At 41.4% G+C, this 141,075-nt stretch overlaps 2 protein-coding genes across 2 annotated transcripts; one reads left to right on the forward strand and one right to left on the reverse strand.

Annotated features, from left to right (window-relative positions):
• Positions 1-28,849: 28,849 nt before the first annotated feature.
• On the forward strand, positions 28,850-34,420 carry LOC112968452 (trefoil factor 2-like). Its single transcript, XM_026070725.1, has 5 exons — positions 28,850-28,907; positions 30,463-30,546; positions 31,943-32,089; positions 33,514-33,663; positions 34,413-34,420. The coding sequence occupies exons 1-5, from the start codon at positions 28,850-28,852 to the stop codon at positions 34,418-34,420; spliced, it is 447 nt and encodes a 148-aa protein (XP_025926510.1).
• Positions 34,421-53,200: 18,780 nt separating this feature from the next.
• Positions 53,201-101,314, reverse strand: ABCG1 (ATP binding cassette subfamily G member 1). Its single transcript, XM_026070722.1, has 14 exons — positions 101,077-101,314; positions 69,186-69,303; positions 68,272-68,404; positions 66,785-66,835; positions 63,474-63,619; positions 62,643-62,766; positions 61,422-61,536; positions 60,596-60,741; positions 60,314-60,415; positions 58,013-58,181; positions 57,146-57,246; positions 56,533-56,691; positions 55,037-55,155; positions 53,201-53,429 (listed from the first exon to the last, which is right to left on the reverse strand). The coding sequence occupies exons 1-14, from the start codon at positions 101,294-101,296 to the stop codon at positions 53,201-53,203; spliced, it is 1,932 nt and encodes a 643-aa protein (XP_025926507.1). The 5' UTR covers positions 101,297-101,314.
• Between the last annotated feature and the right edge of the window lie 39,761 nt (positions 101,315-141,075).

The following is a 141,075-nucleotide window of genomic DNA, read 5'->3' on the forward strand; positions in this document are numbered from 1 at the left end:
GAGGAGAGGGGAAAGGAGCTGTGGCCAGGCAGGTGGGGTGGCCAGGGGCCTGTGAGGTGCCTCGTGCCTGGATGGCCTGGCCCGAGCACGGGCCACAGTGTGGCACCTCTGTGGCCACTGTGCTCCAGGATTAGGGCAATGACTACCATCCAATACCTTGGAAATGAGCACAGCTCAATACCTTAGACTAAAGTAGCACCTGACAGACATAGCCAACCTCTGTCATATCCTCCTACATCACACCCAACCTCAAATGATGCCTCCAGAAAGGTTAGTAGCCAAAAATCCATCACTTTGTAATTGAATTTTTAGTGTCTGTTGGTAGTCAATACTACAGCTGGAATGAAAGTCTAACTGGCAGACAGTAAAGTAACTTTGCAAGGAGTTGATGTAACTACATGTTACCAAGCCCTTTCTTCCCTCTGTATTTTCTTCTTTCTATTCAATTCATATGATTAGCTATACAACTTCTGCACATACAGAGGCCTGCCAAATCAGGTAGGGGTGAGCACAGCTCCAGCTCAACTAAGTTTCCTGATTAGGAATTTTGTGGTAAACATCTTGGAAGTGCTTAAGATCTTTATACGACAAGGGTGTACATCCACTACATTATTAAAGAGGCTGATGAAACAGCTTCTAGCTTGTGAACTCTGATCACTAGTTAAAATGGTTGCTTTGACACAGGATTACATTACAGTCATAGTATCCCTCAGAAATACAACCTGCTTGTATGCATAGCTTGYGGCACAAATTTACATCCACAACATGTGATAGTCTTCAAAAAGGAAACCAATGTATAACTTTACAACGAACATCCAGCATATGAAAAAAATGCCTTTGTCATCACCTGCTCTGTCATCAAGATAAATATTTAAGTCTGAAAACTGAAACAAAGCTGTTTTTGTTAAGTTTGGATGAATCAGACGCAACTTTTATTCAATATGCCATTTTCTGAGATATGCTACAGAACTCTGATAAATATCACAGAGATAATCTCTCCTTTGGCCAATCCAGAATTTTTTTTTTCACTTGAGATGTTTAAAAAAATAGGCATTTTCTTTAAAGGTGTTGAGAATAGCATAAAAACAAAAGCATGAGTAAGTTTAGTGTCTGAGAAAGCAAAAAGGTTTTCTGAAACATTGCATGCTTTTCCATACTAACACATTCTGCATCAAGAAGCAGTTGATGCACAGAAAGGAGGGGGTGTTGTAGAGCTCTGTTTCTAAAAGCTTTCTCTCTATCAAGATTCCTGTAAGTCTGGAAAAGTTGCATATTAAATTAAAAATCAGTAGATCTAGCTGGTCCAATTTTTGACAGTATTCAACATTCAAACAAAGGAGGTTCRAATTTTATGTTCTAAGTGCTGCACTGTAAATTTTGGTGCTGTGGTGACAGACTAGTTTGATCATTAAAAGGTATACATTCTTCAATATTTCTGTAAGCATAGTACCATTTTAAGATATGCAGATCTATTTTTTTTCTTCAACAAATATCCCCATGAGAAGCCRTATTACATTAACATGCTGTAGAAACCTAAGAGATTACATAAAGAACGATAAGAAATAAGCTTACATCAACTGTTTAACTTTAGGGAAGGTACAAGGAAGTGTTTCTTATCTGAGCTGAAAAAGTACACTCYATCATTGCCTTTAATCTCTGTTTTTACGTATTTTAGAGGGACTGAGGCTTCTCTGTTTTGTTGTTATTGACACGTTTTCTTGCTGGTGGGACTCCTGCCTCAGTACAATGCAACAGGATTGTATCACCAACCTAGACAGCAGTTAATAGGTAGGATTTTGAACAGTTTGCTTCCAAACTGGGCATAGAAGAGGTAATAATGCAGCCTTGTGGATGGCACAAAAAGATCAAAACAATTTTTACTGATTAAAAGTAAATTGACTCTGTAGCTGACTCACTTTTCTGAAGAGCAYTTTGGTAAATGCCAGTCTTAGCAACACGATTGTATACAGCATAATGGGCAAGAGGAAAAAATAATGATAACCCATATATTAATGCTGGAGTGCATTTACACAATCTAAATGCAGGCACGTGACTGGGGCTGCATTAAGAGCCTAGCAGGCAGTTGAAAACTCTCACTTCAGGTATGTATAATAGACGTCTGGTCTTAGGTTGTCGGCATTCCTGGATGTGTCCCCATTTCCAGGGCTTGATACAGCTGTACTGTGAAAATAATCTTAACAGAACAAAGCCTCAGAAGACAAGATCAAAGYAACTGCTTTAGCTGCAAGAAAAGATTTGTTTACATGGGTATTGCTGAATTACACTAACATAGTCCCCAAGGTCACTATAGGGAATGAGGCCTTTTCTGAGGAGTGATTTTAAAATAAGTGTGGTCCCTCCAAAGCTTTCAGGTGAGAGAGGAAGGGCAGTAAGGGAGTGAAAAATGAGAAAGAAGGCATAAAAAATAAGACTATCTTGAAGCTACACAGCACGAAACTTGAGGGCAAAATCATTTGCACTTAAAAATAAAACTATCATCAAACCTTCCTACAGATTTCCCTTAAAGACGCCCCCCTCACGTGACAGACCCTTACCTGTTGCTCAGACAAAATAATCAGGATTCACAACATCAACTTCTGTGTATTAAATGATGAATTTCCCTCCCTTCTTTGCAGACGAGCTCTCACTGCCCCTTTACTTTGGGTTCCCCTGCCAGTAAGGACCTTGGCAAGGGATCCTCATCCTTTAAGGCAGTGAAATGGCTTTGGCACCCTGTGGCTTGGCCCGTGGGGAGCTAGGCGCTGGCTGCGGCAGAGCCAAGTGCACGGGAGCAGAGTGCGCTGCATGCCACTGCCCCTGTAGCTCACCCCCATATCTATTTATCTGGCAGGGAGGAGCTGCCAGATCACAGCTGGCCCACAATCACTATTTTGCAGCATTTGCTTTGTTTTTAGCGCTTTGCAAAAGTTTGTAAGCTAAGTAAACTAGGATCAGCACTTTACTCAGAAAGCATTTATTGCAAGCTGGCTCAGCACGAATACAACTTGCAGAAACAAAGTTGAAATGCTCAAGATAATACTAAGCCCACAGCAGATGGCAGCATACATCCAAATTTTGCCTGTATCTTCCATAACAACAGCAACAACAACAACAAAATAGTTTATGTCTCAWCAACCAGAACGAGAACAAAAATGTGGTTAATGAGAACAAAATTATAGGTCCCTTTACACTCTCATAGTTCTTTCAGGAGAGGTTAAGGTGGACATACAGCGCCCACAGCAGAGGTGGGCCATTCCCACACACCCGGGAGCACGACCAGCGCATCTGCAAGCCCTGCGCGGCCCTCATCTGATAGGCTGCGTTTCAGGGCTCTCCAAACTATGGAGCTGTGGTGCTGTTGTTGCTGGCTCATCACAATAAAGGATGCCCTTAAAATCATGAGCTTTGSCTCTTTCATTCTTTGACATATTTACAAGATCTTCAAAAGTTACGGCGGATAGTTGTGAAATATCACTCCAGAGCTGGTCTTGATCCAGAGAGATCTACTGAGCAGTATCGTATCTAGAACTACCTGGCACGACTATTCCCATCTGAGATTGAAACTATAATTGAATAATAACAATGAAAATAAACCTTATCCCTAAAAAATATTTTATATCACTCACCAATGACAGAAAAAAAAGAACTTTATTTAAAGTTTTAACAGCTTGCCTTTCTACCAGCAACAGGCTATGATGGTATCACAACTTACAGGCATCAGGTCAAAAAAAAACCTGTCACAAAAAAATATGTCAGTATGGGTACCCAGTGCTAGACACTTACATCCATGTATAGATACCCTTGGATAGCTTAATTTTAAGAAAGCTGGTACAAAATATGGAAGCTGATACAAAAATGGAAGCTAAGCAAGTCCAGAAACARCTTACTTCATCTGACTATGGATTTTCTTTTCCCTCACAAATATCAAATATTTTGGCACAATTACGTAATTCTGCTTGTAGAAACTGTACATCGACACCTAAATATAACAGAAGCCATCAAAAGCAAATGGMTGCTTACCTTTCCTGCACACCATTCCAGCTTACCCACAACAGAAAGCCAAAATGAACTGTTTTGATTATATCAACCACAGTCCTCATTTCACACAGTACAGCGAAARTATATCTCCACTTAAACAGTTCAGTTAAGTCTAATTAGTCTAATTACCTTTATCATTAAATATGTTCAATTTAGATCTCTTTTGAAGTTTCACATTTGTCAAGCCTCAGTTGTAAGGTGCTGAATTGTTATATGTGTGCCAGACTAAAATAGCCTTATTATCAGGGATATTCTCCATATCTAGCCTTCCTGTTCATAAAATCAATATAGTTCCATAAATCTCTCCACATAGACTGCAGTGAGAGAGGAGGGAAAGGCTGGTCACCCATTTTAAATTTAATTCTTTCACCTCATCCTCCTGCTTATCTCTGTGGCAGCAATAACATGGCTCTTTTAGCAGGACTCGTGAAGTCAAGCTCTGCATCCCTACACCCACCTGTGCCACAGTAATCCCAGATTTTCTGTGCTTTTTGTAGTTTCCCTCTGTAGTATCCCTAGACTCTCTCCACCTGTCAAGACCTCTTTCTTGCCTCACAAGCCCTTTGCTTTCTCTGCCCCCATATCCCTAATTACCCATCTTCCTCCTAAATACCTACCCTACCTAAATCCCTCTAGCTGCCCGTCATGTCCTCTACCTATATCATCTGTCCTGATGGTTGGGCAAGATGCAACACAGGCACTGGCCAAAAAATTAACCCAGCAGCTGATCTGATGCCGAAAGAATGTATGAAACCTCCCTGCCTTTTCTTCAGCACAAGCAGTAATTCAGTTCTCTTTCTTCCTCCCAGCTGCAAATTTGCGCAAAACTTACAAGAACTTAATATTATTGAGACCTCTGTTTCTCTCTCATGTTTATATAAAAGGTCTCACAGGTTGAGGATGCACAAGTGTGGAAAAGCCTGGGCCTCCCTGCTGCAGCAAGAGGACCTCACACACGAATCCCAGCATGGCAACAGGGAAGTCAAGGCACTAAGCGCTCCTCATCTCTAGGGCAACCTCAGTACCTCCGACAGAGGTTATCTGAGCTTGGTTTCTTGTGCCTGAGGTCACTGAGCCTTTTGGCACTTTCCTTCTTGAATGAATAGGAGAAAAGAGGGAAGCCTCAGAAATGCAGAGGAATTAAAAAATAAGAGTAAGCAAGCAAACAAACAAAAAAAACCCAGCCTTGACCAACAACTTTAAGAACTGTAGCATTGTRTTTCATTTCCAGCATCCCTCCATGGCCTCACAGCTTGCTTATGTGGTTCACAGATGCTTTCAGCCCCAAAGGCTGTGCTCAGTGGATATTGAACTTCATGGAGAAAAATCAAACCCAGGTCAGCAGTTACAGAGACAGGTCACATTTCACTGCCCCTGGCAGCTGTGAGGACCACCATGGTGAACTCCTGCCTTCGGTGGAGGGACTCCTAGTCATTCCCCCCCAGCTATGACCCCTATTTCTGCACTGTGAAGAGCAAATTTGAAGCATCCTGGGTTACATGTCATCAAACTCTTTTTTTGCTGACAGCCCTGCCGGCCATGTAACGTCAGATACATTGTATGTGTGCTACACTCAGATTGGCATTTCCCCGCTTTCTGAATCTGAGGACCACGCAGTCATCTTGAACAAARCTAGGGACCATCTTGCACCATGTGGCCCACATGTTTTGCTCCTTTACTTCCACTAGTTTCCTTATTTTGTTCGCCTGTCTGTATGTAGGAACATGTGTTTATGTTTAGAAAGAACTGGTTTTTCCTTTTTTTTTTTCTTTTTTCCAGCTGTGGTGCAGGCCACCTTCTGGTTTCTAACAGACTGGGACTGTAGGCTTAGAAATGCTTCTCCAGATGATGAATTAATTCCCCTTCATGTTGTGGTAGGGCAGAAAGAAAATGCTGACTGCTGACTCCTATGGGACTTGACGCTGCTCATCCCCCTTTAAGACAGAGGTGTTAGAGAGGACAGTGGCAATTGCTGTTCAGAGTAGCCCTCTGAGCTCTCACAACATCCCTTCCCGAGGCACTAGGGACGTTGCTGCAAGACCCATCCTTACACAGAGCTGCATGTCATGGGGATTTATCACTCACTGGAATTTTATAAATCACACACACATGCACACAAACTTATAAATAGCTCAGCAGCCCAGAGTATGCCTTTCAAGATGGTTTAGTACAAGGCGTTGCTAAAGAAACAGCAGCACCCCTCTGCATCCCAACTTTATCCTCTTGTTTAGAGATAATCCCTTTGCCATCCCAGTCTTGTACAGCAGAGTTGCAGAAGAAATGTAGTTTTTGTGAAAACTGCACTCTGTGACCCCATAGCCAAAATACAGTAGAACAAGCCCAGACCCGAGGCCTTCCTGGGCAAAGGCCAGCACCCACCTGGAGTCAGTGGAGAGCCCCCACCAGCACCAGCAGCTTTGGCCATAGCCCAGCACAGCAACATCCTGAGGCTCCCCTTCCCCATTCAATGCCACTCAGCTATGGTCCAAACTCTACACAACTGCCAAACACCCACGCACTGCTGAGCGTCAGATGTGGGGTTGCCTCTCGCCCAGACACCAACCCCACCACATGTGGGYTGATCCTCGCCAGCCCTCCTGTGACTAATAGCAGGGCTCTTTTGCATTTGGCAAATATTGAAATACCATCTCTGAGCCCACCTGCTGCTGCAATCGCTTCACCCACTTTCACAAAACCAGAGGTGACTCTTTCCTTGGGAGTGCCTCAGGCAAGCTTTGATGCCAGGCTGCATCATCTTGGCCTTTTTTGCCTATATCCATGCTAACAGCGTATGCAGGTAACGATATCCCAAGAAACTGCTAGAATGGAGTGAAGAGCTTATTACAAATGATGCTTATAAGTTCTGCTTTTTGATACAGAATCATGGAAAATAAATACAGCAGCACAGAACACCCTGGGGGTTAGTTTTTCATCCYCCAAAACAGTATGAATTGTCCCACGAAGAATTCCATGCTGCTCTGCATTCACTTGTGCCGCTCAGCTTACACCTACCACAGGCATAACCCCTCCACCTCACTACGTTGAGTGTCACCCCTTCTACTGCACCCAAATCACCAGTTTGGTGCTGTTGACTTTGCTTTTATCAGCCCTTCTGGATAGCATTTGCAATTATAACACGTGCAATGTTTTAAAGGCCTTTTTTAGGCCCTGCTGATAACACTTAAGAGAGAAGTTTCTGGGAAGCAACAGAAACCAGATGTATGCAGGAACCTGATGTTTCTTTCAGATTGTTTTTGGTGATGATGTTTTTACACCATGAAGGAGAGAAGTACAACTCTACTCGTGCTGCATCTCTGTTTCCTCTGCTGCTCAGGACATCCTGCATACATTAACCAACAAGGCAATGAGAAGAGGAAGGCTGAGGCTGCCGAGGGGCTGCACAACTGCTCCCCTGCCATGTGCTGTGAAAAATGTTTTTAAAAATGCTGTTGTAGCAGTCCCTATCTTCCCTTATTTTATCCATCTCCCCCCATGCAACACCACCTTTTCCTCATCCTCTCCTCTGAGCATATTCAGAGCTCAAGTAAGTGGTTAGTTTTCATAAGTAATAATGGAGGGAAAATAAACAGCACCATAACTTTGAGTTGCATTTCTCAGTGTCAATATAACAGGATTTCATAGGAGAGGCTGAGCTATGTGAAGCACTTTGCAATGTTAATTTGCAACATCTCTTTCCTTCTGACTACATTCAGACTGCTCTCCTTAAAATGAGTTTCCACCAGAAGCTTATCTCTACCCTGGAGTCCTCAATTAATGATTTAGTCTCCTTCTCTGGAGATATTCAAAATCCACCTGGACGTGATCCTGTACAATGTGCTCTAGGTGACCCTGCTTGAGCAGGGGGTTTGGACTAGAGGATCTCCAGAGGTCCCTTCCAACCTCAACCATTCTGTGATTCTGTGATTCTGTGGTTCTGTGAACAGCAGTGACAGAAAGTGGTGGTAGCTCTACTCCAGCATCTCACTGATGTCCAACCAGGCCRTTTCTGATCCTTTCTTTTCTTCCTGATGTTTTAGTTCAATACTTACTTTCTTTCCTCTGGTTCTTTCCCTACCTGAAAGATTAAAAGAAGCAAGATGAACCCCATGAGATCTCTCCTCCTTCTTTCATTGCCCTGGAAGGCAGAGGGAGAACAGGGGTTTGGCTTCTCACCCAGTGAGAAACTAGTTAGCAACTTTCCTGTGTTAAACATATGTCAGCAGCATTTTGTTAATGAAACAGAAAGCAAGACCACGAACAAAAAATAAGTGAAAGGACAAAAATATCCTATGTTGTCTTTTAATCAATGGGAACTGTGACGAAGCAAAGGCTGTTCTGTGCTCTACATGAGATAGTACATTTGGGAGCAGGCAAGGAGCACACAAATAAAGCATAAAGCAACAGACACAGCTTTCAGCTTGGGGAGGAGATGGGTGGAGAAGGAAGGAAATATATCCTGCAGGGAGCACATTAAGAAATAATTAAGAGCCACAGACACAGGACATTGAGAGCTAGTCTTATTAGCTGTCTTATGGGGCCCTCTGGGGCATAATGGACCAGTTAATCACCTCCTTATTTCACTTCTGCCCCCATCATGGTTTGTGCAACACAGGGCAAAGGAGAGAAGCAGGCAATACCTCTGCCTGGGCTAACCTTAAAAGAATTATGTCCCTTCAGCTTTCAGGACAAATCTTTCCACTGGTATTAGAAACACTTAGATATCAAATCGATGAAAATTTATGTAAATGAAGAGAACAGGTGAGCTGTACAGCTTTGAGGTGAAAACACAAGAGCTACCTGTCATGGAAGCTCTCAGTAGAATGCTATCATGGGTTTAGTCCAGTTCCCATTAGAACTTTTCATTGACTTTGCTGGGAGATGGCAAAGGCCACTTGTTAGTGCAAACCTGGAACATGGGGTTCCCTTCTCAGCTGTGGTTTCAGCATGGGTTTTCTGTGCTTTGACATCAACTATGTCTAGGAGTCTTCTAGGCTTCTTGCAGAGACACCTTTACTCTGTCCTCCAGCAAGAAGAGAAGAAAAAAAAGAGTAGCTAGAAAGACTGATAATTCTCAGTTGTAACTTTAGAAACAAATACACTTACTAGAATTTCAGCAGCTGCTTACTGGTGTCCAACTTTTAAACTTCTAAGCATCCCAGTGATGCCTAGAAACCAACCTTCTACAGAAATCAATGCTGAGCACTTACTTATATCATGCCATGTCACTAGCTTCAGCATAAGAGGCAGCACCATGAGAAAATGTGTCTGAAGTGTCAGGTCTTACAACAGAGGAGGAGTCGTGTGGAGGACAGTCTGCACCAGGCCACACAGCAGCACTCCTGCAAGAACAGGTTTTGCTAGCCAGTGCCACATAGCACCACAGTTTCCCGGTGCACAGCGATCTGCATGGCTGGCTAGGCTGCTCCACCATGTCAGGCTGAGGGGTGAGGAAGGGAGTCATGAAGCAGCAGGCAGACTGCAGCATGGGGCTGGGTACAGTCCCTGGGACAGAAAGTGAACAAGGTGCAGTCCCACCACCTCCTCTGCTGGTGCACAACCCTGGGATCCAGGCTGGCAGCGGTTGTGTCCCTGCCCAGGGTGGGCTCAGGACACATGCAGAAGATGCTGCTGCATCTGGGGAAGAGCAGCAGCCATCAGTGCCCCCAGCTTACACCTCCCTCAGCAACATCAGGAGCATCTTTCCCTCTTGCTGGATCTGCCTCCCAAATTTACACCAGTCCCCTCATCTCAGCAGAGGCTAATTTTGTTTTTCCCTGCATTGCTGGGAGAGCCTGACCCAGCTCCGTCCCCATGCAGCACTGCTCTTAATGCTAGCTCTGCAGTGCTATCAGCGCCGGCCTTTTTGGTCTATAACAGCAGATGCAAAGCAGGATGGATCCCAGGCACCTGCTCAGGTCACATGCAGAAATGAAGCCAAGCACTGAAATTTGCACCTGGCAATTCCAAAGGAAGAGGAAAATATAGGCAAAGCTATGTCCCCCAAGAGAAATATTTAATCAGTTCGAACAACTACAGTAACCCTATACGTCATGTGTCAATATCTGAGAACTTTTCTTCCAGGATAACACAAGGACAACTGGGAGCAAGAACAAGTGTTAGGAGGAACTCATGGGTATCCACATACTGGACCAAGTCAGAGGAAACAATTATATCTTAAGGCCRTTAAGTACTACTAGAAACAACCATTTTCTTTCCCTTTCTGCAAGCTAGAACATTTGTGGTGGTGCTTCAGCACAGGGTGCTCAGTGGTTGATGGAGGAAGGGAGGGGAAGGGGGATCAGGAGGATGACCATTTGGGAACCCCTGGCACCGGGATCATGGGGGACCATTTAAATAAGGAGTACAGGGTAGTGCATGCCCAGAAACCCTGACAGAAGAGCAACGCTGAGAGTTGGATTAGGTTGCTCCCACACAGCTGTCGAGTGCCATATAGGAAACCTTGGGATGCCCTAGGCAGCCATTTGCCAGCTGCTGGATCCTGTGTTATATCCACCAGCACCCAGGGGTGTTGCGGATGCCCTGGGGCARCTCAGCCAGCACTAGGGGAGCGGACAACTGAGTCGAGCCATGATCCAAAGCTCTCAGGGACCCTCGAGCATGCAAATTCAGCTCATGAGCAAACACCATCGGGACATTTCCCCAGCTTTCTCCTTCAGGAGCCCCTCGGGGTCCACACTACCCAGCAGGGGCAGGAGGCTCATCTCAAAAAAGGGGCAAGCAGTTTCTCTCACTGAGACAAGTGGAGCCCTGCCGAGCTGTGGGCCCCATGCAGTGAGCAAGGGCTGCCAGGGCGAGCTTGGAGGTGACAGCGGGGCTGTGTGGGGCTTGTGGCAGGCCTGCCCTCCTGGCTGGTGACACCTCTGAGCAGCCAACATCTCCTCTTCAGGAGACTGTAACCATCCCACCRCTTCCTGCCTCTGCAGCACCCAGTCCATATGCCAGAAGAGGGAGTCCCAGGCCCACTCATGAACCACAGCACAGCACTTTCCAAGATCAGCACTCCCTTGTTTCAATGTGCTCAGTTGATAAACAAAAATTTAGGACCTCTATCTCCAATAACTAGTCCCTTCGTATTTCCAGTTCCAATATTGCTGCAGAAGAAAAATCAAGAGGTAAATACAGGCTTTGCAATTATCTACCCTTCTTGTGCAACGGTGCGGGCTGGCAGAGCAGGAATCACATTCTGGATGAGTAGCAGCTCTCTGAGGTAGATCATGAGCTGCCCGTTGGCCACCACTGTGGGCAGACTCGCACGAGGCAGGGATGGTCCAGCTGCAGCTTGTACAGCTTATGCCCTCCTATGGCTCAGCTAAAGCTGAACTTTTGTTGCTTTACTCTTGGACATTTGTGTTTTCATGGGAAGCAGGAAGGAAAGGCTCAGACAGCAAAAATGGACTTTCTGCTCCCGGAACCAGAGATGCTCCCCAGCAAGCAGCAAGCTGTTACTGCTGGCAAGGCGGCCAGGGTGCTGAGCCATGTGCCGAGCACACCATTAAACCTGCCCAACGCAGGAGCTGTGATTCTGTCTCCCCCATCTCCCATAGGCATCTTGCGTTTCAGAGTGGGGTTGCTTCAGTGATTTTGAATTTGGATAATTAATCATACCCTGGAGCTAGTGGAAGCTGATTTCCAGAACAGTTTTGCTCGTTGTTTGGCTTTTAGGCACAGAAAGTTTCATACGGAGGACAGGAGAGGAAAGACAGCTTCTGAAGCTCGCTGTGTGGGCCATGCTGGGGCRGGGAGCAGGGGCAGAGGAAGATGCGACCTGCCCAAAACTGCTTTCCTCCTGCTCTTGTGGAGGGGGCTTGTTGTGCAGGTCCTCTGAGCAAACTGGGCTAATGAGGCCTCGGGGGAAGTCTGGTACTCAGAGCTCAGGGCAGAGGGCTCATCCAGCGTGTGCATCCTTGCCTCTCCAGGAGCCAGCACCGGCCCCACAMAGCCAGGGGGCTCAAACACCACTTCCCCCTCCTCTGCTCTCTGCACAGCCRGGAGTATATGGACTTGATGGGGGAGCATATGAAGTGGAGGCTTTTGGTGGGACTCAGCATCCCTGCCCAGCTTTTCCTTTTTGACCAACCTTTGCCTTCTCTGCATGGCCCTGTTGTGATGCCAAGGTAGGACATTGCAGCAGCGATTGCTCCCTGCCAGCTGGTTACCAGCATCTGGGCAATGGGAGTGCCTCAGGTCAGGCTCACGGAGGACAGGCCTGGCCTTAGGCAGCAGCATGCGGGACCTCTGCCTTTACTAGGAAGTTTTTCTTTATTAATTGCATTAGTATAACTCAACCCCCTGGTTCGTCAAGGCAGGCAAAAAAACAACTGGCCCTGTAAGTTTGGGGCTGCTGTAGCATATTTCTGAAAACTAGCTCAGGGTGCATCACATTAAAATCCACCAGGCCAAGTGGGAACCAGTCAACAACATTAGTGTAAGCCTTCTTATATATAATAAAATAATAATAAAAATAGCTGAGCTGTTTTCCCATGTTACAAGATGCAGTCATGTCAAGCTCTCTGAAGCCACCACTGCTCCACATGGTGGTCAGGGGACATGCAGTCAGAGGGTAACTTGTAGTGCAACAGGCAACTTAAAAGCTATTAAAGCAAGTGTTCACTATGTCATGTATAATTTTTATTTTAAAATATCTAAAGGGCTAAAAGGATGCTCAGAGGCATTTATTTTTGAAAACCTATTCCTCCTTCAAGTTATTAGCTATGTCACAGGAAAGTAATGACCTCAAGGCAGAAATGACCCAAACGTTAATGTAATAAAGCACAGAATTTAAAGAAGTTCTGCTTCATAGATGTCTATATGTTCAGAGCTGCTGTGATTTAACTGACTAAGCAGTGTGACACGCCAATAGAGGGGAGTCCAGGATTCTTTCAGATTCTGGGATTAGTCACGCTGAACTCGAGAGATCATCATTTGTCAAGTATACGGCTTTATTAGAGCTAAGCAGTTCTACACATATGACGGACACTGGACAACACTAAACAATTAACACCGGACAATCTACAAGTACAACAAAGCTAAAAAGTATAGTGAAGCTAGAAATATAACAGAACTAAAAACAGATATACATATTCYGATATGAGCTCTACAGTTAAGCCACAGATGCATGGTACAATGACTGTTCTCGCCCTTTCCTTGTCCCTATGGGCCACCTCTCCACTATAGTTTTCCTTGGATTGTTCTCACCATGCTCAAGCTGCATCGGGAYGATTCATCTTCTGCCTGCCAGTTGGCATCAGGGGCATCTCTGCTGGTGGGTGGGTTGTCAGGTCCACAAGCCAGCTGACAGTGAGTCTGAGTCCACACGGATGTATGCGGCTTACTTTCTTTTATCCTTCCCGGATTAGTTCATTATCTAATCGATCCATGCCAGACGACAGTTACACAACAGAATCGATGGCCTCAGCCGATAACAGGATGGTCAACAGTATGGTCGACAGATAACAGTGTGGATCTTCAACAGACAACAGTGCAGATGTTCAACAGATAACAGTGCGGATGTTCAACGTATAACCCAGTGCAAAGTTCCACAGTACCCAGATGCTACGGTGTCAGTCTGTGGTGTCACTTCCCTTTGCTGACTGGATTTGTTCAGCACTCACAAAGTCATTGGAGGCTGCAGCAACCCCAGAGTGTGGTGACTCCGGCCATGGTGCACCCGAGGTTTGTTAACTCTTGGGGAGCACCCCAGAGCAAACCCCTCTTCTCTGGGATGCGCCATCCTGAGTCCCACACTTGCCTGTGCAGTGCCTACCAAATAGTAAGAAAGAAAAAGGGGGGAGGGTCAGGTAGAGAGAGAAATAAACAAAATTTAAGGGTTTATTTTCTCTGAACCAGGCCTACAGATAAATGACTCACATTTCTATATCACAGAGGAACTTGATGACAGAWGGAGAGGCTCATATAAAGCCATTTATCCTCTTCCACCCATTTTGCTATGGCCACAGCACAGGAGTAGGTCTTTCCCAAAACATGCATGAACTTGTTTTCATTCCTTCTATTAAAAGGGTAAATGAGTGAGATCAAGCCAGTAGCAGTAAATCCTGCTGCGACTAGGATTACCCACCTAATATGAATGGGAACCAAATGTTCATGCAGGACTGAAGCCCTGACCACCAGGGCACTGCAGTACAGTGTTCACTGCCAAAAATGCTCAGCAGAAAAAAAACAGTACCTGCTGTGCACAGATCTCCTATGTCTGTGTGAACTATACATCCATCTAGGCAGTAGAGCTACAATGTCCATGGAAAAAAAAAATCATTTTTCTAGCTGGTGATGGCAGGAGTTTCACTAAAGCTGATTAAAGAAGGAATTACCAAATATTTTTTAACCTATTCATTTTACTATTTCCCTCTCTGGTCTCAAGTTTCTAACCATTGTTTCAACTGATGAGAAATTTTCGTCTACATTTTTTACCCAGTTATACAGTTCATGAAGAAAACAAAGTAATTGTTTTCTTATCCCCGTTAGTGTGTCTACATGCTAACAAACACAGCTAAGAGTTACTACTGAGGACTGCTGAAGTGCTTTTTATTGTTCCTCATTTGATAGAGATGGCACCCTATGATGGGCTCCTTATTGTACTAGTCATCAGGGGAATGTTTTCAGACTAGCATCTAAGCAGCCATTTGTACAGGGAGCAAATTTGGGGTGACTTATGACTGTGTGGACCAACAGACTATATGCAAAAGAAAGCTAAGCAGCTCACAGGAAAACCCATAAAATGCAGTCAAGAAATGTCAGATAATGCTGTGAAGGAAATACTCCCCATCAGCAGGATTTGTGTGTGTGTTCAACTACCAGATTTAACCAACACGTTTCAGGCAGCTGACTTACCTGCTTTTACAAGAGGATGAAAACACCAGGGCACTCCTGGGTGCTGGGAATAAAAACACCCATAGTTCTTGCATTCTCTTTTGCCAGTATTCACATACGGGCAGTGCTTCCTGTTACCCTCACAGCACTTTCACTGGTAGCTGTTAAAGGCAAAGTTCAACCTATTGGAGGCTGGTCAAAAAAAGCTTATTTAAAGTGAATGACACTCTCCTTCCTGGCTCCCTCCACGGTCAGTGGGAAGAGAGGCTCTTTCAGAAGACAGCGCAGAAAAGGAACAAGCCTAATCAAGTCACTCTAAGCTACCCTCTGGAGGACCTCTCAGCTTTGCTGGTGGTATCTCCTATTTGAACCTACTTAGAAGTTATTTTTTCAGGAGCATCTTGGCTGGGAATAGCTCATCAGGGTTCCTGCTTTGTACCATTGCTAGGTGTTCCCAAAGGCCAACCATAGGGGTCATTTCTTTTGAACATAGAAAATCTCTTGGACTAATGTAACACCCTAGAATTCTCTGCATTTTTCATTTAAGTAGCAATCATTTTGTCACTATATACCATTATAATGGCCAAGTTTAGTTACAACACAGGCGAAAACACTGAAAATTTCTGAACAGTATCTTGGCTCCCTTAACTGGACAGCTGGCAGGAAATAATCTGATCAAAGTTTGTATAAAGCTACACTTAGTAATAGTAAATAAAACATTTGCTGAATAATAGTTATTCTGAATATATTCCAACCACAATCATCATGGGCTATAGATGGTAATAAACAATTTGAGTTAAATTACCAGCAGAACTTTTTCTTCTGATGAAAGTAATTTCACTAAAGAAAAGTGCTATAAAAGGATAAAGGGACTGCGTCAGGAATTTACTTCCCATCCAAACTGGAATTTGTAGAGAATGAGGGAAAATGCCCAAACCAGCAGAGCCAGAAACCTATAGGTTAGAGCACATGGCAGAGGCTCCTGGCTCCTAAGGCCATGCTCTGACTCATTGAGTTCCCCTCTCAATTTCTCCTCTTACAGCTGGCCCTTCTTAATGCAAACAATTAAATATACATTACGTGAAACTGGTTGACGCTACTGCCTAATGAGGAGGGCATTTGGCAGGAAGGTAAGGGCACCTGGTGTGCTGTTCAGAAATCAGGGCCTTTCTCACAGGGGCCTCATGTTTCCCACATTTCAGAAGGTCTCCTTTGTTATCATGGAGATTAATAARCAGTTTTGGACCTTTACCAAGCAAAGTGGTTGCCCAGCCAGCCCCAGACTAAAACGCAGGAAGAGCATTTGGGGAACAAAGTAACAGTGGGCTCTAGCAACCAGAAACTCATCAGTCAGTTTTTAAGTTACTAAATCTTAAGYGGTTTTAGGAATGGGAGCTGGACAAAGTGACCCTGCTTTTAGCCAAGCAGGTCTCCAGGGACCTGAGAAGGGTGTTTGCAGCGGGACAGATCTGGTGTGAGGGCTGGGCTGCTTTCCATTATTGGCATAGAGTGAAAGTGCCTGTAACAGCTGAGTGAGGTCCTGTTCCTACTTTGAGAAAACTGGTTTGACTTTGGAGAAAGTGAAGTTTTTGATCTCTGGCTGGTGAAATGACAAATACATGGAATAAACCTGAAGTCTGTCAGGTTTGCATCAGGATTTAAGATGATCAATGGCAAAGCCTCCCCTTCACATGCATGTGGCTTCACAGATGTTGCTACTGAAAAAGACCATCAAGAAACCCTACTTACACAGGCCATTGAATCTTATCAGCACTCATTATCTAGCTCAGACACAGCTAATGTGCCCTAGCCTATGAGCAAGGTATCAAATTCTTGATGTGGCTGAGGGCTGTAAGACAGATCCTGGGGAGCTRCAGGGAGAAAGAGCCGGGAAAAGCCTGGGCCATGTGCACAGCAGATCCTGGCAGGGCATCTGGTGCTCGTTTCAGTATTTGTCTTTGCCTTCCATGCTGGGTCCACGATATGGCCGAGCAGGGATGCCGGTGGGATGGTTGGTGCCATCCTGGGTGCTGGAGGTTTGCAGAGAAAGGGTGGCCAGCTCCTCTGCGATGCAGATCGCCCATGTGGGCTGGAGGGGCCACTATGGATGGGCGCAGAACGTTTCTCATCTGGGGAAAGCTCTTTTGGTTTGTCGCTGGCTGACAATCCCAGAGAAACATATTGGTAGACATGTTAGTCCGTTTTGCAGCAGCATCCATGTCAGACTGCAAAAGCCTGTAGGGCAGGAGTGGTGGAAAGCTGAGACCCTTTCACACAGAGATGAGCCACATCTTCTTGAGAAACACCTCATAGAACATCTCTGGTTCTTCCATCAAAACCTCTCCTGGAGTGGTGTTTGTCAGTGCTGACACAAGCATACCCCCAGGCCTCTCTCTTCCTTGGTCTTCCTGCACGCTAGCGTCCAGCTGTTTGAAACTAAGCCCAGCTTATGGCATATTTCCTTTCTCTCTCCCTCATTATCTGTAGTCCTTTCATCATTAGTTCCCACAGGACTATCAATAGCATATTTGTCTGGCACAGACAATTTCACTGCTGTAAATTCTTCACAGCTCATTGAATAGAGACTTCTTAATGAGGTTTTAGAATTTTTCCATTAGCAGAGAGGCACTGAGAATTCAGGTCTCACTTCTGAAAAGCAGAATATGATAGGGATGGAAGTTGCTTGATTTACTGAAATATTAACATTTTTATCCCTGCTTTTATGAGCATGAATCAACAGCTGTTTTAATACTGTGGCCAGAAATGCAGTCAATGATTTATTTGATTGTGCTACAAATGAGAGATTTAATCCAGTGATCAAATGTGAGAGCCCTCCTGGGCTACTGTATTATCTGTATGACATATACAGGAAATGTGAACAGTATCTTTTATCATCAAAATTTGATTACTTTCCTATTTGCACTAAAAAAGGCCTTRTGTTCTCGCTATTAAAGGGGGTTTTTGGCTTTAGCTCTTGCTTTGCCTTGCAGAACTGAAATATGGTTTTATTTTAAAGGGGAAGAGATTGAGATGGTGCTATGTTCTTACTAAGTGTGAAAGAGCAAAGCTCCATTTACTTCAGTGTAGTTGCAGCATAGCTTCACAGAGGCTGATGACTGCAGCTTCAACATTTAAGAATAGTATAGAGAGGGATTGTGTGTATCTRTATGTATTGACTCCCACAGTCCCTTTTTCTCTGCCACAGTAAAATTGGCAGTACCGGGCCTGGATTGAAAGCTATCACATGCAATCCTTGGTGTATATGACTGCTTTCAGGGAAGATATGCACACCACACAGTGTGACCTGACTTTGTTTCCCTAGACTTGTTTTGTAGAACATGCAGAAAAAGCAGTTCTTCTGGAACATGACATGGGACATGTAGGTTAGACCCTCCACTGACTTGCCCTTGGAGGGGCCATTTGTCCATTTCTCCAAGGACACTGACAGGATGACTCTGATTCTAGTGATCTTACTTGGGCAGCCAAGGCAGGTAATGTAAGTACCCTCCTTGAGTTTCTATGGTGCTAATAYCCAAATGTATTCCCCACCTTTTAACCACAGACAAATAAGGAGGATTACAGTCAACATACTTCCAAAATGCTACTCTGACCTCAGTGATAATTGCTATCATTTCTCTGAGTTAGGAAATGACTGGAGTGTGGAAGAAACTCGAGGATTTTCCTCAATAATGAATGTACAGGTCTAGAGAAGAATGAGGTGGCTCTAATTGTAAAGCAGCAATTGTAGACGGATGGATATGGTATCTCACTCAATTAAGAAATCTCTTTCCAGCTTTATAATGCATAGTCCAACTCTAAATAGGCTTTTCCATTAATCTGACTCAGTGCTTACTTTCAAAAGAATCCAGGGGCTACACTTGCCAGCACAGAAGTCAACATGAGTCTTGTCATTGAATTCAACAGCAGAAGGACCAAGCTAACATAGGTCATTTTGAAATTAAATATGAAATATACTGACTCAATAGTCAACTGCCTTCTATCAGGGTGTTGAAGCCCAATATTAGGAGAAGTGACAGTAAGAAAAGCCCCTTCCTCTCCATTGCAGTTTGTTGTCTTTAGCCTTTGGATGTACATAAACATACAGAATAAAAATTATTTGCACCAGAAGTGCTCATTTCAGACCCTTGTTTGCACTCATGTCCTAGGACTGTGGTGGCCAGCCACTTTGACCTGTTAATCTATCTTCCCAAGCTGAAGGGCCACACAACACAGACCACACACTGCAGAAAACTAGAGACTTCGTCACACCTGGGAGAAGAAAACAGCCCACAACAGGRTTCACCCCGCTACTGCTGGATGAACCTGGGCGTGCGGCAGGGTCTCAGGGTGCCTCAAGGATATCACCCTCAGCATCTGCCTTGGGCTGGTCCCACCTGCACTCCTCCCAGCCAGAGTTTCCAACTTCCAGCTCAGCCTTGGGCCAAGACTTACTCCTTGAGTAAGAAGAGCTGTACATGAGCTATTCAGAAGAGCCACAGGCTGGCCACTCCTGTACAAGATGTTCATCCAGATCCCATCAAGACCAAGAGACTGTTTTGCACTGATTTCAGTGGTCTCTGGATGGAGTTGTATCATTTTTCTCCCATTAACTTAAAGTACACTTGTGATCAGCATCTGGAACCTATAGCACCTCCTGAACCATACTTTTCACAGTGCTACACTTGTCTTTTGACTCCCTCTCTATATAGAACGATAATCATTCTCAAGCAAGTTAATGCTATAAAAATGTCCTGCTATGTATAAATTGCATTATGATACGTTTCTTGTTTTGCCTGGGTGAACAGGACAAAAACCTTGTTATAGAGGGGACACAAATTGAATGGGAAATGCTTTACTTCCCTGCTAAACTTTTTAAAGATTTTGATGTTTTTTCTTAATTGGCATCAGAATAAAGAACTGACCTTCCCAACACTTGCAGAAAGCTCGCACTGTACAGTGTGGGAGAAGGGACTTGARCATGCCTCTCCCTCAGTTCTAATGGCCATCTTGATATATCTGATTGTGTTGAGCCGAATCAAGGTCCTGCTGCTTATAGACTTGGCCCAGACACCAGCCTCAACCGTGACAACAAGAGGGCAAGCATTTACTTCTAATATGCTTCCAGTCTCTGGGTACTGTGACTCAGGGAATTCATGAACCAACTATGACATTTTTGTTTTTAAAAGACTTAATGGATTTTCCCTTTCAGGAATTGTTGCAAATTGCTTTTTGCTAGGCTGGGCTCTCTTGCTCTCCGTTCCATCCCAAAATGCCTTCTGAATCGAGAAGAACTTTCACGGTGATATTTTGCCAAAACAATCTATCGCGTGCTAAGTTTTCATTTTAATCAAATGATCTTGACAAAACATTATATGACGAATTCGCAACCAACTCTAATGAGCAATGTTTTAACCCTGCTAAGTACATTCAATCTAGTTCTTGCACTTCAGTTATACTCCAGTGTATTTTGTCAGCTGTTGTCAGGTTACACCAGGAAAGCAGGATCCAGAAAGGGCAGCCTCAGGTCCCATTTCATGTGCCTTGGTGTTCTTCACCTCTGCTGGAGACCACCAACGTGCTTATCTAAGACCTGATCTAAAAATCTTCATGGTTTCTACAATGCTCTCACCTCTGGTAACATATAAAAAAACACTAAAGGAAAATGTTCTTATTAAGATTCTTTAGTTTTGAGCGAAGGAAAATCCTGTGTGTGGTTTAATTTATTTTCCCTTTCTTGTTCTTGCCAAAACTACAGTTCACTTCATATACTCGCTCTCTTTAAAAATCTTAAAGGGAGATTTTTTTAAAGGCATTTTATAGCAGCATTTTTTTTCTTTTTGAAAGTAAAATACATTACATCTCCTTATTTCCATCATTAATTTGTTAACTCCTTTGAAGAATTTAACTGAATAGAGAATGGGTTTTCCCTTGAAGTAGTTCTTCTGTTTTTCCCCATATTCTCACACTAACACAAGAGTTTAATTAATTGGTACAGAAGAAACACCTTCTGGCTGGTAATTCCTCCATTCACAGTTACTAATGGAAATAGCAATAATTGAAAAGTAYTGAAAACAGCAATTGTGTTGACTCAACTCTGTCATCATAGTAGGTAATTTTTGTTAGCAGCTCAGCTTTGGTTCCAGCCAGTCCAGGTCACTTTCAGACTTCTATTTTTTTTTTTCATTTTGCACAGAATCTTCTGCAGCGTACCTCCTGTTCAGCCCTCTCCAATCCTCACTGTTATTTGGATACAAAGCAGTTTAGGAAGTATCTTCTTGCTACCATCTTTTGAAATGGCTGAGGCAAAACTTCTCTGAAATGACCCTTTCCTCCCACATGATGTCTTAGGCTCACTTATTATTTCCTAGGTTTCCTGCTTCTCCTATCTCAAGAATTTCTCATTTGTATTTCTCTCTTTAGCTATTTGTGCCAGAAATAACCTTATGGCCCTTTGCCTGTATTGCCCCCTTTTCAAGGGTTTTGATCACCTACTGTTCCCATCGTAGCAAATGAGAACTACAGATTCACAGTCCTTTAAAGAAGCAGACATTTTTTTTCTCATCTGTCCTGAATAACATTCAGTCCTTGAAAGATAAGTTGAAAATCAGAGTTCACAATCTGTCTAAGAAGCTGCAAGAAAATTAAAAGGGAAACATTTACCTTTAGCTTACAGAATTAATGGCTATTAACCCCAAGTGTTCCTATTTATGCTACCACCTGCTATGGTATTAGCAAATGATGATACAATATAAGTAATAGTTATTACCTGCTCTACACAATTGCCTTCAGAATATTGGTGGTCCAGACATTAAGAGGACCTCAGATGGGTATGACCTGGCCCCGTGTGCCTGTAGAGAAGGAAGCTTCTGGGGTTGCAAAATGACTTTTCCCTCTCTGAAGWGTCAGGAGCTGAGAGGTCTCCACAGGCTAGAGCTTGCAAGTCTACGAAACGCTTAGTCCTAAGGGGCAATCAATTTGTGTTCAGGGATTCACATCTTTCACAAAGCACATCTGGAAAGTGCTTGCCTGGAAGGATAACTTCTTCCTAAGCAGCTGGCTCATCTGCATGCATGCCCCATCCTCTCCCCCTGGCACAGGCTAGAGGTGTGGGCTTGCTCGTATCCCTCATTTGCTGCACTGTGGGTGACTAATTTCCCTGCAACTGGAAGGATCCATCCCTCCTGCTAATTACCATTGATGGGAAATGATCCAGAAAAGCCACCACCACTTTTCATGAGCAGTTCTAGGTTTGCGTCTTTCTTCTGGCAAACACAATTGATCTGCGAGGGTGGGGTTGCTTTGGTTTTTGGTGAGTTTCAGCAGCATCTGTGAAACTCTGTGTATGGCAATATTTTCTGTTCTGAAAACTGGGAATTTTTTTTTTTACTAGATTCAGAATTAAAAACAAACTGTCTCTAGATTTTGGGCTGAAAACTTTCACCAGATGATTAACCTCCTCAATCTGAATGGAGAGTTTGAAAAGGTGTTCCTAAAAAAATGACAAAAAAATCAAAAGGTATAATGATTAAAACATAGAACTGGCCACACTAAGCCAGACTAAAGTCCAGTTCCCAGGCTCAGGGATGGCCAGTTACAGATGCTTACAGGAAAATTTTAAGAAACATTATTGAGCAATCCTCCTTGCACATCTTCCCAGAACCAACAGTCAGAGCTTTAGGGTCTTCCAAAGACAGAGTTTATATCTGGACAATTGTAAATAACAACTGCCAATGGCCTCCTCCTCTAGGAATTCTTCTCATTTGTTTCATTCATACCTCTGGCCTTCTACTTTTGGAGCAATGAATTCTAAACTACTCATACACTGTATTCTTCTCATTTACAACCACTGCCTCAGCATTGTATTGAATGCCCTCCTGTTACTGTATTATGAGAAATAGTGAGTGACATTACCTAAAGTCCAGCCAGCCAGTATCTTGTCCTCAGGAATAGAAGGAGTAGATGCCAAGGAAAGAGTTTAAGGCCAATCAGGCAATGATACTTTGCTAGAATAAGCTTCTAACCTTCAGTGTTTTTCAGCTTAGAGATTTCCTGAGACAGACTTACAGTTCGGGCATTTAATAGCCTCAGCTGATTTTTTTTCTATGAATTCATCAATTGGTTTTCAAACCCATGTAAAGTTTTAGCACTCACAATGCTGTGCAGCAGGGAGTTCCACAGCTAAACTCCATCTTACCTACATACTCTATGAAGAACCGTCGTCTTTCACTTATTTTAAATCTGCAACTCAGGAGTTTGACTTTGAGATATTTGAGGTACTATAACTTTTATATTAGATGAGACAATGAATTATTCTTACATTCCTCTTTTGATTTTTACAGACCTCTGCCATGCTTCCTCACTGCCTGGAGAGACCTGGTGTACTTGGTCTTTCTCCGTGTGGATGTTGTTCTGTGCCTCCGATCTGCCCTTCCACTCTTCATTGAGATCTTTTACAGCTCTAGGCTGGAAACTTAGAATATAGTATTAAAAAAGTGAGCATACAATGGCATAACTGTGTTCTCTGTGTTATTCTCTATCCCTTCCCTGATAGTTTTTAACCTCCCATTTGCTTTTCTGGTGGTTGCTAAGSACCGAGCTGCTGTTTTCATAAAACTGTCTATTGTAGTCCATATGCTAATATGATACTTACACACTCTGTCAGGCCTGAGAGATAATAAGCAGCTCAGAGCCCATCATTCTGTCTGTAGAGGTAGGATTGCTCTTTTTCCTTGTGTACATTGCTTTATATTTACATATCGCCCACCATTTTATTCTGCAGTCATTCAATTTTGTAAAATCCTTCTCCATAGTTGGCTTATATCTTTACCACCATGAAAAATTTGTCTTGTCAACAAATCTAGTCCTTGCACCTCTTTCTCCCAATGGTTTATGAGTTTGTTTCACTGCAAAGGTCCCAGCATAGCAGCAGGAGACTCCTTATGGCCTCTCCCCACAGTGAAAATTGACCATTGGCTCCCATCCTCTACTTATTACCCAGTTATTTATCCAGGAGAAAACTTCTCCTTTTATCCTGTGACAACTTAGTTTCAACAATCCTTATAATTTTCAGAACTTTTTTCATAGTTCATAGCTACCATGAGCCAGAGAGCTCTTCTTGTTACTCTTCCAATTATACTTTCCCCTTTTTAACTTGGGGCAACCAGGACTTTACAAAGTGATCCAGGCACGGGTGCAGCATCAATTTCAATATTATTAAAATGATGTTTGCAGTTTTGTCCTCAATTCCTTTGCTTCTAAAACTCAATTTGCCATTTTGACACTTTGAATATTCAGTTGGCATATCTACAGTTATGCTAAACTCTCTCTCTGAATAACAATAGTTAATTTAGAGACCATCTTTTTGTTTGTATAATCAATCAATCAGGATTATTTTTCCTCCATGCACATTACTTTGCACATACCCACCCTGCATTTCACCTGCCATTTATTACCTAATCACTCAGTCTTTTAAGATGTTTCTGCAGCTTTTCAGTTACTTGCACTTTTGAAAAATACAAAAAATAATTATTATGAGTCATCATCAAATTCATCACCTCATTATTCACCAACATTTATCGATCCTTTATGAATATATTAAACAGCAAAAATCCTCTTCTCTCCCTCTTGATAGCTGACCTTTGTCTCCTATCATAAAAAAGTTATTTATTTACTTTTCTATTATTTTATTGCCCTGCAGTCAGTCTGTTTTTCTATTTTCCTTATTTGGCTGTGGGTCCTTTTTGAAGAAAGTCTTTTTGCTTCTAGCAACTTCTTTTACTCAGCTACTTAACTGTTCTGGTTCTGTGTGTATGCCTGAGGACATCCTTTTTCTATYTTTTTATTTGATGGTAAATATTTACTCTGAGCCTCTTGTATTGTGTCTTTAAATAGCATCCTGCTGTTTGAAAGCAGTTCATTCATTTTACTTTTCCTTTAAGTTCCTTTTAATAACCTTACCTGGTTTGTATATTTCCCCTTTTAGAAGGTAATAGTTTGAGATTTGGACTTTTTTGCTCTTGGGGCCCTGGTAAACTGGAATGCATCATGACCACTATCATAAAGAGGCTCTTCAGTGGCCATGTCTTGAACCAGATCTTGTGTATTTCTCAGGGCCAGTTTGAGAGCTGCTTCTCCTCTTCTGGCGTGTCTGACAAGTCGCTCCACACTGCACTGATTTATGAGGTCTGGAAAAGAAACTAACAAGTGCACTTGTCCCTGACTGGCTATTCACAGCCAATGTGTTTCAAGTGTTTGGGTAATTTTTTCATTTTTTCTACAGGCTCTGCCTCATCTCAGGAGCAACAAGCATTTGCTGGTGTTGCTTCGGTATTCACAAAAAAAGAAAAAAAAAGTCAWTGCTGGCAATGGAGGCTCCATGTCCTGTCTAGAGAATCCAGAAGCATTAGGAAAATAATATACTCAGATTTGTATTTCTAAATCGGCATTGAACTTYGCAGTTGAAACTGAATCTTTCTGCAATGTATTGGATGTTTAAATTCAGACTTTCAGATCTGCCTCATCTCCGGCTTATATATTTGATTAACTTCAGATAATTATTTTTTTCCATTTTACCTCATTTGTGGATATTGACCACAGAGAGGTGACAAAAGTCCTCTTCCACCAATGCCTCTGTTGTTTATAAATGATATATTCTTTCACAAAAGTCCCCTGAATAAGCCTGTACACACCAAGCCAAAGTTGGTTTTGGCATCTGCGTTAGTATATCTTACGTAGGTATATTTATCTAAGCGATAGAACAGCTTTTGAACGGATCTGAATTTTTACTTTGAACTGTTCATTCCCAGAGTTAAAATGCAGGGTTTTTCTCTGTTTATTTTTTGACTCCATGATGTTGTTTGGTAGCTAGGTAGACAACAACCTGAACTGAGGGCTTTTATGCACTAGTTCATCTAGCTAAAATATGTGCAAGGCTAATGGCCCTCCCTCATTTACACTGGAAAGGCCAAGGTTTTCTTGCTACTCCAGAGGCATAGATCAAAAATCTTAGAGAACAGACCTGGCAGAGACCATATAGTATTTCTGCCTCTACTACTTTCAAGTTCTTTTTTTCTTTGCTGTTCGAGGCTTGCAGTTCTTCCTCCAAACCCACCCAGTTCAGATTTTGGTCCCCTCGACAATGCACTTAGCAGCTTGAGGGACACAAAAAGTGCTCTGGGACACTCCTTGCTGCAGTAACATCATCTGTACTTAYGTGTACATAGGGTCACAGAGTTCCCCTCTATTTCCTATTTCTCCTGACCCAGCACTTCCCTATGGTTTCCTTTATCACAAATATCTACCCCTACTCCCATGTCTGACTTTTCTATGCAACAAATAAAGGTTTCTCTGTAGTGTGGCTTGCAGAAGTAAGCTAGATAGCAGCTGTGCAATTAGAGACTTACAAAATCTGTGGCTGGACTGTAGGGGCTTTCTTAGATGTATAAATAAGTGTTTAAGTTTTTCCAAAATCTCACCTGTCCCAGATTTCAGTCTGTGTTTAACAGTATGCACAGTTTCAGGCTTTATGGACTTTATAGTTAGGTTTGGCTGTATTTTTCCAGAAGTGGTGTTTTTAAGCTTCACTCTGAAACATGGCTTGGCCGATTGCTTCCAACACGGTGCCACTCTGAAAGATGAACAAGCCAGGCCCAGCCCGAGCCTGGTGAGGTGGCCCACGTGTGCGCTGCAGCACCTAGTGCTTTGGGTGGACACTTCCGTGCTGTGGCACAACAGCAACTTCCTTCTCGCTTTGTGGAAAACAAAATTCTTGGGCCTGTTTTGCAACAAACCTATTTCTACAAATAACAAACTCCTCTCACACCCACTCAAAGTGCTGTCTTTTTAGCTTCAAAAACATGTATTTGCTACTTGAGCTAGAGAATAACCCCTGCTAGAGAACTGAATGCAAATCCGAGACCATGATGCCCGTTACTGAAGCAGCAGCAGTTTCTGGTGCCAGGCACTGACCCCACCTGTTCATCACACAGCTGACCTGAACRGGCGAGCTGTGACTTGAGCACCTCTTCCTGATAGTTTTGCTTCTGTCCAAATGCACACCCCTACACAATCCAAACGTCCCTGCTAGTCTCTTGAAATCCCCATCTCCAGGTGTGTTTGGCACAGAAATAAAAAGGCACTGGCTCTAAACTTTCACAAGACAGGAAGAAACACCAGGAATTGACTACAATGTCACTTAAAGTTATAAGTTATTCAGCCTCCAGGTCACTCTAACTTACACTGGGCATCAGGGCAGACTGGAACAGTTTCTGCTATTGCCCAGGATCCCTGCTGCACACAGAAACCTGCAGCTCCGAATCCAGCCCCCTGCTTTACTTCTGCTCTTCTTGCATCAAGAAGGAATGAAAAAATCYACCTCCAACCCCCCCCCCCCAAAATTGATGGAGAGGTTCTTTGTTCCTTTCTCTCTATTTTTTTTTCTCTTTTATGATGATTTATTTTAGGGAACACCAAAAACTTGAGATGTGTTTTGTGGGATCACATACAACAGTGTTAGCCAAATAACAAATTTTTCAGGTTGGCACTAATACTGGTAGTTACTACAAATAGAAATACCCTTAAGGACAAAAAACTAATTTGTGCTGTTGGTTGCTGGGTCTTTGTTTTTAAATGAAGTGGGGAAAAAAATACACCCTTTAAAAGTTCTGAAATATCAGAATAAAATGTTGCAGCCTTAATAAACAGCAGCCAACCATTGTGATTTCTCGTGTCCCAACGCTACTGCTGGGAAGGAAAAATAGGCAGGAGGCAACAGCTTGCCTCAGTCATGAGCARCACAGTTCAATTAAAAGCCCCATGAGACCGAAGGAGGCTGGAGAGGAAGGACAAGGAGGTTAGGAGGTTAAGGAGAGGAGGAAGAAGTCCTTCAARCCCCTTTTGCCCCTGACACAGTTCCCCGCTCAGTGCCTGCAGTGGTTGGTCAGCTCTTCGGGGCCTAGCAGAGCCTGGGTGCTCAATGTTGAGTTACCAAATGGTCTAGATGGATGCTGGCCCAAGAGAAGGAAAAACTTTGGCAGTGTAACCCAAGATAATTTTCAAGGCTTTACTATATAAATATATTAAAGATTTTAAAGTAATCTGCTGACAAAAAGCAAGAAGCCTATTTCTTTCAGGGTGTTTGTTTAAGATGGCAATCATATACTCTTTCCGCAGTGAAAACTCAGTGGTAGATTTGTCTTTGTGCATACAGTGGGATCAGGMCCAATAGGTGACAGCTGGCAGATAAGGATTTAATTAAGTATTCAGTAAGAGGCAGGAGTGACAAACTTTATCAGCAGTTTTACCTGACTCACACTATGGGCTGATAATCTACTGAGAACTCTTGCAGTGCTCTGAAAGCAACAAAGTTCCCCATTTGGGATAAACATTTTTGTTTTGTACAGAGGCAAGGTTTCAGCCATTCACACCTTCTGCGTGATGTGGTGTTGGTCCAAACAAAATCATTGGAAAAATTGCTAATGGCTTCACTGGACTTAGCACCACAGTTAATCTTTGGAACCACTGTCAACGTTGCATGTAAGGAAAAGACTGGATTTTTGAAGTTTAGATCCAATGTTTTCTCCCAATGATGGAACTAAAAATTAYGATATGAATCACTGAGTGTTTGAGCACAGCCCCCTTCTACTTGCAGATTGATGTTTTGTGAACTGAAGAATACACAAAATATCTGTTTTACAAATCATGCCTCTCAATACGAAATGCCACTAATGTATTAAATAGAGATGGACGGTATGAAAATGAGCTCTATTATTTTTGCCCTTGTAGACCCAGCACCCTCCTACAGGGTTCGAAACACTTTTCAACAGATAAATTACCCTCAAAACACAACTGTAGGAGTTAAATGTTTCTGCTTTGAACTCTATCAACAAAAGAGGCACAAAACAAATTCATATATAATAACCAAAGTTCTGTCAAAGATCAAAAAACATATTGAATCCTCTTCCTACTGATGAACAGGAAGAACTCTCTGGTGGTTGAGAAGGCAGAGCTRTTAATATTGACAGTATGTATATTGTATCTAGGTTCCCGCAACTGGGACTAGTAAAGAAAAAACAATTAAATCAGGCAACAAGGTTTTCAATGACGAAAAGTTATTCTTTAAGAAAGCAAGGTTTCCACGGGGTAAACACAACATTTCTTAGCAAAGCAACTGATTCCTTGAAGTTTCTCTGGAAATGTCACCCCAGTGTCTCATGAGTCTAGCCATAGGGCCCCCTTCGCCCTGGAGCCTGGTGTCCCTTGCTGGGATTTACCAGACCCAGCTTTCCCTGACTGACAGTGCCTGTTCTCCAAGGCAGTGTTGCTGCTAGGAGGAACTGGTTTTCCTTTGGTCTGGTTTTTCTTTTTTTTCTTTCTTTGGTCTTTGCCTTAAGTTTTGTTCTCTTTTGGTTGGAGAACTGTGGTTGTTCTATCATGCAACCTACCAGAGTTAGGAACCAAATTTCCCAAGGAAAACAGTGCCTTCTGTTCTAGTAAGTGGGAAATCTAGCAGGACTAATTGTGTTCAAATATTAGAAAGTTAAGAAATGTTACAAAACATGGTGGAAAAAGGTCCAAAAGGGAGATTAAAACTTGAATGAACAATCCAATCCACAAGGTCCTGTGTCCTGATATAGCCCAAAGGCTGCATTGAAGGTCATCTGTTAAATCATGAAGGAAACAATGAGGAAATTATTAGGCCAAAACTAGTGCTTCAGAAGTTAGTTTTCAGCAAATTATGGGCCCTTGGTGTTGGACAAGTTGTGAAGGAATAATCTGTTGTAGCGACAGGGCAGAGGAAATGGAAAGCAGACTACCATGACTTTCTCAAGAAAAACCCTGCAGGGCATGATGGGGTTTGCTCCAGAGAATCTGACCTTCCTTTTTGCTTYGGACATATCATTCAAAATATCAGCTGGGATGTTTGAATCCGACCCCTGGTCTAGCAAAGATCTTGGTTTCCTAACACAGCACATGCTATGGTCTTCCAAAACTTGGAGGTGTCAGACTGAAGCTTCAGCTTCTGTTGCCTTACCATTTTCAGYGTAACACGAACCGGACTTAAGGCCAAGGTAAATCTGAAGCAGAAAGAATATACTTAGAAGGGATATATATATATATGTATAAAAAATACATGTATGTTATATATTTATATATATACACACACGTATATGTATATGTATATATGTGTGTGTGTGTGTGTGTGTGTATATATATAAACTATAATTTTTATATATATATGTATTTTCAGTAGTGGCAACCATTTAAAGATGCTCAGAGATTTGAAATGCTCTAATGTCAATAAAGTCAGCTGAGGCTGTCAGAGGTGCACAGTAATGTAATTGATCTCAAGAGCCTGGAAATTTATCTCAGGGATCAGAGATATCAGAATATACATAGTAACATTTCCTAATTAAAGAAAAAAAACAACCTCCAAGTGAAGCCTTGTGTGGAACAATGTTATCAGATCTTAGTGTGCAAACACAAGGAGGGTATAAAATGAGCTGCTCTGAGGAAAAGCGGCACCTCACCTCGATTTGCCTTCCCACTCAAAGTAGTTCGAGGCCTGAGGGCTCCTGACAGCAATGGATCTGAAATGGATCTGTGTGGTCTCTGTCATCCTCGTTGTAGCCCTCAGCACCTTGGCAGAAGCTGCGTCGCCACCAAGTAAGTACACTTGCTTGCTGTTGCATTGAGGGGTATGTATGTGGGCCTGATGCTACTGATTGTACTTGCAGCAAGACCGTGTCTCCAGTTTATGTATCAAGTAGTGAATATCTTGCTCTGGTACTAATCCAGAAGCTGGAGTCTATTTTTTAATTTTTGCAGAGAAATCTGTGGCAAAAAAAATACATGTATATATAGTATTGACATCAGAAACAAACTCCAGGAGCACTCTTATGTTAGCAGAACAACCAGGAGTCTGCTATAAAGGTAGAGGGACAGAAATGCCTAAAATGATGTACTCAGTTTACTAGACAAACCTTTCCTCCAGAAGGACTGCAGGAACTAGCTTTGTCTCAATAGTCCTTTGACATTTAGTTTATGCTACTTTGTCATGTGAATACAAGTTCAAAGAAATCTATTGGCCTCCTCAATAAAAGGCAGTCATTTAGATAGTCCAAAAAGTGGGAAGTAAGTAATTCAGTAACAGAACCCTAATGGCATCTCCGGAATTTCTTGGTTGGGGAGGACTATGAGGTAGACTTAAAATGTTAAAAGCACAGCTGTAACTATTTGTACATAATCCTGTATTTCTATGGTCACCTGAAGACAGTGCAGAGATTTTGCATCTTTCCACCTATTCTAATATCCTTAACTCTTTCTTTCTTCAAGTGAGATATCTGGTGGGGGGGAGTAAGGAAGATAGAGCCAGACTATTCTCAGTGGTGCTCAGTGACAAGATGAGAGGCAATGGGCACAAACTGAAATACAGGTAATTCCACCTGAACATAAGAAAATAACTTGTTTATTGTGAGGGTGGCTGAACACTGGAACAGGTTGCCCAGAGAGGCTTTGTAGTCTCCATCCTTGGAGATATTCAAAACCTGGCTGTACATGGTCCTGGGCAGCCCGCTCTAGCTGACCTGCTGGAGCAGGGGGCTTGGAGCTGATGATCTCAAGAGGTGCCTTTCTACCCCAAATATTCTGTAAATCTGTGAGATGGGCAAAACAACAAACATTTATTACTGTATCATTTGAAGTTATATTTTTTTACCATTTAATCTGGTCTAATTGAACTCCCTGGCCCTCACTGTGCTGGGCTGGGCTGGCCGCAGGTGAGACCACAGATTCTTAATGAGTAAAGTACAGACCTTACTGAAATCAGTGGGAGTTTCACTCCAGCCATAACAGGTCCCGCATTTCACCTGCTACCTTTTTACCAGTAGTGGATTTGAAACCACTCAGGTTCTGATGTCAGCAAGCCACAGAAAATGTATACTTGCAAGACTGCCACAGTCTAGGGAAAGTTCATTGTTCCCAACAGACAGCTGATAAATGGACTTCCACTAACAAGAGTACAAACAGACACCTAATAATTTACTTTTTTTGTCCTCAACAGCAAAATGCCAGTGTAATGTGACCCCCAGTCAGAGGAAGAACTGTGGACACCCAGGAATCACAGCAGAAGAGTGCAGGAGAGCTGGATGCTGTTTCAATTCTTCAATCCCTGGCTTTCCCTGGTGCTTCACTCCGAAAGCAAGGAAAGGTAATATATCTGGCAGAAACACTGATCTGTCTAGTGCTTGATTATGCAGAAATGTGTACAAGTGGGGAATAGCTSTAAATTTACTGAAAGGCCAACCAAGTGGGCATAGACCTCTATTAGAACACTGCTGGTAGTATTGTGCAGAGTCAGACCTTGCTTACCCATCAGTCTTGCATCCCATTCTCCTTGCAGCAACCATTTCCTTTCCCTTCGGGCTTCCAGTTGTCAAATAACCCAAGCTGATCATTTAAAAATGTGTCACTGCCAGCTGTTGTCTTGTTCATCAGTGGAGCAAGGGATCCTCAGCACTTACTTAAATAGGTTTTCTAAGTGGCTAATGAGGACTTTAGCACTGCATAGAAAAGAAATCAGAAAGTCCTCAGTAGATTAGTCCATCTGCAGTTGTTTAATGCCTCTTTAAAAGAYCCCTGGCATTCCGTAACTTCTAGGTTTTTCTTCTTTTCTCCAGGCTCTTTCGATACTTGCTACTTCCTTCCTTTTCTGCCCACTTCCCAGTATAATTCCCTCTGGTTGTTATCTCTCTCTCCTGTTTTGTTGTCAGCCATCATCCAGTGAAATCTCCAAACTACCCCAGGGCAGATCCTTTTCTCCACTGGATTTCCAGTAAATCCCTACTGGAAAATTTAAACTCCTACCTCCATTTTTTCCTTCATTTTCTTGAACAGGGTTACAGTGATATCCCCCTAAACAAGTTACCTCCTTTCTCTAATCGAAGTCTGCATGCACAGATGGCTGGTCCTTCCTCCCACTCTCCACAGCCAACTCTTTTGCATTAGCCAGTCTGTGCTCAAGTTAGCTCCTTGCATCAAGCCACCKCTGGGCAACACCCTGGTCCAAAGCCAGCATCCATGGTGCTGTTATGGGAGACATATGGCTTTTCACCCTACCACTAGATCTATAGAAGGGTAAAGCCGGGTCTCTGCCCACCAGGCAGGATTTTGCCCCCTCTAAGCCCTAGAGCACAACAGACTGGCCCTTCTGGGGTGAGTGCTCTGAATTTTTGGGGGTTTTGCTGGCACAAATGCAGCTGGCTGTACCCCTGAAGACACTGAGGGACCAAGACCCTGTGCCCTGCAAGGCAGCTGGCTGCATCTCAGGCAGCTCCAGTTGGTATAACCCCTCTTTCACCAGGGATTTGTAACCACCACCACCATCCACACAACTGCCTGTGCTCGGTGCAGCAGGGAGCCTGGGCCTCTACCCATCGTGCTACTAAGGAGTTTTAATGAGTGGGTTACAGATAACCACAGGTTCTGCCCTGCCTTTTAACCTGGGCTGTCGGCTCTGCTCATTTATAGCTCCAGCTCCTTGGCTCCCCAGAGTAAGAAGAACAATATTGTGCCAGGTGAAAGAAACATAAAGTAATATGGCCTCCTTCCTTCCTTTGTTTTTGTTTTACACAGTCAGGAAAGTATGTCCTTCTGATGTTAAGGCCAGAAAAGACTGCGGCTTCCCCGGCATCACAGCTCAAGAGTGCGAAAGGCGGGGCTGCTGCTTCATGTCACATCCCGCTGGTGTCCCCTGGTGCTTCTACCGCAACGCAGTGCAAGAAGGTAAGGACCTGCATGAAACATTTTCCTGTTCTTCCCCAGGGACACGTGACAGCTACTAGCAGAACTTTATGCCATGTCTGCTCTTGGCTTGCTCTGCAAGTCAAATGTTGGGAGCCATCGCATTAAAGGCAATGAGCAGGATGGGATCTCCCTTCCTTAGTGGTGTGAGTTCAGAGCTTCATTGCCCAGGTTGTTAGTGAGAAAAAGGTGGCTTAATCCTAAAAAGACCAGCTTCTTGCATAAAGGACAGGTGTAAATGACCAGTCACTTGTAGGTTATGTGGCTGTGCAGGTAGTTTGGGCTCACATGTGAGTTCAAGTCCTCAAAAAACATGACAGTAGAGATGTAGCTATCAAACTATCTACTTTATGCCAAGAGATAAAGTGCTTTGCTTCAGAAACATGGCATGAACCTAATAAAAATTTCTGATACCTCCCCCCTTCCATTTTTTTATTAGGAGACACCTTTCAGCATATCTAACATGAATAATAAGTAGCCCCAGTTGATTCCAGCCAACCTCATAGCATATTTTGTGCCTGTAACAATTCACCATAATTTGGTTTTACTAATTGGAATCATAGTTAGTAAGCACATTGAAGGATGGGTGGGAAAGCAATTGCTAAAACTTGTCTGATGCATGCACACACTCTTTTCAATGTGCTACATCTAGACAAGTACTTTTTAACACCTCTTGTAATCTGAGGAAAAAAATATATCCCTTAACCTGTTTCTCCTCTTTTCCTCCACAGTTTGTTAAACTAGAAACTTCCATCAAGAACTTCTCTATCTTTGGACCTACTCAAACAGGAAATATCAGCCAGGCATCCCAACTCAAACTTCATACTCTGTAATAGTTATGATTTCTAGGTCTTTTTTTTTTTTTTCCCTCGGATTGACTCCTTTCTAATGAAAGTTAATCACAGCTTTTATTCTTTCAGTAGTCTAGTACTGTGCAATTTTTCAAAGAAATAAAAGAACTAATACAATTCATAAGTTTTCTGTTATTCTTTATTTTACTATTTAGCCATATATTTCTCTTTCCCAGGAAATTAGCATCCCACAGATGAGAAAGTAGTCAGTAACACTTCTGAAAGAAAACATGGCGCTTTTACTGTTTGTGTTAGTGTTACATCACACTTGCTTGGTTTATATAAAAGATCACTTGTATTTGTTAGATGATACATGGCTTTACATGGACCACTGGCCCTTCCAAATACTAAAAAAACCCAATATTTCCTTTCATATAGCTACAGTTGCTTTTCTTTTCCCCTCAAGACATAGGAAAGGGTAACTTTTTTAGCTGGCCATGAAGTTGGCCTGATTCAGGGACCTCCTGCTCTTTGTACTGCCTGGTCCCTCCATCACTGTATCTCTGATGCTGCCCATCCCTCATTCCCTGTATCAGCTGGGCACAGAACTGCTTAGGACAATTTGGTCCCTAAACCACTTGGCACGTGGGCCTCTGGCTGCTGACCCACAGCTGATGCAACATGCAGCTAAATCACCTGCATGTTTGCTGTTAACCAGCTTCACCACTGGCAGGTCCAGCAGTTCATGTGCAGGAAGAGTCTGATTCAGCCTCTGAAACACTAAAAGCAAGTCAAGAAACAGGCCCCAGTGGCCCAAGTCACCACCTAAAATAAACCCTGTTGTGTCTCGCCAGACACAAGAGAAGCCTCTGAGTCTCCAGTCAAGTGTGAATGCTTTCTCCTCAGTGTCTTCAATGCTCAGCAGCTCAAATGCTTTCCTGGTTCATTTGAGTGATACTACCATTAAAAGCCTCTATGAGTATCTTTGAGAATAAAATCAATAACATAAGAAAGTCCTAACAGCAAGCCATGTCCATTGACTTAGCAGAAAAGAACAGTTGTGCAGAGTTGTGCAAGAAGAAAAGAGAAAACTTAAGACATCTGTCTGCTTAGCGATTTCTTCAAGCACTCTTTTATGATGATTGTTATCCAAGTGGGCAAAATTCATAAAACATGATTATCTCATACTTAAAATAGACTCAGGAATATAATTTGAATATAGTCGGATATTAGCTGACCAGTCTTCTGAAGGTCTTTTTTAAGGAAGGTTTAGGGGGGTCTAACCCAATTGAATTTGGAAGGCCTAGTTAAAGCATAATCATGATAACACTGCATTGCAAAATTTGGTGTAACAACGAAGTGTATTCACCAGGTAACGGGCCCTATGTAAGAGTCATGTTGAGAGAAAGAATGAAAATGCAGAAATGTTAAGGATGTAGTCCCAGCCACACTGAAAAGGGTCACCCTAAGTAGTGCTATAGCAAATCATCAGCATGGACTGAAATTAGGATTCCAGAGTCAGAGCACTTTGAGGGCAGAGCTCTTAGAGAGCCACACATATGCACCGAAAGGCTTTTCCTTCTGCAGACAGATGCGCTAATGTGTGCAACACCACATTTAAAGGGGATGTGAGGGTATTTTGGAAGAACAGGCTCGGATGGATAACAGCTTACTATGCTTGTCTCACCCTCCCAGATTGTTCCGCAGGGGTGGTGCCAGTAAAGCAGGCACAGGTTAGTGGTCCTGCTGCCTGTCCCCTGCCAAAACATGCTGGAGTAGTATTTGGCTTTACAAGAATAATTATCAGAAGCATGTTAGTAAGGGTGGTGGAGGGTACTGTGGTGTAACTCAGGTAACACCCCCTCAATTTAGCAGTATGTTCTCTGCTGCAAAACCTAATCTGGAAACTCAGCTCAGCAAAGCACAGCATGCTAAACTCCAGGGAACTGCTTCAACTTCTATCAAAACAGTCTGCATGCTGAAGGCCACCAGTGAAGCCACACTGATGGCAGGCTAGCCCCAAAAGGACCAAGTGCTGTGCTCTTTCCAACCACTTGCTGCTGCTGAACATGGCAAGGCCCCAGGAGCGCCTTCCCTGCAAAAACCATTAACTTGTGTGTGCTGAGCCTCAGACAGTCCAACAGCCTGTTATGCCAAGGCAGGGGCTCATATAGCTGCTCTGGACATTCGAGGTTAAAAATAAGAGTTAGTAGCACTACAGCATAGAGAAATCGTGACCTAGGGATCAGTCGTCATAAAGCAGCCCTAACAGACAATGGCAGTTTTGGAAATTTATGTTAAATTGCCAGTGGAGACTGTTATTCACAGCTGCCAAAATACACTTGAAAAACTGTCTAGAATCCTTAAAAATGACATTTTTGGTGAGGAAAAAAAGCTGGTAAAAACAGAATAAAAGCCACAGTTGTTGAGGCATTGAAGGTGGTAGGCAAAGCTGTAGCAGAGCACCTGGAAGAGGAGGGCCCAGGAGCTTCAGCCACAGGGCTGCAGAAAGAGGGATGTGACCCTCCTTATTTTCACACCCACTCTGTGGGCTACCCACACCTGAGCTAGTCACCCTGGCCTCCATTTACAGTCCTCAGAGACAAAAAGACACCTCTGGGCTGGAAATCACCTGACTATTTTAGACATCTCCAATAGGGTGAATTGAACTGCCCAGAAAGGCCTCCTTCTCTCTCGGCTTGGAGGGGGAAGCCATGTAGGCAGCTCACATGTGTGTGTCTGCAGCAATGCCAGCAGTGGAGAAGGCCAGATTTATCTGTTCTCATTCCCTGGGTTTTTTGGTCAATGCCTTGAGATGCTGTACAGAGCCTCTCACTGAAAAGCTCGGGGTACACGAGACAGATATATGGGGAACATGAGACAAATGTATGGGGAACACGAGACAAATGTATGGGGAACACAAGACAGATATATGGGGAACACAACTGCTCTGGCATAGATTTTTTCACTTTATGCCAGCTTTTCTAGCCAAAGACAAACCACTGCACTAGAACAGAAAGGTTCTGGTTGCTGGCAATTGATTTTATTTTAGAGCTTACAGTTTGGCCAACAGATAACAGCAGTTTGATCGTTTATTTTGCATCAATAGATTAACAAGCTTTGCCATCTAACAATAGAAATAGCTTCAAATTATGGGATGGCATAAAGTCTTTTTCTGCCTTTTCTGTCCTTTTTTGTTGTTGCTGCTGTTTTTTTGTGGAGGGCTGTCCGACACTGGGAAGAGAAATTAAAATGGAAACTTTAAAATTGTTTTTAATGTTTCAGGCTGGTTGCTTTACCTAATTTTAATCCCTATAATGGAAAGAAGTCCCAGTGTGCCCATGATGCCCTGAGACCAAATGGATGGCCACATGGGTCATTTCAAAGGCTCATCTAGCCTTGTGTCTTCCAGTGACCGAAAGGTTGTCTAGGGAAAGGTGCAGGATAAACACACAATGAGACTTCTCTGGTAATGAAACACAGGACTCTTGTCACAAATGTGAATTTTAACAAGCAAATATGAGATGCACAAATGAAGACTTATCTTTTGTATCCACAACAGCTGTCTGTAACTCTCAAAAACAAGTACTGTAGATGTAAACTTGGCTAGCTGCATATTTCAGTTCACCTTAGGTATCTGTGTAGTTTATACACTGTGAAGCTGTCAGTCTTAATCCCACAAACAAATATACATTATACTGAAATTATTTATGTGCCTATGCGCTGAGGAGTTTGGAATCATGTTTTTCAAAAAAGATGCTATACAACTAGAAAATATTTCTTATATTTGGAAACATGCAGTTTATTTGGTCTTTATTGTGCAGTAATCATTGAACTCACAACTCTGCTTGCAAACCCACATCTCTGTACAGCTAATGTGGAATAAATAAACAAAGTTCTGAATAGTTTTATGGGGAAAAAATAGGTCACCTTCATGATTTTCGTCAGCAAAAGTGCTACAGTAATAGGAATCAATTCTCTGTGACACAAAGCATTTGTACTGATGAGGCTATTATGCAACTAGTAAATGGTATTTAAAATCACGAATGCCTGGTAGTCCTAAACTGTCTATAATCATAACAGCTTTCTGCAATCAATGCTTCAGTTTCTAATATAGCTAAATAGAAAATGTTTGACGTTGTAGATGACTCCTTGTGTGGTTCTTCAGTGAGCAAGGAAATTCTGTTGTTTATTAAAGCAATCATAGCCAAGGAAAAGGTCTCAGAAGTCATGCATTTTGATGCAATGCAGGAAACCTATATTTGGTCGACAGGCAGAATTAACAGGGGAAAAAACTAGGACAGCGAAGGAGTGGAATGCAGATGGGTGCTAGCAACGAAGAAGAACAAATCTGTAGCAATCTGACAAAGGATATAACTGAAAAAACCTCTGAAAATGTATCTTTTAATGTGCCCACTCACCGCAGATCAGATTCCCTAATGTCTCCAGAAAGGGGATGCTTTCTATTACAGCTAATATCACACACCTCCTCTGGCAAAGCACCCATTCAAAAGGAAGATTTCATGCAAGGTGCTAAACCAAAGTGAAAAAAGACTACAGAAACTGAAATGTTCCCGTGTTGAGAGAGCAGTCAAATCACACAGTCCTACCACAAATCTCAAGTGAGCTACTAGTTTTCCTAAAGCTTCAGCTCTGAGGTTTTGTGACTAGTGAAGAAACTTGGCCCACATTTTCAAGTACATTTCAAGAATCCAGGTTGCAGAGGAAAGCCTGGAAACCTTACCATAATGCCATCGAACAGCTCAGAAGGCAGAACACAAGAACTTCATCTGATTCCCTGTGTTAAAACCAGGTAGAATGACGATATCGAGGCCCAGATTCAGTTTCCAGGAAATGGCCCTTGCTGCCAGGTTGAGTCCAGAAAGGGGGGATTAGCTTTCTTAGGTGCAGGTTGCAAAACCTTCCTTACAAGTGAAGTTCAGATGAGAGTTTCCCAACCAGCTCTCTGCCAGAAAGAAATGTTCTCTTTGGGCAGAGCAGTTTATTATGCTACAGACTTTTTTTTTCCACCTTCTGAATCTTCTTCTAAAGCATTTGAGAATGGCCAGTGTCAATATGCAAGGTGGTCCCTGTCGCCATATGCTCCACCAGGTACAGAGTTGGAAGACAAGGCTGTGAACTTGTCCTCAGTATTAAAAGACAGTTGCTGAATAGATAGACTTTGATTGAAAAAATGTTTGCTGCAATGCCACAATACAAGCAAGTGCTATAACTAACTGGGTTTTCTATACACCAGCGCTGACAGATGCTATATAAGAGGATGCTGTTTTAGTTCAAGCGTTTGCTGTCATTTGGTGCTATTCCTCCTGCTAAAGAACGGTAAAATTTCTGTGTGCCTCTCAGAGGTGAGTAGGATAAAAAAAGAAAGTGCTTTTCTTCTGAAGACCAGTGTATCTCTTCTGGTAGTTATCTACCAACTTCCTGTGCTTTGTGAAAACTTTTTGATATACTCATTGTGGTACCCAGAAATTCCCCTTCAAGAAGATACTGGATGAAGATGGGCTCCTTCAAGGGTCCATCTGTCTCTGAACTGGGTCTCACGGGCGTCTTTCAACGTGCACATCTGTCTCTGAGAATAACAAAAGGTTGATATTTGTTGTTTTACAAAACAGAAGTTCTGAAGAACTTTATACTGAAATATCATACTAATTGAAATAAAACTCTGGAATTCTTGAATCAAAACATTTCATCTGACCCAAACACCTCACTGCTGAACTGACTCAAATGCTTTTATTGTGAGTCAGTCCTGTTGTACTGACACTAATAGCCAATATCAAGCTGAATTTTCTCATTGTGTTGCCTTATTTCCTGAGAATTGCAGACCAGTGGTCTGATCTGGTTTTGTTCCTGCTGACTGGAAGGTGAGTGGGTGAGGAGAGGCAGAAAGTCCAAACCAGAATTTCCACATATGAATGTACTCACAACAGAAAATACAGACCTGTTTAGAACCAACCACCAACAAAATTGTTCAGATCAGTTCAAAAAAAAAAAAAAAAAGAGATAGACAGAGAATATGTAGTGCAAATACAAAATTCCTGTGAATTTTCCCTCTTTCATATTACAGAAACTCTGGGAAATTCCCTGGGTTTGAAGGCCATCAAAGTTAGCTGGGTCTGACTACACAAGGAGTAGACAGATGGTGGTTTGGAAACAGATATCATCAGTTCAATGATTTTGGTCTGCTGTGTTCCCAGGCAGCTTCACTGGAGGTAAATCTGGGAAGTAAACCCTGACCAGGTTGTCCAAAGGGCACATGCTCCTTCCTGTCCTGAAGTAGGATATCCCCTGCTTGTCACCCTTTTCCAGACTTGGCATTACACCCCATGCAAGAGAAGGTTCACCATAACTTAGCATACAGGTCTTAAAAAACAGAAGCAGCAAAATCAAAAGCTTTCCCATATTCTTTCTTCTGCAACTACTTTGGGGGCTACTTTCTGATTCTCCCACAGAAATAAGACAAAAAAGCACCTGTAAGACTCCCGATAAAGCTGTGAAATCTATGTAACCTTTGACTCTAAGGATGCAGGTGGGGTGAGCAAGGAGGTCCCAGAGACAGGTGGAACTTTATTCAACCAAGGCACCCGCCCAGCAGAGTACATGAGTTGGCAGCTGAAAGTTGGTGGGACAAGAGAATGACCATGTCAGAGAAGGAAGGGGGGGAAATAGTGAGACTCCGATTTGGCATCACAGAGTCTGACAATGTTTCAGCTTCATGTGTTGATAGTATTTTCCATCTGTGGAAGAAATCAAGTATTTGACTTCTTTCTCAGCATTCTCCAGGGGAATGGGATGGGGGGAACAGGCACAAAACTGCAATGTCAGGTATCCAGGAATGCCACTGCGCAAAGTTAACAGTGCATAAAGTTTTCACGGAACTTTTTCTTGAATAAATCTTCAAGGCAAAGAAAAATATACAGGAAACCAGGCTATGAAATAAAGGGGAAAAAAAGAACTAAATAGATGCAATTAGAGCTAATTTGAGTAATCCAGCCCTTGACAGCTTTTCTTCTATAAATAGAGCTTGCAACATACACTTCCCAGCCAAGCCCATTATTATGGCTCTCCTAAGAAAGGACTTCAGTATTGGCAACTGACAGCAGAACAGCTGCTTGTTGCTCACCTGGTCCCTGCACAGGTCCTTTTATCCTTCCGTGTTAAGCGCGGCAAACATTCTATCCCAGCAGCTTCCCTGCGTTCCAATGCCTTCCAACCTGCATTACAAGGCAGGTTTTAAATTGATAAATATTAGAAAATACAACAGACGGCACTTCTGTTTTCAAATGCTCTTTATTTTATGAATCTGTTTAAAGTACATAGCAGATGCTAATCACATGTGAGGTATATTAATTTTTGCACAGTTGCAGGTGAGAAGTTGGCTTAGTTCATGGCATTTACCATAACATAATACACTTAAAAAAGCAATTTACATTGCCACTCAGATTGCAAATGAGTCCTCTTCCTCCTCTTCCCTTCCTGGTCTATGAAGAGTTGGCATGGGAAGGCATCTATTGTTTGGGACCATAATTCCCCCAACCCAATATTTTTTGCAGGTCTATAAAACTAGCAAAAGAAAATGAATTAGAATATTGTCTTGCCCTTAGTTTTAAAAATGCAATCCTATTGTTTCCACTGGGTAATTTTTCCTCTAATCATTGCTCATTTTATCCAAGACTGGACACTTAGCTAACTTGTAAAACCTATGGTCATTACCCTCGGACCATGGTGAGAGATCAAGCAATTTTGTTGTTGTGGTGGGCAGGAAGGGTGGAGTAAGGACAGCAATATTGACTAGGCTATCCTTAGTGACCTTAAATCCTTACTGACCTTAAATCTGACACACAGACAGACATCTTGGTAGCCTGAAAAGCAACACTGCCAAACAAAGAAAGTGTATGACAAAGTAAGGGACACCCAAATCCAAACCCTTCTTCTGACACTGCTGTTTGTGGGGACTTACACAGATGGAGTTTCCCCACCAGTGCAATGGGAAGCAGCAATCTCAGCACCTCTGCTGAGAACGGTAGAAACAGTAACCAAGTCATTTCCTGGACCATGTGGATCTTCAGGAGAAATTTGAGAGGAAAAATACTGGCTTTGTGAACCAGCTGAGGAGACCTTTCATGATATAGACAGGATGGACATGCACAGAAGGCTGCAGAAGAGCCCAGGGCAAGTGTTGTGGCAGAATACGGGATGATGGTGTTTTGTAAAATGGGGAATATACCGATGTGACTAGCTGAATAATGGAAACATGGTTTCTCTTCAGCTTGGAAAAAGGGGTGGAGGGGAGGAAGTTTATAGATTCCAGAGTGCCAAGCAGAAAGCAGCAAGTGAATGATCATTCCCTGCCTCCTCCAACACAAGAAGCGTGGGTAACTGCTGATGGGACTTCCAGGTAGCATGTTCAAGATGAACAAGATGATGTGGCTGATACACCAGAGGGCTATGCTGCCAGAGGGACCTGGACAGGCTGGAGAGATGGGCAAAGAGGAACCTCATGAAGTTCAACAAAGGCAAGTGCAGGGTCCTGCACCTAGGGAGGAATAACCCCATGCACCAGTACAGGTTGRGGGYTGACCTGCTGGAAAGCAGCTCTGCAGAGAAGGACCTGGGGRTCCTRGTGGACAACAAGTCGACCATGAGCCAGCAGTGTGCCCTTGTGGCCAAGAAGGCCAATGGTATCCTGGGTGGCATTAGGAACATTGCCAGCAGGTYGAGGGAGGCGATCCTCTCCCTCTACTCAGACCTGGTGAGGCCACATCTGAGGTGGTGTGTCCAGTTCTGGGTTCCCCAATACAAGAGAGACATGAAGCTGCTGGAGCAAGTCCAGCAGAGGACTACTAAGAYGATTAAGGGCCTGGAGCATCTCTCATATGAGGAAAGGCTGAGAGAGCTGGGCCTGTTCAGCCTGGAAAAAGGAAGGCTGAGAGGGGATCTTATCAATGTGTATAAATATCTGAAGGGAGGGTGCAAAGAGGATGGGGCAAGACTCTTTTCAGTGGTGCCCAGTGATAGAACGAGAGGCAATGGGCACAAACCGAAACACAGGAAGCTCCATCTGAACATGAGGAAAAACATCCTTACTGTGAGGGTGACAGAGCACTGGAACACGTTGCCCAGAGAGGTTGTGGAGTCTCCTTCCTTGGAGATATTCAAAAGCCATCTGGACACAATCCTGGTGAACATGCTCTAGTTGACCCCGTTTGAGCAGGGAGTTTGGACTAGATGATCTCCAGAGGTCCCTTCCAACCTCAACCATTCTGTGATTCTGTGATTCTGTGAACAGCAGATTCTGAAAGAGATTAGACAAATTTGTGGAAGAAAACTCCATCAAATGCAGGAAAATACAACGGCAATCCCACTGGCTCAGAAAGTCCCTGAATTGTGTGGGGTTTTTCAGGGAAGCACCTCTTGGTGCTTGCCCTGTTCTTCTGCTCTCCCCTATGTGGTGCTTGTTCACTGTCTGGTACTGTGGTAGACAGACCTTTGCCCTGAGTCAGTGTGGTTGTTCTTATGTTTTTATGAATTTTTACTGGAAACTGTTTTGCAACCCACTTGTATTGGGAGATAGGTGAAACCACCATAATGTACATGTGAAGCAGGCAATTCGCTGTCCTCACCGACTGCCCCTAAGAGCAGGACATGAAAACGTATCATTACCAATGCACCTGCCACTGCCCCTTGAGAGAGACCAGGGACAAACGCATTTGTCTGAAAATAATAACACTTTATTTGATTCTTTTTTGTTACATTATCATAAATGTTCTCTATTCTCAGAAAACAAAGCCCTAGTTTGGAAAATAATGCACATACAAATCTCTTGCAGGTATTAAGTATACAGAAATATACAAAGATCTCTCTATTATTGTAATGTATCATCAGAATGCCCCACATCCCCCATTTTACTCAGGTTCACTGTACCAGTAAGCATAAACTACAAAGGTAACAAGCAACCTGAAAAAGACATGGTTGATATAATATCATTATATATATGTATGCATATATATATATATTTATATATATATCTACAACAGTGCAAATATATCACAGCGTGCAGGCAGCAATAGTCTCTAGAGAAGCATAATAAAATTGATTCATAGTAATGCAAATGCATTACAGAAACAAGAGACAACAATTACTTACTAGATATACAGAATATGCACACTTTAGCACGCTGATTTAAAATGTTACTTGCATTGACTCTTGCTTTAAAAACAAAAGAACAAATGTTAAATAATTCAATAAGAGATTCAAGGGCAGTACCTCACAATAAGGTCAACTGACCGAGATAAGATATTGCACAAATCTTTGCTGACATAGGTAAAGGCTTGGCTATACCTCAGGACTTGCRTGCTTTCTTTTTAGATATATTAATGTAATTTTCTCCTTGAATTTCATTTACTAACCTTTACCACAATTTAGGAGCATTTTTTTCAATATTTTCTTAAATTGTTCAGCAACTCATTCACATCTGTAAGGGGGTATAACTATCATTGGGGTATAACTATCATTGAACCCAGGAAAGCTGCTTTTTTGAAGTAATAGAAAGGAGCTTGTATAATGATTAGATTAAACGGATTCCTAAAATAAATTAAAGTGGGGGTAAAAAAAAAAGAGACTTCACAGATGCCACTGTAGTAAAAGGCCCTGGCAACTTTAAAAATAAGATTTCCTTGTTGCTTTACACTCTGCTTAAAAAAAAAAAATTAGATTTTTTTTCTTCTTGAAAGAGTGGTAGTGAAGAGAAGCACACCTTTAGATCTAGAACTACAGGTATTCTCTAGTTCACGGAAGTTTAAAAAGTTGGCCCCTTATCTCAAACTATCTTGCACTGTTCCCAAAAAGCTCATTTTTGTCCACATGGACAACAACCACAAATACCAGCAAATAAGGACATAAGCAATTAGCAAGCAAGGACTGACCTGCTCAGAGATCCAACACAAAGCAAATGCTTAACAAAATCTTGATGTATCTTGTGGGCATAAACAACACAAAATCTGGGCTGGCAGGCTGAGCTATGGGAATTTATTTTGCCAAAGGATACCAATTTGGACTGGTCACCCTTTGTTTTATAATCACGGCAATGTGTCTCAACAGAAATCTAAATCTCTTAAGGCTCTATAACTGACAACTTTAAACTACAACTTTAACCATAATTCCAAAGTTATGGTTCCCTATAAGGTTTGAAAATAATAAGAAAAAAAAGATGCTAGATTTCATGCTCTAAAGTTCCACTACTCTTCCACAAAATCAGCATGAAATGTGTACAGAAATAGAAATATGCTAACATACACAATTAAAAGCAAAGTTGTTAGGCTTGCAGGCTCAAACTGCAACTTTTGGATGTGTAATATGCACAATGATATCTAAGGTTATAAAAACTACTCAGTGGGATCTGTTAAAATGATCTCTGTGTATTATGAAGACAGGTATTTCAGAGCAGGGCAGTAGGGGTTGATCCTGGAAAGAGCTACCAACCCTGTCCCTGACAAGTAAAGTCCACGATTAATTTCAGTGATACTTAGCACTTACTTTATACACTCACTAGTGCTGTGCAGCAGAATTAGTAGGACCTGTGTCATGGGCACAGCAATGATCAGCCTGTCACCAACTGTTAGAAAGGACCTGACACAACGTCATTTTCTGTCTACTTCTAGTTCCCAAAGGCTTTTCAAAATGCCTTTGTTAGTACTGTTCTTTAGAAACAGCTTTCCATACAGAACAGTGGGAATGTAATTGCTGTGCAGTTGCACCACATTGGGGTGTTCTGGTATGAAAATGGATGCACACAGGAACATCATTCATGGCCTCAAAGAAAAGGGGACAACATGTGGGGCAGTATCTCTGCAGCTACTACTCACAGCCACTCCACAGAAATACAGAGCAATCATCCACCACAGTTAGCCTGCTCTGGAGGAGCCTGAGGGTTAGTACCAAAAATAACCTCAACATTTTCTAATATTCCTGCTTTTGGCAGGAATCTTTGCTACCCTGTGTGAACATTAAAGGGACGAACACTCATAACTGTCAGAGTTCAGAGTGAAATCCTGACCTTTATCTAACTTACAGCAGGGCTATATAAACAGAGTAACTTAAATCCTCACACATCTTCTTGTCCAAGTATGCTGTAGTACTCATAATCCAAGACCAGTTTTATCAAAAGTTTCCATTTTAGCAATGAATTGCTTGACCTTGCTGCTCCAAAACTCTAAGCTCTGAAGCTTTAACTAATGTTTAAATGTACAGGGACTCATCTCTCTTAACTTGAACTATCCACAGGTGGGCAGCTAATCAAAGGTCCTTGCCTAGGGTCCCTCAGTAGTCAGTGCAAGAGTTGCATACCTCACATGGGCAAAACATCTCACTGGACCATACTTTTTTGTCAAACTATCTAGGTCTGAATCCTGTCTCAGGCTGGGCACAAAGCAGGTGCTTAGGAAAGATCATAAATAAGACGTTAGGATCAGTGTAACAACTTCCTTCTGCGGGTGCCTCTCTAGTCTCCATTGCCTAGAGAGGTCATACCTACCACTAGGCAAACAGCTGTTACTGGTTGGGCTCCAAAGTGCACCTACAGGCTTTGCATCACTGCTGCCTATGGGCATGCTGAGCACCAGGTTAGGATTCGTCAGTGCAAAAGGCCAGCGAAAAATTGCAGATTTTAATGTCCCAGCACTAGTCTAGCCATGGGGGCTAAGAAAGACACTAAGCCCCAGCACACAAGATTAAACAGCAACCAACACACAGAATGCCTGAAAATAAGTCATCCAGTGCTACAGACAGAGCATGTCAAAGGCCAGATCAAAATCAGTTTTGCTATCATTGTCATCACCCAAGATTTAACTTCACATTCAGATCCTCGCAGTGCAACACAAATGCAGGGTTAAGAACCACTGCCAATTGTAATAAGGAAACAAACCTAGAGACAAACTTCCTGAAAAATAGTTCACTCCTGGGCTGGTAAGTATAGGGCTAGCTAGGAGCACAGATGAACTACTGCATCCTGGAAGAGCAGGATTTGTCTCATTTCACTGTAGCTCTCATCTTGGTTTCTCACCTAAGTCAGTCACCTGCTTTGAGTTTGCAATGACTCTCCACTCTCCCTCTCGCTAAGGGACAGGTGGCTGAGGTAAGTCAGGCCCATTTTTTCTGGAGGTACCTGCTTCTTTAGTTTCACTACAGAGAAATGCAGATGATGAACTTAGACCAGGCCTCGCATTTTTAGACAACTATGGTAAGATAAACCATCTCCAAAAACACTATTCAGTTGATGGAACATAAAAGCAAAAAAGAATTGAATTTCCTTGGCCAAGTCAGGGCAACCATAATTAAAAGTAGCATGCACATCATTTCCTCTCCCTCCACATCTAGGTCCTCTCAGCCAGACCTGTGCTGCGGCTGGCCACAGCCCACCAATCTCCATCCTCGCACTTGGGAGGAGGCTCTGCCTTGCTGCCACTTCTGCAACTGATGCCCTTTCTAACCATGTTCACACTAACTCACAAAGCTTGGCCCAAAACAAACACAGCTCATCCAGAGAGCTATCCTGTTCAGAAAAGTACCTGTGCATGCCTAAATCCTACCCAACCCAAGACACTGATGTGTGTGTTCAAAATCTTCCATGAATGAGGAAACACCACAGCTGAATCAGTGCCAGACTGGGACAGAAAATGCCATACTCAGCCCCTGCGAAAAAGACTCCAGGCCAGCTCCTGCTGCACTAAGATCAAGGAGAATCAGAGTAGATCCACAGGGTCAAACATTACCTTCTTATTAAACCTCACAGGACTACCTTTCACCCAACAATAACAACATAACAACAAATCCTGCAGTGGTGGGGTGCTCTCTTGCATTATGCAGGACAAATACACGTGACCCTGTCCCCCACACAGACATGAAATGAGACTGGAACTACAACTTGGTGGCAAAGGGATTGTGGGAGGCTGCAGAAGAAAGACATGTGCACATGCTTTGCATCCTTCTCACATGGATTTTCTGGGAAGTTGTTTGGACATGTAAGCTCGCTGCACCTGAACTCTCTTGCTCTGCCCTGTGTTACCTTTCCTGAATATGATTGTCACAAAGCAGGAGACAAAAGAATAAAATTGTATTTCAACAAAAGTTACACTGAAAAAAATTAAGATCCCATCATGCTTAGTTCTGGGAAGTAAAAATAAATGCTGACATTTTTAGAGTATAAAGCAGTCCTGCAGGAAAAAAAATGCACAGTTCATTTTCTTCCCTACCAAACTTTGCAGATAACAAAAGCAACTGTGCAAAGCCACAGTAAATATATAGAAAAATATATGCTCTTCTCTATGCTTGGTTTTCATTCTCCTCTCCCCCTCAAAAGAAGTATTTTGTGATTCAAAAAGATTATTTCAAGATTAGTGTAATGCTGTAATTTCACAGAGACTAACCCAAAGCAAATGAGCTTCTCACTATTGTCAATGAGTCTGTTTAGACAGCGAGCATCTCAGTCTTCCTGTGCAATATGGCCCTCACCCAGCAAAGCACTTAAGCCTGGGCTTTATTTTAAAGACATTAATTGTTTCTTTGATTCAGATGGGACAACAGATATGTTAGAAGTTACTAATGTACTTAAGTACTTTGCGGGAACAGGGTCTCAAAGGATTCCATTAAAGTAGAAGACATCCATCTCATGTTGAGTAGATAGGACAGTAGATAGGACCTCTTTCTGTGAGAATCACTGGGGTTGTACAGGTCAATATGTATCATCACACTTCTTTCTAAAACCAAATGTTTAGCAAAACACTCATTTCTGTGTCAATACAGACATTGACACAAAATAGAAGATCAACATGCCAGTCATCTGGTACGTCCACTTCCTTGGACTCAAGTGTTCGTTATCTCACACTTACATAACCAGCTTTCCCTTTTTTATATATACATTTTCCTTTCCTTTAATGAGAAAAGAGATATTTTGAGCTCCAAATATTAAAAAGTGAACAGGATTTCAGCACCAGATATTTTTTGTTACTCCCCTTGATCCATAAAGATGAAATTTTCTCAAATGCTTATGAGTAGAATCCATTTTCCAAATCTTTTATTTAATTATAAATAATAAATTTTAAAATTATTTTTAAAAACTTTCAGGCCTTCTCAGACAATATTCAAGTTTCAGCCAAAAACAAAAACAAAAACCATTTGAAGCACAAAAAGTCTTAACTGATGCATACAGGAACCAAAGCAACATGTCACAATGTAACTGCACAAAACAAGTCAAAATAAAACAAGGAAGCCAACAGAATACTAAAGCCTTCTAGCAGTAACAACAGGAATCATACATTCAGTCTTCAATAGATCTTTAAAAAATCTTTGTGCCTCTCATGCAGTTTTTAGCCAGATTGTGACCTGGTTCAAATGATCATAATGGCATTGATTTCAACCAATTTTTAGTTAGTTATATCAGCTGAGGATCTGACATTTTTAGAATCTTGTTGGCTTCGTTACTCTTCAGCATGAAGCCTTCAGAGTTTGGCAATGTTCTTGCTTACACTCCAGCACATGCAAGCTCAACCCATCAATATGGGAAAGCTTTTTATACCAGCCTATTAGAATTTATTTCCATATAAATGGAAAAAGACCAAGTTGAGTGTACAGTAAAAACTTTGCAGCATACAAAAATATAATTGGGATGAATCTAAAATATTTCTATCCCAGAGTAACAGCAGAAGAGACATCATTTGTTAATTTTAGAGCTAAGGAAGGAAAAAATGATTTTCTCATTTATGTATAGCACTGAGTTTCAACAGACTTAATTTATTTCTTTACTGGGATACTACAGTCTGAAAGTGTTCCTTAGAATAGTAACTTTCAACTAAGTGCTCTACAGCAGATGGCTGAGAAAAAGCGTATCTAACAAAAAAGGAATGACAAAAATATTCCAGAGAATGCATTTTCTTAGGAACACCCATTGAGGATCAGACTTTTGGCTACCATAGTACAATAGAAAGTTACAGTACAGGAGGATATGTTGCAGACTAAAGAAGTAAAACAAGAATGTCTACAAATAGAGGTATAGGCACAGATAACAAGACAGCATCCAGGGAGCTCATACTGCTAGATTGTGACTAAACAGGAGAAGATGGCATTTTCATTGTCTAAGTTAACAGTGCTGAAATATCAGTCTTATCAACAAGGTTATTCCATCCGGTAAACTGCAAGTGATCTTCAATCTGGTATTTGGTAAATTAGTGTTGGTAAACACACAACATATGCCCTGAATATATTTAATGCCATGAATGTCACACACTTTCATACCCAGCTAGCCTACAGTTGGACTAGCAGTGTGAAACAAAAGAATCATTTGGCAAATGTAGGCTTTTATCTGTTTCCAAATAGCATTTGAACAGTTTGCAATATTCACAAATATTTTGAGAGCCCTGAAATAACCAAGTAATGTTTTGTCAGGARATTTCAGCTTCTGATTTGTTGACAAACTGTTCACAATTAGGAATATTATTTAGAATAGCCAAAATCCTTAATTTCTCACATCTGACAGCTGTGTAGGCCCAAACCTCCTTTTGATTATGCCTGGAAATGCTGCAGAACCCCATCAGAACTCTACTGGCCCCCAGGAGACCTTATGAAAAAGCAGTGGGCTCCTGCACCACATAAAGAGGTTGTGTAAGTATTTTTTTTTCCCTTTCCTAGTTAGTTCAACTAACCTTCCTAAAAGATGTGACTTGACTTCAGTCTTCCAGAACACAGGCTTAACTCAAGCATTTTGAGTTTAATAGAGATACACATAGTCTACGTCTGTATTCGTAAATTAAACAGTCCTGAGCATGGGCCAAAAAACCTGGAAAACAATTGCCTTTACTGCTAAATGGCAGAGCTGCAGCCCAGCCCATCAGAGCTCTTCCAGACAATGTTGGGCACTCTTCAGGAGTTAGCACAGTTCAGGGACCATCCCTATCAGTCTGAGGATTAACAGTATGGACATAGGCAGATTGTGAAAATTGACTTAAAGGCCCAAGAGCAGGCCCTAGCACTCTTTAGTTTACTAGTATAGATGTAGCCACGGAGTCCTCAGAAATAGTCTGTGAATTGCAACTGCCAGTGACCAGCAGATGCAAAAGGTCTCTCTTCAACTTCTCTACTGTCATGAGTTGCTGAGCTCCTGAGTGGTTTGCTGACACTGAGCTGCTTTCAGTCTACAAGACTTCTTAAAATTGTATCAGCTTCCTGATAGAAATAATGCATTTATAGACTTTGTAGGTCTGACTTGGATCTCTACAACACTATGGTAAAGATACAATAACTACAAAAGTTAGTAGAATTGACAAAGAAGTTTATCAGGTTGTCCAACATGGGTATGGGTCCCATGCTTTCATTTCAGGTTGAAAACCCAAACCCATGAAAATCAGTGACAAAATTCACTTCAACTTGGAACCAGGACTCCCCCTGCCAAGTCTGCAAAGATGAGATATGCAAACAAATGCATACCTCATGTAACGGTTTCATTGGTGTTTAGATCAATTAGCTATTAATGCTCATGTGACACATGTAGACTTGGATGAGAACAAAACTGCCTGGCATAATTAGCCCTGTCCTACTACACTGTCCTTGCATATTCAGAGGAGAATCCTACATGTAGGGTGTTACAGGTATTTTGAGCACTGCCACATAAGGCAGTTGCAAGCGTTTTTATGTAATACCCCAGGCTTTGAGCTGTGGATAGTTCTTGCATGCCATCAGACTTYACCAGTCCCTCAGGCTTTAGGGATAGATTCTGCTTTCACAATTTAAGAGAAAACGAACCCTGGAGTGCTTTGCTGTTTTTGTTCACAGGAGGTAGTTCAAATGGATAATGAGAAGAGCTAATATTTTAAATATCACAAATATGGAGGATTTAAGACACTGAAGAAAACATTTTTTCAGTCATTCAGCGACAGCTTGAACATGCCTGACTGCCAGTGCAATCTATTGTTGTTTCCAAATACGGACCACAGGTTTAGTGCAGACTCAGAATTTGCCTTCTCCTCCTACCATTACAATTTTCAGATATGAGACCAGCTCAACAAGTAAAGCACCAAAATTCTAAATTTAGACAGAAACAAAAATAGTGACTTGAATCACTTTAGATTTTTTTTTGTTTTAAAAAAGTATCCATATTAAAAAGATATCTTTTTCTTATTAATTAATACATTTACAGATTATTGGCCAGAAGGGGTAATTCTGTGGAAAAGGATTGCAAAATAATACGTAGAAAACAGCAAAGATGAAACTCTGAATTTAAAAAGATGAGAGAAACCTATTTTCTTTGCATCCCCCATTTCGCATCTCATTACCTTGTCACCTAACGATGACATTATTCTGTTCTGGCTACCAGGACTAGTATTATCTTATCACGGAATTGGTTTTCATAAGGAAAGTTCCTGTAACCAGATATTTTGTTACAGTTACACTGCCTCAGTATTGAAATTCTGTGTTGCAAAATTCCCTTCTATTTCTTCTTCCTAGTTAGAGCTAGAAAGTGTAATGAAAACATGACCCAACCCAACTGGACTGATTGGCTTAACACTATATGACCGCTATCCCAATGTGGTTCTCTATGGGCTAGGTCATAACAGCATCTAGCTGGGCACTGGAGACCGGTCTGCCACGGTAAGACAATGTCAAGTGCCCTCTACTGCATGCCTAAAGTTTTTCCTACTACATTGTTATAGTTGTTTTTTCCTTTATCTCTCTGCTCGGATTTTGTATCTGAGAACAAAATAGGCAATTAGGCGCAGAGAGAAGAAGAAAATTCCGAGCACAATGAAGTCCAGGTAAAGTTTGGCATTTTCTACATCCAGTTCTCTCAGAATTGCCTCTGATTTTTGAAAATGGCAAGTATCATCTTTGTCACAATGCAGATCTTCTCGATCCAGTCCATAGATGGAGAGAATAACTCCTTCGAACCCGTATCTGGAAAGGAGAAGGATGGATTACAAAGTAAAATGCCGATGACCTGTTTAAAAGTACTGCAGCAGCAAAACACTCTCTATGAGAGCTTGGCTGGAAATGCTGAAGGGTTCAATATTGCTTGGACACATGTCTCAGGGCAAATTCTGTCCCCTGTTACAATCAAGCAAATCATATGTCGCTGGCATTTTGCACGAGACTGAACAAGGACAGAAGTTTTGCCTTTAACAGCTTTCAGTTAGCATACAGTGCAATTTCTCAAAAGGAAAATGTTAAAATATAACGCAGACTAGTTTCAGCTTGTATTCAGAAATTCTTCTTCAATTTAAAGTGACATTATTAATTCCATTTTTTAAACTAAGCAGCAGGGACACAATTATGATATGAACTCAGAAATGTATTAAAACTGGGATTGAACTAGAACATCTCTTCTCTTACCTTCTGTGCTATACTTTCACTAGCTAATAATGAGCAGTTCCCATGTCTCCCCCAGGACGGGGCGCACATAGGCTTTGACTTTGCAAGCAGATACACCAGCATGGTCCCCATGCATATGCTAGCTCTCCTCAGTTTCAGGAGACTCCATATGGGCTAGACAATTCCCTTGCAGCCTGATCTTGAATTCTAGTTACCAGTCCAGTGGGTGCAGCCTCTTAATCTTCGATAGGTCTCTGCATGAGACCTCACTTGTCAAATGAGAGGAGATTTTAGCCTGGGTTTTGTTAATAGTAGTGCAGTTCAGAGGAGAATGAGGGGAAAGGGGGAACGGTGATGGAGGATAAACCTACAAACCTATTTCCTCATAGTAAACTGGCCCTACAACGACACAAGTCATACACAAAACCGTGGTTAAAGGACTGTTTTTAAGGACCCATGTAGCTACCTCTGCAATGTCCACTTCCTGATCATTTCAGTCCAAAGAAAATCCACTGGCCACCTTCAGGGGAATTCATCTCACCTAATTACAGCCCAGGCATTTAGGTGTCTAGTCTAAACTAGTCCTCCAAGCTAGCCTGCAGAGGTTTCTTGATAGCAATCGTACCATCTTAAGATAACTGTCTCAGATAGACAGAGTGACTGACACAGATAGGATACAAGGTGCCTGTCTCTTTCCATTGAGCGTAAATGGGGCTTAAACCACCAGTTTAGAGGTGACACAAATCCCACCCCTCTTGTGGCAGTACAATTGCAAAGTTTAAAGTATCTCTCCAACAAGTCCATCAGGGATACAGCGGTGATTTAACAACATTGTTCTTCCAAAATGAGGTGCTGGCAGCCTCATCAATTTCTCGTTTTGGCACACTGTTCCTACTATTTCCCCAAACTACTGTTCCAAAATCCATGGAGATCCATGTGCTGTACAATCCTGTTGAATTTAATGGGAGTGACCTGGACTAGTGGCAGATGATTTATACTGAATGTTCCTATTAGTTTCACATCATATATAGCATAAAATACAGTGAGATAGCATGGTATTCTTTTACATTATTTGCATGTTTATACTGTAAAGGAATGTGCTGTGAACTGTCTTTGGCACCCAAAATAACCAAACAAGCAAGCAAGCAAACAACATTTTGAAGATGGGAGGTTAATGGCCTCCCTAGCAGTACCTGACATAGGAAATGTAGGACATCCACTGGAGGTACGTTGGAATGGTATCAAAGCTGACAAAAAACCCAGAGAACAGAAGTACCGGGATGGCAGTAACTGGGCCCACAAAAGTGGCCACCTGGGAAGGTAAGGAACAACCTCCTGTCAGACAGCCAGAGAAGTAACTAGAAATTAACTTGCTCTTCCATCTAATGTCTTGACCTCCAGTGAGGAAACCAGTCTTTAAATGGGCAGGCTTTCTTCATGGCAAATCCTCTGTTCTGTGCCAAACCCAGAGAAGCGGTGGAAATCTGCTCTCTTAGGCAGCAGGGAGCAATGCCATTCAAATCCTTCTGATAATGCTACTCCCCCAAATTATCACCATTCCAAATACCATGAACTTGCTCAATTTTTGGACAAGGTTTCTTGGGGAGGGAAGTGGTTAGAGGCTGTGAGTGGAAGAAAGGGGGTCTCTCTCCTGTCCCTAAAACCCTGCTCCTAGCAGACCTCTCTGCAGTGCTGGGATTTGTCCTTTGAGGGACTTGAACCCACAATGAAGGTTGCAGAACAAGATGAGCACTGGGATTCCCTCACTTCTCTGCGTGTGAGACTCTAAATATTATGCCCTTCACCCACTCCCGTCTCAGATCTCCCTCCCCATTAACCCCACATGCATAGCAGCTTCACTTGCTCCTAAATATTTCTGAAGAGGATAAGGAACATCACCAGCTGGAGGTGCTTTGGTAGGGAAGACAGATCTTGGCTGGACTCCATCCCCTCCAGCGCAAAGGGCTGTATGGGTATTTCTGGGGAGAGTGAAAACACAGGGATCACAGAAGGGGGCTGTGCTGGTCTCCACAGGATGGCTCAGAGCAGGACCCAAGGCTAGTACTGCAGAAACTTTGATAGCATCAGAGCATAATAACATCAATATCATCTGCTATCACATGCAGTATGAAACAGAGCCCTGCTGTGGATTTATCACTTCTCCGCCACTACTGTCAGGTAGCAGGATGGAGTTACACAGCCAGCTTCCAATGTGCCAGTCACACCATGAGCTGCCTCTCTCCCTCCCTCTGCAGAGGGTTTGATTTCTGGGCAAACCTCCCTTCGCCTTGCCTCCTACAACTTTCTCCTTGTATGTGTATGGAAGAATCCTGTCCTGAGCACAGCTACAGATCTTCATGGCCTACCTCCTCCACTTGGTAGSTGCACAGAAATGCACCTGTCCTGCAGATTCTAGGATCTGCTCAGCCTGGGATCAATAGCAAGTGACAGCCCACTCAAGCAGGGACCTGCACAGCACCAGTGAAAAGGGGAAAGATTTGTATTGCCTCACATCTACTGGGGGTACACGCTGTTTAAGTTGATGCTAGTGGGAAGCACCAAGCACCCAGAGAACCTTTTGTCTGTCATTTCCCAACAAATGCCTTGGAGACACAGCAGCAGTCACAGCAAGTAACCAGTGCTAGGGGATAGCAGGGTTCCTGAGAGAGCCCAAAACACCCATCGGTACCTGGAGGGATGTAGAGGCTGCACCTATCAGAAGACCCAGTGATTGAGCCACCAGGGACGTCATGGTTCCCAAGGCCGCAAAGAGGACAAATCGGAGTGCATCAGATGGCTGCGAGGTCATCCAGTACACAATGCTGCAGTAAGCTACAGGAAACATGATCTGCAAGGAAATACACATGCAGTTAGTTCACTGAAGTCAAACATTCATTGTTATTCTGAGTGAGATAAAAACACAGAGGGAGCATTATATGCTAGTTAATCAACAGCTCTCAGCCTTTGCATGTTACATGACAGGAATGGCATTCAGCTGAGGAGAATGAATACATCTGCCACAGACTGTCATAAACACATCCCACTCACTTACAGCCTTTTTCAATGCCCCATCTGCACAAGCCACAAAACCAAACACGCTCATTTGTTTATTAAAAAAAACTTGGGTCAAGCCTAGGCTTTTGTGAAGTCCTGCCATTTATTTCTAAAGGTGTTTTGATTTGGACCTGAAGCTTCAGCACACACATATGAACAGTTTCTGTTCAGATGGACAAAATACCAATACTGATCTTCCTGGCAAAAATTTAAATGGTTCTTGTTTTATTGAAGARTAGAGCATATACCTGAAAAGGAACATCAGCCATGGTTTTGGCAAGATAGTAGGCTTTCAGACTGTACCAGTAGTTCAGATGCTCTCTAAGAAATACTCCCATCTCAAGAGGAACTACAGAGAATACAAATTAGTAAGACAAATTAGGTTGTCAGCATGTAACATTCTTGCGCAAAATAACATAGTTTATCCATTTTCAATCCTGGGCTGCTGCAGTCCCACAGCGGGACTGGAGCTCTCAAGCCTTTGACAGACCAGTTCGAATGATGTGTACTGAAATGTAAGAGGTCAGCCCTGAGAGTTGCTCACTGTTTACAATATTTACGAGGTTACTCAGATCATCTCAACCTTGCTTGAAGAGGCCTTTTGAAATAAAAATGGTGTCAAAGAGTAAAGAACCTGGTTGTTCCCTTTCACCAGGCAGGGAATCCAAAATAACAGCCTTCCCAGAGGAAGTATGGAACAGTCCATTTTGCAGGATTTGTTTCCAACAACACATGATTACGATGATCCCAAGTGGGCAGTCATGAATTAGAAGTCCTAGGGAAATTATCACAGTTCCTCCAAGACCCACCACAAGCACATGACACAGTTGAATAGCACTGGTACCTTGGCAAAAGAGGAAATTCCAGTCTAGGATTGTAACAGTGAACTGTCAGCATTGAGAAACACTGGCCTAACTGGGGGGTAGCACTGGATAAATCTATGTTTACTTCTATACAGCCGTTTAGTGAGTGCAAGATTTATCTCACACTTGTCTTAAAAGTGGAAGCACAAGTCAAATGTTACCTTACATGAGGCAGGCACATTACAACCCTCTCTTCTCCCACACTGTTGCAGTCTCCTTGCCCATTAATTTACCAGTATGACCAGTACTCACATGTAAGGACGGTTGGCATGAGCGCGGCAAACATAAGAAACAACATAGAAAAAAAGAGGAAGCCAGAGTTGCTGAGGACCTTCTTAGCTTCATTGCCAATCCCTAAGTAGAGCAAGCCAATGAGCAGTCCAATTCCAATGTGTGAGGTGATACGCAAGTGCGTCAGGACCTACAAGCAACGAAAGAATAGTCTTTCTGATCAGGACAACTGGGCTCAACAACCATGGCAAATATGAGTGAAATCAGATATGCAGCTTGCAGAAAAACAGTAAGTATATCCAAAAGAACTTATATAGAAATGGTCTACTAGCAAACTGGGCTTCTGCTAAGAAAAATGTACACTACTGTGTACCCAGTGTGAGCAGGCACAAATGTACACTACTGTGTACCCAGTGTGAGCAGGCACAAGGCCTATAGTACAGAGAATTTCTTCCTTCAGACAAAGGCAGTAGTTGCAAATGCTGCAACCGGGAATCTTACTGTCTGACAACATGGAGTCATTGGCCCTCATTCATCAGGAAAAGCAGACTTTCTCTCTGACTAAAAGATAGATTTCCCAGAGCAGAAAAGGCTATTCAGTGAGGCAGAAAAGATATTTCAGGCTTCTACAGACCAAACTAGCTTAATCAGGCATAAATTAGCCTTTTGTGCCTTCTCTGCAATTCAGTATTTCTACAAGAGGTACAGAAGAACAGAAAAAAGAATAAAACATGGAATAATTGCAAGTCTTCAGAGTAAAGCAGGAAAAAAAATCTTTACTTAAAAACTACCCTGTTCTTCCATCTATGTGTCAGAAAATGAGTTACAGTTTCCCCTTGGTGGAAAAGAAGAAAGTATTGTATGATCCAATGGTTAGTGTTTGAACACCTCTAAGAGATGTTTTCCACGTATAGCAGAGAGATCTAAACTCCTAGCTGAGCAATGTGGAGAATGTGAAACTGTATGTATGCTTTTGATTACATGAGCATTCTAATTTATTTTTGACTAAGCATTTGGTACTAGACCAGATGTGCAAAATATTCCAGAATAGAAGAAGTCAAAATTCAACAACTTAATCAAGCTTTGAAATGACAACTGTTCTGTAATATAAAACAGCAGCAAGGGAGAAGAACAATTTAAGATAAATGTTCTGGCAAAACAACAAATGGGCATATAGTCTGGAAATAGGAAGATGCTTCCTAACCATTAGAACAGCAAGGTTCTGCCGTATCTTCCCAATCAGAGCAGTGGGGAAAACACCTAATTCCTTTTACTATAGCACCCAATAGTGTGCCTGACTTTCCCCTTTTCCATGGGCAGGTGTATCAAATTAAAGTATATATGGATGCATATATTGTCTTTTTCCCCCGTCGTGTAAAGCACAGATACCTTTCAAAAAGTAGGAAAAAAGCAGCAGAAAAACCCTCCTCAAATTTATTAAATTGCAAATTTGCCGCTAAGAACACTGCTTGGCCAACCAGTATTATTTATACTGTACACTGGTGAGTCCCTTAGACAGGTGAGCACGTAATGTCTAGCTGAGGAAGCTCATCTCCTTAACTCATGAGTTTCAGAGAAGGCTCATCACTGAAACAGTGCAAGTACTCCCCTCTCTTAAATCCACAAACAATTGAGCTACTCAGAGATAAGAAAAGCTTTCTTGAGTAAAAAGAAAAGTGTCCCTTTGCATTTTGTTAATGCAAACTGAGACAACCAAAACATTTAATGAATTTACATCAAATGTGTAGGGTTTGGGATTTGTGGGGGAGGAAGGTTGCTTTTTTTTAAGAAAAAGGTGAAGGACATTTTTTTTCTTGGGAATGAAAGAGTTTCATTATGATAGTTGAATCTGGATTTTAAATGCATGCAAGCAGAAATGTTTCTTTTGGGGAGAATCAAAATTATTTTTCTATTGATTTTCTGTTTCAACAGGAAAAAAAGAACTTTAGATATTAACTTCACATCACACTGAAATTAACTCTGTGCCATCCTGAACTTTTTGGAACCAGGAATTTTGTGGTATATCAGTGCAACTTCACACTCAGTTTGTATTAGGATAAATAACTGTATGTAGGACATGGCAGCACAAAGGGGTTTTAGGTTTTGCCTTTTTTTCCCGGACACTTCAGAGTTCCACTAAACAAAAATGTTCACAATTAAAGCAGCAGCAATTAACAGCAAGACTGAAGGATCAGTTTCTTTAAAGCTCTGTGACAATCTTCATGTGTGGGCTGTGGACAGGAACTTTTAGGCATATTACACTACCTCCCAAGCAACTGAATAGATCTTTTAGCTACCAAAGTATTATAAAGATAGTCTTACTGAATCCCTCATGATGGTGAGAAAAGTCCTTTTGAAGAGGATGCAGAACTGGGTTAGGCAGCTGGCGGAGAAGCTGTGGCAGCCTTCTGTGGAGGATGAATCCTAGCGGAAACACATAAAAGAATAAACTCCTTTCTTTGCAGAATCTTAGTTTTCATTCACAAAATCCACTCTCAGCAACCGAACGTACCCAGAAACCTTCCCCACTGACAGAGAATTTAAATTCTCTTCCTCCCTCTCCCAACCTCAAGCCATGCCCATTACTTGCTGTATACAAAATACCTCTTCAGAAGGCCGGTGCCAGAGGAAGGGGTTCAACTCATTCTCACCAACATCTCTCTTGTAGTCTGTGTCACATATCCTCTCCCGCACTGCCCTGACCAGCCGGCTGTTCTGGTCTCCGTATTCACCAGAAGCTACTTCCATAACTACACAGAACAGAAGGTGAGTTACTGGTTTATACCACTGATTAGTTACAGCCCTTATTGTTAGGTTCCCTTGATCCTGTAGCGCTGACAGAAAGAAGAGTTTTGTTTAAAACAGCCTCTAAAACGCCACATATAAATATATATGCGCACGTGCACACACGCACATACATAATTTATATGTATTTTTCTTAAAAAATTTAGAGAGTTCTGTTCATTCTCCTAGATAAATGAATCCTTTTAGGGAAAAAGCAGTGAATATTTGATTTCCTTGGTAATCAAAAGTGACAAAGATCTCTTTTTGTGGTCCTCACTGCTCCTTTGGAATTAAGAAACAACAATGGAAAGAAAAAAAACATACTCTTAGCAGTAAGATACCACAGTGGTATTGCTCATAAAAAAAACAGAAATATTGGAGTCACTTTGTAAAGACTTTAAGATTAATTAATATGAAATACAAAAATATGTTCTGTCTTTCATTTCCTACACCTAGACAGCTGTCACAGAGAAATATTCACTAAATTCTACCACTAGGTGGCATTTAAATTACTGAGAAAAGATTGGATTAATTTTGTTTCGGATTTTGGAACATATATGTACACACACACATATGTATGGATGTTCCCATTCCCCCAAAGATGCCAATCAAACACATAAAAAAAAAAGATTCAAATTTTCCTTACCAAAATCTGCTGGATTGTGGTAGGTTGGACAATTTAAACCCAGATCTCTCAAGTAAGGGACAAGGTTTAATACTTTCCCACGGTAAATGCATTGACCTTGACTTAAAACATAGAGCTGAAAAACAAGACCAAAAAAAAGAAAAAAAAAAGAAATACTATTAAAATATTTGAACCTGCTATCTGCATGGCAGCAATCCACGAACCCAATGACCTCTTCTTGCCTTGTGGGCAAAGCAACTTGGAAAGATTTGTCACCGCTTGGAATTGCCTCTGCATGGAATTACAGCTAACGGAAAATGTGCAGAATATTAGAAATGCTCAAGATTTGAGTTCTGCAAACATTCTCTCCAGCACTAACAGCACCCTAACACAGAAACAGATTAATTCCAGCCTTAGACATATGCTGGCAGTAGGCAAGAAACTGTAAAACTGAGCCATCTAATTTCCATACATTACAGATATTTTTGGCTGGGAAACGAAGCTAGTGAATACAGGAATGGAAGGAGARATGGTGTACACATACACATAATTTATATGTATTTATAAATATAGAGCAGAGCAATAGGAAATAGCTTGATTATTCTTGCTTTTAGCCACACTATTGACTTTAAATAAACCTCCCTGCCAGACTGGCAATCTGCAAGAGCTTGCTCACCTATGGTATAGCAGATTTTCTCTAAGCTCTCGTAGCTCTAATTTAAATCTCCTAACAAGATTAAAGGAAATTTAAGTCTAACCTAAACATGTACAGTACATATCCTGTTGTTAGGTTGGAGAAAAGCTCTCCAACAGACTTCATTTCAATTATTATTATTTTGCATGAATAGACTTTTCCAAATTTACACCTGTGTAGCTAGGATGAGAATGTGCACTAGCAACATGGCAGACATTTACACTAAAGTCCTCTTGCTCTTAAATTACCTCTCATTTACTTTATTGAGAGCTGTGTCCCTGGGAATGGTGGTGGGTGAGGACATGAAAATTGCAAGTGTGATAATCGTGACTTTGCAAACAGATCGGCTTTACATTTATATATGTAAACAGGCATAGAAGAAGAAAACAAATATATCAAAAAGTATATTTTGCTCTAATTTACTGAAATTTATTTATTTGATCTGGAACCACAGACTAGAATTAATAATGTCTTTACCTAGAGAGGGCAGTCTTGAAAGTATAACCTACCTAACCCATACGTAAAGAGAAAGAGTCTGAAAATAATACCTGATCAAACAACTCAAACAGTTTAGCACTGGGCTGGTGAATCGTGCAGATGATGGACCTGCCCCCCTGGGCTAAAGCCTTCATCAAAGACACAACCTGAAAACATGATGCACTATCCAAGCCACTGAATAAAAGGAAAGAAAAGTTTGTGAGATCAACAGTTCCACAGGCACCACTGGAAACTAGCACATGTATCTGATACTTTAGTCTCTCACTATTCTTTTTTTTATAAATTGTCTCTGTAGCAGCTTAATTTTATCACATGCCAACCTTATGCTTATATTTCTCCATCAACCTTTTAATTAGGTTGGAAGCATGTCTGAGAATGAAAAATAGGAGTATTCTCAAAGCTGCCTTAAGGGGCTTCTACATTTTAGGACTATAGATTAAAGATGCTCCCTACTTCAATGAACAGATACATACTCATAGCTCTCCCAGCCTCCTCTGGACTGATCACAGAATTTAATCCTACATGGGTTACTTTCTCTATTAAAAGTCACTCTTAAAAAAGCTTATATTCATGAGCTATCTTTGCTGGAAAAAGAAAATTCACATGCTATAATCTGAAAACAACTTCCTCCCTCTCTTCCTTCCTCTTTCAGTTTATGTCTCCCTTAATTATTTATAGTTTTATGGTCTGGAGGTTACAGCAGTGACCCAAGACACTTACTGAGTACCTAAATCAAGTTATTTCTTGGGGGCTGATTGAGCACTTACAGACAATAAAAAATGAGCCTCTTCAAAGAATTTAAAGGCGAATAACCTTTCTGTGGCATTGTTCTACCATATAGAGCAATACTGGACTATCTTTAAATTTTGGCCTTGAAGTACCTGGTTGGTTCATCAAAAAACATGACAGGAGGATTGTTCACTAGCTCCAAAGCAATGGCAAGACGCTTTCTCTGGCCTCCAGAAAGACTCCCTGTCCTTGTGTTGGCACATGTGAGCAAACTGAGGGCTGTCAGTATTTCCTTTACCTAAAGGAAACACAATAATGCATGTCATTTACGTTTGTTTGCACAAAAGAAGAGTCTCTTTACTGTATCACTGATTTTCATGGAGAATCTAAACTAGCCACTATCTTTGTCTCACCATCTATACATTGAAGCCTTTTTCCATACAATGTAAGAAAGGTAGGCCTTAGATTCAGTGGGGCTTAAGAGCCTAGCATTTACCATTTTGACCCAAATTCTACTTTTGCTTTCTACATGACCTGTCTCAATAGGACTCCTTTTCTGTGAAAATTAAGTGAAAATCAGTTCTTCGATAGTACCCCTTGGATTTGACTCAGACATCAAAAGAGCTGCGCAGTATGTGAACAGTTATTATACAGTGAAACCAATAGGCTTCTTTCAATGGAATTTCTAGGCTGTATTTACAAGGGAATGCAGAACTCTGTAATAAAAATCAGCAGCTTCTGCCGAGTAATGACCTATTTTCCCCTAATATCTGTTCTTCAAAGTCTGCCCTTCAAATGCGGCCATTTATTTTAGGTGCTTTCATTCTTCTCAGGGCCAATTCAGTTGTCACACATACTCTGTTGTTTCCTGTAAGTTTCCCTCTCTAGAATTCTGATTTTCAGATTCTCCACGATTGAACAAATTTAGGACGTTCCAAAAAGAAAAGTACACTCGGATTAGCAAAATTCACTCCTTGTGGTCATTTCAACAGGTTCACATAGCTTTTGCTGCCCCTAATATAGGCACAGTTAGGAAATAAATACTGACAAGACAGCCATCAGAACAACTGCTGCATCTTTGGAATTGCCATATATTTCACATTTGGTGCAAGGGATATGCTTTTCACCGGGTGGCTCAGAAGCAATTTTTCCTTCTCCTTTATAAACTTCAGCTTAAGAATCACATGCCAGCTACTGCTAGTGGCATCTTTTAATAGAGTAAGAGACTCCTCTGAAATGGTAAATCCAACAAGTCAAGTTCAAGCGTCAATTGAGATGCATATGGATAAGCAAATCTGGCATCTGGGGAAGAGCGGGAAGCCTTTCGCGTTCCTGAAACAGAGCTCCTCCCAGAACAGCCCATACAAGCCACAGCTTTCCTGCATACACTGCAGACGAGCCAGGAAACCCACATGAAGTCTCTTGGCAGGAGAAATGTGGGATGGGAAACTGTCTCAGGAAGGCTCTAGATCCCATGTCACCAGCTTAAATAACTGTGTCACCTCAATTACCCCAGGCCCTGTTATCCAAAGAGAGGCAATCTCCTCAGGAAAGAGCTTCAGAGAATAAGTCAAAATAAGATGCTCTGAATTGCCCCCTAACTGCTTCTCTCCAGCTACAATTTCAATTCACACAGAGCCAGCCATACTCCATTCCCACTCACAGGGCATCTCATCTCCTCCTTCCTTCTGCAGACTTTGATTTCAGTTGAGCCTTGTCCCCTGCACCTTTTTTGCCCCCAAGGATCTCCTCAGTGCATGGTTTTGGGATCCCAAAATGCACCAAAATGAAAATCGGATCCCTTCTTTCTATTTATGAAAAATAACTCTCTGAAAAATCATGAAAAGCCCCAAACTTGAACTTTACAGGAATAAGTATAGCACAAATGTTGGGAGCCTTTTACACCAATAGTAACTCCCTTTTTATTGATGGGACATCTGAGTCACAGAAAGACTGAAAGACTTGTTCACAGTAACATACAAGTCAATAGTAAAGGCAGAATTAGCCATCAGTTTTCTGGAAAGGAAAATCACAGTTTTAGCCACGAAGCCATACTATTGCATAAACTCCATCAGCCCTCAGCACAACCCTCACACACCTAGAAGCCTCCCCCTTGAAAAGGCAGAGTAAGASAGATCATAATTATTGTCCTTGTTGGTGTTGTCTTATGCAGCACTGAAACACAGCCTGAAATTAGCAAAAACAAACTCAAACACTTTCTGAGCTACAGTTTCACTTTTCTTGAATCTCTCAACAACCTGAACCATCTCTGCTTTCATCAGTGTGGTAATTTTTCTACTTTTTAGCTGCAGACATAATCCTCCCCCTCCCCAGTCATATTTTGTTTTGAAACACACTGTGCAGCACTGAACTGTTCCTCTCACATGCTTCGGCATGCTCTGGTAACTCCACCCGAGCAGAGATAAACACCTGAGCTCTGAGTGTCCTTAGTAATACACAGGCCCAGATTTTTTAAGCTTTGCCTATAGATGCAGAAAGGGCTCATTTCCAATTCTTTTAAGTATAACTGAGATAATGAAACTTAGTTGAGAGAGTCGTCTCACACACAAGCTAACATGTCAGAAGTCATTCTGTCTGGCCGCACACCTCCAGGTATTTTCTTTAAAAAGACCGTCCTGTATCAGAGCACGTTATGGAGAGGAATTGCGCCACTCAAATGGGCGAGGAGCACACTTCTTAGTGAGGCTCCTTTCAGTACAGGTCCAGTTGGCTTATAGGTTTCCATGGGTAAAAACACACCAGGACTTCTCTCCCGCTCAGGAAAGTCATGGGCTAGTCACAGCCAGAAGCAGGACAGTGCAGTAAATCCACAAGAATGAAGTGCGCAACTCTCATTCCTGGTGCTTTAGAAAAGATACGTGCATGTTTTAGCTTGGTTTCCTACTTGTCCACACTTTGTCCACTCAACGTAGCTTCAAAACACATTAGCCTGCATCTTCACTGTAATCTCACTAACTTACCCAGCTGCACAATATGATCACATAGCACATCCTTTCTGCCCACCAGCATAGCCATAAAGATCAATGCTTTCAAATATGAGTACACCAATTGCTGCAGCAATTACAGGAACTACTGAACTTTTTCATGAATCCCCAGAAATACAAGCTCTGCAGCTAGCCTCTGCACACTGTTGCCAGACTTGACTGATCTACCTGGCCACACATGAGAATGCCTGAGCCCCCCAGACACAGGTGTAAGAGAATCCAAGTTTTACAATTACTCATTCAGTCTCAGCTTCAGGCATACTGAATGCTACTTTCATATAGATTGTACTACTCATTCTCTAATAATGATATCTGTCAATTTTGAGGTTATGATTTATTCTGTCATTACAAGCTTAATGCAGTTCAATGTTAGACAAAAATGTCACCTTTACAGAACTTATTTTATGGACCTCTTCGGTACCCCAAAAAAATCTGAATTTGAAGAACAGTATACATACCATTTCCCTTCTTCCTTCATCTTTCTCTTGAAGTTTCAGATGAGCAGATACCTGGAATGAAATACAAAGGAATTTAACTTTGAACTGATCTATAGCATGGCAATCAGTTTCAGTGGGTGTTTCAGGCACAACATCCCAATATATCACTTAAACAATTTCTTCTAACCCAGAAGGGAAATTAAACAGTTGAGTTGAATTATAACGTTCAAATCACAAGCATCATGTATGACTGCACAGTAGGTGACCGAGTATATGCTGACTTAGGCAATCACACAAAGTCATACTAGAAAGAAAAGTCATTCTGCAAGTCGAAGTTGAGAGGAAGACAGGAGACTCATTTTGTCATGTTGCCACTAACTTCCTAGGCAATGCCAGAATCACAGTTTCTCTGTGCTTCACACATAATATGAGGATACCAAAAAACTTCCTCTTTCCCCAGGACATGAACAAAAGAGTACAGAAATAATCTTGTGAAAGAGGCCATCTGCTGTCCTAAGAGGTAGCTCCACAAAACATTCTGATTAATTGTTATTAGAAGCAATTAAACTGTTAAGGAATTATTTTTTGTCAGAGCCTTGATTGATTCACTTAGAGTGAATCTGGACCCAATTCTACAGAAGCAGTCCTATGGGATTCTGACTACAATGTTCATGTAAAAGAAAAAGAAAAACCTCCTCACAAAGAAGAGACTTCACAGGAAGGTAGCCACATAAAGCATAGACAAGACTACAGTGATCTCTTCTGACCTTAAAATTTGTGAATTGATGGTTGCATACAGTATGAACAACCTGAGCCTTATCAAATGATAATAGCCTCTGAGAGAGAACAGCTCCTTTCTCAAACTGAGCAACAGGCGCTTCTAGACTGATCACTCAAGCTGGTAATTAGAAAACCTCTTGACACTATGACACATTACAAGGAGAAGACTTTCTGTTGCCTTTAAGTCTCTGGCTTATTCTGTTCCTGTTGTTTTCCTGTGAAGAACTGGAAGAGATTTTATACAATGCCTTTATCAAAGAAAAGGCACAAAAGAGTAGAAGCAGCAGACAGTCCAGGCTTAAAGTCAAAATATCATTTTACAGTTAGAGTATGGAAGACAGACAGAAAGGGAGATGTAAAGGTTACTGTTGGTCACTCAGCCACCACCCAAGAAAAAAGATGTCTCTACAAAGGCTCATTCTGTACAGAATTGCAGGCTCCATTCTTTGGGAAGTCTATGGAGTATATAGTCTTAAATTTTCTTCTAAATCATAATGCTGGTCACATATTGAAAACCATAAAGCAAAAGAAGCTCAGATGACCCACAGAAGCATGAGCCTGAAATGGAATTCAAGGCATCATCAAAGTCCAAGCATTTTCATTAAATGGGATTAAAAATAGTCAACATGTAGCAGCACCACTAGGAGTAAGAACATGTGCAATACACAAATGGAGATTTTCTGTTATCCCACACCCCAAAATAAATTAGAGCCAGAAATAATGTTCACCATCATAGCTTCTTGGACAGTAAGATGAGGAAGGAGCATGTCATCTTGCATGATGTAACAGGAGACTTTGCGAAAAGAGCGCAGGTCACGAGGCTGTCCATTGATGAGAATTTCTCCTTTCATTCCCGTCTCTCTGAAATGAACGAAGAAAATAATCGGGGTGAATATTGCTTTCAATTGTTTGGCACAGGTCTCAGTTTGTGGAAGTCTTAAGTAATTACTTAGGTAATTACTGCCCAGTATAGAATAAAACTGACACAGTAGATAGAAATGAACTTATTTTGTGATGTTCTCTTTCATGAGAGGCTTCATGCAATTATGATGAAAATTTTAATCCAGGTTAGTACAAAATGTGTGCTGCCTTATATGAATGTCTGAGAAAATATCAAATCATTCAAGTGACTTTTTTTAGATTACTGTGTCTTGTTCCTTACGACCAGAGGCCAACAACACAGAGCCACCTTGTATTTAGCCACAGAATAGCAGATTCAGGATGATGAACCACAGTCACTTCACACATTGCAGTTTAGTCCAGAAGGCTTCAACTTCTGAAAGTGTTGACAAAAAGGACCATTTTTTCAAGTGCCCATAAAACCTAATTTTAAAATATCACAAACATAAGACACTGAGTCAGATTTGTTACACAGCTAAAAAGGAAGCTTTTTTTTGGTTTTGGAGCTTGAAATTGCTTCCTATTCTTGGATCTGACTTGTTAACAGATAAATCATAAGTGTCCAGAACAGGAAAAACAGAAAAATATAAACAATAAGAATCTAACTTGAAATCTGTGAATTACTTGTTTTCTACAAACACTGGGTAAGATTTCTTCTGGTAAGATTTCTTCTGCTGTTGCCTCCAAAGAACCATCAGCCTAGACGGTCCTCATCTTACTTGGGATTTTCGTTGTTACTGACCTGTATCCTGCCAGAATGTTCATGAGTGTCGACTTCCCAGCGCCAGAAGGACCCATAATTGCCACAAGTTCTCCACTGCTGAATTTCCCTGAAATCCCTTTCAAAAGGGTCTTGTAACCTGAAAGAAGAAAGAAAAGTTCATTGAACAATGACCCTTCACRGTCAGGTCTGGTGGAAAATATAAGTTTATTTCTGCTAAACAATGATGACAAAGTGGCTTTAGTGGGTACCTACTGCGAGGCTGATGTTAAGATCAGCACACCGTAATGACTATCAAAAACCAAATTCTGAGTGGGAGCAGCAACCTCCTCCCACTATACAAGTAGTATAGGGGGATTATGGGAATCCATTTATAAGCACGTACTCTTGATTCACTCGAGGAAAATTTTCTAACAGGGCTAAGAAGCCTTGCTGCCATTTTCTACACATCTTGGAGTATTTTGCTGGGATGCTGGCATTTCAGTTACAATATTTAATATTCCACAGCTAATGGAACTCCACAGGCTTGGAGTAGAGCAATCTCTGCATCTCCAGTGCCAGAGTGCTGCCCTCTCAACAAAACAATAATTTCTTGGAGAGCAGCAGCCATTATATCCAAGGCAAAGACCTATTCTTCTGTTCATTCCCCACTGAAAGAGACATCACAAGAAACTCAGCAAAAGGAGACATAGAGGAAAAGAGAATTCTGCTTCATTTTCTTATCATAAGAGCCCACCCTATGTGGAACTCCAATGGGCTTGTCTAGGCAGGGAGACAGACCACAATAACTCTGTAAAAATAAATAACTCCCAGGGAAATGCTTGTTCCAAATTAAGAACTTTTTTTTTTCTCATTTAGATTAATCCACTTCAGAAGATCATGCCATGATAAGCATGTCCTCAGGCAGAGCTGTGCTGGAATAACCACAATACCAACTTTAAATATCCTGCTTTATTCCTGAATAAATTACCTTTGTTGATAAAACCTAATTTAAAGCCCTGAAATCCATGGTTCTGTAGGTGTATGCAAATTGGACACCAATGAGAATTCATCTTGTCTTGCATGATTCCCATTTTAAGGCATACTGCAATCTAACACTTCCGCTCTCCTGCATAGGAATTTAGGACCTCTGGTATACAATTTCTAAGTGATGAGCAGAGGCATTTTACTGAATCTAAGAAATCTATCTGGATAAAACTTACTAAACTTTCTGGCAAGTAAAACAAGCAAATGGTTGACATTTAGTTAGCTGACATGTAGAAAACTGAAGTGCAGTAATACAGAAATTGTTGGTTCCAAAACGTCATTGGTTAATTGGATTTTCATTATAATCTGTAATGATGATTCACAAATTCATCTGCTCCAGTTCTGTGGATTTTGAGAAAATCTTTTTCCTTCAGTGACCTCTAGAAGCTGGATGGGGTGAAGACTGGGTGGGGAAGGTGGGCACCTGACTGGCATTTAAACTTTTCAAAATCTCTTTCCCATTTATTTACCTGCTTGCTGTCTTCAGTTAAATGACCAACTGCTTTAGTTAAACTCTAATCCTAAAAAAAAATAAGGTGCCAAAAACAATCCTGCATTATGCTGAAAATGTTTCTATAATTAAATGACACCAAAAAAAGGAGGGGCAGAAGATCTGTTTACATGCAGTGCTGTACTTTAGCAATCCATTTTGCCATATTGGTGTATATGCAGGCAGCATTTATATGCCATGTGTAAGCTATCCCACTGCTGTGATTTTCATTAGTTCTAGCTGGAATGTTGAAATGCTGTGAAAAATCACCTTGTCTGCAAACACGTAGAAAACAAATCTCTTCTACTGATTTCTTTTTCTTCCTAATCCCATCATTCCTTGTCCTCCTTTCATATCCATTTAGCATTCTCCTTAATTTTTCTTCTTTTCTCTATTCTCAGTTCACACTCTTTTAATCCCACAGGGAGCACACTTTTGCACCAAGAATATTAATGCAATGCTGACAAAGGACCTCCCTAATCCACAGCCAATACTCTTCTCCAAGCATTCCCCAGGTTAGGAGGAAAGCAATAGCCAAAAAAAGTCCCTCTAGAAATATTTGATGCTACTTTTTTTCATGGCAAATGTGCTGGAAAACGTATCTGACCATATATTAAAATATACATCAAAATAAATTTGTCAAGTGTCTTCTTTTTTTTTTTTTTTTTTTTTTTGGAATAGGCCAAAATCCTGTCCTGGACCTGAATGAAACAATTTGTTTGGAAGCTACTGAGATATTAACAGGTATGAAAACAGCATTCAGATTGCCTATTCACAGAGCAAAGAGAATCTACCAAAAGGATCAGCTATTTAGAAGAGAGAAATCCATGACACCCATGGCAAGGTCTAACAACCTTGTCCTTCGTACCAATATCACTATTTTTTGAAAATCAGGATTTGAAAGAAAGGGGCAAGGAAGAGCTCAGACCTTTCAAACATGACAGTATTTACTAAATAGGTTCTATAGAGACAAGGTCCTTCATACTATCCCCCAAGTCTAATGAACATCTGCAATCTCACAAGCCTATTAGATTTGTAAGGGACTCAAACATCAGACTTCACAACCAATTACACGCATTGTCCATACACCCACCACACACACAAATTCCATGCAGTTGGAAAACTCTTTCTCACACTGGTCAAAAGCTGACCAAGTTGAACTGCCATTAACATCAGCAGGGCTAGGGTTTCATTTCCTGGGTCCCACATATAGTGCAGCTAACCATGGTGCAAAGTATTCGTTGGTGTTTGTCTGTATTCTCTGTCCGCCCTACAAAGCTGCTCAAAACAACAGAACATCACGTGGTAACTTTCTATGACACCAGTTTCTACTGTATAGGTTTGTTTTGACCCAGATTTCCAGCGTATAGGATTCTTGTAAGAGTTTCATAATAGTCAATTCATCACGAGTGCCAGGATCAGGATAGTAAATACTGCACATATTTGTAGGAGAGTATAAAGAATGTCACCAGTCATAAATACTGAGAGAGATATAACCTCAAACACAGAATCATCATCTGAAAATACATTTCCAGCACACATACCATTACCTAAAATTGAAGCCATTCTTCTCACTACATATGACTGCAAGATTGAAAATTACAGCCATTAAAGCCACCACTTTACCAAATACCATTTCACAAATGATAAGCAGATTACCTTTTAATTGTAATGTCCTCCCCATCATTACCAGCATTTGTTTCTACCCTTCTGTTGGAGATTTCCATTTTAAGTATCTTATACACAACACTTAAATAAGAGTGGGACGCATCTCTCCAACTCATTTGCGAAACAGTACAAGAACATAATTTAAAAAGAACTAGAAAAAACACTATTAATTTTGGATCACAATCCCAGTCACTGGTATTTCAGTTGCTACAAACTCAAAGCCATCTCTTCTTTTGACTGGAAACACATAAGAAGCCTTTCTATTACAAAGGTTAATTCAGCAAACTAACCAAGAGATTTTACACTGTAGCAGTAGCATGGTGCCAAGTATAATCCTTTATCAGGAATGAAAGGCTGTAAGTAACTATAGTCTTCTGTTTCAGAATATTGACGCTAATCTTTAACTGAATCAGTTGACCCAAAACTTCTATATTGGGCCACATGTCTTTCACGAGAAACAGATTATCCATTTGGAGAAGTTTGTATTCTTAAAATACAGAGACTGTTTTACACGTCCACTGTATATTAGGAATTTCTGATCACCTTCTATCCCAGCTGGCCCAACTCATTTTCCTTAGGTCACTAGATTCAGTAGCCTAGGTGGAATTTAATGGAAGACTGTACCTCAAAGAGAATTCACTGTAAGATTAATGCACATGATGGGCCATTCAGTTCTAACATCACAGTGGCTGTCTCCTTATTAACTGGAGTTACATCAAGACTCAATTTAGCGTCATGACTTTCAGATATTTCTCTTTAGAATTATTTTGGTTTTGAACAGAAAATAGCTTGGATCCTTTCAGTTTTCCTCTTCCAGAGTTATTGTGACTTCATCCTCAAAAATGTATTTAGGGGAATGCTCATGGGAATCTAAATATTGTTTTCAAGAACTACTTAAAATATTAGGTTCCCAACAGTACATTAATAATCCACCACCAGTTGAACAACCGCATAGCAACTTTCTCAATATAATGCACAAGAAATAAAACACAAAAAGGAACCAAAATTGAAACAGAAATTTCAAGCAATGCAAAAATTTTTATTCTTAATTTCATCTCACATTAAATTCTAAGAGCTCAGCTGTTTCTCCTGAGCAAATGGACTTTGTTTATTCCTCTGTTAGGATTTCCTATGGAATGCAAAACTTCGAGTGCTGCGATAATACACCAGATTCACAGCCAAAAACACATGACTGGCTTGAACAGCCACTCATTCAAGCAGCGGATTTCCCTTACTGTGTGATTGCAGCACAAAGCCCAGGGCGGTCCCTTGTTTAACAAATTGATGTCAGGAGACCTCTTTATTTGATGCAGATACCCAGGGAGCTCTCATTGCTTGAATCACCAGAAGTTTTGCCAATGGCCTCAGCAATGGAGATATCTGTTGATGGTTTTATCTGTTTCCTTGTGGATTCTACAAGGTTTTCTGGGGAGATTTAGTTTTATCATTTTCACAAAAATTATGATTAATCCTAAAGGAAGCAAGCCTCCCCCACCTCATACTTAGAGTAGGAGCATAAGAGCACATGCTTAAGAATGTGTCTAAATCAGTACAAAAAAAACATGACTAGAACTCCTACCCTTACAGAGAATTTCTTCAGGTAAATAATATCCCTAGCTGTACATTAAAATGGTAGATTCATTTAAATGTCATTGTCAGTAGTATACTCATTTGCTATTCACAAAAATGTCACATACTTGTAGAAGTTTCTAGGCAGTTTAGCCTAAGTCTGCATCCATCAGCAGGCACACAGAGCCCGCCTCAGCTCCCGGGTGAGCCCAGGGGGCTTTCCCTGCTCATTGCAATTAGAGCAGGATTTGCCCTTCCGAATACATCTGAACTGTGTGTCTTGTATGACAGGCTCTTCTGAAGGCAGGAAATAGCTGATGATGCCCTGTAAATACCATAGGCCTGAAATTGCCCAAAGATTTCTCAGAATATTCAATATAGCAAATAGGGGACATAAAAAACTTCAACTCAAACAGCTCAAATTTGGCAAAATTATAAACTACTGAAATCTGAGCCACAAAATAAGCAGAGTTTGGCTCTTTTAAACAAAGGCATCATAACCAGTTCTGTCTCTACTTCCTAACTGCAGCCAAAAAGTGCACCATTTCTTTATTAAAAAATTATATGCAAGGACTATATTTCTATGTCTTTCTGCGCTACTTTTTTAGACGGAGTGTCATTAATTACTGCTCAAAAACACCCAGCTGTAAATACAGAATACATCTCTGGCGAGTAGGAAATTACTAATCTGACTTATTTTAATACCTTCACAAGCAACATACTTTTAAAATAGTAATTTAAATTTAATACACAAATTTACTCACTTACAGTACCATCAATCAAATGGGTTGGTAAATTATGAGGAGAAACCTCAGCACTTTCTTGGCACTATGTACTGACTCTGTTCCATTAAGGAATTCTATACATTTTCCTACTCTAAAATTCATGGGCTTAATTCTCATTTCACTACCTCTTGTTTAAATCAAAACTATGCTGAAGTCCAGGGACTTCTCCAACACAAAACCTGAGTAAGGAAAATCAGAATCAGACCCCACATCCTCATCTTTCCCCTTGAGACATGAGTAGGGATTACTCCTACCACGGAAAATTGCTCCTAGCAAATCTAAGACTTTGCTGCTGCCCCTGAGATCCATTATACCCACACATTGATGGCTGCAGACCATTCCCTGGATTATTTACTGTGGAACAAGGCAAGCACCAGGGGCAAAACAGACTAAGTAGGTCACATTTCACATTAAAGGGCAAGTTAGTGACATATGCATCAGAGAAAGAAACTGCAAAAATCCATCCAGATGTGGAAACAACCTCATGATATCTTGCAGACATCATGTGTATAGACTCTTTTGAAAACTAAACAGCTGGGGAAGATCAGCAGAAACTCTGTAGGGAAGCACAGAACAAGAGACGCACAAAGGCAGTAATAACCCAAGGCCAGAGCTACACTAGAAAAACAAAAACATCTGTAGATATACTAAAATGTCAGCTAGGGGACATGAATCTTTATCATTTTTAAACTAGCAAAAAGTATTTTCTACACACCTAGATGTAAATACACCTACAAAAAGTCCTCTTGCCTGATCATTACCAAACCCTTATTCACTTTCCACATCCCAGCTCTTGCTCTCTCTACCGGAAGAGCTGCTGCTGCAGCAGCAAAACATCTACATGCTCACTGATGGAGGCTATGCTGATCTTTCTAAGGAGAGCTAGAGCACATCTAGCAGAGTTTTACCCCTGCAGAGGTATGATAAACAAGGAGTGGCAGCACGGAGGTTCCCCAGAAGTTCTTGGAGAAGGCTATCCCATACCACAATCCCATGCTGTGTATCTTGTTCTCTTCATGCTTTATTTCCTGTTTCACCCTGGCCCAAGTAAATATGTTCATAAACCCCAGAAGTGAATAAGCATAGAAGGCTGAAACTCCAAGGCACCAAGTTAATCACAGTTAAGTATCTTCAATTTATTGTGTGACTTTCTGAAGCGTAGAGTCATGACCACATTTTCAAAGGTAAACATATGCATATATTTGCACACAAAAAGAGGTGCAGGTGCCTATTCTTTGCATATAAATAACATAATTGTGCCCTTAAATTAGGTCTTGATGATTTATACTTCCATTTTACAACTCAACTATAGATCTCCAGTTTGTATATGTAAACATTATAACTGTACATGTGTCAGGAAATGTGCAGAGTGACTAGTAGCCGGTGCAGGGTGGTGGCCAAGTTTCTGGGGTTTGGGCTGTTCGGAGCATATAGTTTCAGAAGCAGCCTATAGCGACAGAAGATGATGCTGCTCCTCAAGGGGGTAGTCTCTTTTTCCACCCTCTCTCCCCAGGGCACCTTCCTTTCACTTTTCCTGAACTGGCTTTCAGGTGTGACTCCATAATACATCAGATGAGCAAGCCAGCCCACCCAGAAACCGCTCCTAGGAAATGAAACACAAAGAGGGCTTGTTTTCAGCTGCATCAGCTGCAGTAATGCAGCTGCCCACACAAGGGGCAAGAAGGCACAGCTTGCAAGAAGGCAGGGGAGGTGGGACAGCTGTTTGCAGCTGCTGGGGATATTCGGGGCAGTTTATGCCACCCAGGAATCCTTATTCTGAGATTCTTATTCTCTCCCATCCTGAAACAAAAATAGGATTTATAATTAAATGAAACTACCCCCTATACAACATTCATGCTGGGCCACTGAAACCATTTCCGTCTAAATTGGACTGCTTGTTTGCTTTATCTTCATGTAAAACAAGAAAAATTAGATCACCTCTGAGTGATAAGATTAAGATACTTGGGGCTTTTCACCTAAATCAAAGTTAGTTCAAAGCCAATGGGTTTCCATAAAATGACATATTATCAGGGATTTTCTGAGAGAAATGTTTTCTGAATATTTCTAATTCTGCTATTAACCAGCAAGGGCACTGTGTTCCTCATTCACAAAATGAGTACAGAATGCTTTCTTCTCAGCGATATTGACAGGGTTTATTAATATTTAAATAAGAGTTTTTCGATCCTCAGATGAGAAGTATAATCTGCAGCAAAATATATTATTCAAATAATTTGAATTTTAAAATCTTTTGATGGGAATTGGTTAAATGGGCATTTCTTTCCCAGCTCCCTGCGAGGCTCAAACAGGCTTAAGTCAAAGTCAATTACAGGTACCAATACTTGGGAAGAAAAAGAGTCATCTTTCACCTTCACAAAATGTGTGGGACCAGAGCAGCTTTCTTGAGAAACAGAGTGAAAAATTATATTGCTAAAATAATAGGAACTTCCCTATTACATATAGGCCCAAACAGTACCCCTGTAATTGGGGGAGGGGGGAAGTCACACTGGGGATAATAAATGTGTTTAAGGTAACTCTCTACTAAATAAAACCTATGGCTTCAACCACCATTTGTGCGTTACAAGTGAATAAACCTTTTTTTGAAGCATTTTTGTATGTAAGCTTTAGAATCCAAACATCCATATATTTATTTTTCATTCACATATCTCTCAGGGACATAGAACAATGGAATTTTCCACTGTCTAAACTCTGAACCCTGCTTTATGACAATTAACAGAATTTACAATTGTAATGCATTCTTGCACCTTGCCTAAGAGAAAAAACCTTCGTTATGTAAATGTCTATAAAACAGCATGCCAAGCACCAAAACATTAGAAGAGGGGAGAAAAGCTGAACAAGTGTCTGAAGAAACCAAATAAAATGTCTTTCTTTCAAAGTCCTCTCCAGCTCAAAAATGAGGAATCTGTTCCACTCAACCTAAAAATATGATGTGTCTTTCATATTTGACCAAAAAAAAAGAAATCCCAGTGGGCAGTGAAGCTCCTTTCTGTGTGGAGAGGACTAAAGTATATTTCTGAATATAATCCACAACCAGGTCTTCTTAAACAAATTACTCTTGATTCACAGCCAATCTCCCACTTAGTGACCAAGGGAGGGTTGATTCACAACTCAAATAGAGAGCTTAGCCCATTGCTTACGGCCAGTCTGGTAGAGTTCATCTTACCTAATTTTACACACATAGAAGTTTGACACCTAACCTAAACTAATCATTTAGGATCCATAAAGAAAGACAGACACCCCTAACAGGTAATTAGTTCTACTTATTTTAAATTTCTATTCTGGGATGGGATAAATAACCCTCTGGAGGTGCATCTTTCTCTTAACTACAGAGGGAGCTCAGGACAACTAGCTTAGACTAGACACCAAACCTTTAGACACTGTAATAAATCTCATCCTTCATCAACAACTTGATGGCTGATTTCAATATCAGTCACAAAGAAAATGTATAACAAGACTTTTTTTATACTTATTTAATCTCAGTTTGACCACGGTCCCTCATCCGCTCGCACAACTGCAGTAATTAAGCACACAAATCACATACTCGAAGTCTTTAGAGTGGTTTGGCACTCCACATGTTTGAGATGCTTCCTACAAATAACATTAAGAAGAGTAGCCTGTGCATAAATACTTCAGAGTATTCTGAATGTACAATCATATCAGACATTGTGTTTTTACTTCATCATTAGGCTTCAGCACTTCCCATTCTGATAACTGTGGACAGCTACACCTCTATGAATAGTTGCCTCAGGCTATCGATCAGCTCAACAATACATCATTGTACTGGTAGCATTTGGTTCAAACTGAACCAGAAATAAGCTTTGGAAGGTCAGATCTTAATTAAAAGCTAAATATTTAAGAATAAACTTTAAAAGCAATTTTTGATTTCTCTTTGTGGGGGTGCCCATGATTTGACTTCTAGTAGCACACTTCCTTTGTGTTAAACATACCAGCTAACTTCTCTGGAAAGTCAGTTAAACATACAGTAGATTAGAGTCTAAAGAGAGCTTATGAACCCCAACACCAGAGATTTATGACATGAAATCCCTAGTTACTCTATGCAATGTTGTAAAATAAAAAAGAATACACTGATGAGAAGATGGGAGTCTAGATGAGAAACTGAGTTCTAGCCAAGGGAAAATCTTAAACCAAACTGCAGAATATAAAGAACCTGAAAAGACTCTCTAATTTTATTGTTCTTCCAGATTCCTGGGCTAGATATTAAACTTATGCAAGACATTGGATCTGATGGTCCACACTGTGGAGTCAAATAGGAAAAGCCCTGAGGAAGTAAAGTTTTCATTCCTTTGACACTTCAAAATCAGGATTGTGTGCACCATGCTTTCTCTCTATTATGCAAACAGCTCATTGCATTATTTTAGTATCTGAATCCTGTTTGTCTTTAATCAGATATGACAGTCTGTTAGGCAGCAAGCTCTGCAACCCCATAATGTTGAGTTTCAAGGTTTAATAGACTGTGCAACCTCACCCACCTTGTCTGGCTCTGTCACATCTCCTGGCTAGGCAGTGTTTCTCTACAAGCTTTGTACAAAGAGCAGATAGGCAAGTTTTATGTACATAGAACCCATACTGTCAGATAACATGAAACTGAAGTGCTTGAAGATGGACGCAGAATTTAGACCTTCCTGAATCACCACATTCCTCCATCAGGACAGGGGAACAGAAAGGAAATCAGCAGTGTGATGTGCACACCTTGCTGTACCAGCAACTATCAGTTACACCTCCCCACTGTGCTGTGAGAAAAATGTCTTTTGAGCCGGTCCCCTTTATATCTAATCTTTTTCTTTATGGCTATGAGCAGGCAGAGCTGAAGTATTTAAGAAATCCATCACTGCAACCTGAGGTGATAAGAGGCCCAGGTAACAGCTAGACACCTTTCTTGTTAAAGAAATAATATGCCTGTTAAAGAAATATTGATTGAAATTAGTCCCACTGGAACGGCTGCTCTGAGCCATCCCTTGTATTCACAGAGACTAAACATCAACCTATCCACTTCTACAAGGACCAGAATAAGGCAAGCAACACCTTCCTTATTTCTCTTCCTACAGTGGTTTCCAAGCACATAAGAAGGGCTTTTTGGTCCACTCACAAAGAGCAAGACGGGCTAGAACTGGCAGAGGTTCAGTGATGAACACGGTGGGCAACTCATCCCTGCAGGCACCCGGTGAACTCAGAGAATCAAATTGTTTTTGTATAGGTCCATTTAACCTGTTCTATAGCAAGGGCAGAGCCTTCTGCTAAGCTCTGTAGGATGACTACAATTATATGTGGGTCCTGCCTGTTAATTTTAATCAGATTTGTCCACAGGAAGATGCAGTTCTTGCCCGTGTCTTTGTTGAATGTTTCTGTCTGAGAGAGTTAAAGCCAGTTGTCTTTCATACGCATGCACATGAAGCCATATGCCTGCAACTGAGGATAGGGATTGACAATTAAATGGGTCAATGAATGAAAGTAACCTTCAAACATGATTGCAAATAAATCTGTACTCTCAATTAGACCTGATGGCTTCAAAAGCAGTATTTACATGTTGAAGCACTTGGAGATCTGGGGCATAGCTTGCACTTTGTCTGCAAAGAAAATAGCTTCCCTAATTTATCTTCAACCCTTAGGAAAAACGCAGGGGGAAAAAATGTGCATGAATGATGCACAACTTTGTCTTTCTTATGAATCTATTGGAAATGTCTTTTCAAAGCAATATCCATAGCTCAATCCCTGTTTGATAATTGCTTTTTGGTGGCTTTTTTTTTTTTTATTGCCTTTGTTTCCGTTGCTTAAAAGTGCAAGAAAGGTCTTTCCTGACAAAAGAAGAGCCAACACAGTTTGAAATGAAAGGCTGACACATTGCCTTGAATGACAAACTAAAGTCACGAGCCTCAGAGATGAAAGCTGTTTACGTATACCAGTCAGGCAGAAAGCAATTTCCTCATAATTGCAGTACCTTTATACCACAAAGTACAAGTAGTATTATTCACAGCCTTACAAACAGATAAAACCAAAAGGTTCTCCACTATCCCTTCCCTTTTGAAAAAATTTTCAAATAGGAGACATTCTAATATAGTCCAGCAGCTGTTACGGACTGAATTGACCCTCCTGCCTTCATTTTCAAACATGGATACAGCTGGGTTACTGTGCGCAGGGGGCAGAAACCCTTCCTCCCTGAGAGAAGACCACTTTGGGCTTTCTGTGCTGATGTTCAGAGTAAACACATTTTTTTTACTTTTGCTGTCTCCCTTCCCCTTTCCAACCTCTCCCTACCCACATGCATAGACAAACCAGGAGGCAGGAAGGGAAAAAATGGGAAAGTAAAACTTTGGCTCTCTCCTCTTACCTACCCTGTGTAAGGGCTGGAGAGGGAGGCCCTGGTGCTTTCTAGAGCTACAGTAGAGATGGCAGAAGTTAGGTAGCATCTCTTTTCTCCAAGCTGGGCCTGATGGTAATAGCTAGGCTGAAGAGCTTGGTGTGGGAAGAAAAGCTTTTCGTAATACTTCTGGGTACAGGTTTATCAGAATATCTACATTAAATTGGAATGTGATGAAATAGCTCCTGCAAACTGCATAGGAAAAAAACTACCCAGATTATTAGAAAGAAAAGTGGCTCTCAAAACCACAAGTTTTTGAGATGACTTATATGCTCCCACAATAACGTTTCGTCCTTTGCCCTTATAGACATGGGGAGCCACATTTCTTGGATTTTGAAAAATGTTCCAAGTCCCAGTTTTTGCAATTTAAAAGATACCACAGTGTTTGACCTTTAAAACATTTCACAGTTCACAAGTCAGTTTCAATAATTCAAAATATTATATTTGACTCCAAACAAAAACCAGTTTTTCACAGCAGTCCTATCTAACTACAATGGTGATGACAGTCTGTTTCAAGAGCTTTCTCTGAAGAACAGGGAATTGTCAAACAGCTCGGCCATCCGACCTTCTAAACAACTCCTACATATTCTTATCCTGCCTCCCTCCCAAACCATATCAAACAGTTTTGCATTGCAAATTTCAAGAAGCATTTCCACCTCTTCCTATTTCCACTGCTCTCGTCCCCATTCCATGTTCCACAAGCAGACCGGAGAATGCTTGGGGCTAGGAATACCCTTTGAAACACACTCAGAGGTAAGTATCAGAGGTGTTTTAAAATGTAAATTTTAAACTCAAGTATTACAGCTTTAATTCTTATAGACTCACTCAGGAGCAGAGGCACTGACCGAAACTTCAATAGCTGTCCTCCAAACCTGGGGGAGCTGAATGAGTGAAATGGAGAGTCACAATCAGAAGAACCTCTGAGACTGAAGAAGCTTCTACTTCAGTGGGACGTCCCATGGCCAGCCATATGTATGCAAGGGGCACGTATTCTGGGTAAGCCTTGTTTCCAGAAGCAGCCATGCTGATTCTCTCCATTTCTCCTCAACGCTTTCATGAAATAGAAACACAGGGTAATATCTTCACTTCATTCTAGCTCTAAACTAATGACAGATAGCATCTATGACCCAGAACATAAAAATAAAGAAAAACCTGAAGAGTGCGTGTAAACAAACCCTAGATTACCTCCAGTTCTTGCATTTGACTTAGAACAACTGTGTTTTTATCACTCTTCTTGAATATTTACACTAATGAAGTCACCCAAATTAAAATACTTTTCATTGTCAGCAAACTAAATATAAAATCCTCTAAACGCCACTGAACTAATTATCATCTTCTCGAGCATGTCAATGCTTAATATGTTACAAACAAAACCCAACTGCACAGTGCACTGGTGCTTCTGGAATGAAAATGAGTTAGAATAAGCAGCTTTTAGGAGACTGATTTCTGCGTTTTCTGCAATTCGAAACTGCAGAAGTTGGCAGCCTTGTGGGGACAAACATCTATTGACCTACCATAAACTACTAAATTTCCATCTGTTTTAAACAGCTCCAGATGACCTACATTTTATGTTATGGATTAGCTGAAGCTTATAAAGTAATTTGCACAAAGCTTGACTCTTGCTGCTAACCATATACCCTAAGTAATTAAATATTTTATCAGTAATATATTCCATGTAAAGATGAGAGTTTTCAAGAGGAATTTTTTTTTGGCATTTCACATGTGAAATAGAAATAATCATTTGACAAACACACTTAGATTGTAATATAAATATCATCAAACTGATTACCTTTTCTGTAGCATACTAATTAATTCTAATGTACACATTAAAATTATTTGAAGCTAAAAAACCAACAGGCTAATGAACTTTAATTCCCAATTTCAGGACATGTGAAATGAGGCATCAAATTCGTTAGTCATTTTGGAAAGCCTATTTTTCTAAATTATCTACAAAATGATTGGTAAGTCATTTTGGCAAGTCAGAAAGCAAGAACTCATTTCACAAAAGCATGATTTCCATTTCAAGTTTCCATTTTCTTTTTATTCTGCAGCAGAGAAAAAACTCAATCTTGAATTTTGGTGAAGGATCTTTCGTTTACTTGTTTTTTTTTCAAACCAATAGCATGTCACTCCAGAAGCCAGTGGTCTGGAGCGGTTGTAGAGTGAGTGACAGTGGTCTCACACACTGATACAGAGGTTAACCAAGTCTAAGTCCTTGAGTCAGATTAAGAACTCCAACTTGAGTCTCTTAAATTTCTCAATGCCCTGGTCAGCAGACGGACTGGATTTTCTATCTTTCTCTTCCTAACTAGAAAGCCCTGGACTTGACAAATGTAGTCAGAAAAAACTATAAGTACCAACATGTTTCTACCCTGATGCATTACAATTTTCCAACAAAAAGAGGATAGTGAAAATTTCCAGATGAACTTTCATTATAGGCTTATCAGAAGACCCTCTGTGTCAACAGTCCTTTTACTCATACTTTATATTGGCCAACTCCCCAGTAACACCCATAACTTCTTTTGATTCTTTTTGTCCTTCTTTACAACCCAGCTATTCAATTGTTCAATGAAAAGGAAAGGGGTAAGCTACAGACAAACTTAGGTTGGGTGTTGGCTGACCCAACTGCTCTATTAGAACAGGGAAAATTTGATAGTGAAAGCAGATGCTTCCTCCACAAACCAGAAGCCTATCAAAAGAAATCAGTTATGTTAACAGCCTGGAGGCTGATGCTCATTACTAGAAAGACAGGCTCACATAAACAGTGTTGGTCTTCTCACACCCTTCTAATTGGATGTCCCTGTAGACCATATTCCAAAATACATTTGTTTTTCCAAAGTCAAGAGAACACATTTCCATTTTTTTCTGACCAACTAAAGTGACAATGCCATTTCAGAAAAATGCTGTGAATACATTACCAGAAAATGAAGTTTGACTTGTCTCTTGAGGTTTCTTTATTCTCTTATTGTATGACTTTTATATGACTTTTTAAATCTATATTTAATATACTTTCTTCTATGATTTATTTATCCATACTAACACCTGTATACATAGAAGAAAAGAAGGCGATAGAGTCCAGGCTCGTTACATGGTTTTCCTTACAAATATTATCACTTTAAATTAAACAATGAAAAGATATAGTTAAAACAATATCCATGTCACTTGCAACCACAGGCTTTGATCCTAAAAAACACATGCTCTCACCGGACTGGATTCTCAGCTCCTATAAAGCAACAGAGCTCCACCAAAATCAGTAAAGCAGCATGGGTTTATCCTGGTTCAGTAGCTGACACGAGGCTGAGGAATTAAAAGCTGAGATGACAATCTAGACACACAGCAATTTTCCAAGATTCATAGAAGGCGGAAACCTTCCATGTAATAAATACAGATAGATAAGGAACTGAAAATCTCAGGGTGGGATTTATCTTAACCAGTGGCAAACATCTAGAATGCAAACATTGCATCTGAGTTATTCATCCTAGTAAATGTGGAGAAAGAGACACTTGTTAGGCTTATATAGGATAAGATGAATCACAGCCTATACTCCCCTGACTCTGTCAGTGAAATCTCCTTTGTCTATACAGAAAGCCTAGGTTGTTGCCTAACTTGGACAGACTCCTGCATGGCAGAAGTCTACATTTACTCAGATGAATCTGACTGACAATGTTTCTCTCATGGCTATGAGGTACCTAAGGCAAAATGTGGTCCACTGTCTTTAAGGTATAACTACACAAGTAACACATTCTTTAAAAATATCTAATATACCTAAGTACAATTTAAAATCCCATTGTGAGATGAGCAACTTCACTGCACACAGCGACCTAGCTATTGCAGTTTACCTGGCTACAGACATTGCTTATATAGACGTTGTATTTGGTGCCATACTAGAGATGCACAAGTTCAAAGTTTTCATGGCAAATTTTTCTAACTGTATGTGACAAAACAAGGGAAAGTAATGTAACCTCTGTGCAAATGGAAAAATAAGCAAGCCTCTAATACTGTTAGACTTAATTTCAATGCTAGCTAAATGTTTCTGATCATTATGTGTAAGTGGTGAATACACTACCTGTGTTTTTTTTTCTTTTTGCCAATAAGTGAGATTCCATTATGCTGACAGAATAGGGGTTGCAACAATTTGGGTAATGGCACAAGTACAGAACATTGTTCTGTCATCAGATCACAACATTTTGAAAATATTACTACTTTTTAAATTTCTGTATGTGCATGTTAAAACTGAGTCACCACTCCGCTTCCAATGAAAACCTGAGTGAAACCCAACACAGTACTTTTAAGTTCTATTTGCCTCTAACAGATAAGTTTCCACTTACATATTTGTAATATTTGTAAAAGTTCTTCTGGATTTTCACAATTATTTTTGTTACCACAGTAACTTCTGCATGCCTTGGTCAGATTCATGGTCCCATGATCTTAGTCAACTGACATCAAATACGTAAGATTAAGACCTTGGAGCAGTGATAGAATCTGCTAGACTCTATTCTTCTCTCACACACTCTCCATTTATTTGCTGATTATAAATTGTCCCTACAGAATGAAAGGGTCTGCTAAAGAATCTTCTCCTGTGGTGATCCAAAGCACTGATATAAGACTCTTATAGGTGAAGAAAGTAAAGGTCACATTAGGATTAGTTTCACATAGGGAGATAAGTTCAAAATGTAACCAAACCTACAGTTTGGCTTTGCCCACAAAAATCCCACATCTATTACCTTAAAAGAATTCTTGGGGAAACTGCACAAGACATGCTGTTCTAAGGAGACGCTGGCTGAACCTGAACCACAAAGTCATTTGGAACCAATATCACAGAATCTGTCATGAGTCCCAGCATATATAGACCCTGAGAACGGGACCTGTAATTTGTGCAGCAAAGAGCACCAGCTACAGTACCTGAACCATCTGGCCATTTGGCCATTTTCTGCAATAAGGCAAAGCAACTGCTGGATGACAGAGTCCTTGTTCAGGCAAAGGAATGGTTCTGGCAATTGGGAAGAATTCCTGGCTCCTTCCTATTCCCTCTCCCTCCAGCCCATCTGGACTGTGGCCCCAAGTCCCTGCTAAAGGCTCCTGGTGCCTGGAAGAAAGTAGCATGGGCAATATGAAACCCACAGATTCTCTCTTGAGGGACTGATCCATTGACTTCTAGCAGAGCTGTTCTGCCTCTGAACTACCAGCCCAGAGACAGCAAAGATAAGGGTCCCCCATGGGGGTCATCCAGGATTCAGTGGTTCAGAAGGCAGAAGTCTTTTTAAAGGCAATGCATAAGGAGAAGATGCAACTGCCTTTGGGGAGGTTTACATTTGTCACTCTTACAAAGCTGCAAAGAAAATGGTGTAGGTGGACGGGTGAAGATTGCTCTTCTGAAAGGCTTCTTCCTGAAATTGGTGCCTACGCTCTAATACTGACTAAGCAGCAGGGCTTTGCTTCTGATCTAATTAGATAATGATACGCGATTCAAAAGGAGAGGTTAATCTTGACTCGATCTTCAATCTCCTCTCCCTGTGTACAGTTGTAAACACACTGAAAGCATCTGGACTCTCTTCTTCCTGTGTGCTTCGGTATCAGCACCTGCACAGAACGGCTACAGATATGGATAATGAGGGGAGCTGGAAAAGAAGGGAGGAGGGACACACAGACAATCTTTTAAAATGCACTGGTTAATTCACACAAACCATGGGGTATATTATTGCCCATGTGGGTAGCACAAAAGACAATGACAGCCACATGGCTCTCACCATCCCTATCCCATTCCCTTCATAACTATGAAGAAGAGATCACGGAGGACTCCTGCTTGTACCTCTCAGCTTTGCCAAGTGTCTGGGATACGCAGTGTGGATCTTCTGAAGCCCAACCACCACCAGACAACATCGTCATCAGCCCTTTCCCTTCCCCACATTTGAGATGCTCGGAGATGGCGAATGCAGCCGCACAGGAGTGCAGGCACCCATTCTGTGCACAGAGCTATTTCTGGAAAGTGCCTTCATTTGCAGACTTCAGGTGCTCACCCAGGCACTATCAGCTCTGTCACCCACCCTCTCTAGTGCAGTCAAGGGACATTTCCAGCCCCCAGGAAAATCAGCTAGAAAAATCTCTATTAGATTCTCATTCTCTGCACTTCTCTGTCAGTGCTTTTTGCAAATTGAAGTGCACGTTCCYATCGGTTAATGTTAAACCATAGTATTTTCCATCTGTACCCCAAGATACAGCTCCTGCCAGTTCTCTGTCACTGGCAAATCATCACTTAAACAAAGAGAAGGAGAACACAATTATCTAGGATGTAAGCATGCTCTCCTTTACACCCAGCAGGAAAGCGAGGTGCAATCACGCTCAGATTAATACAAAAGGAATTCAGAAAACAATGTTGGCAGTTGTAAACAGAGAGGCAAAGCTGTCCAGACATGTATGAATTGGACCCACCATTGATACACACAAGGGCTACAACCCATTCTCCCTTATAACTTCTCAAGAAAACAGGAACAAACAAAATGCAAGCAATCTGATTACAAGAGAAATTACTGAGAGCAGAAAATTACTCAACTTACATAACGCAATAAGCTCCTGCTGAAAAGCATCAGCAAAATGTCTTTTCTTTATACCATTCTTTACACCAATATCATTCAGGCAGATAAAAAAGCTCCCATTTTTTGCAGTTATTCTTCCTGCTATTTTAGCTTATTATGCTGTTAATCCAGTAGCAACAGACTTGAAGCACTTCTAAGCAACCAATAGTCTTTTCCTTTTCATTAAAAAAAAATCAGGTTACAACTTCTTTTCTTTCCTATAATTATATCACATTGTCACTATAAAGGAGGAGGAATATACACTTCTATAAAAATATTACCTTCAAAATATTTGTTATAGATATATATATAGCCAGATTTTGTACATAAATAAATATACCTGTGTAGATGGGTGTATGTGCATATATATAAAAACAGAACTAATAAGAATGTATACATACACTCTCACATTTACATGCATTCATACAGATATGTTGGATGTATCTAGATATATTTATACATGATATAGAATATTAATGTATTTTATACATATAAAAATAAAGATAATATGCTCACAGAACAATAAAAGGAAAATTTAGAAGTTTTGGTAAGAAGCCAGTACATTACTCTTTTCACTCTGAAATGGAGGGCCTGTCTGATGCGCTGATACATGCCTATGTGACATGTTGTTTGTAGGTATATTTCCACCACCATATAAATATGCATCGCTCTGCTTCATTTGTAATACTTATCATCCGGACAGGAGTTGGAACCCAAGTCAGGACAAGTTTGGTTAGGTTAAATCGGTGGGTGATAGGAGGGAGGGCAAAAGAGATGGACTTTGCTTTATCACCACCATGGTAGTCAAAACTGTAGCCTGGCCCTAACACTGTATTGCTTGACACTCAACAGATAACGCTTCAACATTTAGCATAAAAAACATTAGCTTCTGTATTTTTAGAATGCATTTTAAGCATTATACTATATTTATGAGTGAAGAAAAGTGTCTTTTAGATAGTAGGCCATATTCTTCCCTGAGCAAGCTTTATTAATTTCAGTGAATTTATATCAGGGATGAATTGGTCCAAAATGTTCTAACATAAGATGAAACTCCTGGCTGACTATCAAGCAGCCTATTCTTTGGGTAAACTCTCTCCATTAAGCCATTGCTGTGATTTCAAGATTCGTTTGGCTCTGTATTTTTAAAGGAGTACAGTATGAATGCCTGAGCTGAGTCACAGGTTGTCTCCCAAATTAGTTTTATTTACTGCAGGATGTACACCACTTTTTTCCCTAATTCACTTTGCTCAGGGAAGTTTATTTCCACTGTTTAACACCTGTCAATAAGAACCAAACACAGAGTGTTACAATGCTTCAGCCATGTCCTATATGGAAAGGCCTGATTTATTCTATTTTTAATTTTTTTTTTATAATGTATATGCAGAGTATTTAGAGTACATGGGATTCAGGAGACTAATACTCATGCTTCTGTGTGGAAGATAAAGAATAAGTATGGGAAGTGGTATTACGCATATTAATGGAGTTTCATCTTTCTTTTAGTGACCCCAGGTGTTACACTATTACTGGACAAGACACAAACACTCTCTCAGAACACACCATCTTACCGTGATCCCAGAGTTCAGGGATTTGTGACTACTTCAGGTAACATATTTCTCCTTGATGTTTTTACATCAACATTTACATCAATTATGGAGGGTGTGCAAAACTTATCACAGGATGTTTAGGGGAAGGTCCAAAGGTGTGGAAAGGGACAGGTGAAGGACTGAAGAAGAACAAGCACGGAAAAATAAGAGAGAAAAGGGGATTAAAGGGGCCAGATGCATGTAAACAGGTGGCTGGTCAATATACATATATGACTGAGCCCTGCGCTTGACCACTGCAGTCTATTCTATGTTCTTATTAAATCCTAGTTCTAATTATCTCCTGTGTGAGCTCACTCTGTGTACATGAACACTAGCAAATACCAAGGGGGATTAGTTGGTGAGTAGAAGAGGTCTGAGTGCCGGCCACCAGAGTGAGCGGCCACAAACCTGAGGGGCTCCTAAGTCCAGGTGCCAGCAACTGGAGGAGACAAGCACCTGGCAGACTAAGCATCTAAAACTAACTACTGGAGAGACCTGCTTTGTGTGCATGTACAACCCACCAGCAGGCTGCGATCCCAAGCAGCCAGAGGGGAGGAACTGCAGCGAGTGATCCTCACTGCTCACATTTGCACGAGTGCCACTTGTGTTTATGTGGGTGCTGGTAAAGGCACTGCTGTGTTTGTGCTGGTCCGTAAGGCTGGCTGTGTGTGTTGCATGCTTGTATGTATGCCTGTGTGTATGCACCTATAGGGAATACATGCTGAACCTGGTTGCTAGCTGGACCTGTAAACACAAAACCGCAGCTGCCATCTATCTCTGGGCCTGGGGCAGGAGGAATCCCCCAAGGCCTGAAGCCCACTGGACTCAGTTACCACTAATGGTATTGTTTTAAAATCCCCACAATTAGAAATTCCTGCAAACTTCTCGTGAACAACTCACAGTTCTGACTAAAAAAGAGCTGAAATCTGACCCAACTGTTTTTTGGAAAGGTCTCCAATCTGCTGTCTGCATGCTTAATATCTACTTACTGTCAATTTGTTCCTCGGGGGCAAATTCTCCTTCAAATAATCCTGCAAGATTCAAGATCAAAAGCCAAACCCCGATGAATAACCTTTCCTAGCCAGCTTTGCATAGCTGCACCCCTCCGCACCTTTCCTTGCCTTTCTGATGCTCAGACTGCTCCAGTGGCAGCATGTGACATTCACCTGCCTGGCACAAGGAGGAGGTGCTCAATCCCAGGCAGCCACCTGCAGCTTTCAACTTTATGAGACTCAAATAGTATTTCAGATAGTCAGGCCTTGATATTCATTTTCAGAAATATTCAGTAAGTGCTAGCTGAAGTCAGTGGCATTTTGACCCAGATAAAATAACTGCCTATTCTCCAACAGCAAAGTATTTACCTTCAATCCCTTCTTTTAATTGGGTATTCGTTTACCAATTCTAGTCCTGTTATGCTTGTGCTACTAAAGTGTTTAATTTCCCAAGCACTTGAGGTAATGACTGGATTATGATTAACAAAATACACCAGCCATGTTGTCTCTGTGCAGCTTCATCCACTTGAGTGGTTCCAGAAGCACATAGCAGATGAGACTATGGGCAGAGTTTAATTTCAGTGCTTAATGACAATATTGAAACTTTCAGACCTTTTTTTTCCATTTTCACATTAGCTAACTGCATCACTCCATGTGAAATTCCTGTCTTCTCTCGTCCAGCATAAAAGCCTACTCTTTGAAGAGCAGGAGACAGAGCAGAGGTCTCATTTGTTTAGAAGCCTGACCATTGCGTGATTCCATCTTCTCCTCTCTATGTAGCAGATGTACTCCAATTATAAACAACATTTGTTATTATTCTAAACACGCAAAGCAGGAAGAAGTATGATTCTTACACAAAAGATGTAGGTTGTAGATACTAGATGAGAGGCAGATGGTAAATTACCTTGTAAAGCCAAGGTCTCTGCCATTTATTTTTCTTTGGAACAGATATGTAACGAATAATGAACAAACAAATAAGTGGTTAACTCAGTTTGACTCTTATGTAATTCCACATACTTCTTTCCATTAAGAATTTGGACTACTTCATCGCTATACTCTCTGAAGAGAATCAAGAGTCTTCAGAGTATATTTGTTTCTCCCACTACAATCAACAAAGTCTAAATGAACTGTAAATGAAAATACAAACCTAACAGTGACAAAAAATTCCAGTCTGGAAATGTAATTAAAAACGTTTCCAATGCTTGAGTCTTGACTCAAGACATATTGCAATATAAGACTTCAGCCACACCATTCTCTACATGGAATTATTTTGTCCTCATTTTACAGATACTTACATAGCACTAGTCTTTTAGCACTTTTAGCACTGTATTTTCTACGACCTCTTACATAGTCTATCAAATATTCATCCTAAAATCTTCTTTGCTAGGAGAGAAAGGATCCAAAGGCCAAATTAAACTTAACCATCTGCACTAAAGCACATAATTCACAAGGGACTCATTTTCAAACATTTGTATCACCAATAGGATATTCCAACAAGCCTCCTGACAATTAAGTTCAGGAACAAATGAAATATATAAAAACAATTAAATGTAGAAAGCTATGGAGATTTAAATAATTACTGAAAATAATCGGAGTTTCTTGCCCTTCCATGTGTGTGTTGTGACCTTTTCCATCACATTTAAACTGTTGTTTTGGGGATGAACAAGTTAAAGAATTGGTTGAAAAGTGCAATAGTTCTTTCATTCCATAGTTTTTCCAAAGTGATCAGGAGGGATTTGGGAACTCTTAGTCCTTCCATTTACTAATCGGCATAGGCTTTGATATCAAGAGAAAGATAATGATGTTACTGCCTGATACAGCTTGCCCCTCGGCCTGATGAGGAGGTCTCTTCCAGTACTAGATATTAAAGTTGCTCTTGTAAGTTAATTTTATCCTAGAGGACCGATTTTCCCATTTAGTACAATCTAAGCAAGGGCTGGTGTTTTTGCCACCCCCACTAACTATGGTGTTAAAGGGAAACAGCTTACTTCTAGGTTCAAAGCCTGGAAGCCTGCACAGGAGGCAGGCAATTGGAGCTGCTAACATATCATCTTCTTATTGTCCTGATGCTTTTGGGATATCTTTTGGAAGTAATACCTAAAAAAAAAAAAGTGTCATTTTTTCCTCTTATATCAATGTTACTACAATCATGGGTATGTTTCAATAAGGTCCCTTATTAAAGCTCTTACAGAAATGAATCTGGCATGAAGAAAGATGGAAAGTTCTCATATAAACAAGTAAGCAGATAAAGCAGAAACAAAGAGCAGGAGTCAGTGGTCAATGAATGGAGCAAAGTTACCCTGCAGTTTCAAGGGATCTGCATTGGGCTATGCATTGCTCACCTTACTCCTACATGATTTAAGAAAGAGGCAAACAGTGAGGTGACAGCAGGAACAGTAAAAGCCTGCTTTGCTTCAGAAAATCAGGAAACAATTTTAAGAAAGAAATGTTTAAGAATTTTAAAAAGAAATGCATCAAGAGCTATTAAACACAAGATACTACATCTGGCTCTGGAAACCCCTGAGCAAGTTGGAAGCCAGGTAAATATTACTATATGTCTGCCTGTTCTTACATGCCTTCCCAAGCATCTAGCTTTGCCTACTGTCAGAGAAGAGACACTAGGCTAGGTGGACCTTCTCTGAATTTGTGCAGCAGCTAACTGACCTAAACTCCCAAGTTATCTCTGTCAAAAATTCAGTCTTTTATGTTAGATATATTTCCTTAAGTATCTCAAGAGTGTGCTACCCACAGAGGTTTTGGGGATAAGGCATGGCCTTTTTTGGCTAATGCATTTAAGGTTTGCCTCAAGGGCATTTTGAGACTGAACACTCACCCTTCATTTTGCAATGCTTTCACTTTTAATCCAAATCAGTTCATTCCTGTGTGCTAAACTATCATGTGGATTTTGCTGGGATTCTCCATGAATTTTGTTTGGAATAATTCTTGAGATGTCAATTTTCAGAGCAAACTCAAACATTGTTTTCTAATAGAGGAAAAAGTATCCTTTGGTTTTATGGGCGCAGTGGCAAATTATAACGCAGTTGGGTTTACCCAGTCAGGGTCTGTTACTTTTGAGTAGTGCCATGTTCTCTGAAGCCTGTCTTCCCAAAGCCAGTCAGTTTACCTAGAAGAACAATGCTACAGGGAAGTGTAAAGAAATTAATTTCTTAGATAATACAGCTGAACTCTGCGATCTCAAATTCCCTGAGAACAAAAGCCCTGCCATAGTAAGCATGTAATTTTAGACCCCATGGGCTTCCAGAAGGCATATTTCAAGATGACATTTAAATACACAAGCAAAAATGGACTCTAAAAGCATTCTTACTCTTGGGCTAGCTTCTATTCTTGGTTGCTTTGGCGATTTCTCTTCCCTTTTATTGAGATTAAGAATCCTGATCAACCATCATTAGGATGAAGTCTTGCAAATACAAAATGACTCCGACTTAAACTTCTTTCAGACTTTAGACACACCCTTCAGACTCTGGACTAAGTTCTACTCTGAAATACCATCACATGAAAAAGTAAACCCATATGCCAATCAGTGGTTTGTTGTGCCATTACCCACACAGCATAGCTGCACGCCACCTCTTAAGGTAAGATGATGCACATAGTCTCTACCACCTCAACATCTTGTGCAAGAGATGAGTACAGACAAGCAGAGGAGAGCAAAGCATTTCATCAGATCCCATTCAGTGTACAGAAAGCTGTAGAGGGAGTTGCCAGAGTGAGCTACAGCCAGCCCCAACACATGCTGACCATGAAGTGGAAACAGTGGAGAATGTACCTCAGGCTCCCAACGACTCATCATCCTCACCGCCATCGCCACTTCTCTGGCATATAAGTTCTGAAATACTTTAGCTGGTCTCTAAAACTTCCTTCCTTGGCCATGAATTTTCACAACAACAGCTATAAAATTTATTGCATGAAAATATTGGCTAGAATGTAAAACAGCCAGGTCATAGTCATGCTTCATTTTAACATACAATATCACAAAGAGAAGAAAGAAGGAAAATATATTCTACTCACACCAGGACTCCGGGACCAAGACTCACTGAGTCAAACTCACATATTTCTAAAAAAAAGCACCACCTAACCAAAAAAAAAAATCCCACAGCAAACAAGAACAATGGGTTCCACATGGAGAAAAGTAAGTAATCCTACTCATTTAGGTGGAACTACTACTGAAATAAGTTCATACTCAGCTAGGAAACAGCTGAAGAATCAGACTCAGGGGCTGACCAAAATCTGTTCCTGATTACCTCTGTTTTACACAACCCATGCAAGAGGATGCTAGGAACTGTTATGCATCACTTAATATATCATTATATATCACTTAACATCACCATAATTTACTCCAGTGACAGTGATTTCTCACTATATTTTTACCAACTTGAGAGAGCTTAAGTATTAAAAGAAAAACTGCACAGATCTTATCAAGGTTGAAACATGAATTTAGAAATTCTTCTGTTAAAAATCATTTATTATTTTCACTAATTTTACTAACATTTTAAGTCACTGAAAAAGAATCCATAAAATATCTGGTTAAAGGACTTTTACTAGTATCACAGTTCATTTTAACCAGCCTGACTTGCTTATTCTTTCTAATATACGCGTATTGCTTTGCATACATTCTGCTCTCCAAAAGGAAAACACACTCTCAGACAAAGCAGGCTAAAATGGACGGAAACAATACAATCCATCTGTTGGGGAAAGGCGAAAAAAAAAATCCCTCTCTCACTAAGGGTGTTTCGCCACTTCCCGTTCGACATCTTTTTCTCTCATCTTAGCAACAGCGCAGGGAGCAGCCAACCAGGACGGGCTCTCCAGAGCCGGAGCATCACAGCCAAGGGTTACTGCCGTGCATTGACCGCCAGTAACTGCGGCCAGSGAGACCGTGCATGAGGCACCTCTACCGCAGTGCACCTGCTGGGGATGAGGACAGGCTTTTTCCGACTCCTCTGGCAAGGATTAGCAAATAATTTAGGGCAAATCCTTCCCCCCCTCACACACACTCCCCCTCCCCCTGTCATTTGGGTCTTCAGATCTCTCCAGGAGGGTGGCAGCTCTGAAATGAAGTCACACACAGGAAGAACTAATTCAATGCAAAGGAACGAGTCTCTCCAAGCACGTGCATCTGAACGAATCTGTAACAGATCATCAAAGCCTGTCAGCAAAACACAGGCTGTTTAAAGCTGTCTGGATGACCTGACAGCATGGTATGCTTCCACCTTATTTAGAAATCAGTATTAACGTAACCTTGTATCTGAAATGTAGGTATCTACCTGTCCTAACGACACTATCTCAGATGGCAATGGGCACTTTTTGATTTTCATGAATATCAAGTAACCTGCCAAAGATTCTGTATTTCCCCATCAGACACAATAGGGCCGTACAGCATAAATGATGTCCTTCATTCCTCTCCTTTCACAGGCAAGCCTCATCTGCTGTTTAATGTGCTGAATCTCAAAGTCATGAAGCAATCACCTTGTGAGAAAAGGCTGGACCTCTCTGGCTAAGTGTTTTCACAGGGTCTGAGCTATTAGAACAACTCCAAAACAATCAGAATCTAATTATGACATTTTCTGCTGAGCATGAACTTCAGTATTGCTACTAATCAGCTCCACAAAATACTGGGTCACATCCTGACTGGCTGGGGCCCATTTCCTGCGAGGTTACTAAAGATCAAACCATACCAGAACTTAGATTCGAACACAGTACAAATGAGTCATTACAGTCCTCAAAATAACAATGGAGAAATTTCCAACTAAAATGCTGCCTAATTAACCATGCATATTCACAAGTACTAGAAAAAAGTAACCCCCAAGTTGTTGTGGAGTTCTGAAAGCCGTTTTACTATTACTTTCTTCATGGATGCACTTGAGTTATGTAGGAATGGTATTGCCATAGGATCCTATGTTATGTCAAAGATACCTAGAAACAAACGGATAAAAGTCCTTTGGTGTGTATATAGAATCAAACAAAGCTTGTTCTCAAGCTCTGCGGATCTTGTTTTTCCTCATTTAGGGAACCTATACTTGATCTAAGAGAGGACTCTCTCCTTTCTCTTCCCCTCCAAGTCAGCTGGCTCCATGGTCCTAAAAGAAAGGAGAAGGCATTCTCGGACTGAGCAGCCGTAATGCTTCCCCGTGGGGTGAAGTTTCCTTTTTCTGCTTTTGCCAGTTCATCATAATCTTACAACACGTTGTATCTGCTCTAGCAGTCCTGGAGCTCACTTAAGCTTATCTTGAATGTTGCCAATCTGCAGGAGACTACTTGCACATGCTTGAGAAAAGACTGGATTCAAACACTGAGGCACATCTGCAGTTCTGGAGGAACCTGAAATGTTGCTCCCAAAAGAGCTGGGCTAAGTCACTTTTCAATCTCTTCCTTCAAAACTGGAGAAATAGTTCATTCTACCTGCTGAAAAATTGCCTAAAAGCTTTATGAGGAAAATGCCAAAGTGATTTGGGCCCTTTTGAAAATTTACTTCTGTAGCGTTTTCCAAATTTCCATACTGAAGAAAACTCCTACTGAATTGAGTGGGTCAAAGATACAGTTTGTTTCATCAAGGACTCGCCTGCCAAATTCATTCCCTTTTAATACCATCAACTTCAAAAGGAATTACACCATGAATGAATCAAGACCAGAGTCATACCAGTTTTTGTTATGAATCTGATAAAAACTCATTAAAATGAGTGGAACAGATTGTTTGTAGCAAGCAGCATTTATCATATAATTCTGAGAATGAAATTCACCTTCCTTGTTTTAAAGACAAAAGTGAGATTTAATAGGTACATTACAGATGTTAAGGCTGAGACACAAATCAATGAAAAATTCTTATTTAAAGACTACTATGGCTTATTTAGCTTCTTTGTTGTTGACAAGCAATGCAAATTCATGTTCTTCCTGATTTTAATAAAAATTAGATGATGCTAGATACCATATGAATTTCACTGTTTGAACAACAGGGCTAAGTACAGAACACAAAGGCAGCATTACTAATTATTCCTCCTTTTGTTAATTTAGAGCTTAACCTTAACATTACTCTGCAATACCATTCTTACTGAGGGGAGTAAGCTTTTTTTGTTGTTGCTGTTTATTTGAATTTCTCTCTAACATGTTGGCACAAATTGTCTTAGCAAGGAAACTATATTCCTTCCTTTATGGTCCAGCACTCACTGAAAGGTTTTAACTAATTCATTACAGCCATGGCGAAAGATGTAGAAATAGCAGAAATTTTTCTGAGCTCCGTATCAGAATAGAAACACCATTAATTTAAAAGGCACATTTTCATAACAGCATCCGTTAGCCATTATTGCCACAATCGGCACCAAAGAACAATGTGAACTGAGAGATATCTTCCATTTTTCTTTTTTCATCTTGTGCCTTTATTTAAGTTTACTGGGTTTTAAGAATCAGTTGCATTTCCTAGACTAGAGTTTGTACCTTCAAGAGTGTGTTTGGTGTTTCCCTTCTCACACAGAAGTGAATTTAAATACTTCACACCAGGGCAATAAGAGATCCTTTTAGCACAGGAAACTCCCAAGAAGTATAGAGCTGACACAGCCACCAGTGTTTGGAGGCACAATATTGCCGTTTTGCTGAGCAGGGACAGATTATAATGCATTGCAAAGTCCCAGTTTCCCTTTGGAGGAGAAACCAGTAAGAGGCATTCAGAGTAATTTCAAGCATGATATATTTATCTACAAGCCTGCTTGTTTTAAATAGAGATGTCCAAGATTACACACAAACCATTCTAATTGCAGAACCACTAACATGATTCAAGGAATCTGATACTTGTTTCTTACCTTCATTTGAGACTATTTAGCAATTTCATTTCTATGTTTTTCATTTCTGTAATTGAAAACCATTTTTATTAAAACTATTTATTTTATTACAACTGGAGTAGGGAACGTGGCGAGGAGAAAAATTTATTTCTAGAGGGTCTCTATAATCTGGCTAGCAACTCACAGACCCACAGACGTGCTGCTTGGAAGGCACCTCTGGAGGTCGGCTAGTCCAGCCTTCTGATCAAAGCAAGATAACGACCAACACTAAATCAAGTCAGCCGTGCCTTTGCCCAGCCAAATCTTGTAAATCCCCAAGGACAGAGAATTCACACCCTCTCTGGGTGACCTGTCCCAGTGCTGCACCACCCTCCTGATGAAGAGGTTTTGCAAATGAGCTGCTAAATATGCAATATGTGGACATTGGCTCTTGTTATATCAGCTGGCCCTACTGAGAAGAGTATGGCTCCATCATCTTTATAACTGCCCTTAAAATAGTTGTAAGCCACTATTAGATCACTCCTTAGCCTCCTCATCACTACACCAAAAAAGTCCAGCTCCCTCAGCCTCTCCTCATAGGTCCCCCAACCAATTTGTTAACTCTCTGCTAGACCATTTCCAGTTTCCCTCACAGCCACTCTGAGGCTGTCCTTAGTGATCCAAGGAAAGATATATGGTACAAGACCAGGTGAGGAGTGGAAAATATCAACTCCTGCTCAGAGATACCCAAAAAAGGTTAATCTTTCAAATCCAGTTGTAGTGACATAGTCCTAGTCAGTCATGCCCTAGAGCTAAATACCACAACCGGTCATTTTCAACAGCATAACATTTTGTCAGGATATGCCATTTTTTTCCAAGCCAAGGTACTCACAGACTTGTCAACAAGTAGAGACAGAGGTTTTTGGTCTAGAACCCTTTGATCATTTTTGGCCAATAAAAAGAGATCCAGTCAAAAAATGCAAGTTTTTAAATCCTGTATCAGACACAGTTCCATTTCTTGGGGAAAAAAACTTCAAAATGTGAGTTTATTCCAATAAGACAAAGAATAATTTTGAATGTATGAAAGTTGCTGCCAAACCAAGTTGCTGTCCAATGGATAGCATGGCTACAAACAATTTTAATAAATAATTAAAAGATAGCAGGTATGTGCACATAGAGTTTTGATGTTGAAACAAACATTAGAACCTTGAGCCTGCATATCCTTCAACAAATTAATAACTATATGCATAGGCTACCATAGATATGGTAGCCCTTCTTTGGCTGTAGCTCCAGTGTCGTTCATACCATACATTTCTAGACTATTAAAGCCTTGGTGTTGCCATAATGACACAGAATTTCCAGACAGCAGCAATGTACTTTGTGAACAATCTCAAGTGGAATCTTTAAGTCAGTGGATTTATAGATTCAAGGTGAGTGCAGGTATCAAGTATGGYTCAGCCGAGCAGCACACTGGCAGGGTCTTATCTCTTAAAAATAACTAAAGCACACAATCGTACCAATTTACATTATTAAGAGACAATTCCTCAAGGAAGAGCAATTATGTCATTTAGTACACAAAGTTCTCCTTAAGAGTTCAATATTTTCTTTTGGGCTTCTTTTTGCTAGCAGGAATTTACTGCATGACCTAATTTTCCTTCCAAAGAGATCACTAGTCACACACAAAAAAATAAAACAAAATTCTCTAGAAAACGCATGGTTATACAAAGCAGATAAAGGTATAAAAAGAATGAATGCAAAGCAGATGAAAAAAGACAGCACCCCTTTACACCCACCTTTCAGAAGTGGAATAGACCAAGAGCCTAGAAAGCACGGGGCTAAATATCCTTATTCCCACCAGTAAATCAGCACCAGAAGCAATGTCTCAGAGCCAGCTGCGATAAGTAAAACTGTATTGTGAGAGGAAAGTAGTAATGCTTCACTTCCTTGAGATGAATCCATTATCTGCATCATTTTGGTGTGCCCTGCATTACAGGCTGTAAACTCTTTGCTATGCATTAGCAAAGCAGCAAGCAAAAGAGTATCTTGATCCCTGACTAAACCTCAGGATTTAGTCCTAGCAATAGCCAGTAATTTCATCAGTCAAAAGAAATGGTACGATTAGAGATATCCATCTTAGAAAACCAGGAAACGTGGATGGGCTAACATTCCTATAGCTCACAGCCTTGATTTCCAAACACAAGAGTTCTTTTCCTGCTTTCAAGAGCCTTCTGAAAGTCCAAGATGCTTGCTCTTCTCAAAGAGCACTGAAGAAATAACCATTTGACAACGCAACCTATTGTAAAAGTAAAAAGTCTCCATCCATGGAGATATTCAAAACTTGACTGGACACGGTCCTGGACAGCCTGCTCTAGCTGACCCTTCTCGAGCATTCGGTAGGACCAGATGAACTCCAGAGGGCCCTTCTAACTCCAACTATTCTGTAAAAAGTAAAGAAAAAAAACACTTTCTCCCCACCTCCATCTTTGAAATACTGCATGTTCCATCACCCCAGCAGTAAAATGTAAACATGCAAGATCACAGGACCCAGATATTTGGCAGTGCAGCAATACTATATTTACTTCAGACATTTTAGAGCTGGGAGGCAAAAATAAACTGTTATATGAACTATTGCCAGGCCAATATATCCACCTACAGTATCTCTCAGAGTGCCATGGGCCGTATGCACCACTGCGCCAGGCCCCACGGAAGTGTCCCTGTGCACGTTGGGGGGCAGTGGGAATCTCCGCGTCCCTGAAAAGGTTGCAGTATCTTCTGCTTCCAGAGCAGAAACAAATACTGCACAAATACAGGCTCCTCATGCTCTCTTCAGCCATAATTTGTTTTCAGTCTTTGTTCTTCACTTTTCATTCAGAAGGAACTATTTTCTTCCATACTCTGAGGAGTTTATCCGGTATAACAAGAACCCAAACAAGCACCAACTGAGAAAACATGTTCCCTTTACCGGCTTTACTTGTCATCCACAACAGACTCATTCCACCTATCATGACCATCCAACTGAGCAGATAATAACGTTTGTATGTTAGCTAAAACATTAGATTTTCCTTACCCTTCTTCCTCCACCATGGACCTTCCTGGACAGAGTAAGACAGTTCTTTAAACTCAATGTTCACAGCTGGTCTGCGGGGTAGGTAGGAGAAACGATGAGCTTCTGTCAGAGTGTTGTCCACCTTTTTTAAGTGTCCATTCATCAGCAGAGCATCTTGGTTATCTGTGCCATTTGAGACCACTTCATCCACTGAAACGCACACTGACTTTGGCTCAGCCATAGTAGAAGCAGAATTGCTGGTATTCTGGAGAGCAAAAGTTGAAGAAAGGACAAACATCACAGACTTTTGTTTAGGAATACATTTCAAATCTTTTTGCATCAGAAGAAGTATTTAATAATATAAAAGTCCTGCAAAGCAATGTGCTGAAAGGTGAAGAGAGAAAAATTAAAACAATCTTTTGTTTGTTCTGCCTGTGTCTTGACAAAGAGATAAAGAGCTCCTGCATACCTACTACTCATAGTACACAAAACCCACTTCCTCTAGCACCAGTTTCCCCTTGAAGGGTATACACAGCACATTAGTATCTTCAAAACAGAACACCCCTTSCATCAGATTAATACAATATTTCTAAGTATAGTTTCCATTACATTGTGTTCAGTTTCTCATTCACTGGAAGAATTTGATTTTAGTTGCTCTGATTCCAGGGCTTGTACCTGGAATGAGTTAAAAGTGGAAGGGAGCAAGTAGAACCATTATTTGCAGAGACATTTTAGAAGACAGCCATTCAAAAAAAATCTAAGAGCTCTTATTCCTTTAAATAGAATACACTTGTGTAAATGTGAAATTGCATATGTTCACACTTATGCAAATTCGGAGAAGAGCAGTTTTCTGGCTGATTTGCTCCAATGGCGATAGTTCCAGGGACCCTGCAACCTAGAACAGTACACCTTCTTTCCTAGAGGTCTGTTAGGAAAGCATAGCCCTTATATCCAAAATCCTGCACATCTCCAAATCGGAGCACACCTTTCTTGCTCAAGAATGATCCCTAATGGAAATCTTATCAGCTACATAGACATGTTAAATCATGCTCCAGTACTTGCACCCCTGACACTGAGGTCAACACTCTATGCTCACGGCTGTACCTTTATCACACTTTGTCCATTACAGAAGTCTGTGCAATTCTGCTTGGCATTTTTTTGACTGAATCACTTCTCCCTCCACTCCAGAGTGTGACAATGACCTGCTGCCTGCCCTCTTTCTTCTTTTCTATTAGTCACACAAAATCAGAACTTTTTCCATTCCTTTTATCTGAATGGGCACCTTGCACTGGTATCAACGGGATGTGTACCAGGCTTAAAGGAAAACAATCACAAATGCTCTTCAGCTAAGCAGAACTTTGAACAGTTCAGAGGATGTTGTCATCTGTTGTTCTGAGTATGTCATAAGCAGGGTCCAGCATCTGCACAGTTGTCTACTTCAATGTCTAATATTTTTAATGCAGAGCTGGATTCAAAAAAACTTCTATAGCTAGCTTATGTGCCAGGCTTTCCATGCTGTCACATCTATTCAACAATCTCCTCTCTCCAGAGGTATCTGCTGAAAAGCAGATGTGCTGCACTGCTTTTCAAGGCATCAGTGCTGAACATCCTCAAATAAAGAGCTGTAGGGTCATGCCATTGTCCCTCTCCACACTTGTCCTCCAATGCAATTAAGTCACATTCCTCCTTTTCACTGTGCCATTTTCATCCTTTCTGTCACAGCTGGTGGTTTTTCCATTCATGTTGAATAAGTAATGCTGTTCAGATCAGCCTTGATGCTGATCAGTCATGAATGCTGATGGAAAACCCTAAAAACCAGTCCTACATACCCAGTAGTTAGCTAGCGTCTTCAAGTTCTGCGTGGACTAGCCCCCTAGTTCTGGACATAAGAATCAGCTCCACTTACCACATTTTCTTAAGAGAGAGATTTTAATCAAGCTCTCAAGTAACTCAGGTCAGGTATCCACTAAGACTTACTCCCAATTTCTTAAAAAGTTGACAGTAATGGCATATAATTTGAACAGCATAATGTGAAACATCTTAGAACCGAAAAATTAAACCAGAGGAACCTCCCTCTTGCCTAAAAAATAAAAGGAGAAGGTGAACTAACAACATGCACTCCTGCATGTTTTCAACGCTTACTTTCTTAAGTGACTCTACATGTCTCTACATGTCTTTCTTAAGTGTCTCTATATGCCCTTCCTGGATAGAGTAAGACAGTTCTTTAATCTCAGTCTTAAGCTGTTTGGTTCACAGAAACTACTGAGTACCTTCACGTGTCAGAGGGGGCATCCAAAAACTAACTCTGAATGAGCAAGTCACCTTGAGTATTCAGGCAACAGTTAGAGCTTCTCCATTTTAAGTCAACTCAAAAAGAAGCATCCTTTGGACAAGATCCTTGTTCTCTTCCTGCAGTCTGGCTTAATCACACAGGGGTGTGAAACCAGAGGATTTTGTTCCTGGGACAGTAAATAAAGCATTTTGATCATCTAGCGGGTTGAAATGCCTGCTTTCAGCAGACTATGACACAGTCATGTCAGCCTTAGTCATATGCTCTCTTCCTCCAGGGACAATTTGCTGTGGGTGATGATCACCCTAAGAGCCTGAGCTGCAGAAGCGGCTTTGCTTTCTCAGAGATGGGCAATGACAGCGGTTACTAGAGCCACAGACTTAACTGTGCCCTCCACAAGTACTCTCTGAACACACTTCAAGTCCTTGCATATATCTACTAGCATAAACCAACCATTTGTTTTTCTACTGACATATGCATACAATGGTGTATTTGAAAGTGATGCCCATTTCAAATATGTCTGTGCAACAGATATAAAGAGCATATGCTCTGAAAGACTCTGCTTTCATCTTAGCCAATTTCATACAGTTTTATTTCACAATTTCCTATACGGAATTTAATTGCTTCCTGGTGTTTATCAGCCACAGCAATAGACACATTCCCATTGAAAGTAGTGAAACGGTCCCACATGCTCTGTATGTGCTTTCACCAAACAACTTCTCCGCAGAATTTCCTCCTCCTCCAATCTACCAGCAATCTTCCACCAAAGCCATTATGTAGAAGAGCTGGAAAGGTTATAGCCCCTCAGTAAATCTGTGAGGGGGGAGGGGAAATCACAGGATGCGGTCGCGGAGGACGGAGCATGCTCAGAAAACCCGCTAATCCCCTTTTATTAGCTCGAGGCAAGAGGTAACTAGCGGTCAAATCCCGGTACGGGCGGCCGACCGCAAACGCGCTGCCTCCCCGTGCCTGGGCACCGGGTACCGGGCACCCCTGCCCGGGCTTCCCGAGGGCCCCAGCGCCGCAGAGCCCCTCGCCCGCCGCGCACCGCGGCCCCGCTCCGCTCCCCTCCGCTCCCCTCCGCGGCGCCGAGCCGGCTCCCGCCGCCGCCGCCCTGCGCGGAGCCCCGCGGCGAGCGGAGAGCGCCTTACCGAAGCGGTGCCCGCGGAGAAAGCCGCCATCAGACAGGCCACATCACACTCGCCAGCCGCCCGTCGCCCGCCGGCGGCAGCGCTCGCTCGCTCCCCGCCTGTGCCCGCCACCGGCGCCGCTGCCCCGCGCCGGCTGCGAGGGGCGGGCGGGGGGAGCGGCCTCGCCGCCGCTGCCACCGCCTCTGCCCCGGCCCCGGGGCCGCCCCCCGCCCGCCCCCGGGCACGCCTTTGCCTTTCGGGGCGCGGGTGCCCAGCCCGTCCTCTGGGTCGCCCTGAGGTTCCTCAGGGCTGACCTGCTTTGTCTCCACCGCCTGTGGAGACGCTTCTCAGACGCTTCCCCGGGGGACCCCGCCGCTGGAAGCGGCTCGTCCGGGCGCCCTCGCGGCTTGCGGAGAGCCGCCGAGCATTGCTTTATCACTAATAACGACTGCTTCTTAACCAGGTCCCAGCAGGGAATGTGGCTTCTTCCCCGAGGGGACAGGGGATGCGAGTACCACCTAATTATGCCTCATGCCAGCTCTCTCTTTGGCTCTTCTGGACCTGGGACTCCCAGCCCAAACCATAAATCACACGCAGCTGGTGTGTAAACCAAGCAAGCCATTGTGGGTCAGAAAAGGGAGAAAAAAGTCTTTTTAAAAGTGACAGAGAGTTTCTTTCTTTCTCTCCCTTTCTCTCCCTTTCTCTCCCTTTCTCTCCCTTTCTCTCCCTTTCTCTCCCTTTCTCTCCCTTTCTCTCCCTTTCTCTCCTTTCTTTCCGCAAGGTCCTGTGATATCAAGTACTGTGCAGGATGGAAGGCTTGAAGCAAGCCTGCACCAGGTACTTACCCATCAAGCACAGTGAATGGTGTTCACAAGGTGTGATTGCACTGCAGACTTGGAGATCCCCAGTTAGCTTTTAAGTTAGCTTTGGTTAGCCTTGCTAACCAGTGGCAGAAAGCTCTGCCCAACCAAGTTACCATGCCAAGCAGCTATACCAGAATATCTACCACTGTTTTCCTGCACCTTCTGAAGCTTTGTAGTGGCCATGGAGCTCAATGCTGAGGTTAGACTGTCACTAATGTCCCCTTTAATTGCTCTGAAGCAACCTTGGGTATTTCTGCAGAGACTCCAAAGTCATAATAATCTAAGTCATATTTCCCTCAAAGGTTCCTGTGATAGCCAAGGTCTTAAGTAATGCAGGTATAGGACTGCACATAAAGAGGTTCCCAGGTGCAGTCCTGGCTCTCTTATTTACCTGATGTCTCATAAAGGGCTTTTCCATGAAGCAGAGGCACTACATAACATCTGTGTAAATTTATAGTATACTAGCTTCTCTACATTAAGTTCCTAGTGAACAACTGTGTGCAAAAAGTATTAGATTCTTTACTCTCAATTAACCTGTCAATCTACCTCATGCTTACTGTGCACAAGTGCCTTGGGTAAATCCCCATAATCACCTACTCTCAAGTAATTTCCTTGTGCAGAAAAGCCCAAGGAACGTAGTTATACAGCGTTCAAACACTGTGACAGCATACTCTAGACACAGTTAAGTAGGCTTTAAACTAGCTAGTATAAGCCCTGACAGAGTAGCTGGGCATCACTGCAGCCTGTAAACTTAACTGAGTATTAATCAGAGAATCACAGAATGGTTGAAGTTGGAAGGGACCTCTGGAGATCATCTAGTCCAAACTCCCTGCTCAAACGGGGTCAACTAGAGCATGTTCACCAGGATTGTGTCCAGATGGCTTTTGAATATCTCCAAGGAAGGAGACTCCACAACCTCTCTGGGCAACGTGTTCCAGTGCTCTGTCACCCTCACAGTAAGGATGTTTTTCCTCATGTTCAGATGGAGCTTCCTGTGTTTCGGTTTGTGCCCATTGCCTCTCGTTCTATCACTGGGCACCACTGAAAAGAGTCTTGCCCCATCCTCTTTGCACCCTCCCTTCAGATATTTATACACATTGATAAGATCCCCTCTCAGCCTTCCTTTTTCCAGGCTGAACAGGCCCAGCTCTCTCAGCCTTTCCTCATATGAGAGATGCTCCAGGCCCTTAATCATCTTAGTAGTCCTCTGCTGGACTTGCTCCAGCAGCTTCATGTCTCTCTTGTATTGGGGAACCCAGAACTGGACACACCACCTCAGATGTGGCCTCACCAGGTCTGAGTAGAGGGAGAGGATCGCCTCCCTCAACCTGCTGGCAATGTTCCTAATGCCACCCAGGATACCATTGGCCTTCTTGGCCACAAGGGCACACTGCTGGCTCATGGTCGACTTGTTGTCCACYAGGAYCCCCAGGTCCTTCTCTGCAGAGCTGCTTTCCAGCAGGTCARCCCYCAACCTGTMCTGGTGCATGGGGTTATTCCTCCCTAGGTGCAGGACCCTGCACTTGCCTTTGTTGAACTTCATGAGGTTCCTCTTTGCCCATCTCTCCAGCCTCTCCAGGTCGCTCTGAATGGCAGCACAGCCCTCTAGCGTATCAGCTCTCCTCCCAGTTTTGTATCATCAGCAAACTTGCTGAGGGTGCATTCTGTCCCTTCATCCAGGTCATTGATGAAGAAGTTGAACAAGATTGGACCTAGAATCCTCCTTCTGAATGGGTTTTGCAGCATCTGATGAGCTCTGCTTGCCGCTCGTAGAATATGACTAATACCCAAGCTAAGCTGGATATAGCTGCAGCGTAGACATACCCCATCATCTTTGGCTTTACAAACATGGTATAATCTTGCCCAAATACCCACTGGGCCTATTTTCCGCGTGTTCTAAGACTCCATTTGCATCCCTCTGGAAGCACCAGAAAGGATAAAAAGGGGCATAAATTGTAGCGGGGTTCTGGGAATTATATTCAACCTGTCTACAAAGGATTTTATACATGAGTTCATAATCCGTTAGGAATCTTCTAAGCAGGAGGTTGTTGTAATACTTGGCATTCACGTAGCATTGTACAGACACTGAGGTAATCTGCACAAAGCCCCTGGAAGATAGGTAGATATTTTATCCTTTTGTAGTGGGGGAGCGATGTTTACATCTGGCCACACGGCACTGCTGGAGCAGGACTGCTGCTAGGAACATGTGAACATCTGTACCAGGTCAGAGCAAAGGCCCATCTCCCGCAGTACCCTGGCTGCTGACAGGGGCCAAAAATCAGACACTCAAAGAAGAGCATAAACACAGGACCATTACATATCAGACTTCTCCCTAGTCTCCCAGTCTGCAGCCTTTTTTGGCTCAAGGACTTCCTGATGTAGTAGCTCCTGAGTATTCGAATAACCCTCAGCAGACCTCTCTTCTGTTAATTTGTCCAGACTTCCCTTTGAACATGTGAACTTTTACCATCCGCTACATCCTATGGCCAAGGAGCAGAGCACTGAAGTTCATTGCTACTAATCTTGGATTCAGTCAGTAGATATTGCAGAATATAACTCATGTATCGGGGGTAAAAAATCTCTGCCTACTCTGGAGTATCAGAAGAAACATGGGCCCATTCAGAAGTCCTAGATGAAGACTTGAACTATGTTTGAAAAGAAATTTGAGAAATTATTATCTCCTAATATTAGAAATAAAAAGAAATTACAAAGCATTATTCCAGTGAGAGTTAAAGGTTTTAATTACCTTGATTTGGAGCAGTTGTCTGTAGCACCTAATATTTATTAGAGTTTGTCTCATTATTTTCCCTTAGAAAAACTGAGAGGCTAAAAGACCATTTCCCTAAAAGACCCCAAAAGAGCTGTGAAATACTACTGTATATTTTTATGGCATTTTTAGGGTTAAAAAAACTACTTAAGGGCATCACATATTTTAACTGTCAAGTAGAACAAGACAGAGAAAGAGCATGAGATATCCCAGTACCAGTACATGTGCAACACAGACCCAGCACAATGTTCATTCTCCTCCATATCAACTTCTTAAAGGCTCAGGGAGAAGCAAGGGAAAAAATAAAGGCTGTAACAAAACTTAAGTTTACAGTACTGAAATCTGCTGCACAAACAAAAGCTTAAACTCAGTCTATAAGCAGCTTATGGTACTAAGGGCTGAACTATACCTTTTATGAAATAGTCCTTCATGGAAAGGTATGCATAGTCTGTCACCTTTAGGGCCTCTGCGTGCTGCCCATCTGGGCTAGCACAGCATAGGCACGTGGCTCGTCTTTGTGCCTCCGCATTCGCAGATCAACAGTATATAACAAGTAGTATTGCACCATGTATGTGTGACATTATATGCCCTTGACCAAAATAGTGATATCTCCCTTATCAGTACCATGGCTAAAGTAAAAGAGAGTGGGCTCAGATTGTGTATTTGCTGTCTTACCTTTAACTGTGTACATGAAAACTACCATTCAGTGTTAGAGGTGACACAAAGACCCTCTTCAGATTAGGCATAATATGAGGACAACTGATGGCTTGATCCTGCTGTCTTTACTCAGGCAGCACTCCTGTTAACTTCCATGGGAATTTTGCCTGTGCGTGAGTACATGTTCAAACCCCAAGGATTTATTTTTTCACAGTGGCTGCAGTATCAGTTTCTCACAGAGCTTCTTGTAAAACACTGAGACATGAAACAGGCTGTGTGAAACCAAATTCTATTTGGTATCTATTTTGATATGACACAGGAAAAAAAATGATTACATAAGATGAAGCATGCTAAAAATAGCAGTCTCCTGCGTTTCCACACTCCCTCATTAACTCTTCCATTAACTTTACAGGTGATCCCCTGGTCCCTGCAGACACAAAGATCAAGAACACGACTCTGGGAAAAAAAAAAAAAAGATAGAGAGAGAGAGAGGTAAAACACATTAAAAAAAATCCAGGCCGAAAAGGGGAAGCTACAAATGAAGGTGAGGACAAGCAGGCAGGGACAAAACTCTGTCTCCTAAAATAGATAAGGAAATAGTAGGAGCTTCCAGGCTTTACAGCGGGGTAAGCATTACACAGAGTAGCTTGGTGCAACCCACAGGAAAGAAAAAGGACATCACAAGAAGAAATGAAGAGGGAAGGGCAGGGCAAAGTGGAAATTTACGGAAGGCAGGAGAGGATAGATTTACAGAACAATCATGGGAGGAATTTTAGTTTTGTATGGAGACACCAGAGCTATCAGTACAAGAACTAGTTCATATATAGAAGCAGTCTAGCCTGGAGAAGTACAGAGCCCCACATGGACTTATTTAACTGCTGAGATACATCATGTAGGAAATGTTCAACTGAGAAGTGTGGAAGAGGCAGAAGAGAAAAAGAAAGTATTAAACACCAAAGGCAAAGTATTTTAGATGGAGTTTTCATTTTAAAAAATGCCTTGACTGAAACTATCTGTAACTTAGTGTTAATTTTAACTGGTTTGGGCAGAGTTTAAGGAATTTTGAGATAAAGTTTTAAGGAGTTTGAGAAAAATGCCCATTATTTCTTTTTAATGTTTAGCAAAGAAAAATATTTGGGGTTTTCATTTCAGAACTGTGTTTCTAAATCTACCTAAAAAGTCAAAGAATCTGAGAGCACAAAGAAACATATCCCACTATGAAATGCTCGTGCATTTACTGACCTAAATAAAAACCCAACAACAACAGTTTTTCTGAGGTGAAGTATCATTTTGCCATTTGAAAATATATGTTGTTTTGGATGGTTTCTAAAGTATGTTTTGTCCCTTCCTATCCCCTGCCCCAATTATACTCACAGATCTAGTGAAATAAGAGAGGGGAGAGTGTTGGTAGCTTTGAACAGCCTAAAGATGAAGTTGAGAGAAAACTTACAGTCTGATGCTGTGAAAGGGTAAAGAGCCTGGATTTGCAGTAACTAGTAGACAAGAGTTGAAAAAACCTTTGAGCTTAAAAAAAAAAAGTAGAGAAGAAGAAAGCAGAATGAAAAAGGATTCAAAGTCTTACTGAACGAAAGTTATTTTAAAGAGATGTTGTTTTCTGTTTAAGTTCACATGTGAAAAAAAATTGAAAGACATCAACATACATATTGCTTTCAGGTGCTGCATTAACCATCAGTGGCATTTCAAACTTTATTTTACTACCAGGAAATTATTAGGACCTTTGCACCTAGTACTGAACTAAAAAAACCTGTTCCAGTATTTTTTGGCAGCAGGCTGGAAATCTGAAGAGGGATCTTACTAAAATACAATGAAGCCCTGACTTAGAGCAACGCTTTCTTCTCCCTCCCTGTTGTTTACCTTTCCTATTTATTGGAACAAAAATCAAATCTCCTCTCTTTTTTTTGTCATGTCTTTTTGTACATGACATTAATACTTACCTATCTATACTGGAAATATCCACATAATGCCATTTGAGAAGAATGCAATCAGTCAGTTTAAACAGATATGCCTTTGGATCTATTTAATATTGAAGAACATAATCAGTCATTCCTTTCATGTTAGGCATACTCTGTATAATGGGTGGGATTCATCTCTCTAATTTTAGCTGCCTGGAAAATCGGTATCTAAGCTAGTCATGCAGGCTCTCTTACAGTCGGTGGAGAGAAAGGGGCACCCCCACAGGAAAATTTGGCCTTCTCTTCTTAAACATTTACCTTGAGTTGGGGTGAGTTGGCTGCTGGATGCATCTTGGCTTCCCTGTTGACTAGAGAGAACTCCTGACTCCTAACCTGGAATAGCCATCCAGCTCATAGATGGCCAGTGTCAGAGATGGATACCACCCAAGGTGTGTTCTTACCCCCCTTTTGTCTTCAACTAACATTTTCAGGAATAGCAGAAGAGATTTCTTGTGTTTGTTTTATTTGATATTTTATCCCTATTTTTTCACCCAGGCACTCAACATCCCTCTTCTGAAATTCAATGGCAAGAAATTCAAGAGCAAAATGGCAACTTTTTTCTTACCAACTTTAGTTACAATTCATTTCTGTGGCTACTTCCTATTGAACTGATGGGAATCAGTAGGGCTTGCAGCACTCACTTTGATACAAGGAGGTTATTCTTTGACTCAAGGAGGTTATTTGTCTGAGCATTTTGACTCCAGTGAGCTGACTGAGAGGGATAACACTGGAACAAAGTAGGTGCAATGGATTGGCTTAGCTCTGCAGAAGACATTGGTCCATTAGTCTGTGTCTAAGTCCATTAGTCTGTACCTAAGTGGCCTTCAGTTACCATAGCCAGCTGATCCCAAGGCATGTCATCATCATTCTTCTTGTTCAAAAAATAGAGTTATTTTGTCAGAGATTGAGCAGAATTTATATGAACCCACTATTTTCAGTTGGTAGCAATATGGCATACTTGCAGAGAATTTACTTTCCCTGAGTTATCATGAGAGAAGAAACAGCAAATTTTTCTGTCTCCCATACATCATGCTGGAAGCAGATGAGGGCTGACTATCTCTAGGGAAAAGGTCTCCAGTACAGAGGCTATTTCAGAAATATCTTGGCAGTCCTACAGCACTGCCTCATATGTCCCCCCCAACAAGAGTGGGATAAGAAGGGGGGGTTACCCAAGCAGTCAGTGTGTTCTTGGGGAGACCACAAGTTCCAAACTCAAACAAGGAGCAGCCTCCACACCCCTAGCAACCATCATCTTCCTTTTGGCAAGCTTGGTGCAGTGGACTGTGTCCTGGATCACATTCTCTAAAAAGATCTTCAGGACCCTACATGTTTCTTTGTACGCTGGACCCAAGACTCGTTTCATGCCCCTGTGCTCAGCCAGGAGGGAGAGCAACCTGCTTCCCTGTGGCCTGGATGTTGTCTCAAGAAACTCTCCACAATGCTTAGCACCCCCTTCTCCAAGGCCAATACCCACCCTCATCTTAACAAGACATGCCAATGCAATGCTCAGACCACTGGCTGGAAATCAGGGCTAAGAGCAGGTGGATTTTAGGTATCGCGTCTCCTCAGACTGCACTCTCCCAGGTGGGCAGCACAGACTGTAACCTTAGGGTTTGGGCATGGGAGAGTAAGTGATAGTGCTCATGCAGTAACAACTAAGGGTAAAAACGTTAGTAACTCTGTCATGAGCAGATTAGGTGAAGAAGATACTCTCACAGTCTGATGAAAAGGCTCTAGTCTCAATTCACATGGCAACTTGAGAGTTAGATGTAGTGCCAAGCCTCTCCTGAAACTCTTTACCAACTTAAGACCCCTGTACAATGCCTAAGGAGAGCATCAGGCACTTGGGAGAAGGACACACAAAAGTCAGCACAAAAAGTTAGGCAGAAGGGAATACTGAGGAAAGACTCATGCCTCAGGACTTGGGCTCAGTTCCTGAAAGCTGTTCAGCTATTTTCAAAGGGGATTCTCAGCAATGACCCAACTCATGTTTTTCTCATATAAAGTTGCAAAGAGCGCTTATCCCATTACAGCCAACAACCCTGCTACTGAGCACTCATTTGGAGCTGAAAAGCAAATTTCAAATTCAATTCCTGCTCAGTTTCAAGAAAAATCTTGGACATGCCTGTTGAGACAGGACAGGGTTTGCATCTTTGAAATTAAGTATTCTATGGAGAAGGCATTTGGCATCTCTCCCCTTGCAGTTGTTCTACTTGGAAAACGTACTTAGATATTAACTGGGGAAGGGAYCTGAGCTTGGCCCTCAGACATTCCACCGTGGTTTCTGTGTAAAGTGGAACAGCTCAAGAAGTCGAGAGATTCACCCTGGAATAATACTGCCTTTCTACGAGGGACAGGAGACTTGGATTCAAATGCCCTGCTCCAGGTTAAGGGCAGCAGCTATTGCACCTGACAGAAAAGAACTCTAGCCATCCACATCCTAAGGAAAAATAGTCGTTTTCACAGATCTGCCTGCCTCACATGATTCTGTACATGATTGGCAGCAGAAGTACAGATGATTTGGGATTTTAGAATCTTTCTGATATGTATGAGACTTTGCAGAAATACTTCGATTATTCCACATGGCCATGCCATCTGGCACAGCTTCCAAGACCATTTTAGAAGTGACATAAAGCTCCTTCCATGATCCATAGATACATACATTTATTTCCTGCAGTACTGAAATCCCTGAGAGATAATGAGTATGATTCCCAGGCAACAAAACTGTCTGTTGGCGACTCAGTCTTATAGTGGAAGTTGCATGTTCTGCTTTGACTCAGGAAGCTACTAAAGCTACTAAAGCCCTCAACACTGTATAGTTACCAACTGTGTATGAGAAGTCTCACTCACTCCTTCCATTAACCCACACGAGACTGACAGGGGATCAAAGAACCAACACACTTGTATCATCCACCTACCAGGACCCCAGGCAGAAAGCAGCATCGCAGGAGCTGGTAAGCTTAGTACATGCTTACTTGTTTGTTACATATGCCTTGGAATGCTTTTGTTCAAAATTACATCCAGGAACAAGAAATGAGTGTGATGCGCTCTGGAAAAGGTGCCTGCTCACTCACAAGGCAGCAGAACTGTCATTACCTGTAAGAGAGCCAAACTGCAGGCCCTGAACTATGCTCATATTTGCTATGGTTATCAGAGTGAGCTGTACTCTGGAAAGATGAGCTCACTGGAGTCTGCCCTGGCACAACTAATAGAGGCTTGAGGGAGGTGCACTTGAGACCCACAAATAATTTGGAGCTATCACTAACCTCATATCCGTAAAATTCAGTAGTGCCTAATTTCCTTGGTTAGTCCAGCTTCCTGGGTATCACTGGCTGTCATGAAAGCCCTCCATGATGAGCCTTTCCTAATTCACAGATACTTGGCCACAGATAGACTGATAACTGTCAAATTAAGAGGGCCAGATCTGCTAGTCTGATATCCTGTATTTCACAAATCCTTCAGTCATTCTAATTTATGCTATATGGGAGTCAGTAATGTTTGACTATCTTCTTGACAGGCATTTTGGCTTGATTTGACAATAGCACAGGGTATATCACAGTCTTTGATAGCTTGTCCCACTGATTTATCATTCACTGTAAAACACTTTGTAGTGTATTTCAGTGTCTGTCTCAGATTCCAACTATTTGTTCACATATATAATTAAGTCAAAAAGCCCTTTACAGCTTGGTATTTTTCCCTCCCCAAGTTCCCAGAAGATACTTAGGCAAAATAATCAAATTGCATCCCATCTTCTTTTTGGTAAGCTAAACAGACTGAACTCTTCAGGTCTCTCTGCAAGGCAGTTTCTGAAGCCATCTAATCATTTGTGGCTCTTTTTTATACCTTTTCAGCATCTTTAAAGCAGTTGATGCAAAAATTTAATGCAGCATTCCAGCATCAGTCCCACTAATGCCATATACAGAGTTAACATTGCCTTACTTCTGCCCTGCTTATGCACTGTTAATCCAAGTATCCCATTAACCATTTTGGCCACAGCATAACTGTGGGAGCTCATGCTGATTTGCTTATCCTTCCATTGCCAAATCCTTTTCTTAGTCCATTCCTGCTAGGATAAAGTGTCCTATTCTGTAGGTTTGACCTTCATTCCTTATTCCTAAAAGCGCGTCTGTGCAGTCGACTACTTAAATGCACTTCACTTAAGTGGGTTGAGCTTATCAAGAAGTCAGGATCGTTGTGAGCAACAGTTCTAGCCTCTTTGTTTACCATTCTGCATAAGTCACACATCTTAATCAGCAGAAGAGTTATATTTACTTCCGAATCACTGATGCAAATATTTAATCACTTCAAGGCTAATACTATCACTGGTGGAATCTTAATCAAAACATGCTCATTAGGAGTTTCCCTAGTGATAACTGTTTTGAAGTATGTTAGTTAACCAGTTGCTAAACTATTTAGCTTATGCTATGATATTGTTCAGTATCGTACAGATTCTCATAGGATATCAAGGCAAACCTCACAAGAATGTAACCGTATCACATATAATCAGGCATATATTTTCATAAATCAAGTTGGTACCTGCTCACAGAAAAGGGAGACATGATCTGGCAAGGACAGACTGAGAAAAGTACAGTCTTCTCAAAGCATGGTATCACATATCATGTTTGATTACATAATTCATTATTGAAGCCATTCTATTATATTGCCTTGGGCTCGTGTCGGGCTCCCCAACCTAATCCAGCCATTGCTGTGGCCTTTTCTGAACTCTGGTGCAACATTTGCATGAATTTACCCAGAATTCCCAGCTTTGTTCAAAATGTTCAGCATATTCTGTGGAGATCTTTCTAGGACTATGAATATAAATTATCCAGGCTAGTGATTTAGAAGTTTAGTCCCAGCAAGTGCTGTGTAGCATCCTCCTCGGTCCTAAGGGCCCAGAAAGTACTTTGTTGTCTTCACTGATCCACTCATGCCATGCAGTTCCTTTCCAAATAGTGACTAGAAATATTTATTAACTTATTCTGCTCTTTTTTTTAGTGCTATCAGCCGTGTCAGGTTAATAGTGGGTCTGTACCATATACAGAGCACTGCTGGAACACTTCTCTTTTTGTCCAGCTTGGATATATCCATATGTGATATATATGATGGCAGACCATCATCAATGGCCCCTCAGCAACCACCAGCTTCCAGTCCAATGAGAACCAAAATACCAAGTTACCCTATGCTGGGCATAGTGTTTTTCAGTGTTACCAAAAGGGTATTTTTCAAAACTCCAGCAATGGTTCACTACTGACTGTCATGGAATTCTGCACATTCCCGACATTAAAAATCTTTCTACTTTTATTTCCACCAATGGGCACTCTGTGTAGTGTGGAACAGTAAGCCTCCTTAAAAAAAAAATTCAGATCTACTTTGCATATCATCTGCATGTGCATGGCTGACATCTGGAATTTCCAGATGTAAAGCAGCCCTTGGTGAGAAGTTCCATGCAACCATGCATGTGTACACTCATGGTATCACATATGCCTAGTGGAAGCAGGATTTGCCATTAAGAACGGCAAGACCACACATCTGGGCATCTCGAACAAACATAGTAATTCCCTCAAACCCTGTTCAGACAATTTTTCTGAGTAGAAGAGGATGTGTCTGAAGGACATGGTATAAGGTAACCCCGCAAAAAGTGAAACTGTTTCAATGTCTTTTTATTCAAGATATCCTTCCAGTTTTGTAGCAGCCTACTAGCTTTTTGATGGGAAAGGGAGGTGAAGAGGAGAAGAGGGTTAGGGAGAGAAGTCTAAAAAGGAGCCTAGCTCTGTGACAGACCTTCAGGCAGGTCACAGATAGAAGTTTTCATTTCCCGGCTCCCTGCCAGCCTAGCTGGCACAGTGTGCTGAAGGCCAGTCCCTGTAGCCTCCTCGAGCCAGCACCCCAGAAAGCTGACAGCAAAACAAGCAGGTTCCTGCAGAGCCATTTGACTTTGGCAATTTTCCACTGTAATGGTTTTGGTCTGAAAAGCGACAACCAGTTCTACACTTTGAGTCTGTGTCAGAGTAGTTCCAAAACTGAATAGCCATTTCTCTCTCTTTTAAGCCCCTCACTTCCCCCATCTCTTTTAAGAGCTGAGTAGTCAACCAAAAAAAAAAAAAAATTAACTAAAAATGGCACTTGTAACCTTAATGAAAGAATGACTAATTAAAGTCATTCTGAAATAATTACGAACTGTATTGTACAATGTAAAGAATGAAAAAGGAGAATGTTCCCAACTACCATGGAGAGATCATTTAATAAGAGAGAGTGAGACAATTGTGATACAAGCTGTAGGACAAAGCAGGAAACTTTCCTCATTCTTAAGATATCAGTCACTTCTGACATCRCACAAACAGAATGAAGTCAGATTATTCTTTACAGTGACCTGAGAGCTTCCTTTGCCAGGCTTTTTTGGCTGTGATAGTCCAGACCATATTTTCCTGTAAGTGAGCTGTAAATATATCTCACATACATTTGCACCATCATGTTACAAAAGCCATTAAGGACAACCCAGCAAACACCAAGTTATTTTAGTGCATCAGGTTCCAGTTCCTAGGGTGAGACTGAACAATGCAAGGCAAATGGAGTGTTCAAGCCTGGCACAAGCTGGAAATTCTCTCTCACTTCAAACTAAGATTTTCAGCGCTTTTTGTAGACCACACTCATTATTAGTAACAGACCAACTCCAAGGCCCTATGCCCATGCAAAATATAAAGGAAGGGGAGGAGGGGTTTATTCAGTTTTCATYACACTGTCAGAGGAGAAATCCGCTGCTGCCAGCTTGCTTGTCTGAGACAAGCAGGTTGCCAGCAGAGAGAAATAAAGCAGGGATCTCCTGCCAGGCTTGCACAGCAATAACCTGCCGCTGCTCCCTCGCTCCTCCAAGAGCCCGTGCAGTAGGCACCATGAGTTTGCAAGACTGGATGATGATCAGTCATGAGGAACTGAAGCAGTCACTATTCTCCTTCACTAGTTGCCTTAGCTCTAGCAATATGCACTGACAAATCCTCAAGAGTTAGCATAAAAAGAGTTTTCAGTTTATCCTTGCTTTAATCCTTTCTTTCTCTCCTCCCTGCCCCTGCTACATAATCCTCATGCACACATACCTCTTTTAGGTCCTGCCCAGTCTTGCTGATGTATATAATCTGTCTGCAGCTCTGCATGCAGGCTGCACTGGATGGGAAGCAGCAGCACTGTGCTGGAGACAAGGGCACTTGCAACAGCATGCTGGTGCAGCCGCACATCCTCTCTGACACATGCGTGGTGGGGTGAAGATGCATGTCTGTCCTGACACATGTGGTTAGAGGTGTGTGGGATGGAAAGATGTGAGGGCTCTATATCCTACCCCACATCCCTGTTAGTAAGACTGCCCTCCCAGTTATACCTGAAACCAAGAGGAAAGGAAAGATGTTCATCATGAACACCACTGTGATAAGTAAGCCCTATGGGCCATTAGTGGCCAAGACCTGGAGAAGAAGAATAAAATCTTCTTGTACCAGCTGTGCTCCTGCAGAACCACAGGCTTCGCAATCAGGTGCCATGACTGCTAAATGCCCCATGCTTGTGTAAGTTGCTGCTTTTTCTCCATGATCCACTACAATATCCTGCTTAGGCTTGTAACACCCCAGAACTGCTGACCCATCCAACCAGGCCTTGATGTGAGGGGCAAGCTGATACCTTCTCCTGAGGCAGGACAGTGGGCGGGGTGGGGAGATCTTCTGATCATGTACAGCCATCTTATAATGCAGAGGTCTATGAGTTAATGTTGCTCTAGTTTTCCTTCATAGTCAAGGGAGAGAAACAGGCATTTCTGGGTGATTTCATCTCATCTAAAGCAGACATCTAGATAGGACAGATGAATCCTGTCCTGAAGGTGCTGGTTCCCCTCTGCTGATGGTGGAGGCCAACCCAAGGCGAGATGGATGCCTTCATGCCTGTCACAACCTCATGCAGCAGAAACCACCGTGTCTCTGGAGCGAACAAAGTCATAGTCCCTCAGGAAGGGCACCCTGCTCCATGACAGCCCTGCTCCTGGGCCCCCTGGCCTGGTGTGAGCTGCTCCCTCTGACTTCCCTTGCCCTCACTGCCTCCCCCGGGGCAAAGTGGGACCCCCATCCCCATCCCCAGTGAGCCCTGAGCAGCCGCCCCGGGCCTCCTGCCCACCAGCACCTCTCGGGAGACATCACCTTGCTGCATCATTTTCACTGAAGGAGGCAACCCATCCAGCCCACCCCAACAAAACCAGTTGCACCCATGTGAGAGTGGGGCAGGAGCATGACAGAGTGGGGTAGCTTTCACCCCTGTTAAACAAAAGCAATAGCATACATGTGGAAAGGCGAAAAAGAGAGTGGAGAGATTATACCATCTATCCCCTTGGCCCTGTAGGACTGTTTCTAGTGCAAGGCTACAGGGTTACAGTGTATTACTGTGCTCCTTGGTCACTGCTCTCCCTTTGCCCTATAGGCTCAGTGACACCCCAGTGACAAACCTGAGGCAAACAGCCTCATGCTGTCTCATATTGCCAATTACACATCGTTATCTCCCTTGCTTTTGTTCCATGGGTGACTTCAGTCTTTACCAGTCAAGGATTTAGGCGCTATTCAGCAGAAGTGAAGGAAGCCAGGTCTTTTCCTTATACACCATTTAGGATTTAAAAACCAATGAGCAATATTCTGGCTCTGCTATTTGTTACTCAAGAATAAACCAGCTTGCTGATAGCCTGGCACTCTGCAGCTATCCATTTCCTTAGACAAGAGGAATGATTAAACATATGAAATGACCTTAATGATAGTTAAGGAAAATGACACTTGGAATATCAGACTTTTTAATTAGCTGATAGCTAATCTTTAATTACATTTTTGATTTATAGAGTGTTTTTTACACAGATAACTTGGCCATGCTCATGAAATTGTATCTTTTTAAAATTAATTTACTTTAAGTTGCTGATTCAGCAAACCCAGTGTAAAAATCGCCATGAGAAACAGCTATAATGATGAGGAATCCATACAGTTGGACAAGGCTTCTGAGTGTGAGAATGGAAATCAAATTAAGATTTTGAATGTACTTGATGTGCAATTAACCTTTTAATCAGAAGAACAGGATGTTTATTATTGTAATGAGATGAATAAAAGTTTAAGAGCTGCTATCAATACCGGACCGTAGTGACAACGGGTTAGCAATTCTCACTGCCAAAACAGCAGTGGTCAAGTCCAACAAGCACATTTGTCCCCTGCTTCAAGCTGCCAGTGACTGCTTCTTGCTACCTGACTGCTGCACAAAGTTCACATGTTGCAGAAGTGCAGTCCTTCACTCTCATTTCACCTTGTGCCAGCCTAGAACATCTGGAAGAAAGCAGAAGAAGGAGTAGAAGAAACAAGTCAACCCCTTTTTCTTTTAATGTTTTAAATGGTATTTAGGCACTCAAAGAGATAGGCAGGATCACAATGAGATTCCCATGGACACCTTTGTCCATTGCTACTTTGACTGTAATTCCACCAAGGGCTTAGCCACATGTGTAACTAGAAAGTTACATGGGTCTGCATGCCTGAGGTAGACAGGCCACAGAGTCTGCTTCCAGCACATGGCCAGGGTGAACTACTGGCAGCCGAGTTGCCCACAGCCTCGCCAGCACCTCTTTGCTCTATGTCGCCTCTTCAGAGGTGATGGACCTTACTCATTTCCCTTTTCCCTCTAGATCTTGGGGAGATATCTGAGATAAGGGCAACTGGGTTGCAAAAAAGGACCTTGAGTCAGCACACTCTTCTAACCCCGCTTTATAATTCAGATTGTGAAGGCAGCTTTACCAGCAATATGCATATCGTTTAGAAAAGGGATTTATTGAGATTGTGGTGGCATCTCCCACTGTGCAGAGAGCAACCAAGGATATCCCCGACACTGTGCACTCTCACTCTGGGCACGAGCCTTGCATGCTTTCTCACATGCATCACTTCCAGCAAGCCTGTACCTCCCAGGTTTGTGGAGCTTAGCAGAGATGGCCTCCTTCCTCCCCTTTGAGTCACCTGCCCACCACGTCCACACGTGACAGGCATATAGATGTAGAGAAAAGATGAGGGGCTGCTTGCACACAGGTGGGCTTAGGGCTTCTGGCCCCTGTGCTCCCCATCTGCAGGCCACCGCCACGAGCAGCCCACCCCTATCCTGTTTTCACACACTGGAAAAGAAAACGCTTGGGTGGCATTAAGACACGATTCAAGCTTGTTTAAGCATTGGAGAGGCCACTGAAAGGGGAGTAAGCTTCCAGCCTGCCCTGTCCCTGAGACTGAACCAGTAATCCAGGAATTCTTAAAGATTTAGGAGCACCAGATACAGGTACAGGGAGCACCATCTGGTGGACAGTACTGCACAATGCTGCATTTCTCGGTTTGACATCTTCATAAAACTGTCAGTTTTCTGTCTACATCTAACCAAGGTATTAGCAAGATTTTCAGAAGCATCAAACACATTCAGTGTGACCTAAAAAAACAAAACCTTTCCTTGCAAAGGCAGTAGTGGTGGAGAGAGAATAATTGTTACTGCAGTAGCTTTGAAGTCTGCCCACCCTCCTTTTTTAATTAGCACTGTAGGTTCTTTACATTGATTGCTTGACAGTGAATGCCTACTGTGTGATCACACAGCTGCACTGACTCAGTGCAAGAACTCAAACAAAACTGGAAAAGCATAAAGCTACAGAAAAGTAAGGCTGAACTCAGGCTGAGTGACCTGAGTGGTCACACAGGCAATGCCTGGATCCTGTGGCAGCACCAAGTCCACCTGAAAGCATCCTGACTTGCCTAACCTGTATTAACGTTGCTGTCAGCACAGGATCACGGAGTGCTTAGAACAGGGCATTTACAATACCAATAACTGAAGCTCATATTTCCTTGAATAAAAACATCTATTTTTGCTATGTTATCTAGCATGATTTTAAGTATAGCTAGCAATGCTAAGATCAGGTCTCCCTAAGACAGCAAAACTGAGACTGATGAAAGATGTGACCAAGGCCATACCACAGAGAAGAACTTTGACTGCTCTGGGCAGACTTTTTAACCAGGGCCATAAGACAGCCAATTGGACACGAATTCACAAAATCCCAGTTTCTCTGTGAGCTTTCTGCCTACAAACCAAGCAYAGCCCTGCAGAAACTGAGCACAGCCCTATATTTATTGATTGCTTGAAAACAGAGTCCTTAATGAACCAATTAACACTGGAGACAATTGACAGATGGGTATGTTTATGTAGCAAAGGTGTTTTCAGAAGCAGTGCTATTCTGCTCTGCTTATAAAGTGGAAAGTGGGTTTCCAGCATGCAGATGCAGCACCTTTATGTAGTTAATGATAGGTAAACAGATATGTTATTGATTTGGTATCTCAGAATGCCACATCTTGGGATAACCCAGCTCTCATAAAAATGAGTAAAAATGATGCAAGTTTAGTTGGATTACCAGTACTAATATTTCTAATGCTTGATTATTTCCATGCTATTACATTTTACAGCAGGTGTTGGCAAGTTCTTTATTACAAAATCAATCAGAAGGACTAGCCACTGTYGCCTAATCAAGCCAGGCAGTATCACGTGCAGGTAATCTGGGCATGAGGGACTGGATGTTTGATGTCTCTGCAGCTTGCACTACTTTTTTTCAGGGCCATAAAGCAAACAGCTCTGTGATGACCCTGATACCCAGTGCATGCTTCCTGACACCAGCTGCTAAGGTCCTACCCAGACCCAAATCCTGCAGCTCATGCCATTTTTCCAGGCCATGCTGAGTGCATGCACTAAGGCTCTGCTCTCCTAGGTCCATAGGTCAATATATACTTAAGATACCATAGCATTTTCATGCTGTTTGGGAAGCAAGAAGAAGTAAGTTTGCATAAGTCAGTAAGGACTGCTGCTGAAATCACTGAAGCTAAGCTATTGATTTACACTAGCTGCAGATCTGACCCTTCTTGGCACTGTCTTGTCTAACTTTAAAGTGAAGACACATCTACTCCAGCACATGACAGAGCCAGCTCTCTGCAAAGGGAACCGCTGGCCCTGTGGCTTTCCAGTGCTCATCAGCCAGTTCTCTCTGTTCCTCCAGCACCTGGCTCACACACTGGGCAAGAGCAGGAGGGAGATCACGTTTCCAGTGTTTCCTGACCTCCTCTTGTTCAGTATGAGGATGTGTCCTGTTCCCTCACTCCTCTCCCTTAAAGGAAGTATAGTCCCCACTCTCCCTCACCAGTCTACAATCTCAGGTGCACTGTGGGAGCTTCCTAGCACAGCCCACATATGCCCAGTTTGACAGAAGATGGTGACAGCACAACCTATTCATCCATAGCATGGCTAGATCCAGCCCTGAACTGCCCGTGCCCATGGGAATGCAACACAACAGTTGAGATAGACCTTGGTTTCTTATCACTGTAATTGCCATCACAATATCTGTTAACTTATCCATGAAGCTGGGACAGAGCTTTAAGGTTATTGACAGCAACTGAAATAATAGTAAATTATGGAGAAGAGAAATTATTTTAAAACAATTGAAGACTAGGTCTCATCTCATCAGTTCCAGGGACATCACATGACATGACAGAGGCCAGAAGCTGGACCCACATTGAATTCTGAAGCAATGAAGGTGTCTGGGGCTTGATGTTGCTCCAGGAAGTCAACTGCCAGGTTGCTATTAATTTCAATAAGAACAGGAACAGACCCTGTAAATTTGATACTGAATTTGGGGTAACACAAAAACCAAGGGACATTCAATAGCGCAAATGGCAAGCTCAAAACTGACCAAAGGAAGTTGTTTTTCACACAATTCTGCATTAGAAGGAAGGAAGGACTCATGCCACAGAATTTCATAAGACCTTGGCCTTAGTCACAACATACATAAAGGGAGAGGTAGTTTAGGTGGCGAAAGCTTAGAAGGTATCTAAAAACATGAACAACAGAGACTAACACCACCCACCTTAGGATGAAGCCTGCAAAAGAGGCAGATTGCCTTTTATCTCCAAGCTGTGGCATAGGGTAATGGTCACTCTCAGAGCTAGAACCCTGGGTTAGGTGGGCCTCATTTTCTAAGCCAGCATAGCAATTCTTACATAGCAGGGTATTTTTCTAGATAGTAATACTGTTGACACTCAGGGGGAAATATGTTAGGAGCCTTCTTAGAAGCCTGAAGACTAATGCTGCCATAAAAGGGAACATCTAAAACTCTTAATTGTTGCAAAATGGTGTAGAAGTCTGGCAGATGGGGTGAACCTTATCAGATACTCTCATGTGAATGTCTGCTCAAGGGTTTCAGAGGGCAGGTCTTGCGGATGCTCACATGATTAAGACATGTATTATCATTATCAGACTAATGCATTCCTCCTGTATCTACATGTTAAAAATATGTGCTATATTAAATTATGGTCGGCATGTGCTGGTCAGTGTTCTCCTTTTAGACTAACACACATTTCATGTTGTCCTACAATATAGGTTTTTTAACATTTTTAAAATTTTCACATGGTATTTAGTTTATCATCTTCCAGGTCTATGAACTGAAACATTTTACCTCTAATTTTGCTGTTTTGTAGAGAACCCTACTGGCTGGAAATCCTGCCAGTCCCACAGATGAGTTATAGGTACCACACTTGCCCCAGAACCTCCCTCCCTTCTGCACCCCATATCTGCAGCATTTCTTCTGTTTGAAAACACTTTTCTCTCCTCCTGTGTGACAGACCATACAACTAGTGAGAGACTGACCAACTATACTGGAGGGGGCCAAACTTCATTATACTGAAATGATAAAACATTTAATAGAGAAGGCTGAGAAATTATGCCAGACTTAGTGAAACGAGAGGCAGGAGAACTCCAGGAGGGCCCCTGCCTGGGAAGCAACAATAGCACCCAAGAGCCTAGCAGCTTGCAATGTCCCAGGAGATGCTGGCCCCAGTAGTCCTTGGTGGCTCAGTTCCTCCCACAGCCAGGTTGCCCAGCAGGCTCCACAGCAGCATGGCTGCCAGTTGTGTGGGAGACCCCCAGCATAGGAGCTGCACTGGAAATGTTTGGGGGCATTACCTAACTCCAGAGTGGATGCTTAGCAAATATCTTTTAGATTTCTGAAGAGATGAGGCTTGTATGACTGGGCTGGCTATCAGTTTACCAGCCCATCTGATTATTCAGCTGCCTCTGCCTACCCTCCAAAAAACTTTTGCAACTGTTGGCCAATTGCAACTAATTTTGAAAGCAAGCAGATGCCACCAAAGGCTCAGAGGTCTCTAGTATGCTGAGGTCCCTGAAGTTTGGGGAAAATCAGAGGCTTATAATACTGCCTGTACAAAAGGAAAGCTCAGGCATTACCCAGGCTACACCACCTCTCATGCAGAGGAAGAGAGGGAGGAGGCAAGAGTGGAGGGACTGTGGGGGAGAGGCTGGCACCGTGGCATGACCTATGGACTGGGGGCACAGGAGGTCACAGAGGACAAGATGGGCAGTTGGGTTATTGCAGTGATGGGGTAGAGAGGATGCAGGAGGCCAGTCCCTACAAAACCAGACTCGTGTAGTTCTGCTGTTCACACAGCAGCTCATCCTGATCTCTTGAACCCAGAACAGTTCAGGCTGTTCAGTTTTGAGGAAAAAGTGTGAGTCTGAAATCAGCAATGAGCTTTTTCTCAGCCCTATGGGCCCAGACCCACAAAGGAATGTGGGTTCTTAAATCCCACTGATACCAACAGGAGCCAGTAACCTAGATACAGTAATAGTAAGATACTCAAAGGCATAAGCCGTTTCTTTGTCCCACCTGTTGGGCGTACATCTCTCCCAGTAGGGTATGTGCTGACTGAAGCCTGACTGAATGCTACTTGAAACTGAAGAAGTAATCCCCTGTGGAAGGGGAAGCTGTGGCTACTCCAGGTCCCGTTTTCAGAGAGTTCCCAGAGTCTAGACACCACAGTATGGCTGTAGAGGGATTTTTTATTGCAATAAGGGAAATAATAAGACCATATCTATTAGATCTAGTTTTTCATGCTTAATCTAGCTCAAAGAGATTGTGCCTCTGTTGAACTACATACTGGACCAAGGTTAGCCCTGTCATTGATAGCACTGGCCCCCTCCTCTTCCTGCAGGTAGAACAGGCTCCAGATTACATGGCAAAATAAAAAGAGCAGATGCCTTAGGAATGCAAAATTGCAAAAACAGAGATTTTATTTGTAAAACTTTTTTTGAAAAATCATTTAAAATAGCACTTTTATTCAGAGAGTTTAAAGATATTTTGTATGAACAAGTCCCAGAATTCTGTAGTACAACCCTGCTGTACCTGATCTTTAGTTCAACATTATTTCCAAGGACATCAGAAGAGTTTAATAACAATGGGAATTTGCTATTCAAAGCAAACCCCCCCAAAAGCAAGAAAGAAATATTAACATCAGCAAGAGCACTCATTTACATTTTCAACACACAGCTCACCAGAGAACCTATATTTACTGACAGAACGCATCATCAAATGACTGCTCGCAGAGAATGCAGCTCCAAAGCACATTATGTTTAAAACCCAGATAAAACAGTTGTAACAAATATTAATCACACTGAATTTCCTTCAGTGAAGTGGGCCATGACTCCAAACCCCAGACCTGTGCAGAGGGACAGCCAAGCAGACACTGCACTGAAGGAAAGGCAGAGTGATTCGTGCAACAGCCCCCTTTCATCAGTCCCTGCAAAAAAATATTCCAGCCAGGAGCATAAATCACCAGCACAACTGTTTGTGTATAGATGCTCTAAACACTCACACAGCCTTCCCTTCTCAACTGGCACAGCCCATCAGCGCTGCATGGTAATACCACTGCCAAGCTGAGGACAGAGGAGCAAGACTGGGTGCAACCTCCCTCATCAGGGTGATGATATAGCCTGAACCAAATCAGCCTATGTGTGGTGAGGCCAATGCCTGGATGGGTTCACCTTTCAGCCTAACCAGGGTCCTCAGCAGGGGTCCTCCAGGAGCTGCGCTGTAGCAGAGGAGAGGAGGTATAAAAAAAATAAAATAAAATAACACTGGCCACACTCAGAGGACAGCAGAGTAGTTTGTGCTCCACCGCTGTGCTGAGGTCCTTCATCTGCTGATGTCCCACATCAGCAGATGTGATGCTATAGTTCTAGACGCCTCCTTGCTCTAACTCATGCCAACTAAACATAGTGCAATTCACAAAGACAAAGGGCCAGGCAGTTCAAGAGGCAAGAGCCAGGACCTCAAGGTATTGAGTACCCCAACATGAAAGCTGGGTACTGGCATACAGACAAAACACACAGATGCAGGGAGAACTGGTTTGAGATGAGATATATAAATCCTAATGAAAATATGTACAGCAATAGACTACCATTTATTATTTGTTCAACAATGTGTCCCAAGCAGAAAAGTACACCACAGGAAAAACAGACTAACCTCACTGGGATTGCAACTAAGAGTGATGAAAACAGATGAAGGCCATTTTTTTTTATTGCTGTAAAAAACAAAGCCTAGTCCAATACCACAGGATCCTTCATGTTCATTTCAGTGGATTCCACACTGGGCTTATCAAAAAGAAGGTAAAATGACATTATGTGACACACCTTTGCCTAGCCATTTTTGACAAGCAAAAATAGATGTGTAAAACCACTCCATCCCACATTGACCTTTCATCTCCCCTCCCAGATGTTTTTTAGCATGGTAAGACTATGTACCTACTGATTTCTTATTAAATCACATCTGTATCTAGCATGATATACACTTGCCATAAAAAAGCTTTGTTTCTTCATAGCCCAGCAACTAACCTTGAACTCTAAAGCCTCCAGATCAATTTCCTGCTCCAGCAAAGACTAGCAGAGCAAGTCTCTATAGCCCAGACCCATCCCATTTCCCTTTAGGCTCCTAGCCAAGTCACAGGTGCTAGAAAACTAGTTGCCCTGGGTTTGTTCTGTTGTCAGGGGAGAGAAACCTCAAATGGTGATTCAAATCTCAGGTGAGGTGAATCACCTTTGGCTAAGTAAATAAAGCTCAACACAATGAATCTGGGCTCAGATGTGTATTCAGATCACCCGCTATAGATGCTAAGCTCAGTCATTCTGCTGTGTCATCCACATTTAAGAGAGCAATGAGTGATTCAAATCCTGCTTCTCTTTATAGTCAATGAATATAAATCATTGCAACAACTATAGTGGATAACCTGAATAGAAGTTTCTGTGTCTTAGTTTCCCACTTGTACAATGGGGAAAACCCCTGTCCCATACCTGAGAGCAATGTTATAAGGATAATTCATTAGAGGTTGTAGGTATTCAGGAATTCCGTGATGAAGATTGGGAAGGATAGTGTAGAGTTATCTTAGGTTAACAAAAACAATTAACATAGAATTTTAAAGCAGAATTATATTAATTTTTCTTCATACCCTAAATATATAAGACAGACTGATGGCTTATATTATAAGTGCTTGTAGACAAAATTTCCTAGGAGTCCATTAGGTTCAACCAAGTATTTACCCGAGCTTTTCTTCATGTAAAGGTAGGCCAATGTTATCAGAAAAAGTAGCACTAATGCAGCTCCAAGTAAAACTCCAAGGACAATCACTGCTACTTTCCAGGCAGGACTTTCTCCAGGTGATGATTGAGCAGACAGTGCTGGAAATTTAAAGCACATTTTAGAAATGTTAGCTAGAAACAGCTACATGTAAAGCAGGCATAAGAAAGCTTGGAGCCTTGAGTGACAGCTGCATTTCACTTTCTGACAGCAGATGCTTTGAAACTTCTGAATAATGTTTAAAATGTTTTTGTATGTAGTAAAAATTGTCAGCTAGGAAATTTTATGGCCCTCTCTCTGTCTCTGAGGGTCCCTGAGATCTGTGGGTGACATCTGCAATCAGCAGCTCTGAGGATTTGCTCAGTGGAAAGTTTCTGGACAGGTCTAAGAGGAGAGAGCTCTGAGCTGCACCTCCACAGTCGCTCCAAGGTGTGAAAAAGGGGGTACAAAATGGAGCTGTAGATAATTTAACCCTCCCAGTCTGAGTTATACCTGCAAAAGCAATTCTGTAAAATTAATTGTGGCCTAGTCTGCCAGCCACACTGATGCCTACCCATGAGCAGTTCACTGAAACCAAAATCTCCAAATTAACAGGACAAATTCCTAACAGAACAAATTCAGAAAGCTTGCTGGTTGACAGCTGAAGGCAATCAAAGGCCTGTAGAACCACATGTAAGATTATCTCATCTCTGTGGTAAAGATGCAAGTAATAATGGTGGAAGGGCACACAGAATAAATTATATTTCTAGCCAGCATTCCACAAAGGAAGGTTATTGACTGGGGCAGAAAGAGCACCTATTTTGCATGAAAACTCCCCAGCTCATAACTGCTCAAGGCAATATGTGTGTTACCAGTACCACAAGCCTGTCAGATACTGTATTTTGCATGAATATCCTTCTGTACACATTCTGCTTTCCCTCTGTGCCTCTCAGCAGCTCTGCACTACATGGCTAAAGCCATGCTGCCTCTGGCCAGGGAAGCAGGGGCCAAAGGTTTTGGACCAAAGGTTGTCCAGCAAAGAAGATAAACCCTTCCATCACACCCGTACCCAGGCAGCAGTAATGCAGATGCCACTACAGAAGAAATATGGAGCCTTCCCACTCCTTTCTCCACTAAAAGCCTGTCTTTGAACCATCCATGCTGATCCTAAGACAAAGGACACTACAACAAGAAGCTCACCTAGCTCTCTTTCTAGGTGAACAAACCCATCCTTTGAGCCTTGGATCCTGGAAGGGTATGTGTAGTGGCTCTTTAAAATAGATCAGCAATCTACATGATAGCTGGAATATGCTTTCTGTGAATGTTGTTCAAAAAGCTTATGTGAAAGACTAGAATCTCTTAAAAGGAAAAAGCTGATTTATCAGCTTTTATGTAGAGCAGATTTGACCCTTTTAAATCCCACACCATCACAGATAAGCTGTTTTAATATCACTTACATTGTATGGTTACTTCAGTTTGGTCACCAAACTTGCTTTTTAATATATCACTTAAGTATGCCTGCAGAACATTCACATCAAGGAGCTCTTGTTTTTGCAGTAGAAAAACAAAATAGGCAATCACACTCCCAGGTCTGAATCCAAGCATCACAATGTCGAAGTGGTCATCTTTCAGTTTCATCTGCATCTGCCTAGCAACCTGTATGAATGGAAATTGACATTTGTTCCATTGCATCAGTTAAGAGGCAGAGCAGGAACTTGTGTACCCACACCAGGACATTCATTTTCTGTACTCATCATGCTTTCAGGGTAATCTCTTCAGAATAACAACTAATTGAATAATGACAGTAATTTTTGTCTGTAGCACAAAAATACTTACTGAAGGAAGATTCTGGGGCAATGTACAGTCTATGACTGAAAATATGAAATCAAAGTTTGACTTCCAAAGCAGTAATCTGCTAAACTAGCTATCAATGAATAATTCATAGGAATTAGTTATCCTCCTCCACTCTCTGTAAACCCATATGGGACCCCGACTGCACACAATTTGGTATCTCCAAAGTACACACAAAATTTCTAAGCTTGTCTTTAGTGTCCCCTAGTTTTTTTAACATGTACAACTAAACTTCTGCATGGTCATGTGCATGCTACCAGGGCAGAACCTGACATTAGACACTTAGAACAGACAAAATGGTGCTCTTATCACCAGATTATCAAAGTCATGACATTGCAGAATAACTGTGCAAAGAGAGACAAGGGTCTGATTTGTCTCTCAATCATTCTGGCATAAATTAAGTGTAATTCCATTGCGCTGATTAGAATGATTTCAGGTTTACACCAATGTCTCTGTAAGAACAATCTTGCCCAATGCTTTCACATGGTTAGAAGACAAGAACAGGAAGCCCCTTCCTTCTAAATAACACCAGTTGAAACTTTTATGTCAGGACTGATTTTGATAGAAAATTAGCTAATTGTTTCAACTTATTAAGAAAAAAAAAAGTATCCTCTTGTTGTGGAAAAATCTGATATTTTACCAGAAGACAGAAGCCCAGAAGATTACTATTTTTCGTACATGTTGATGGTAGGACCTCTGCTCTGAATCATTGCTTGGCTGTTTACCTTCAGCTTTCTCTATGGGATAATCTCCCAGCCCAAACTATATGTCCCATGAAGCTCTCTGGCCAGGGACTTAAACAGAGCTTTTCTTTTCCTCATCATGATGTGGTACATTATGGGAGAGTACATTATGAGTGGTCCAAACAGGGAACCTGGCAAATACAGGTGAAAGGGTAAAATATCAAAACTTCAGCTGCATTGTGGTAGTACTGTGGAATTTAAAATAAATAGTTCAATATTCAAATTGTATAAAAAAATCCAACACACAAACTGACTACATTTTCAGTTATGTTGGTACAGCTTCTCCTCACTTTTGTCAGCTTTTAGAGAACAATATCATAATAGTCACTCTGGCATGCTGCACAGGGCATGAGTGAAAGCTTATAAAGGACAGTAGAGAGGTTCCTACTGCATTCAGTCAAGTTTAGAAGAAATCTTTTTAATTCACTAAACTGAGTTTTCTATCCATGAAATGGAGAAGCTAACAGTAATAAGACAGGGTTACATCTCAGCTGACATTGTGGGAACAAATTAATCACTGCTCATGAAATCCATGGAGATTTTGGCTAAAAGGTATGATAATCATGCTAAAAAATGATTTTCACTTTTGATTATTTAAAAGCAGTCTACACCAGTCTAGTTTCACTTCTCCAACTGGCTCAAGCATACCAGGATTCCTGAGAGGTGTGTAAATTATCAGTCCTTTTCCTTAACATCCTGTCAAAGGCAGCTGAATTGCAGACTGCCACTTCTCCAAGTCACCTTTACTAGGCTCTTCACTGTTTCTGAACTTCCATTTTCTGTCCTCACTTCCTCCCCGATATGGTCCCCTTCGTACCTCCTTCATTCCAATAACCACTACCACAAAGCAAATTCACAATAACCTGAAGTAACAGTACCCATTTGTAAAGGTCCCATATCTCCAGGTATGTGTTGAAATGTTATTTTAGAGTATTAGTCTTTTTCCTTCTCCACAGGCATCTGTTTAGCAAGGTGGGAGAAAATAAACAGAATGGGACTTTTCCTATATTTATAAAAGAGATTTTTAAAGTACTTCTTGCTAAATATTTTACATTTGAGGACTGGATGGGAACATACCCCTCTTCACTGGACAATGTGCTTTCACTCCCTCTGTCATGGCAGTTCTTGTTGAGCAAGTGCTTCATATACTGTTTTATCAAGGAGGCATTTTCTTTTTCTCCTACCTAATTTTGATTTAACTATGAGTCTAAGTGACTGATGTTACTAATCACAAGAATTGTCTTAGTCCATTCATAATGAGAAAGGAGTTAAAACAACTTACTTCTGTTTTGATACTTTCAGACATTGTCTTGTAGTCTTCACTATCAGAGTTATAAAGCGTATGATTAAATGTCTGGGTTTTTAACAAAACACTGCAGGCAAATGCTTGGTAATCTGGAAAAAAAAGGTGAATTCCAGGACGTCACTCCACAATTGCTTTTCGGACTTTGTTATCTCATGCTATTAGTTTATAATGCTAATTGATAAAAACAGAAACTAATCAAATAATAAGAAAGAAGTGTATCACATGTGTGTCTAATGCACTGGCTTCTGATCCTTCAGAGATGTATTCTCTTCCTCTTCAAACTTGTCCCCCATCACCAACTTCACAACTTGTTAATGATTCCTATATTATTCGAGACACATCCTACTCCTTAATTCAACAGCCATTCTCCCACTGATTTCAGCAGAATCAAGATCAGTCTATTAGATCCTGCAAGATAGTGAGCACATTTAAATCCTCCTGAGTAAGTGGATAGACCCTAAGCCAAAAGTATACTTTACATAGAAAAGTCCAGTCTAAAAATAATGCTGGAAGCTGATGCTGAAGTTTGATGGAGGCAATTTCCTTGCCTTATGGTCAAAGAAGTGCAGACTTCAAATGCTATCTATCTGAACTGACATAATAAAGTTGATGACAAAATACTCATGGAAGATACTGTATTGTGAAATGATACCCCATAGTTATGAATAAATACATTTTAAAATGCTATAAATCTTACTTGAGCATACAGTATGTTTTAAGTCAGTACAGCCATGATTTTGTGGTGAGCAAAACTCAGTTCCACTGAAACAGGAAGCAGGATCTGTAAAATAAATAAAAATCAAGATAATTGCCCCTCTGTGCATTGATGATTGTTGCAAGTAAGAAAATGATGTGGTCAAAAACCTTCACACTCAACCTAGTGCATCATACCTCTAAACTAAAATAGGTGAAAGGTTTATTCATAATCAAGGCATCACCTAAACAGCATGTCGTTTCACACTGTGAGAATTTAGAACTGCAGGCTGTAAAAAAGGAGTACATTGGAAGAAAGGCAGGTGGTGGGTGGGTAGGTAGTATTTGAGCACTTTAATGAGATTATGTTCAGAACTCTGATCTCCTATCTGAGTAAAAGATACAGGTTGTGCTGTTCGTGCTTGTGCAACTAAGGTAACCTGTAAGTATAGTTTTCAGAAGTAAAAATCACCTGCAATTTCATTTGAAAACCATATGCATCATGAAGGCTCAAAATGTCAGTATGCTTGTCTATACTGGCTTATCTGATTTACTTTAAATAGATCAAAACAGTAGTGAAGGGTGGTACTGGAGTTTTTACATGGTTAGCTCATTGGATGCAACATTAGCTTCCCTCACAAAATTGAGCACAATATTTAACTCAAAGTGAAATCCAAATGACTTGGTCTTTATTGCTCTTCTTAATTAGCTCACACTTTTCTTGTAGGGCAGACAGACTTCAGACTACAAAAGGGATTTTTTCTTTTTTAGAAAATAAGGGAACTAATACATAAAAGCCACTGGACTGAAGTACTGGAAGATTTGAATGGAAATCATTATGAGAATTCCTTGACCCTGTGGTTCTAAAGCTTAAGCCAGAGGGAAAGTCTGTAAAAAGGAACCCCAAATTTAACTGCTAGAATAATTGCTCTAGAAGGGTTTTGAGAATAATCAGACAAGCCATTAGGAAACAGAAAACATGCTTGCAACAAAGACAGTTATGTATTAGAGGTCAAGAAATGCTGGAAGAAAGTAACAATTGCCAAAAGTCAAGACAAATAAATCATTTCAAAGGAAATTAAAAGAAATCATGAAAAGTTCCTCAGCCACTGAGAAAATATGATAAAAGGCAATATAGTTTTATCAAAAGTGTATCAAGCCAGATTAACCTAGTACCTTTCTTTGACTGGCTGATTAACTTTAAGATCTCTTCAGTTGATAGAAAAGCAGTATTATACAGTGCCAAGTGGCATTTTTTAGTGGGAAAAGATGTGGCTAAAGGAGTTGGCTAACGGGGAGACAGCAATAGGTTGCACTGAAAGAAGAAGCCCTACACTAAAGGAATGTTACAGGTGGTGTTCCCTGAGAATCGGTTTGGGCATAGAACTTGTTCAACATTTCCATTATAGACCTTGCCGCAAAATGCAGGAGTGTTCTTATAAAATATGCTGATGATACAAGTTAGCAGTTAGCACAGGGGAGAACTGAGATATCTTCCAGAAAGAATTGGATGAAACTAAAGACTGGAGCAACAGCACTGAGGTGACTTTCTCTGGTACAAAATGAAAAAGTTGTGTATTTCAGGATTAATAATAGAAATGTCTTCTCTAACCTGGGAGCACAAGCATCAAAGAGAAAAGGACTTTAGGGCCCGAGCTTATCAGAGCTGTGATGCAGCTATGAAGAAAGCTTGTGTCATCCTAGAATGCATTGTTCAGTACACTTCCAGTAGAGATGGAAATATTTGTAAAGGCACTAGTATAACCTTGCCTGTAAGGCTGTGTGTAATCCTGGTTGCCCACATTCAAGGAAGGTGATCTCTAATTGGAAGATAGGAAGAGAAGAGTGGCAGGGGTTGCCCAGGAAAAGAAGAATTTCTTTTAGAGAAGGAGACTATCAAAGTATGGCTTGTCAAACCTAGGAAACAAAGGATGAGAGCACTGTCTATAAAAATATTTAAAATTATGCCAGGGAGGGGAGCACAGAAAAAGAGAAAAGAAAGAGAGTAATATTTAAGCCAGAGGGCAATGTTGGCACAAAAGCAAATGGACATGCATTAGCCATGGATACTTCCAAGCTGGCAATTAGATAATGTTTTCAGAATGTTTTCAGGAAAAAAAGACTTCTCAACTAAGAAGGTCCTTTTAAGTGTCCTGGATGCTAAAATGTTGGACCCGGATTATATGTGCAGTCCCTAAATGACTCATAAGGAAGGCAATGTCATCTGGAAGGCCCTGTACATCAAATGAAAAATTTAATGAAAAGAATTAGGCTGAGGTAAAGGACATAAGCATGCAGGAGTGGACATTTCCCAAAAGATGCTTTCCATGTATATCTGAAATTTTAGGGAAAAAATATAATGTATTTTCTACTTTTTATGATGTAGTGCAGTGCTATAATTAAAGCTTATCATAATGTCTATATTCTAGGATGAAACTAAAAAGACAACGACAATGAAGTACTGCCCGCATTGACAAAATAATGTACAACTTAAACTCCACTTTACCAGAATATTTAGCATTAAATTTGTAACCAAAACATTCTAACCTTTTCACAAAATTATCTGGTTCAACAATATAGTATGGTCAGAAATTTTACAGAATAAGCACTTCCTCTTGCAAACTCCTGTTTAATCCAAATAGTCTCTTACAAGTGAAGGGGATGAGTCAGATAAATAAAAATGACTTACGGGACTAATAGTCTATGAAATCAGACTCATATCTTTATTCATTACAAAAAAATGACAGGCAAATACCTGTTCGGACACTCACTGAAGTCCTGCTATTCTCAGCACAAGATAATACTGCCACAGATATTGTGTATATGTGACCGGGAAGCAGATGGTTAAACACAGTTTTTGTCTCATTTGTAGTGGTTTTATTGATCTCCTGGTTTCCATCCATAAGGGAAGCAATGTAGAGGCTGCCTCTCCTGCCACCCTCTAGGGTCCAGCCAAATTGTATTGCTTCCCCAGTCACATTCTGAACTTCGATGGACACTGGCACTGCAAAGAGAGAAAGTTTCCTGTAACTGAGAGAAGTTAAGTTCACTTCTACAATTCTACTCATTTAACATTGAAAGAAAAAAATACAAAATAAGCAAATACAAAGCTTTGTGAGTTTTCTGATGGCTGATTCCAGCCTTTCACCCCACTCTCCTGCAAAGGCAGAAAGAAACTCTTTGTTCTATGAATGCAAATCATACATTAATGTATAGCATTTGAAGGCTCCAAAATAGAAAAGGGTGACATTCTCCTTGCTTCTAGTCTTTTTCACTACAGGCAAGGCAGCTGCTCTGGTGAGTACTAGAGGTGGACTGTTTGGCATTTGACTCAGACTGATATCTCAGGAGAATGGATTACTAAAATGCAGTCAGGAAACCCCAAGTTCAGAGCAGCCGATAGCCATTTTAAAACCATGCCTCATAATAACTTCAAGAAAAATCACCTGTCACTCTAGTTTATCCCTGGAGGTAGGCACTTTTGCCCATGTAGGGCTTTACCAAGGGGTAGAAACTGCCTTGACTGGGATTTGTATGATTATACATCTTCAGTGGTTCTCTCAGGCTTCTCTTTCTGATATTGTATCTGGAGATTTTACTCCATAGCTGATGTCACTGGTGAACAAGAATATCTGATCTGATTTTAATAATGCATTTTGGATAGTTTTTATTCTAGTACACAAGATTAAATATTTACTCACTGCAAGGTCCTGATCCAAATGCGGTAGTTAAAATGGAATTGGCTGTGGATCCTGTAAATCTAACTGTAGCGCTTTCTGGAGGGACTGTAGTCATGTGTTCTGTAAAAACAGCAATTTGGAGGTAGTGAGTAGAATTAATTTTAAAAGTTTCACTAAGTTTATGCTATTTAATCACTTTTTTTTAATTTTCATAAATAACTTACAAAAAACAAGTTCAGAAATATACTGACATTTCTGGTCTAATTTGTTACCCATAATGCCCATTCTCACATAAAATCCAATCCATCAAAGGCCAATATAAGTAATCTTAATGAACTATTACCTCAGGGAAGATCAGGGGAGGGAAAAGGCCTTATATGCAAAATTTTAAAGCTTAAGGGAACGATAGTATAAAACAGTTACGTGAAGGTTGATTCTGGTTTTGTTGACAAACTCTCCCTGGAACTTGGAGACTGTTATCTGTGAATCCTTCCTTGCATTGACATGAATAACTTCCTCCTTCAGCAGTGCAGATGGCATGTTTGGAACAGTCATTTAATCCTGGCTGACAACTATTCCTTGCTACAGTGAAGGTAAACAAAACAGAAGGAGAACAATACTTTAATTCATCATTGGAAAAAGAGTTAAGTAGAATACTATTTGCAATTGCTTTACCCCACCTAAAACCTATTTCACTGACTGTTCCCATCAGTGACAGGTAAACTAATATTTTAATTCATAATGAAGCATGAAGTCATACCTTCTATAAAAGTCTTTTTAAGATCAACTTTCAATAATGTACTCATGTTAAAGGCCTTCATAAAAGCATCTGAAATCTCTCTTTTTGTTATATTTTTGCCTACATCCAACACAATGTTGAAGTCCACAATCACACTGCCATTCTTGAGGCTATTAATTACAATATGCATTTTTCCTTCCTTTATTAATTTTAGGATCTCCTTCGGCAGATGTTCTTCAATCTGCAAGGTAAAAAGTTTAAGTTATTTTTTTTTTTTCTCCTTTACCATCAAGAATTGTTAGAGCAGTATACCATTTAGAAGCATCTTTCATAGAAGGAGAATCTGTATACCTGCCAGAGAGACTTTCATTTAAACCAGGGCCTCCAAAGACCACAATATAAATGAGAAATAACGCCTCAGTAATCACTACTTTGGTTCCAAACTTTACCCCATCTTTCCTAGCCGCACTTAAGATTATTCATGCCTTCGTGCTCATGATTATTTACATTAGAAAGAGCTCAACAGAAAAATGAATTTTATTTTAAGAGTCCTAATTAAAATACCTCCTTAATGAACTTAGTTTCAAACTCCTTAAATGCTGTACTCGATTTGTTCTGGTATTCAGGTATGAAATCTTCATTGGCAATCCTAGTAGTTCCATTGAAGACTTTAGCAGCTGTGGGGATATTGAAGACAGAATAACCAATCAAAGTATAGGCATTGTTTAAAAACGGTTCCCCAGCTAAGCACCTCTAAGGATAAGAGCAGGCCACACATGAAGGTAGACAGGTTAACTCCCTGCACCACAGCTGGCCAAAACACAACTCATAAATACTCTGTACCACTCACTGACCACTGCATTCCTCACCTTTCACTTGAAGTGTCTCTGAGGGCAGAGGACAAGCTGTTACATGACTCACAGCACAGCAGCTTTGAACACTATCCCCTGCAAGAGGCTTGCCCTTGTCCTGCAGTGCATTGACTATGAGGGCAGCTGAACATCGGAACAGGCTGCCTAGAGAGGTTGTGGAGTCTCCATCCTTGGAGATATTCAAAATCCAACTGGACACAGTCCTGGGCAGCCTGCTCTAGTTGACCCTGCTTGAGTAGGGGGAGGGGTTGGACAGATGTTCACCAGAGATCCCCAATTATTTTGTGATTCTGTGATTCTGCTCCTTCCAACATGTGGCTTCCTGTACCATGCATAGCTGCTCTTAGAATCACAGATCATGCTGGCCCATAGGGGTCACAAAGCAAGACTCCAGATATTTCAGCTGTGAACTTAACTACACTGGTATATCATCCTGTGAGCATCTACCATGCTGCAGCTGCTTACTGGAGAGGAAGTTGGGCATTGCAGTCAGCAGTGGGAGCTGCAGGACTGCAGGCTTTCCTAGGGCTGTGGCTTTGAATCTGATGGCTACCAAGTAACAGGGAACTCAAAAGAGGGTACAACTTATATGTGAAGATGCAGGAGCAGGCCAGGCTTGGGAAGTAAGGAGGATGGAGCTGGGAGAGACTGGCATGTGGAACTGTGGTTCTAGTTCAGCAAGGTATTGAATTTAGCAGGAAGATAAGAGAGGCTATGGATCTCAGCCTCATGAAAAATTTGCAGACTGGCTTCTAGTAGCTGAAAGTTTGACATCCCTTTTCCTATTAATTTTAGGATATAGCTTATCCATGTCTAAGAAGGTGTTCAATGAAAAAGGGCTTCATCTCCCGTCCACGTATGTGTTCACTTTGTAATAGAAAAAAGGAGAGGTTCACGAGGAAATACCTGTCCGAACTGTCATCGAGGTACTGACATTCTTAGAGCAAGTTAAAACATCCACGGATATTTGGTATTCATGATCAGGAAGCAGATTTTGAAATGCTGTACTTGTCTCATTGATGCTTTTCTCCTCTGTCACTCTAAAGCCCTGCCACAGATGCACTGTGTAAGGACTGTCTCTTGTGCCACCTAGGGGTCTCCAGCTGAATTGTATCATTGTGCTGGTCACATTCTCCAGCTGTATAGAGAAAGTGATAAGAGCTAAAAAAGAAAAAGGAAACTCCTGTGAATAAGACATGTACTTACAGTCTATGTGTCTCTAAGAGTAACGTATTAATGCAAAATTAATTGTGTAAGGAAAAATTTAAGTCTCTGCGATGCTTCTGGATAACTGTGAAAGACCAAATTCTACCTTATCATGCCTGTGCATATCTCCCTTTGAATCCCATGAAAGCACTGTGCTCCAACTCAGGGTAAGAACCTTAGCTCTTGCCTTCAAACTAGAAGATTAATATTTTGCTCTAAAAATGAAAATCATATCCCCCAAAATAGCTTATTTTTTTGATTTGTCCAGAATAGAAAAGGACTGTATTCTCCTCTTTTCTTTCTTTACTTTGCTTTCATTCTTCCTCCATTACAAACTGAAGAGAGCTTCATTACTGCCTAGTCTTTGAAGTAGACAGGTAACCACTTGGCAAACACCATGCATACAGTAGGAAAGAATTATTGGAAAAAAATCCAAGAGCTGCCAGAGCTCAAAGACATATCTGTGGAATTCTGCCAAGGACAGAATTGCCTCTAAAGTAGCAAAGGGAATTTCAGAATTGAACTTAACAACAACAACTTCAGTACCCAGTAAGATTACTTTACCTGTGCAACATATCTATGCAACATTTTACCTCCGTTGCACACTACTGTGAACAAATGCAGAATCTGCCACTGCAGATCAAACTGCAGACTGCAGTTGCAGTTTGTGTGAAATGTTTGTTGGTGCATTGACCCACATTACTGGCTTAAAGTCCCATTCTAATGGAGATATTTGTTCACAGTGAAACTGCCCAGTGCAACTGACATAGCAGAGCATTCTACTAATTTATATCAAATATTCTTACCTTTACATTCAGGACTAAATATTAAAATACTCACAGCAAGTTCCTGGTAAAGATGCATTTACAGATGTGAATTGAATGGAACTCTTAGTGGAAACTGTAGATCTTCCTCTAAGGCTAGTTGGGTTATGATGTAAATAAGTGCTTTGAGAGATCACCATCATAGTGGAGATTCCTATAGGTAGTTTTGGTTTAGCGGTCAAAACAGGAGTAGTCGTTTCTGTGAATAAAAATGTGGTAAAATAATTGCTACCATAATATAAAAATATTGAAAAATAATTCTATATAAATTTTATAAATATAGAAAAATACAGTATGTGAATATTAAAAAATAAAAAATAATGAACAAGCCAAAAAAAGAATAAAGAAAGAAAGAAAATGAATAAAACATTGATAGAAAGGCAAAAAAAAAAAAATTAAATAATATGGTAAAAGTAAATTTGACATGGTAATGAGGACATAAAGCCAAAGAAACCACTGACTATTAAGAAATGAAAGAAAATACGATAGAATTCATCTTGCAGCACTTCGAAATAATAGATAAGGTAAAAGCATTCCAGCCGTGAAAATTTAAAAAAACCTACTGAATTAAGCATACAATAAAAAGAAATGAAATACACCAAAGAAAGATTTGAAATTAAAAAGACGCCTCTACTATTAAGAGCTATGCTATTAAAATATTTGAAGATTTCTGAAAAAAGAAAAAAAAAAGGAAAAAATACCATTAGAGCATTTCAAAAAAAATAATAAATATGGACTAGAAGCCATTACCAGAAGGAACAGAAGACAGAGGAAAAACTGAAGATAATACATTCCTAGAAGGCCCATGGGTTGAAGAAATAAAATTAAAACTTGATAGGCAGGAAGTGGCTGTTAAACCAAAAGAAGCGGATGCCGTGGGCCGACGGGACGCGGTGGCCAAGCCCTGGTCAGCGCTGCCGGTGGCGCTGCTTTGCTGCCTGCTGGCAGGCGCGCTTGCGGAGCTG

The sequence above is a fragment of the Apteryx rowi genome, unplaced genomic scaffold, assembly GCF_003343035.1.
Source record: "Apteryx rowi isolate R43461 unplaced genomic scaffold, aptRow1 scaffold_317, whole genome shotgun sequence".
Taxonomy (NCBI): domain Eukaryota; kingdom Metazoa; phylum Chordata; class Aves; order Apterygiformes; family Apterygidae; genus Apteryx; species Apteryx rowi.

Coding starts and splice junctions, on each gene's coding strand:
- ABCG1 (XM_026070722.1), bottom strand. CDS start 101,296: ATGGCTGAGCCAAAGTCAGTGTGCGTTTCAGTGGATGAAGTGGTCTCA. Junction 62,767..63,473: donor TTTTTTGATGAACCAACCAG/GTACTTCAAGGC, acceptor CCTTTTATTCAG/TGGCTTGGATAGTGCATCAT. Junction 55,156..56,532: donor CAGCCTCTACATCCCTCCAG/GTACCGATGGGT, acceptor TTACCTTCCCAG/GTGGCCACTTTTGTGGGCCC.